A 106,193-nucleotide genomic window follows, 5' to 3' on the forward strand; every position below is an offset into this window, starting at 1 on the left:
CAGACAAGAATGGCACTACTTATTGGTTTATGAGATTTGCAATTTATTGCATTTGACACTTTTCTGGAACTGGAGTTGCACTTTCCTGGTACACATTAATAAGAGTTATTGCATATGTTATAGAGGCTGTACTATGATAGGCAGCCCTTTTCCTACACGGCGCTGACAAGTTTATTAAGTTTGTAATAAAAATGAATATTGTGACGAAGCTTGGCTTTAGTTTTGGCGAGCCTGTGCTGGGAGCAGGTGTTTGGGAGCTGTGAGAAGCACGAGTGAGGACATCCCTCATAATCACCGTGCAAACGTTTCTCATTAGATCGACTTAGCTGGAGCTCAGACCCTCCATAGCAGCTTCTAAAAAACGCCTTCCTGTCTGAAGCACCATGGCAGTGGTTCATAATTAACGCAACATATGTTTATTCAAATCTCTGAACAGGGTGTGAAAGAGGGCTTCAGGAGGCACCACCCACAGAGGCTGTGAAAACAGAGGGTGGTGGAATTAAGTGAGGAAAGAGAGAATGGAGAGATCTTGTGAGCTCAAGACAGAAGTGAGACAGAAAAGATAGCACTTAGTGCTCAGCGGAATTCGCACCCGATAGCTCATGAACTCTTGGTGAAGTGCAAATGTATTCCTCAGCAACCCAGAAACAAACAAGCTGCCACTTCCTTAGTCTATAATTAGCTGGTAATCAATGCTGGGTGGTTTTCTGTCCTGTCAGACGTCCCCAGCCATCGTGGGGCAACATTAGACCTGCAGCTGTACTCTCAGGTCTCAGATGACGATCCAACATAAAGAGCATTAAGCCGTGTTTTCGGAAAGTGTTCCCAGCATATTTGGGCTACCTGACAAAACATGGAAACAGGATGTTCAATTTATAATTTTAATGCAAGTTCAAGGGTAAGCAGTGACCTTTCCGAGGGTGTTTTGAAAAAAAGAAAACTCTAAGGGGGACGAAGAAAAAAATCAAATATGTCTTTGAAATGATGTCATGTCCCCAGGGGAGTTCAAAAACAGCTCTATTGGCACAAGCTGTGTTGTGACACTTACCACTTTCTCTTACCAGAGCTTGTTTGGGATGGGAGAGTGTTGCGGTGGGAGAGTAATGGGATGGTTATCACTCTGTAGTTGACCTCTGAACTCTCTCTAACCCCTATAAAGTCAGAGAAAGTAAACCTAAGATGACAAGTTGTCAACTTCTCAGTCCTGGCTTTATATTCCACCGCTGAAATTAAATTATTTAAAGCTATCATAGTTTTCAAGATCAACACACGGTTGATTTTACTGTGAGCTCCGAAGGGTTGAATTTAAAATTTTACAGACAAATGTATATTTGCAGGACCTTTGCTTTTATGGTGCTGCTTTGCTTTAACAGTGTTTTTGACAACCATCATATTGTTTCCATGACTTCATATGAGTTTTGTATACAGTGTTGGTAAACAGTAACCAAGTAACCCAAACTTAATGACATACTGTAGCTGTCATGAGTTTCTGGAGAATCCAAGTATATGATTCTCCAACTTTGATGATTTAATGTATCGACCTGGTGCAAAGATGGGTTGGCCATAAGCTCAAGCTTGATTATACAGGAGTGTGAGAAGCTAAACCTCTATATCAAGAAAGATTAACAGAATATAGAAAGGGCATGCTTTTAGGTGACTCAAATATAAAGTTTTTACAAAAATGCATTTTTGATACTCTAACATATTATTTAAAGATTAGAAGATCCTTTTGGGCCACACCATGGGCCTTCATTTCCCTACGATTTTAGGAAACTTGCTTATCCAAACCCCGCTGCTTGCTTAAAGGAATCCTTTAAATTATATAAGATAAGGAGAAATGGTAATGTGTCCAAGGTGACACACTGAATTAGCTATTAGAGCCAAAACTGAGGTGTCGCTCAAATATATCACATACTTCAAAAACTACATTTTACAAAGACTCTTTGTTTTTTAATTTGAGACATTAAGCAAGTATTTAATTATTTAGAGCTAAATACAACCAACTATAGGAAGAAAAGAGGTCCGTTCTGTTCGTATACGTACTGCAGTACTGTTGTTATCTGGCTAAATTATCTGCCCTGAAAATACCAGCCACACATCACACTGCTTGTGTTGGTTTCACTGTAAGCACAGCGATAGATCTGACAGCGTGATGAGCCACAACTAAAATAAACTATGACTGATGGCCAGTGCTGCTTTCAAGCCCAGCCTCCGCTCCACTAGCTGGTGCCCTGTATATGCCCGCTCGTGCTGGGCTGTGCATCTGGGGCCTGCAGTTCCACGGGAGGTCCTGCACATGAACACACAACACTGGCAGCTTTATGTTACTCAGACAGACAGCACAGCACGCAGCTATGACAAAACAGGGCAGCTGTGCATTTCCCCCACATTCCTCTGGCCTACTCCATGAACACAGATCAACCCCAGGGCGCCCCTCAACCACCTCCCCTTACGGACGCCATACCTCCCAACTTGCGCTCTTCACCAAGACCCTTCACATACGGAGACAGTCTTCCTATCTCTTCCACTGTTTACTTGCTGTGCTCTGGGACTACATTCAGAAATCATCATACTTCTCAGGGCAGGGCTGATCCTGCTATGCCAAATACTACTGTCAGGGTCAGCTGGCCTTAGGTCAGCTACACGGCTGCAGCTATTTGGGACTTAATTCCAGGCAAAGCATTGAGTTTAGAGCAGATTAACCATAAAGACCTTTATGAAATCTAGTTGCTGCCTCTCAGCGTTTTAAATTTCATCTCCAGACATTTTCTATGCATTACTGAAATTGTGAATGAGTTGTGGTTCTGTGGTTGTGTCTCTAGTGGCGGGGGTCCCTACAGTATATTCCTGGCACATTGCCAAGTTCTGAAACTTATATTTATGAGTAATATCAAGATTATGGAAGTGAAACTGCTGTTTCTAATACTCAATCTTATTTAGAACCCAAGCAAACAGAAGCTACTGGATAAAGCAGTTTTTACTATGGGTTGTATATGATATTTCAGAATGAAGGATTAAAGGATACAGTTACGTTCCTAAAACGGAGAAAAAAGCAGCGCTTCAATGGGGACACAGACTGTGCAAAGCCGACAAACAGCATCTATTAGCCCTTTGAAAACTTGCTGATTAAGATATTTTATCTTACTTTAGCATAAAGAATGGAAACAGTACGATCCAGGTCACAAAAGTATAATGTGCTATTACACTAGTTAGCATTAGCCTGTTAGCAGGTTGTTTAATGTTTAGATTTTGTAAAATTTTGGCACAGCCATATTAGCAAGCCCCCATTTCCAGCCTTTACCATGGAAAATGGATGAAGACATAAAATAAGGCATAAAAGATGGATGTACCCACATTGTTAGAAAACTGAGGCCTACGAGGAGAGTCTAATATCTCTTAAAGTCAAGCCTGCTCTCAGGGTATCACTTACTGCCATACTGCCAAATCCAAGGCGTTCTTTGGCACTGGGTACGAATCCTTTTTTCAGCAGGCCGTGTTATTGTTGTGAGGAGGCAACAACTACTACATCTACTAAACCAACTCATTCTGATTCCCTAAATCTAATTAGCAAGTTTAAATGAAAATAAAATTTGTGAGGAAAAAAATAAAAACGTTCTCCTTTCTCTATTCCTCCAGTCTTCTAATGTTGAGTTTGTAGCTATCTTTAAAAGATATCTACAAATCAAAGTCCAATATTGACATGGCCGGTCCATCGATGCACTTAAACCCAACGTCATCATGTGGGTCTATGCAACACCTGCAGCATCCACATTTTTGGGGGTGATAACTGGTTCAAGGGGTCTGTAGGTGCTGTGTCCAAAACAAATATGTGGCTCATTTTCCTCTACACCTCATTTTATTAATTAATTTTAGAATAGTGTTGATCAGTGTAAATTTGTGAAGACTTTCTACAATATGTGAATAAATAATAAAAGATAATAAAATAATGTAATAAAATTAACATAGACTAAGACAAAGTAGAAAACCGTTTTGTGGTCAGGTGAGTTGAAATTTGAAATTCTTTTTGGAAAACATGGACATTGCATCCTGTGGACTAGATGAGAGGGACTATCCGGCTTCTTTGCAGCACTGAATTCAAAAGCCTGGATGTTTGATGGTATGGGGGCCCATCAGTTCCTACAGAATTAGCTGCTTGCACATCTAGAAAGCCACCATCAAAGTTTAAAGGTATATACATGTTTTAGAGCAACATATAACCCATCCAGGTAAAATCTTTTTTTTTTTAATTTTTTTTTTGCCCAGGTCAGTTTCAAAAAAAGCTAGAAAACAGGGATAAGACACGCAGGGCAAAGATTAGCCTCTTTAATAGCCTTAGCCTGAGCTAGTTTTCCTTTTCAGAGAAGTCCTCCCATATTTTGAAACCACATACTTCATATATTACAACAGCATAGGTTCATAATAAAGGAGTGTGGTTCTCACTGCAGTCCAGAAATTTAACTAGCTGAAAACATTTTGCACTTTATGAAATAAAAAAGACAACAAAGACACCGGACTGTTGAGCAGCTAAAATCCTACAACACACAAATATGGGATAACCTTCCTCCCAAAAGTCCAGCAACTGCTCCCGGTTCCCAGACATTTATGGATTGTTGTAAAACATACAGGGAATGCCACACAGTCATATGAGCACATAGTTGTGTCCCAACTTTTTTAACACATGTCGCTGCCATCCAATTCAAAAAGAGCAAATTTTATTCTGAAAATGGTACTTTTTCTTATTCCACACATTTGATATATTTTCTTTTTTTCTATTGTCAATAAAATAGGATTTTATGAGATTTAAAATTCATTGCATTCTGTTTTTATTGACATTTCATAGGGTGTCTCAATCTTATTAGAGTTGGAGTTTATTGGAGTAATTTTGTTGTGTCACCAGTAAAAATGCACAAAGAGAACTAACATATTTTGCATTTAACTAAACAAAAAAAATGTAATTCATGCTGAAAACTTGTGTCTAGGTTTTTGGATTTTTATTTATAAGACTGTTGTTTTTTTCTGATGTTTGGCTCACATATACAGGGCATGGAAAAAACCCTATGTCTTCCTTCAATGACAAGCTTAGCTGTTTCTGTCTATCCAGAGCAGCAACTGTACATCAGCTGCCTTTCTGGATAGGCTCTCCTTTTAATGCCTAATTATGAGGCCATAAATCCTCCTGAACAAGGTGTCAGGTGCTGCCAATTCAGCCAAGGATTTCCACTGGCTTGAGACACGTCTCCTCACAGAGGCACAGTGTGTTCATTTAATAATTGTTCAGCTCTCATAAAGGGTCGGGGCATGCAGACGGCCAGCATGGTTTCTGTTGTGTCTCAGTGCCTGCCCAGCTTTCTTAATCCCACACTGACACTTGAGGGATGGCTTCATTATCCTTGACGTTACTGTAACTTGAGAGGAATTTAGCGGATGTCCGTGAATACCACAGCAGAAACACGAGATGAAATCTGGCAGTGGAATATTTGTGAATTTAACATGCTTCTTTCTGTTGAGTTTGCCTCGTATCAAGCATAACCAACTGCCTTTCTCCCACAGCCTGCGAGTTGAAACACTTGAGCCATCCTCACACTGACACTGACCCACTTAGCCAGCTTCCCTTGCGTTAATCCTTCTTCTCACTGTCTACCTGGCACTTCTTGGTTCTTGTATTTGGTTGCGGCAGTGATGAAGCACTGGAAAATAGTGCTTCGCTGCTGCCGAAACAGAGAAAAGATCACATAAAAATGCACCCAGGGTTTTAAAGTTTTAAAGAAAATGAAAAAAATCATTTATATGTCATGCACTTCAAAGAAAGACAAAAACACTAAGTTGATTGCATGCTGATGTGCTAGTGGGCCATGTCATAGCCCAGTATAAAAACTCTGGACTGGAAGGTGATAAAGCTAATGTCCACTTAAAACTTTTCATGCCTCTCCCACTCTAACTCAGGCTTTGAAAAACACTTCATAAGAAAGTGCAGCAGAAAATTACTTTTGAAGGAAATTTGATCTGAATGGTGTATTAAAATAATCCTGCCCCCTTACTCCCCAACATCCTGCAATCTTGATGCTGGCGGCCTTGATATTACAATCATTGTAATGAAGCCGCTATTGATTGAATGATTGGCAGCTTGAGACATGTGTAATGAATGACCTGAGCTGCAGATTTAATACACAAACACAGTGATGGACACGGTGTTCCGGGGGATGTGAAGCCTTGGAAAGTGCAGCAGAATTAAAGCACAAGTGGCTGAAGTCTGAAGTGTGTATATGTGTGTGTGGGAGGACGCTGGAGTGTGGTAGCCCCTGTTTGTTTCACTTGCTCCTGGGTGAGTGCTGGCATTTGTTTGCAATGTGTGTAATGTGAATGTGTGTATTTGTGTCTATAGCTTGATTGGCAGGAGGCAGAGGGGCTCTGCTAGGGGTGGTCAAACACAACAAGTGCAAGGGGAGGAGGTGGGGGTGCGCGCTTGCATCGAGGTGGTGCATGCATGTGTGTATTGGGATTCAGATGAGACACGTTTGAGCCGGACACGCTGGCTTTAAGCGGCGTTTCAACTGACAACAGCTTGCCAACCAGAGGTCTTGCCTGCCACCGCCACCATCTAAGCCCTCTGATTCATCTGGCCCTATCAGTCTGCTGCTATCTGTATCAATCATTAAAAATCATTTATTTTTAGTGGGATGTGGCCTCTCGCCCTCCTCCCTGCCCTCTTGCCCCCTGCGGGCCCTCTCTGCCTCGGAGCCCCTCACTAATGAGTGTCAATCTGGAGGGCTGTGGCACTTTTACTGCAGACACCTCCCCTGACAAACGCAGGGCTTCAGTCAACATGAATCATGCGAATGGACACCAGCTAAAGCGACAGCCGTGCCAACCACCGACAAACCCCTCGCTCATTTCCTCCCTGGCCTTTTAAAAGTTTGATTATGAATAAGAGAACTTCTTTTTGTTTTTCCTTTTGATGCTTTTTTCCTGCTTGAAGTAACTTTTAAAAGATTAAATGTGTCTGAAATCAAACCCCACTGACTGACCCACTGACAAAGTGCAATATTTTTAATCATTAAATTCTTGCACAAAACAGTGTAAACACGTGTATGCTACTTTCTACCAATTCAGTAGTTAAATGTGTTATTTAGAGAGATGTGAAAGTCACCTATTAGTAGGGATGGGTATCGTTTAGGTTTTATCCGATACCGGTGCCAAACCGGTACTTTTAGCTGTTTTTTTGTAAAAAGATAACAATGTTAGCCTTTTCTGCAGCTATAGGGCATATATGGTCTCACTCTTGGCTGGAAGCAGTGCTTAATCAGTGGAAAAAACACAAACTTTGTCCAAAAACCTCTCATGTTTAACTGTTTTCCACTTTTTCTTTGGTCATTTTAGCCTTTTTGGCCAGGGTGAAGGGAGTATCTGCCATCAAACAAGAAGACGCATGTAACTACGACGGTGTTTGCTAGTTCACCTTACATGCATTAATGTAATAATGTGGTTAGCGTACTCAACGTTAATTACACACGAACAACATGAAGCTACTCACGCAGAAGAGAACAGCTGCTGCTGACATCATCATCCGTCATCATTTCTGCTACACTGGCAGGGCTAGGGGCCAGGACTCTCCTCTTCGGGTTTTTGGGGGATGTTGCTAACTCGGGATCCGATAACAGGCACCACACCCGCAGTAGATGTGCACAGTGTGAGGTCTCGCAGCAAGCTATCAAACACGGCTCATTTCTCGGCTTTAAAAAAAACCCGCTATGCTTCACCAGGTGTTTCACCAGATTTGAGGTGTTACCTCCTTTGACAGTATCACAGTATCAGCTTAAAGCACTTGTTGCAGGCTGCTGAGTTTGCATCTTTTGCTGTGAAGTACAGCCAGACCTGTCCGCTTCGCCTTGGGTGTTTTTAATCTGTAGCTCTGCTCTAAAAGAATGTACGTACCTGGCCCCGCCTACTATCCTCGGAAACGTAAAATGATTGGCTAGAATTGGCTCAGGAAAAAAAAAAGCACCGAAATAAAGCACCGAAATGTGCGCTGCTTTTCGGTCTGGTTACTACCGTTTATGTCAGAACGGTACCCATCCCTACCTATTAGAAATGACTAAAAGTCTGAAATGTCATTATACTGTTTGCTGGAATTTCTAAGCAAAATGCAAATGCTAACATACCCACAGTGCCCACGCTGCACAACGTTGTATCCTAAATCTATGCAAAGGAACTGGGACAAAGTTCATCTGAGGGAGTCATGGTCTTGTGGTTTTCTGTGACTTTTAAGATAAGATATTTGAATTAGTATTTCTGTTTGACTAGTTTTCTATTTTGAAGTTTTGATTTCTCTGAGGTGTTGTCCCACTTACATTCTTTATTATTGTGGTACGGTGCAGTAAAAAAAAAAAGGTATTTGCCCTCTTCCTGATTTTTCTCTTGTTTTTGCATATTGGTCACACTTACATTAACATTAGACAAAGATAACCTGAGTAAATAAAAAGTGCAGTTTTTAAATGATAATGTCATTAATTAAGGGAAAATAAACTTTTTCAACCCTACTTGGACATATTTGAAAAATTAACTGCCCCCTCCAAACTTAATAACTTATTGTGCCACCCATGGCAAAACTGCAGTCAAGTCAGGTCTGGGTGCTGGTGTGTTTCAGATCATTGTCCTGCTGCATAACCAAAGTGAGCTTCAGGGCACAAACTGATAGTCGGAAATTTGCCTTCTGGATTTTCCAGTGGAGAGCAGAATTCAAGGTTCCGTAAATTCGTCCAGGTCCTGAAGCAGCAAAGCAGCCCCAGACCATCACACTACCACCACCATGTTTGACTGTTGATGCTCTTTTCATGAAATTTTGATTTAGTTTGACGCCAGATGTGATGGGATGCAAAGCTTCCGACAAGCTAATTTTTTTCCCTTACCAAACTGAATCATGATTTAAAAACTGCATTTTGCATTTACTTGGGTCATCTTTGTCTAATATTAAAATCTGCTCAATGATCTGAAACGTGTGTGTTTCAGATCATCACAAATATGCAAAAAAAACCCTGTTTTCACTGTATGTTGTGAGTCTTAATTTGATTTTCAGTCTTCGATTCCTGATTTTACGTCATGCTTATTCTAGTGATGTTTTCAGTGTTGCATTCTGCTCACGTGTTGATTTATAGTTTTAGTTCCCTCATTAATTGCCTGTTTATTCCTGCATCTGTCTCTTTTATCTTGTCTAGTGTTACATTCGTATCTTTTTACTTCCTATTTTACTTTGAAGGTTGGTTTCCTTTCACACCTTGTATTCATTTGACTTTCTCCTGAGTGTCCTGATTGTCTTGATCTGTCTGTTATCACTTTCACATGTCTTGTCTTGTTGTTTCTGATTCACAGTCAGACCTCAGTATATAAAAGGCCTGTTTCCCTCTTTTGTGCTTTTCAGATTGTCTGTTATACTCCATGTTTGGGTCTCCCTGTGTTCAGATTTTTCTGTTTCATTTTCATTTATTAATGTTTCACTGTTTGCATTTGCCTTGACAAACCAATCTGCTGGTGTCCTCCCTTTGGATCCTACCTCTCTACAACCCAGCCAGCCATGCACTGACTCTGCTTACTGGACTGGTTTGGGACAAATTCTTGGTGTTAATCAATCCAATAGTTCAGGAGTGGGAAAGTAATTTTCCCCAAGAGGCCAAATGAGCAGCTGGGATTGGTCCTGACGGCCGCACCAACAAACAGAGATAAAAATTAATATTGAGCAGAACTGAAGTCAAGCTTATTGGGCCTCAGTAACTGCCCACCCCTGCAACAGATACTCAGACTAGAAAACTTTGACCTCCTGGTGGTGCTTTTAAAGAATTAGTAGCTCATCAGTGTCATTAAGATTCATCTCATGGATGACATACATATTTGTTCTGGATTTCATAGAAATCCATGCAATATTTACTGAGACACTTTAGTACCTAAATAAAAGGAACTACCGATGCTCTCACTGGAATCACAGCAATAGGCTACAGTAACATACAGAGTTTATTGTTCTTTCTTCTTATAGACTATGATGTGTGCTTTTACATTAGAGATCAGAAAAAACAGGTTAACAGCTGTGGAAGATATTGGCTGACGTACAGTAGGCCATCCACATCTTTAGATATGTACTGTTGCCATTTGTATTGATAGTATTGATATGGGTAATTAGCATATGGGGGTCAACGTCTGGTCACTGTTCAGACCACAGTCACTCCCTTCCCCCATACTCAGCTCTTATGTGTGACATCACTATTTAAAGACTCCTTTTCTGCGTAATGTTGTCATGTTGCTTTGAACACTCTTTGTCATGGCTGCATACGTATGTATATCTCTCTGTGGTTCTTTTGTATAAAGAAGTATGTCTGTGTTTTATTTATGTACACCTTCCTACGTGTCTATTCTGCATGTTCCTTTGATTCTTGGGACACTGGCGTATTCTAGTAACCAGGCGGACGTCACAGATCTATTCTAGACGTCCAGCGCAACAGCCGGCCAGCAACAGCAGCAGCAGCAGGGGGAAGGAATGCCGTCTGTCCCGAGTCCTGGGCACAGTGAAGGCTGATCCTGGGGAGGAAGCGGAGATGGCGGCTCTCCTGTTTCATGGGTTGTAGAAAAGAGAGTGAGAGAGAGAGAGAGATAGATAGATAGATAGATAGATAGGGGGGGGAAAGGGAAAGGACAGTGAGGGAAGGAGAGTGGCGCTCATGGTGCTGGTTGGGCGGGGGGCTGAAGGCATTTGGTTTGGTGCCAGTCGAGCCAGCTCTCTGGCATGCTGCATTCCAAGAGATCAACACCACGGTGTTTCCTTTCACCCACATCCACCACCCTGGAGCTCACCACAATCTCTGCACCAATTTTTTGTAATAACAAGACAATCAAATCAATAATGTGTTGTCATTTGTGCAAACAAAAGAATTAACGTGTGTAATAATGAACTAATATTTAGTCAAACCTCATCAAATAAGACACACAGGCCCAGAATCCGACATTAAAAACAAGAGTTAGGATATTAAAGTAAGGTGTCCTGATATAAATGAGGAACAGAAATGATAAATTATACACTCAGGTGTTCTGATAAAACTAAATCAATTTGCCATTATGAAGATAATCTACCGTTAACCCTTATATTTGACTTATGGCAACGTTTTTATGTACTCTGACTTTATCTTGGGATAAGCTAGAAGAAGACTCCTGTGAACTCTAAAATACTTATAAATATAGTTAATAAGTATAGTTTCCTCAAAGGGAGCTGCTACCTCTGTGAACCCTCCTCAATCATTAAGTAGCTTTTCTGTTATGCTTGTTAGAAATGCTGGCTGCTCCTTATGGTGCTGGCTTTTAGTAGGGTGATGAGACAGAGGATGATAGTTTGATATCAATACATCAACAGATGATTTTCACTCATCCAAACCCATGTCATGGAAAGATGTTAATCTTACAATGACATAACTAATGTCACTGACATTAGTGTTGGAAGGACTTTGGAAGGACTTGGAAATTGTTCAAGACTTCCAATTTCTTTCCTAATTTACTAGTTGGCACATCTTGTGGATCTCACGGCTGATATGAAAGGAGTCCATGGTCAGTCTCTGTCGCACGCCAGCCCACCCACACTCCTCTGTCTCCCTCTCCTTAATGGATAGTCTCCAGTCATGCTAACAGTGCTAGAAGCTGCACAACAGTGCTTAGGGCTAAATGCAAATGTCAGCATGCTTAGGATGACAACATGCTAACATTTTTATGTTTAGTAGGTATAATGTTAATCATGTTTACAATTTTAGTGTAGCGTGTTAACACGATAATTAGCACAGTTTTTAAAGGACACTTGAGACTGTGGGGAATGCCTTTAGACTTTCAGGTATTTTATTATAAACCAAATCTGTACATATGTGTGTGGAGTCCTTACACATGACACCTCTTACTTATGGTTCACTTTTCAGACCCTAACACTTCTTGACCCTTTAATGTCTAAATGTGCCCCATTAAAAATAAATTAGAATTCAGATACCTTGTGATTGACAAGGCGTTACTGTACGAGCATGCATATAATTTCTCAGGCTTGACCAAACCGTTTAAAACATTTTAGTCGGATAACATCTGGAAAGTCTAGAAAAGTCTTTGGATTTTATTTTATCCCATTTGATCATGTGGCATGCTCCACAATTATATGGATGTACTTTTCTAACCCAGCTTGTTAGTGTTTAGGACAAATTAGGCCAGAAAAAGGGCGACGACACAATGACCACATCCATCTTTACATGGTATAGATTTCATACAGGATTATCTTCCCTAAATAAATAAAACGGAGTAGCTGTAACATTTTGTGAAGTCTGCAAAATAAAACATCAACCTGCTGTTGATGTTAGCTTGAAGTTGGAGTTTCCTGTTCTGCTGCTGTTGGGACCAGGGAAATCTTGGCTGGACAGATTTCAGCTAAGTATTTGCTTAACTTGCTAAGTATTTGCTTTCATTATTTGTTGCCCGTATGCTCAGCTTGAGTTAATGCTCAGGTTATAGTCAGTGTTTGTGAGTTAAAATGTTAGAAAGAAATGAGTTAAGCTGCTGCAATGTACAACTTTAATAGCAGCTAAACATCACCTTTCTCTTGTTGTAGATTGTTAATAGCATTATGCTGTTTTGGTAGTAGTCAATAGGTTCTTCACAAAGCACCTTGGACAGATCTTGTTTTGCTTAAATATATTTATGATCTGGTTGAGGGTACATAGTATTTTTAGTTATGATAACACTGAGATGTAAACATGTTTGGGATCTTTTTCTTAACGTGACTGGCTCAAATGACGCAACCTGTTGCCTGAACAGTACTGTATGTAACATGCTGGAAATGCCACCAATGATGTTGGCATCAAAACCTCAGTTTTAGACAAGGTTTTTATTCATGTGGAACACTGATGCCCGCTAATGACTCAGATGGCTTGATCTGAAGTGACATTTTGAAGTGACATTTTAAACTTCAGGGAACATTATGCTCCATGCGCCTGCCTGGTGTTACACCTTTGCCTTCCACCATCACTGCCTGCAAGCGCCCTTGAGCAGTGCACTGAATCCCAGCCTGCTGTGGATTTTATCATGGCTGTATCTAAGGAAATGTGTGTCCTCAGCTGGACTCTGTTGATTCAAATGTGGTACTTCATAGTTAACACTGTTGGGTTTATATTAAACAGTAAATATAATATAGGTTTACGTCATATCTGAAGAGAATCATACACTGTAAACCGCAACCAACAGATGAGATGTTGACCTTTGAGGAGTTCTTAAGTTCTCAGATTTATAAAAAAAAAAATGCAGTGCACTTCAGTAGAGTGAACAGTTTCCACTCTATGTTTCTAATCTGGTTTCTAACCACATGATGCTCACATGAACATGCTGGGTGTGAAAACCATCACATCCCCTCAGTCATTTGCCCCTTTTTATTTATGTCAATGTGAAATGCATTTCACCGTTGATATAAACAGCAAGGCAGTAGATGGAGCAAAATGCATAGTGTTATACTTGCATATATTTGCACTTACCTGTCAGATTTAATTAACTTAACAGAAGAATATCAGCTCATCTTTTTGGTGACTCAAAACTGTTGAATAGATTGGTGTTAAGGCATTCATATTCCCAGCAGTGGGATGGGTTGCAGTGGTTAGCAAGAAGCCTCTGGGTTCAAAGCTGAGTGGGTCTTTTCTGTGAGAAGTTTGGATTTTCTCATGTCTTAGCAGGTTTCTTCTGGGTGCTCTGGTTTCCTACCACAGTTCAAAGTCATTCATGTTAGGTTAAGTGGTATTCTATAATGGTTGTAGGTGTGAACTGCTGCCCGTTTTTATACGTTGGCACTGTAATGGTGACCTGTCCAGGGTGAACCCTGCCTCTGTGCAACCATAGCTGCATAAGAGCTTAAGAGGATGGACGGATGGGAAACAGACACCCTCTCAAATTGACTGGGGTTGAAATTTTCCCTTTTTAATAAAGCTTATAGTTGGAGCCGGATCAGGTGACCCTGAATCCTTTATTAGTTACTGTACTGCAGTAGGCCTAAGCTGTTGGGGGCATCATTCTTTGTTTCCCTCTTTTCACTTTCTCTGTGTTTTTACACCACTTTGCATTTAATTATTAGTTATTATTAATTTCTTGCTCTCTTCCACAGTGTGTCTTTTGTTCTATCTTCCTCCAATCACCCCCAACCGGTCATGGCAGTTGGATGCAATTCCCTACGCCTGGTTCTGCTGGATTGTTTTGCTGTTAAAAAGGAGTTTTTCCTTCCAACTGTTGCCAAGTGCTTGCTCATAGGGGTCATCTGGTTGTTGGGGTTTTCTTTGTGTTATTCAAAGGTCTCTACCTTCCAATATTAAGCACCTTGAGGTGACTCTTGTTGTAATTTGGCGATATATGAATAAACCTGAACTGAATTCTCCTGGCACCTCTTTGAGACTGACATTGGTGATTTTAAGTAAGTAGTAGTAGTGGCTATTTCATGGCTAACTATTGGGGTAAATTATTTTAGTGGACGTTATTTCTTCACCTGATAATATATTTTTTCATCACTTTGGTTTTTATAACCAAATACTTTCAAAATTCAAATAGCTCGGTGGTTCAGGCATACAGGTGAAACCAGGAGGAGACCTTGAAACAGACCCTGTAGTAGTGTAGTCATTATATCTCTCATTCGGCTTGGGTACGTTGAGCATGTTCCCTGAAAAAAAGTTGTTCTCGACCACTGGGTCAACCGTCAGCAGAATTGTTTTAGTACTAATGAAATTTTAAAGACCAGAGGAGTTTGGAGCAATCCAGTCACCAGTCAAAATACTGTAGAATTTTAACAAATGAAGGCTTCAAAGCTGAATAGTAATTTATAATATGAATAATTTGTCCAGGTGCAGGTCAGGCTGTGGTAGCCGGGACCAGCATCAAATCAGGTCAAGAGTAGAAGTTATCACTTAAATTATGCTCATTTTCAAGTCCAGATTCTTATTTTTCAGTACATACACACAGACATCATTATGTTTACCATAAGCATCCATTACTGGAACATTATAACATTTGCTGATTTATTGTAGGGTGCAAGTCATTTTTTCCCCCATTGCACCACTACAATGGATTTTATGGTTTCCCACCTCCAGATCCCACTTTAGCCAATAGCAGTTTTTCGTGTTGGAGAGTTTTTGTATAAACTTTCCCTTTTATTTCAGTTTCTTTTATAAGTTTCAGCGCTCAGGTCTTATTCACAGTCTCATGGAACCGTTGTATCTTTAGTGCATATGTGTGAACCGCCCGTTGGTCTTGTTTTTTTTAAAACTACTGAGTAAAAAAAAGCAAAATATTAAGAAAGTTAGCACAACTTATAAAAGTAATATAAGAATACAAGTGAACACATGTGCTTTATTTCTTTCTAATGATCATTCTGCCTGCGTGTATGTGTGTGTGTGAGAGAGAGAGAAACTGTGCTTTTCTGTATATAAGAAGGTGGTTTTGTGTGGCTGTGGGTATTTTTATGAACTCATGTGTGTGTATTCATATGTGCACATGTGCATCTTTATGAACTGGTGGGTGTGTGAGGACGTGCACACTTCTGTGAGTGCAGCTTGGTGGACAATCTGTCAGCTCAGGTTAACCTGATGCTGAGTGGCCACACCTCGGGGGTGTGCAGGCCTGCGAGGCAGGCTCTCTCTCATCAGCAGCATTAGGCCGCCGTGTGTGATGGCTGCTGACCCCCGGCGGAGCATTGGCCGTGATGGTTGGCCGGTGTTGGGCACCAATGATGCCAGGTTCTGGGCTCACTTCCTGCCAGGAGCAGCCCTCACTCTCCTGCTGTCAAATAGTAAGTGGCGATGGGAAAGATGGCACTTTGGGTAATATTTGCTGGGCCTCATCAAGGACACCTTGTTATAATGGATTAGAGGGGGGAGTGGGAAATAGTTTGCAGAACACTTTGAGGGAGAATGAAAAGATAATTAAGGCTTATTTAATTTTCGGCCCTAACTTTTGTAGGTTTGGGGATTTTTGGATTTTTTAAAAAGTAGCTTAGCTGAGAAAAACTTATGCAGAAGCAGAACTAAAATTATGACCCATTATGGTTTATCATGAACATCATTAAAACATCAACTTCCTTCAACTTTGTTCAAATGTCTTTTTTTGTAGCTGTGATTAAATATCTAAATAAAGTACTTTAGATAATCTTACTAAACGGCATCACCAGAGATTTCTTTAAAAAAGCAACAAATAATGCTTTAAGGTGACTTTACATGCATATCATTCTCTAGCAGCACTGAAGGTTTGCTAGATCGAGCTCAGAGCTATAACCTGTGAATGGAGACATTTGGCTCCTTGTTGTGTGATGGTCAACAACGGCAGCAGGTGCACCATAGGGAAGAACAACAGGGAAGCAGGGCCACCATCAGGAAATGACCCCTGCCACAGAAACAACAATGAAAAATCCAGGGTTTTGGAGCTTTGAAAATATGAAGTGACAAAGGGTGCCCTTTGTGTGGGAATTGACGTGGCACAAGGCTGACACTGTGCAGCCTCTAGGGGTTGATCTTCCAGTCAGGATCAAATGCCAAAACTAGGTCAGGGGGAAGAGAGAAAAAGAGACAGGGTGGGGGGATTGGTAATATCGATTTTAAAAAAACAAAAATGTGCCACATTATTTAAGTTTTCAACAACTTAAACAAAAGACATTGCAGAGTGTATCAAGTTCATCTTTATCACCCACTCATCTACCACTGTCAAGCATTTCTACTGTACCAAAAGAAAACATGCCCATTTCATCAGACAGACAACATCAGTAGTCAGTAGACAATCACAGACTTGTGGTTTCATTGTCAGTGCAGGTTTGGTCCTAACTGCTGAAGACACCTGTGGTTGCTACCGCAGGATCTCCACAATCTCGCAAACAGAGGGCAACTGATAATGACACGAGCAACAAATGAACTTTAAAGAGTTGCATAATTCAGATGCTTTGCAGGAAGGTATCCAGTAGCCGTAATGAGCAGCATCTGTCACTACTAGTGCTGAATATCTCCCTTCAGTGCTATTTTGGGACCCTATTAATATGGAACAAAATTGGCATCAGATATTTGGGATGGACCTTACTTACTTACTCTTAAATTAGATGATTGCTGTTCCTGGAGTGGCCACTTGAGGCTGGCTCCAAAACACAGATGGTATCAAAGATGGGGCAGCTTCCAAGTCTAAAAAGTGAATCTAGCGCAGCACGTGCACCCTTTTTAGTGGCCACCAGCGGATATAGTCTTGTTTGCACAAAGACTTCTTGTTCTATTGAAGTGTAGAGGAAAACGGCCCTTGACCTCTGTAAATGGTTTCCTGGCAGTCTCATTTCCTGGTTTTAAAACAGGAATCAGTGGGTGATGTCAAGATTGTTGTGGCCATCTTCTTTATGGTCCATCCTGTGGACTGATCCCTGTGGACCCCCATATTAAAATATTGAATTTAGGGACAGAAATGACAATGTTTGACTGCCTGGAAAAACATTTTGATCCCAGATTGTGGAAGGAGGCCAGGCAGACACAGGGAGAATATGCAGTAAGGCTGCAGCTGCCTGGTAGGTGCAAACCAGGAACTGTATGCCACCTTTATAACATGAAAATTAAAATCTGCTGTGTTTCCACTTTGCGATAATATCACTTACAGTGCCTTGTGGAATATAATTTATCCAACTGACTTGTTGCACCGGTGTTGATAAATGCTTGTGAAGTCAGACTGCATGGCTAGGTGCTTGATTTTATAGACTTTTAGAAATGGGACCGAAAATTCCAGAATTAAAAAAATTAAGAGACTGTGTGTCCCAGTCCTTTCTCCATACATTTTACGTTTTTCCTGGTGCTGATTTAATGTACTCATTAGAAGGTGGAGCAAAAACCAAAAACCTCTCCAATCTGCAAAATACTAGAAAGATCAATTTAAAAAATTTATTTATAGTTATTTTTATTACATTTTTGTCAGCAAACAATAGACATCTTGTATTTAGCCAGTAATCTTTATCAAATTAATTGATATCACAGCAACATAAACCATATTTTCAAACATTTCCACCTTCAAACATGGCTTATAGTCCATATTAAAAAGTCATGGTAACAAGGCAAGAAGACGGCCTCTTTTTTCCTTCCTCTGCATTTCTGCCTACCAGCCATCACTTGCCTGCAAATTTCTCATTCTGGAATGAGGGGATTTAGCATTGTGAGATGAACAACAGCAGTATTAACAACAACTGGCCCGATATTCCCCTCCAGAGGAACGGGGGTCTGGCTGGTCCAAGCACACCAGCGACCGACCCTCCCTCTGGCCCTTGTTTGTCACAAGCTGACCCTTCCGTTTAATTAATTAAAATTAGCATCTGTCCCCTTGGCATTGACTTGTTACGTCAGATAGAATCAGCTTTTGTACCAGCGGGGCCCCCAGGGATGTTGGCCCTAACGAGGTCCAAGATCCTAATTAGACGATGCAAAAGAGGAGGCGAGTGGAGATGGGGGGGGGGTAAGAGGGAGCTGGACAAGGAGGGCTGGGGAGGGAGGGTCTGAGCAGGGGGGCAGAGAGAGTCCTGCTGGGCTGAGCTGGCCCAAAGGGAAATGAGGTATTTATACACCCGGCACCTACACATGATGGAGCGAGGGAGGCGGAGGAGATGAGCAGCCCTGATTCTTTCGCTGTCTGTTGTATATCCTCTCTCTTTCTTTGTTTACCTTCCTCTGTCTTTGTCCGGTATGTCTCAGTATTTGTCTCTTTCTGCCTCCCACTCACTTGTTCTCACCCCCGTAGTCACAGTAAAACAAGAAATATAGGAACAGACAAGAATCTGCAATCACAGATTCGACAACAAGTCCATCAATTTCTTGCATGCCCTCTGATTTGCAAAAGAACATTTTTCAAGCAAATATTTATAAGCAGATTTTAGAGTTTCACGAGAGCTGGTATGAAGGGAATTAAGATTAAAATGTGAACAAAGGTGTGCAACTTTTGAAACATGAAATAACACAATTTTTACTTTAAAATGAAGCTGTGGAGTGTGAAATCGTTTTTGTTCGGAGCTGTAAGCTTATTTATTTCTGGGCACTTTAACACAGGAGTCTATGGGGACTGTCTCAGTTTAGAAACCAGTCTCGAGTGATCATTAGAGGAATTGCAGTGTTGCCGATTCCTTTTGCAGCCATGCTGCTGAATTTCAGTGAATTTTACAATTTGTCCAGTAATTATCTCTTACCTCAATCATTAGCTTAAATTTTAAAGAAGGATAAATTTAACCAAAGTCTGAACAAAGCAAATGCCTGAAAGAGGATATAAATGTGGCCAGACACACATATGTATATATATATATATATATAATGTATGTATGTATGTATGTATATATGTATATGTATGTATTTAAAAATAAACTAACTTTAAGAACTTCCTTGTCATACGCATTCATTCGAAAGACACAGATGCGTGACCTGCTGTCTGTGGCTGTTGCTCGTTGCTTGGATTGCTGCCAGCCCCTGTTGTCTAAAACCACAGCCGTATATCTCAGTCTCACTGCACTGTCTTAAGCGTCAGGGGCTGGTGGCTCAGCCTGTGTTTTTAAGCTCGTGTCATATCCTGATCCTCTCACTGTCCGGGGGTCGGTGGAGACAGATGCTGGTGCTCGGTGCTGACGAGGGACCAGCCAACATGTCAGACAGGATGTGGGCAGCAACTTGTCCCAGATAGACGTGTGTCAGTAAAATAGTGGGTGACATGGGAGGATGCCCATGTGGTGGGTGATGTTAAAGCTTCCTGAAAGTGTAAGAAGGGGAGGGTGCGAGATGGACAGAAAGTGAGACTGAGAATATATCAGCTTTAATCCACAGCAGTGCTGCAAGCCTGCATAAGATACATATATATATACATATATATATATATATATATATATATATATATATATATATATATATATATATATATATATATATATATATATATATATATATATATATATATATATATATATATATATATATATATATATATATGTATGTATGTATGTATGTATATGTGTGTGTATATATGTATGTATATATATATATATATATATATATATATGTATGTATGTGTGTGTGTGTGTGTGTGTGTGTGTGTATATATATATATATATATATATATATATATATATACATATACATATACATTTATAGATTCATACATATCACCATGATGATTCGCTATCTCTTATCAAACTATCCATCTTTGCTTTTCTTCTCTCTTTATTCTTCCTTTTCCTCTTCTGTGGTTTGGTTTTATGCACAAACCATGACTCTACTTCAGCATAAAAAAAGAAAATTGCACCACAGTCCAAACTATAAATGCACACGATCACCCCTCCAGCAGCTTGATCAGTGTAAGGTTAAACAGACGCTTAAATTCTACCCTAATCTTCAGTGTTCACATACTTAGCTCTTATGTCTTTGATTTGAACAATGCAATAATTTATGAAATATTTTTAATGATTGAATTTGGTGCACCAGTTTCAGTTCTGCTTACGTGTGTACATGTGTATGTCTTTGAGGATCTGTTATATTGTATCTGTATGTGGCTGGGTGGGGTCAGTCTCTTCACCCAGTTTTGCAACTAAGAGGAATGGGACCACATGCACCTATTTTAACTGTGTCAAATTGAGGTTGTGTCTCCAAATTATGTCCCTATCACACACGTTAAAACACGGCACACACAGCCCATCCCCTGTTTCATCTCCAGCATCACATTTATGATTTTATTCTTAGTTACTTTCTTATTGTTTGAATTCCTGCTAAGATGGGAACTTAAAAATCTTAATAAATAGTATGCTTCTTTGAAAACAGGCTGATGTCAAAGGAGGATAAAGCAACTCAACCAGATGACGAAAAAATAGGAGACTCTAGGGAGGTGTTGACTGCTGGCTGTTGCTTAATGTGTGTCTGTGTGTGCGCCTGTCCAGCGTAGCTATGAGGAACTCCTTCAGCCAGTCTCCCTGTTTGTCAGCTGGCAACCATTCTCAATATAAGCTCTCTAATTGCTCAGAAAATTACAGCTAACAGTGATTCCACTTGACACGGGCTGACATTACGGTGACACCGCAACGCCTCGTGCGCCCTAGCCCTCCCTTCCCTTCACCATCATCCCCCTCCTCCCTTCCTCTATCCTCCCTGCCCAGCACTCTCCTCTCGATGCTGTGCCAGCCCCCATTGACCGGAGCTGTGCCCTCTGTGACCGCTGAGTGCCCCCTGCTTGTTGAAGCTGTCCAAAGCATACAAAGTTCAGTGTGATTTGGTAACGCTTTCTGCCACCTCTCATATGTCATCCCAACCATGATATAGTCCTCTGTATATCATATGAGACCTATGCTATGGATGCTTGTGCTTAAAGTCTGCTCAAGTGTAAATACGGCTCTTTGACGTCTCTTGAATGCAACTTTTTAAAAAGTGGGATCTTAAGACCTTGCACAACAGATAAAGTTTTCCCTTTTTCTTTATCTAATGTTGAATATTAATTTTAAACGATAGATTTTTTTAACCTTTCATGCTAACCGCATGTAAGCATATATGAATCTGAGTAAATGCCATGTGGATGGATGTGTTCATATATCTTGGCCCCTGCAGGCCGAGATGTGTCACCTCTTTGTCCTGTCACTGTTAATGTGAGCATGGCCAGCCAGGCGTGGAGCTGCTAGAGATCAGCAGGCGAACCCCTTTGCTACACCCTTCCCCATCCGCCACCCTGCCTTCAGCACCACGATTAAATATCCTTTACTGTCCAGGCATCGCCTCGGGCACTTGGAACTTTTTATTTAATTTCGGGTCAGAACCTGTCCGTCTCTGGTGCTCGGGGTACGATGCATCACAGCGCCAAAAGATGCCCTTTGGGCGCCGTCGTGGTGGCAGAGAGGATCAGCAGTGATAGCTGTGTACGGTAGGCACCTCGCAGGTGTCACACTCGTGGCTGAAAGTCGTAATTTCGCAACAGCAGTCTGTCTCTATAACCTGCAGCATTACCTCTTACAGTAGCACATATATGGTGGGTATAGATTGGTGGTTGCAACATGCAGGTAGAATATGCTTCATTTGTCACGCTGTATAAAAAGCCCTTCCATTAATATGGCCTTTTTGGTTGCATGACTGTGTGCAAAGCACCACGTACACAGTAAACACATGGCTTTGTGGCTGAGACTGTGTGAGTGTGAAAATGTAAAAAAGCTTTAGCAGATGCAGAGCTCAGATTTAACCTTGATAAGATCATATAGATTGAGCCTGTGCCGTAAATAAGGCGATCATGTGTGTCATCAATATTAGTATTAGTAAATGGGTGTAGCTGGAGTCATCCCATCTTGTGACACTTAAATCTGAAAAAGTTGAACCTGCAGCAGCTCATCACTGATATGAATCTGAGTTAATCAGAGTTTGCTAACAAGTAAAATTTCCCATGAGATTAACTGAACTATCAGTGTTGAGATTTTTTTATAGTCAGATAAGGCTCTTAGTGTTTCTTTTTATCTTCCACAAATATATTCCCAACTAGTGACAAACACAAACCGACATCCCTTATTTAAGTTGGATTATTCCAAATTCAACATGTAAAATTAAAGAATATTCAATTTCCTTTGGTGAAAATTATTTACAGACTCATTTCCTCTTACTGTAAGTTTTCTACTTAACCACAAAAACATTGTGGGTGGATCCCCACACGCACTTGCATGCTGATATACTTGTGGTCTGCTTTGCTCAGACTTAGTCAGTGGAAGCCTCATGACTCAAAGCTCCACTAACTAAGACAGAGACGACCACTCATTATCGGGTCCACATCCAGGCAGCAGAGCCGAGCTGCAGCCCTCTTTGTCATCCTCTGTGTCATGAATACAGAATGGAAATGATTAGCGTGCGAGTCATTAATAGGGTAGTGGCCTTGTCTTTCCAATTTGGCAGTTTTTGTTTCTGTTTCTCCAAATGTGCTGTTTTTCCACCATCCTACGACAAACCTCACAGCTAATTGTTCAGTTTAGAATAGCTTCATCCATTAAAAAAATATTTCTAATGCATATGAGCAAAGAAATATGCATTGACTCTTTTTAATAGTGGTTAAATAATCTGATAATCATATTTTTCGTCATTCATTTGTCTGAATCACTCTACAAGTCACATATGTATGCGGGGTTATCAGTCTGGAAACAACTCTTATTTGTTTTAGAATGAGAAAGCTGTCTGTAAATTAGATTAGAATGGTTTTGTTAGTACTGTGTGGTGTTCATGACATTATCAACCAAATTAGGGCCAGCCATGCTAGGCACGCAATCACAATCCATCTCCCTCCATCTCTTTGCTTTCCTATCTCATTCTCACCCGTCCTTTAGAGTATTTCAAATGAAAGGCTCTAAATTTCCTCCTAACCTCCTACTGCAGTACACTGGTTAAATTTAATTTCCCTTATTGTCTCAGGTTTAAGACAGTTTATTTGTAGGTCAGAAGAAAATGACTCATCACAATAAAAATACACTTACTAAGAGCACACTTGGAAACCCTGAACTAAAATGAACGTTTCACAGTTTTGACTTAAACAAGATACATGCATAACATGTTTGTTGGCCTACGATGAGATCAGATCAGAAGGGGAAGATTATGTCAACTGAATGGTGCATTTAAACTTTTAAATTTAGATTTCCCAACTTGTCACTATACCACTGACTACCATTCGTGCACGCACTCATGAGCAAGAATACCAAATCAACTATTTGGGGTTATTTTTGCTTAAACTGGATAAAAACACCTATCTTCAGTTCTTCACCCATCGTCATGGCTCTGGGTATTGAAAAAGAATGAGAATGAGATATAAATTTCCTCTGAAAGGTTTCTGGAAACTCCCCTAACCTTAACCCGCCCTTAAAGTTGAGGAGCTCGGGGATTTGGGAGAGATTCAGAGTAGAGCCACTACTCTTCCACATTGAAAAGAGCCATTTGATGTGGTTTGGAAACGTCCTTCCAGGAGGAAGAGGACCTGGGGCAGACCCAGGACACACTGGAGAAACTACATCTCTCAAATGGTTTGGGAACTCCTAGAAGGGTTGTAGAAAGTGGCTGGAGAGAGGTAACTAAGGGCTTCTCTGCTTAGATTACTGCCTCTGTGACCTGATGAATGGATGATATAAAAAATAATCAAATCTATCCATCCAGCCATCCATCTGAATACCTTTCAACCTTCTAAGCAACACACAGATGGTGATGACATATACTAAAAGAGGATCATGATGCAGTTTGGTAGCAGTGTTGATGAAACTGCAATGAAATGGAACCAGAACTGTACTTGGAGTCTTTGTCTGTTGTGGCCTCTGGAACTTCATGCTAGTTCAGAAACATGACCCGTACAATACCAGGTCTACTCTGAGAATCTCCACCACTATTTAGGTCAACACAAAAAAATGAAGGAGGCCTCAATTACTGGCTTTAGTAATTATTTAGTAAGTTGATTTGTCAAGGAGGTAAAGGACTGGTAAATCTGCCAAATTAAATGACAAAAATCATCAAACTTCCCACCTCACAACTCGATGGCCAATATATACTCACCTAATCCTGTCTAGTCCCAGGACCCTCTCCATTGGGTCAACAATATCAGCTATCTGGTGAAAGCTACTGGGGAAAACAGATGTTTCCCACTCTTGTTGTACATTTTAGCCTTAATTTTCTCCTGTGGCTTATAGTGTAAGTGAGGCTTATAGGCAATCAGCCAACATTTAATTCATTATGACCGGTGAAAGCAAAAACACGCCTATTGCCTCTTTAATCTTATCCACTGGTAACACGCATGAAGTGTAGACTATGAGCATGATATTCTCGCATGTGTGATCTCATATGAGGCCTCCACTGAACCAAACACAGTTTTTCTTCTTAATTAAAAAATAGACCACTTGAGCTGTCCCCTGACTCTAAAAGTTTTTTGTTTATGTTCCACCCAGAGGACCCTTGGCTCTGGCTGTTGGGCGGTCCTGTCACTCATTCAGCCACAGTGATGGAGGTGTGGTGGAAGAGGAGGTGGTGGCGGTGGTTGCTGGGGATGTGTGATGTGTTGTGACAGCGGGAGCCAGGGCTGGCGGGCGGTCACCATGCGGCACCATATTGCCAGGCTCCCCGGGGATGAGGGATCAGCATGCCAGCCTTGCCAAGAAGTGCTAATAGGCGCAACACGTCTTGCTTTCACACATTAAGCCAAGCGAAGGGTGACAGATCAGAGCTGTGATACTGCCGCCTGAAAAGAAAAAAAAGGGGCCACGCCACCCGTTTGCCATGCAGTGCAGGCTAATGATGAAAACTCCCCGAGTCGAGCAATATGCCCACCAATCACTCGGTTGATATGTTTGCAGACAGACATACCTCCATCTTGCATGGAGACCAGTGCAGCCTCACTCTTCACCAGTGATGCTCAACTCCATATTGTAACTGACAATAAAGCTACAAGTGTTGAAATGGGATCAACACTTTTCGAAGAAGACATCTACGTTCTCACCCAAAGCAGTCGAGGTCAAGTGGGCTGCTCCGGGCTACAACACCTTTGTCACATTTGTTACCAGAACCCACAGCTTGAATGTACTCTGCTGAGCTGAACGTTTCAGTGTGGAAAGGAAATGAGAGCTACTGTGCACCAACTCTTTTTGCTTCCACCTTAGGGACCATATGGTTGATTTGGCAGATTCTCAAGCACCTGCCTCCATTTGTTTGCCTCAAAGATTACTTGGAATGTTGAAATAGCAGAGAAAGTCTCGTTGCTTCAGTCGGAGTAGCTTTCATTTCTTTGGGTTTCATTAAACAATCATTAAAGGCTTTACAGCATGGAAAAAAAGACATATAAATAGCATATCCAGAATATACTGTGGTGCTTTACTCTGCTAGTTAAGCTTCTGTTTTTGGAAACTTGGCACATTTAGCTAACAGTGTAGGCAAAAAGAATAAAATAAACTGGAACAAAATGGAATAGCCTACACAGTGTATTATATTAAATGTGTACAATACCTTAATTTAGCTCAGTTTCATGCTTTTAATACACTACATAGCAAAAAGTGTGTGGATGATAGGGGTTCCTTTTGGTTCTTTTGGGTTTGGGGCAATTTTTAGTCCTCTTAGATTCAATTAGCAGAATCCTGAATGCTTTTCAACATAGTAGCAGTTGACCTTTCAACATAATGATGCCCCATGTACAGCAAGTGGTTCTGCTGATGTTAAAAGAACTTGACTGATCTGCACCGAGTCCTGACCTTAACTCCCACTAACACCTTTGGGGTGAACTGAGACAAACATGACCCCGGCACAGACCGGGTCAGTGATAAGCCTCACTAATGAAGATATGCCAAAGATGAGTCTGGAAGACGATGCTTATATCCACTGTTCTTATTTAGATTATTTCTTTTCTGCTAAAGCTGTTTCAACACATGAGCTGTGGATAATGTTGGAATACTGTCCTGAGTTGTCAATTTTCACATGTAGCACCTAGCAGGAGATGGCGGTGCTTCGGACTAGGTGAGGGTGCTGCCTGTGGAGGTTGTGCAGGATGTAGAACATATGTGATGCCCTCTGAACTGGGGTGAATTTACAGGGTATTAAGCTGTGCTTTTCATGTATGGGCAGACATTACACAGGCTTTGTACTAGTGATATGGAAGATTAAAAACTGTTTAATGCCCAGTCCACCTGATTAGCACATTTGCGTTCTCACACAGCTTCTTTGAGTAATGTCCGGAAAGATTCATGGCAGCAGTCCATGCAGAAAAACAACACTTAAAAACGGATGCAGTGTAATTATCCTTTTTATCTCTAAGAATCCTACAATGTGGTCTTTTGACTGCATAAAAATGGATGTCCTGATGGGGCTTATTGTGTGACTTGATATTGTGAAAAGGGGAAAGGTCTGCACACATTGAGCTCCAAGTAATAATTCAATTCTTAAATCATTTACACAAAAGAGATTTTTTGATTTGTAGGATCTTCCTCAGGCATTTGTCAAAAGAAATTTTTCCTGGATGTGCACACACTTCCTCTTTTTTCTGAAGTCATGGGGCGTAGTAGTAGTAGACTCACACATATGGGTTTTTCCTGTTTTTTACATTAAGAGAAAAAGAAGATGGAAACATTTTTCAAACATTATAATAAGTTCCTTTTTACCCCTTTCCTTTCTTTTTTCTTGGAGTGATCTGAGTGATGCATTGTGCTTTTAAAAGGCTATTTTTTCTGCGTTAGTGGGACAAAGATGAACTTAGCTGTATTATGTACCAGGCACCTGTGAAGATACCCTGATGAAGAGCTGCCTGTTCTTGATCAAATATTAAAGCGGAAGGTGGTGCTGAGAGTAAAAGCTAGTACTGTGTGGGATACATTCATTCTGATACTGACCACAAATATCCTCTAACATCCATTGCTTATAATGTGTCATTGATAAGAACATGCATTTATATATGCACCATATTAAGATACTGCACGAAGCTCAGTGTATCACACAGCAGGGTAGAGGAAGTCCACAGCTTAACGGGCCAGGGTGAATGCAAAATTATAAAAATAACGTGAATAATTTATGGAGACCGTGGCTCACCTCTTTGTCACCCCAAAGGTTTGTAGCAGCACCAATCTGTGCTCCAAGATAGGTCACATGACTGGTGAAAGTCTTATCCTCAACAGAATTTCTGTATGTGTACTATATAATGTTTACCTGCAAATGCAACATGAACAAGCAATGTTTTATTAATGCTTATTATAGTACATTGTATAACCAGTGGCATGCAGACAAGCCTGCTGAAATTTAACAAGGTTGTTTTTTTGTTTTGGGATCATTTTGTATTACAGAGATCCTTCGAGGTGGGAAACTGACAATTTGGAAATGAAAAAAGAAAGTACAGGATAAGTCATGCTCCTTAGTTGTGTTCTTAAAGCCTGGGATTTCATTGAACCCTTGTGCATGACAAGGAAAGAAAACGCTGTACTTTCCATTCATCCACAGTTCATGTCATATTGTGATATAAGTGCACAAAGGAGACCAAGGGAGCAAGACTTTTGTTGCAGCCTTTATGTCAGAATAAATCCAAACACTGTCTTCTGAAAAACTCAATTTGTGCAATTGAATACAAACATGCTCACAGTGCTCACAAAGGGAATAGCATTTAGCTTTTTCTTTAATTTACACCCTCAGTGTCTCTAAGGCCAGTGTAGGACAGTTAGTGAAAAAGACTCTCCCCCTCTTTATCTCTTTAGCACCATTCATTAAACCTACCTACTGGGGATAACATATTTCACTCTCCCCTCTTCTATCTTTCTCTTTGTTATTCCACCATAACACCTTGACAAATAAACTTGACTGGCAATGTGTTTGACTTGTCTGTGAACTCCGCCATTCATCCATCCATCCATGCTTCCCTCTTCCCTCCCCCCATTGACGCCTAGAGTCCCTGGAGCCATGCTATGCTTGCTGAAGCGCTGTGTTGTGAGCGAGTGTGCTGCCTGCCATCAATATGGGTGAGTTACAGAGGTCAGCGGTTCAAATGCAGTTCACTGCTTCACGCCGGCACTAGCTGTGCCTCTACCCGTGCATATTATGCATGCTGGAGTGTTGGACTGTGTAAGCATGTGTGATGGGATGCATATATGTGTGCATGGATGTCAGGCTGTGTGGATGTGTCCTCGTCCCTGCATTAATATTCTATATGTATGTTTGCGTGTCATTGGACCGTATGGATGTCTTGGCTCGTGTGTTTACTCACTCGGCCACAGCACGGAGGGTTTCGATCTTTGTCCTGGGCTCCCTGCCAGCCGGTATAATGAACATGTTGCCACTGGGGGCATGTGGGACACAAGCGCATGATTGCCTCTTGAATAGCAGGTGGTAAATCTGTGTCTGATCAGCTGTATCACTGAATACATCTCAGTCACTGAGAGGCAAATGCCACAAAGATCTATGGAGTGGTAGCAGTCATACTGCATTTGCTCAGAGAGTCTTTCTAAGGTTTGCTCATATTCAAAATCCAAATTGTGGAACCAGATCCCAGTTTGGATTCAGGAGACAGATATTCTCTCCACTGTTACAATCAGACTGCAAACTTTCCTTTTTGATATTGCATATAGTTGAGGTTGGATCAGGTGACCCTGAATCCTTCCTTAGTTACGCTACAGTAGGTCTAGGCTGCTGGAGGCTTCCCATGATGCACTGAGTGCACACTTTTTTTCACTCACTATGTGTTTATACACCACTCTGATTGTAAGAAAAAGCCTTTTACACACAATGACAGATCAGAAACAGTACGAGTAATCCCTGTAAGTCCAAACCTCAGGATTCAGAGTCCTCTACATGGTCAGTATCACAAAGGTTTTCTTATCTGATCACAGGCACACAACTGTGAATGCCAAAGCCCCGCCCACCTGCTGTTAAAACCCTCTCTTTGGGAGGGGAAGCCAATCAGAAGAAAGTTAGCCTAAAGAGAGAAACAACTATTAGAAAGCTGAGGGCACCAAGTCCGAGTTTAATATACTTTGAGCTATAAATAACAAAAAGATGTCCTACTAGAGTACAAGAATAATAACAGAGAGAGGAAATTGAGCGTAAAGCCCACTTTAAGGTTAAAACTGTTACCAAAAAACAGTACGCTACATACTATAAATCATGAAACAGCTACGAAACAGCTGTGTAGAACCAATTGGCTCATACAGCAATACATTTTCTCTCTTATCAGTTCTTCTCCTTCAGCCTTCCTGTAAACACCTACTTTTTTGTTTTTACAGTCACCTTCATGTACTTTCTTGCTGATTGATTTTTTTCAGTTCTTAGCCAAAACCAAAACTGTGATTTTATGTGCCTCGTGAATACTTCCTGTTAACAAGGAAACAGTGACTCCTGCACTGCTGAACTGACTGTGTCAATCAAAATGCTCTTTGAGGATCAGAGAGTTACAAACCAAAACCCAGCGCTGCGATATAGGTCAGTTTTGGGGCCCACCCTTCCTGTGTATTATAAAAAATATAAATAAAAGAAGGTCAGTTGCACAATAAATATCCACATAAAATAATAATAATTGAAAGAAGTTGAGACTGCTTGTGGAAAGTGAACTGTCTACTGTTGATTAAAGACATTTGGGACAGTGGGGACTACTTTTGCATTGGATAGTGTGGACATATTTGTAACATGACAACTGTTTCAAAGATATTCTGGATTATGGACAAAGTCAAAAACAAACCAAATAAGGACATTTTAGAACTATGAAGACATGTTCATGTGGACATTGTTGCTAAAAGATTTTCTTCTTGACACTTGTGGATAATTTTACATTTTAAATCAAGAGTATATTTAATTTAGACATGATCTGATTAAAATTAAAATCCAGAAAGTGTAACCATAAATGTTTCTTAAGTTAACAGAAGATGGGACAAAACTCACAAACTACCTTTTTGCATTTTGCTAAATCTTTCCTAGCAGTGTCTCTGTGTCTCTAATCACCCACTGCTCTTCAAGACAGTAAACTGAGTTTGTTGCTGCTTTTCTTTTCAGACAACCTGTGAATGTTTCCCCGTGCTTTGGTGGAAAGTCAGGTAGGACAAAGCTCTGTGGTTCGTGTGGTTTATGTGGCCATCTAGTGGACTTGTAACACACTTCCCATATGGATACAAATGCACGGGATTTTCCTTGCTTGGAAAGTTACTGTCAAGTCACTTTCAATGAGTCAAAACTCTTAATGTGAAATGAAAAGTTTTCACTTTCTGTGCAAAACCCCAAATGCTGAAATTCACACAATACACAGTGTTTGAACATGAACACAGATGTGTAGCATTGCTGGTCTGGCTGAACTCACTGTGGATTTACTGTAAAAGTACAATGTTTACAAGAATTTGGCCTCTTTGGGCTTGTACCAAATATGCAAAAATAGTAGGTGAGGGAAACTGGAAACCTCAGTGACTGTCAGCGTCTTCGACTCCTACACAACTCGAGCGCTTTCTAATGCAAGTGTTAAACACTAGCCAGCACCTGAAAACAAATGCCCGGTGTTCAGAGTGCTTTCAGGTTTTTAACTGAGACTGTTGTGTGATGTCGGAAAACCTGTGCACCTGTAATACTGCATCATTATGTCAACATCTTCTGGTGTGTTGCTGCTATTAAAAAGTATGCAAAAGCCCGCTGTGCAGACACAAAACTTTAGTGTTTTGTGTTTTCCAGACCTGATATTTTTAGCATTTCTCTTGATTGTACGGTTTAGAATCCATATCATTGCGTTTAAAGGTGACCTATCATTCTTTTCCTGAGTCTGAAGGTGAGGCTGCAGAGTTGTACTTTTTTCAGACACTTTTTCTTCTTTTGAATCTGTGTGATGTCAGAGAGAATGGATACCCCTCACGCCATCATCATAATTTAGCTGACCACAGAAGTCCACCCACGTACTACCAACTGTTGCTTACAAGGGGAAGCCGGTTAACAGAGGATTTTCAGACAGTGGATTGACCGAAGGGCTTCACCAACGTCCAGTATAAGATAAAATTATTTTGAACTGTGAGTCATACAAAGCTACACTAGCAGAGCCCCAGAAAATAAAAAAATAGCAGGAAATGAGCACAGGAGATAAATTTAAACCAGGTTTATTTTTCAGTCCAAAAAATGTCACCTCAAACGCGCTGGATACACAAGCTGCCAGTATGAGATCATCGCAAGCTACCAAACTTTTTAAGAGGGTTCAAAGAAGAAGCCTTCATTTATTGCTACTGAATCTTTTTTTTCTTTCATATAACCCTGTTAGGAAAATGGGGTCAAAGTGCAATTTGAGCTTCAGGTCTAACCCTGCTCATGGGTCCAGCAGCTTCAGCATAGTTAACTTCTTTACCTAAAGCCAAATCCAGCACAGTATTGAAAAAAAGGCCTCTAAGAATCACGTGTCTCTCTCTGTAATGTCTATATGTATAGATCTATCAGAGGCATGCATGCATGTCGGTGTGTATTTAAACTATCTTGAGGTGTGCTCTTGTTTCAGAGCGTCTAAGTACAAAGAGAAGTTGTTTTTTTTTTATCAGTGAACAGAAAGCGCAGCTTTTCATCGCTTATTGACAAAGTTCGTGTGGTTTTTCTCTGTTACTTCTCTCTGCAGGCCTGCTGCATATATAGCTTCTCATAAGTTTAACAGAGTTTGTGGTTTTGTGGCCCGGATGGGTGGGTGCATTTTTCTTTTTCCTGAGGTAGTCTAAGCATTGAGGTTAGCGGCGCAGAGCAGAAGACGTAGGAAACAAACTTGGTAAGAGAGCTGGCGGCTGAAGGATGGAGGCTATGATTTAAAGTAAACAAAACGACCTCCAGTGTTTTCATATCTTAAAAGTGTCGACGTTTTCTGCGTCAGAAGCACTTCCAGTAAACTGATTGATCTGTTTTAAAGTAATGACGCCTGATGTGCAGTGGCACCGCTTTATACAGATAAACTCTTGAAAAGTCGCTGCTACTGATTTTCTGGGTTAATAAAAACGTATTCATGGTTTCCTTAACAAAATTCTGTTCTGGCATTTGTGAAAAACTGACATCAGTTATCAGTAAATAGCCCTCAGCCTCCCCCTGTAACATTAAACGTCCCTAAATATTTATAAAGGCTGTAATTACACGACTGGACATGTATATTTCGTGATGTTTTCTATCACATCAGTTGCTGCAACTTCATTCTCTTTTAAAACATATAATTAGGAAAAATTCAATGTATCTCAGTGACTCATAGAAAACACAATTTATCAGCTGTCATCAGATTAACAGGCAGAACTGTTTGAGGTCTCTGTCAGTGTATTTCTTTTTTAAGTTGACCCTCTGCAGCATGTCATACCCGCAACATCAGAGAGGTATTGTAGGGTGATGAAGGTGCGATCTCGCTGTGATCTCGGCTCACTCTGTAGCAAAAACAGATTCTGTGCTGACTGAAACTAACAGCATAATTTCTGCTCTCAAGGACTCCTCAGGCACAACAACAGCACAGCTTATGTTTGTGTTTATGCACCTTTTGCATGTTTAAAGGATATAAAATCGTTACAGCGCGTGTCACCGGCACAACATGCACCAAGAGGTGAACGCGGTCTTTCATGCTCAGTAGGTTTACATTATTCTAAAACAAATATTCATGCTTCATTTTACATACTTGTTGGAAATCTGTGTTCTATTGCAAGAAATGAAAGCTTTAAATACTAATTTCTATTCTAGTTTAGCTGAATATAATTTGTTTTCTGCATTCTTACGTAAAGCCATAATTTACACTTTTGTGTCTACATTTTAACAGCTTTTTACACATAAAACAGCTATTTTATCATAGTTTTAAGTTCCAGAGCAGTATTTGCACCTCTGAAGGTTTATCTAAAGTGCAGAAAAACAAGCAGTTTATCTTTACAACACCTGTAGCTCCAATGTGCAACTGGAGCTCTAAAATTAATACTGGTCAACGAAAACAGGATGTGAAATGGAGCTAGGAAATGACATCACGGTGCGAGCATAAAGAAGCACGATCACACTTCATTTCAGTGCAAGTTTCAGTTTATTTAGTCGAATATTTACAAACAGAGAGATTCAGATGGAGAAAGAAAAGCGGTCTCTTTGTGTGACTCTGTGGTTGTTTTCTTTGTGTTCATTAAACTTGTTGAATGCCAGCAGAGTTGCTCCACCACACATTACTTAAACACATAAATATTAGTTCTCATTAGTGTTGCGGAGAGTTCATTAGTGCCGAGGTCTCCATGTGCAATGAAGGTTTCGCATTTAGACAACCTGACTCACATAGTTACTTATGGGTGAGTGGAGCTACACGAGAACAGAAAACTGACTTGATTTCAGCTGCAGCTCTTTGTTGGACCTAGCTATGTGTCTCCTGAGTAAATCTGAAAGAAATTTCGACTGAGATTTCATGACAAAGAAATCTATTTAATCTTTAATCTAACGCTGGCAAAGCTGATCTTTTTTTCTGTGTCTTTGTTAGTCTCCTGAGTAAACCAAAGGAGCCAGTTTGCTGTTAAAACACGAGAAATAAGAAAAAAGCGCTATGATTTTAGCTTTTGACATTGACTTTTTAAACCATGGCAGCTGGTGGAAACAAAAACCAGAAATTAAACATTTAAAACCCTGGACCAGCGATTCTATACTTCACTCGGTGGGCCTCGGGGCGGCTCGTACATGCGCAGATGTGTTGTTGTGTGAACATCCGTGTGCATCGCATTGTGAACTCATGCAGGGTGTGATCATTCTGCACCGCTGCTGCTGGCCAAAACGTTTGTGGTTGAGCACAAGACAGCATGAACCACAGTGCAGCATCTTCCCATACATGACATGAACTACCTGCCAAGCAAACCCTCAGTTTTTGAAACGACAGGAAATTATTTTCTTTGGTTCTGAGCCAACATAGGTCCTCAGTCATAAGAAAAAGTACAAATCTTAGTGAATAAATCATGTTTTAACTAAAAGGGGACATAATATGCTATTTTGGACTCTACTGGAGTGACATTGCATGATTGACCCTTCATTAAAATTCACTTTATACTGGACTTCTATCTGAAACTATGTAATTACATCCTGTCCTGCACACTTTAAAGCAGCTTTCTGTTGATTGGCTGCCCCTCAAAAACTAAAGGTGCCTTGCTGAAATGCCTGAGCTTTCGGCTCAAAGGGAGTACTTGTATGTATGAACATATTGTACACATTGTATGAACATCCACTATCTCATTAAAAAAAGGATAAGCATAATAGGTCCCCTTTACATTAAAGTCTATCATGTACTACTGTACCGGTTTGCAGTTTTCTACTGCTGCCCAAATACTTTATGATGCAACATCACATCATCTTCCTCCACAAAGACAGACAGTTGTGCATGTTTTGATTCTCGTGTCGTTGCTGAATTATCAGTCAAATAGGAAAAAAATTGTGTCAAAAAGTTTCTGTAAGGACCGAAACTTTAAGACAAACACAAGTTTTTCTCTGAAAGCTGCAACAGTGTTTTTGGATATCACTTGAATATAGAAAGTACCGCTACTTAGTGAGTAAAAGTAAGTAGTGAGTAAAGTTGTAGGGTAGTACTGGCATGTAACTCACATATAATTCATATTTAGTGTGGTGTTGATTAGGATTATGTGTATATACTGATTTACAGACACTCCAATTTGAAGTTGTTGAGTAATAGAGTACATGTTTCATTAGTATTACACACTTGCAAAAATTCTGTCTATACACACCTTTAAATATTGTACACATAGTGATATAGTTACAAACTGTACAGACAGTATATAGAATACTCTGGAGTCATGAAAGCCCTCTTCGATTTAATGGTCAAGAACTGCTCTGAAGTTACTGTAAACCTCAGGATGCAGTTTTATTTTTAAAGGACAATTCTGGTTTATTTTAATCCAGTTATTTTTTTTTTACCATCAATAAGTTTGTAATCACCACCCTGTTCTTAAGTATCAGACTGGGCAGGAAACACAAGCCGTCATCAATTTTATGCAAGAATTAAGGAAATCTGCTACACGCACTTATTTTGAACTTCTCTGAACCGGACCATTTTCTTGTGAAATTCTTAATAGTTTTTAGGGTTTCCCCCAGGAAATTGGTTAGCAGAGGTGTTAAATAGAGCTCTCTTCACCCCCTACCTTGCTCCTATTTTAAAAAGAAAAGAAAGAAAATGAATCATCCATGGAATGCATTTGAACCACAAGATGATGATGACCTTGCCGCTAAAAGACCCCTGTTAACACCTCATGCAAACGACACAATAACACAGAGCATTTAAAGTAAATCAGACATTTTTTTACATTCAATTTTAGATCAAGAAAATTCAAAAGTAACAAAGTTACAGAACCACAGCTTGTAACACACTCACGTCAAATGGAAGGTAAGGTTACAGTGTAACAGATTCCTATTTACGACAAGCTTTTAGACGATAAAGATGAGCTCAGACGACAGCTTGTGTTGCCGCTCGTCACTCATTGTTGGAGATTTCAGCTGTATGCTATATGCATGCTTTCTTTATTTAAATACATTTTGAAAAAGGTGTGATAATGCTGAGTGACTGTTGTCATGACTTTCTAACCTTGCCCTGCTCTCTTGCAATGCCAATAATAATAATAATAACCAATAAATAAAAATGTTCAGTACTATATTTAAAACACTTAAGCATTTTAAATCGGTAGCAGTGGATGGTGACTTTTTCTGAGTTATAATTCCTACTTTAAAACAGCAAAAGAAGTCTGCATCACGAGTCACCCGATGCAAAAGTAAGGTGTGCTGGTAGATGTTTGAGTCTCATCTGGTGCAGTTTTTAAGGTTTGCTGGCTTGTTGCTGAGGCTTAGGCACCAGATCCACTTCATTTGGATTTGAAAGATGTTTGGAATCAAATTCCTAATTTTACAATGCTGAACACATTTGTCAGCACAGTGACCAGCAGATTAGAGTTACTAGCTAAAACATTTACATCCTCAGATCAATTAGTGAGTGTAGCCAGTGGAAGTTGGTCACAAAGAGGGCGTTTCAACAAAAACCTCCCTGTGATTGCTTTGGTCACTAATATACTGCTGTGGTCACTGGAGGATGCCAACTTCTCTAACTAACCACTGAGCAGTAGTGAAACTTGAAAAAGTATGACACAAAACAGAAACGGAGAACGTTTGCCTTCAAAGTAAAAGCTGTACTTTACCACTGAAACCGACACGTTTCAAATGACGCAAATTTTACTTTGAAGGCAAATAGTCTGATTCTCTGTTTTGCATTGCACAGTTTTCAGTTCTGCTACCAATTACCAAGTACTTGGCAAAGCTTTACAGACAGGTCTGTGTCTTCCATCCAAAGTAGACGAAGACAGCAATCTCCTACACTCAAGACAATCACGAGGAGGTTTTCGGTGTAGCGCCTTATGTACCTTTTTGCAACCAATTTCACCGAGCAACGACCAGCAAGTACCTTTGATTTAACCTCTTCAGTTGAAATATAACCTGCTCCTATACAAGTTTAGTGCTTTGCAGAACTCAGCAGTGCAAACAGATCTGTTAAAAATTTAAACCTGGTGGTATGCTAATAAGTTAACTAGCTTGCTAATGCCTCAGAACTTTACTGTTGAGTCCTTTGCTAACTTTTTAAAAATACATTTCAGTGATCAATTGAAGTCAGCTTATCGCATGCAATGTTTAAAAAATGCCAGCGTTCACAATATCGAGAAAACTGAGAGAGCTTGATTGGCTAGTAAGATTTTTTGAATTCTCAGCAGTGAAGCAGATGATTGCAGGGTCATCAGAACCATTAATAAATGTTAAAACCTGCTAAATTAAGAGGTAAGTGGTAATAAACCAGAGTTATCCTTTAAACTGGTATTTCTTCAATCCATTCGGAAAACTCTTTCCTCTAAACATTCACAGGAAACTCAAAGCATCCAGAGTTTGTAGTGATTCAGTGATTTGCTCAAGGATGCGTCACATTATGGTACATGTCCATCATCATCCTGCGGTCACAATCACTGCCCTGTGTGCTCTAATCTGCCGCGTTCACCTCTTCAGTAACTTCAAACCGGTTGAGATGCATGGTTGGCTTTGTAGGGACATCCCCATACGTTAGAAACTGCACATGTAACTGAAAGCCTCGGATTAGCTGACATCAGTGTAACTGTGTTTTTTTTTTGTTTTTGTTTTTGTTTTCACTTTTTGTGTTCAAAAAGTTCAGGTCCCACAAGGAGATCTTGAGTTCCCTTGTGGTAAAAATTAAAGACATGTATCAAAAGAAGAGTCTCGTCTTTGCTTAAACCCTGGAGAGATAACTTTGCTGATTGGCGATGGTGTTTCTGATGTCAGATCTCTGAGACAGTAAAAATAGTACACTAAAAAGCCTGCCACTCTTTCTTCAAAGCAGGTCAGATGTCTTGATCTCATGCAACCAGCTGTGTGTTTTAGTTTTTTGTTGGGTGGTCTGGGCAGTCGTGACATCAATCTTTTACGAAGGTCAGATCTCGAGGAAGACTGAGAAGAATCCCAGTTGATAATCTTTGTACAGAAAGGATCCCATTCGGTGGGATTTTGAGCTTTGAGTCTGCTGTATGTAGCAGCATGTAAGCACATGGGAAAGATTTTTTTCACCAGCATGAGACATGTGGTGCGTTGACATTTGCAAAAATATAACTTCATATTTTTTGCCTTACAGATAGACAATATAAATAGTAAATTACATATTGAAAATATATATAGGGACTGAAAACTGATACATTGTATAGACTATGCTAACTGAAAGGGCTAAGATACGATTTGAACAGGCTGCAAGCATAAAAGGTATATACTGACTAAAATTTCCCTCCTCTTAAAGTACATCGGTGCCCCGCCCTGCGGGGCAATATCAAAACACAAAATTTGCAGCTTTCTGGCTCACTCAGACATCCTTTCAGATTCATGTTCTCCAGTTTGTCAGTTTTTTGTCAGCAGATGAAATGAAAGACTGGAATGTTTTATACTTTCTTAACTGCCATACTTCCTTGTTTCAGAGAAGTGAAACTGGCATTTCCTTCCTTCGGTGTCAGAAACTTAAAACGACTTTCCCCGCATGCTTTCGTATGGCTGTCTGATCGTCTCATTAGACCAGCTTCTACCAGGGCACTGTCCTTGGCACTTACTGCGCAGGGTCCTCTGTAAAATAAACTGCAGTGCGCGTCTGTGTGTGTACGTGTGTGTCTGTGCGAGATAGAAAATTTCCAAGCAGGAATATTTAAAGCTAAGTGGTGAGAATAGTTGCGCCATAGCTCCCTGAACTTTTACTGTTGGACAAACATTTTGGCATGCAGAGCCCCTGAACCTGCCAGTGTGCCTCTCACAATTTACTTTGCTAAATCAAATCCACACTTTAGCAGAAAAAGAAAAAAGAATAATAATAATTTAAAATAAAGACAACACAATACCCTAAATTGCCTGAACACTGCACAACAAGACTTTTAAACAAATAGCAGCAACCAGAACCAGTGATTATACAGGCAGATCTGTCTTAAGGGCAATCAGTAAGGGACTCTGCATGTAGACCTATTTTTAAATTCCTCCAAAATAAAATAAACCTCTGCGCCACTTTGCATCTCTACCTATAGCATCACACATACAGCAGCTAACTGGTTCACACCCTAAATGGATGGCCTGTTTGTGTACATTTGACTTCCCCTCTAGCCAGGTCTGCTAATCTCTTACATAATCTATAAGAAGAGAGCGCAGATGTGCGCGGGCTGGTTGCCATGACAATCATATCTTGCTGTTCTCCAGGTGGGAGTCGATGTGCTTGATGAGGGCATCGTCAGGGTAACCGACCGGGAATATCAGCTGGCAGAGAGGGCAGCTCCTCATGTCACTCTCCTCGGTCTCCATCCAGAGCTGCAAAACACACACACACACACACACACACACACACACACACACACACACACACACACACACACACACACACACACACACACACAGGTATGGACATGTAGTCACTATCAGGTCAAATCACATGCAGTCCTCACTGTACTCACTTCACAGGATAGTATTACTCAGTTTGTGGGAGGCAGATTCACATTTTCATCATTGCAGGGTGAGCGATCAATTCAGGCTTACACAGGTTTTTAAAAAGAGACAAACTTGTAGTAAACCCAGGTGGATTTATTATATTAGAAAAAATTGTTCACAATTGTGAGAAATATGTGTATTTGCTTTCTTAATAAGGGTGACTTAACATCAGTGCCAGCTTCAAGTTTCCTTTTTGTTGATTTTTTTTGCTTAAGTACATCGTGATCCTCATCATTAAACGCTAAAGAGGACCTGCTATGAGTTTTTTGATGTTCTCTCATGCACTCATACGAAAAAGAAAGTACGCCCTCTTTCAGTACTAAGGTTTTGCATATTACCACATAAAAAATTCACTGGGGACCAAAATTCCTCCACAACGATGTGAGAAACTGAAAAAGTCATACACAGAGCGATTGCTTGACGTTAAAGCTGCTGTGTGACTTGCTAACGATCAATTAAATACCTGTATTTGATTACTTGATTAGCCTCTTAATTCTATGTAATATGGAAACTGTGTGTACTTAGTTTTCCACATACTACTTTTGTATGTATGTATGTATTTAAATTATTATGTCCTGATAGAAACTGTGTTGTTTTTCAGATGACTGTATATATACACTGCTACAACAGCGAATACTGATATTATATTTCAAATAATGAGGCCAGCAGATTTATAATTAATCCTGATATGCCTAAAGCTCAGACTTTAGTCTGCTCTCAATGCCAGGTTTCAGTTCTTTATACAGTGTTTTTTTCTATTATTGGCTGATTATGATTTTGAAGAGAAGGGATATCCTTAGCTCTGGCCGTGAGCACAATAGTTCCACCTACCTGCTGTTCAAGCTTGCCTGAAAGGGCAGGGGGAAGGCAGCTACAACAGCTTGTTTCAGGAAGTGGATGAACTGAGTGACTACACCAAAGCTGGTATGAGATTTTTTGTAAAATTGTGAGTCATGCTACACTAGTAGAGTCCAAGAATTAAAAATATGGCATTTGAAATTAGCATAAGAGCTCCCCTTTATATTTAGAGCTTTCAGATCATATGTGGTGTGTTTCTAAGCCCATTCTCTCTCTGCTTCTCAAAAGTACCCACTGAACCCACTGCAATCCAGTGATGATCCACAGTTTAGGTCTGCAGCCAACATCCCATAAACTGTAGAGAAGAGGGATGTCGAAAAACAGGCGAAAACTTGCAAATGTGGAAGTGTAGTCCTTTTTATGTCCAGCAGGGGGTGACTCCTGTGATTTTTTAAAATAAGAAGTGTGATTTCATAGAAGTCTATGAAAAACAACCTGTAAGTTATGGTCTCAGTTGCTGGTTTCAAGTGCTGTTTAGTCAGATCCACAGTTTACTCATGATGACTTAGAACTGGATTTCATAAAGCAATGAGTGACGTTACACTGGTTACATCTGTACTTTAGATAGAGTGTACTCTTTATCCGTTACCCTCAAAAAGGAAGTAGTTTCATCCTCACACCTAGCCAACACTGACTCAAGTGACATAGTTTGAGGTAATTTTTTATGTTTTTGTCCCACTGAAAATGCAATAATACAAACGTGGAACTGTAAGCACTCTGTAGTGGGGGGGAATCAGTGGATTCCCCTTAAAGGTTAAGGAACGTGCATCATCATGGTTAAAGAAAACCAAGATTGTCAGTAGGAAATCGGAAAACAACTGCGGCTTCATGTGTAAAAGTCTGACTTTTCACTGACTCATCTATTCTCTTCAGCCTTCTCCATCTGAGGACTTTGTGGCTTTATAAACACCACAAATACACCTCGGTATACTCAGTTTATCTTAAAATGTGGACAGAGGGGGAAATGAGTAGACTTGTGCTATCATAAATTAAATACAGTCACCAACACGTCTAATTGAATGTCAATTAAACAAAATGTAGGGTGTCTTTCTTCTCTAAAACGAATGTGAGATAACTGTTGTTAGGACTTGTTCTGCCAACCACACATGAGCATTTTCACATGAACACAGTTTGTTTTGGTCTGTTTTTGGTGGATAATCTTTCTAACCTGGAGAATATTAGAGGAAATTGTTCCATTTATTCAATGGCTGTTGCTCAGGGGTAGAGCGGAACATCCACTAATTGGAAGGTTGGTGGTTCACTCCCTTGCTGCTCCAGTCTGCATGCCAAAATATCCTCTGGCAAGATACTGAACCTGGAGTTGCATCTAACGCATTCATCACAGTGTAACAAAGTGCTTTGAGAGTGCAAGTAGAATAAACAGCAGACCAGCTCAGTTACTAATTATCAGGACAACAATAAAAAAATAATCTGGTTCTAAAATTATTTAAATATTAATTTCAGAAGAACATCAGTATGTGACATATTACTCCATGTTATTATTCATTCAAGAAAAACTATGTAAGAAGTATGTGACAAACCAAGTATAACCCGAAACCTCATTATTTTATGCATGACTTCATATTTTCAGAGGGCTTTTCCCCACTTTTCTAAAGAACAATGATTCAGTTAACTGAGTCTTTTGAGTATTTGTTTATGCACAGCTCTGTTAAGGTCTTGGAGGTCTTAAGGTCATGTTAGGGTCATGCTGTGTGTTAAGGTCCACAGCATTTCACTTCAGTTCATTTTGGCTTGACCACTGCAACACCTTGATTTTTTTCTTTTTCACTGTTCTTTTTCTGCTGTAGATTTGCTGCTGTGATTGGGATTATTGTTCTTTAGCATGATCCAATTTTGGCTAAACTTCAGCTGTTCAACAATTGGCCTCACTTTTTTTTATCTAGAGCACTCAAGCATGGAGAGGACATGACTGCAGGTTTCCCAGGTCAAGTCTAAATCATCATGCCTCCACTACCGTGCTTGAGATTTGGTGTCTGGTGTTTGTAATGATACGGTGACTTTGGTTCTTATTAAAAGGAAGTGCTGGGCATTATGGCCAAACATGTCCACCATGTACTTGTGCCTCCATGTTCTTTTTCTATTTTCCTAATTGTTCTGTCATGAAGTTTAACATTTAACACACTAACCGAGGCCTGAAGAGTCTGAGGTTGTTTTGCATGCTCTCTGAGCATTGAACGGTCTGACCTTGGGGTGAATTTTGTAGGACGTCCACTCCCAGGAAGACTGGCAATTATTGTGAATGTTTTACCCACAGTGTGGGTAAGTTTTCCTTTAGATAAATAATGACATGGTGTAATATTGCATGTGTTACTGTTCGTCCGTCTTAACCTGGTAAGGATTAGATGACTTTTTATTATATCCTAATATGGATTTGTGCATTTGTTTTTTTTCTGTGTATGTTAAATAATTAAAATATGTAAATATCTGAAGGATTGTTTTTAGGCATGTGGTTTAACTTCACACACGCCTGGGTAAGCTGTTCCCCCTTTTTGCTAAGTTGGTCTAAGCACATCTTAACTCCATCTCTGTATTAAATGCAAAGTCATAAGATTGGTATCAAACTTCTAGTCTCTCACAAGAAAGCTGAGAAATGTATTTCTCAATATTTTTTAAAATGTTCATTTAAAGGAACTAAGGCACGGACTTTAAGATGATTAAGCATGAGCAAGCTACCCTTAGTGGAAATTTTAAAAATGGGTCTGCGACAACTGCAGCACTGATAAAATTGACACCGAGTGCTAGTTAATGTTTTTAAAGTAACACAAACATGCATCAGGTCTAATGTTTATGGTTTACAGATATGTAATAAACTTTATTTAAACTCACATTGATCGAAGGCCAGGACTGAGCATGCTCTGCTGACATGTACCCCGGCTGCGGGTGACAGGTGAGGGTGTTAGACCTCTGAGGGACAGGAAAGGCTGAGCAGGACGCTGGGCCCCTCATGACACCGCTGGGCACTGCAGCAGAGAGCACGCCCAGTGTCCTCGGGGGGCTGATGGGATGCGGACAGGTCCACTCCTCCTCATCCTCTGAGGATTGTGGTGGTTGAGGGGCTGGTGTAGAAGGAGGAGGGGGCTCAAAGTGAAGGTGGGCCACCTCTGACAGTGGAAATGGCATCTCTCTGGAGTGGCGCATGGAGCTCTCGTCGTGGCCTCCGTCTCCCCCTGCGCCACCTTGATGGGGAGATGGAGATCCTCTGTGCTGCAGTCTACTGTGGGGAGAGCCTATGTGTTGGGACTGCTGTTTTGCGTAGCTCTCAACGTAGGGCCGAGGTTTCGGCAGGGTGGAAACTGGGTCCAGAGAGAAGCGGGGCGGGCACTGGTAAGCTGAGGGATCGGCAACCTCTGAGTAACTACGACGACCCTGAAAGCTGGCTCGTAGGTGCTGGCTGGGTGGTCGGCAGGAGTAAGAGGCTGGTCCATCGTTCACGTCCAGCAGGGGTGAGCGGCGGTGCATGTCCGGGGAGAGGCGCTGCAGCACCGGAGAGCGTCGCTGCTGAATAGGAGAGTGATGCGGCGGAGGCGGGACTGGAGAATGGCGCTGTGGAATGGGCGAGTGGCGCTGCGATACTGGAGAGTGGCGCTGGTGGTGTATGGGAGAGTGAAGCTGGACTGAGGAAACAAAAAGGAAAAAAAACCCATCAAGATTTGCATGCATCTTAGCATCATGCTATAATTCATTACACACTACGGACAAGAGTTAAAACGAACTTCAGCAACATACTTTTAAGGCCTGTTCAACCGGTGCACAAAGAAAGAGATGAATAGTGTTTTATCTCATGAAGCTCCAAAACTGTTCACACAGAAGGCATGATGGAAAACACATTAGCTCTACTTATGCTATTATACAGGACAAAACACAAATCAATACACAGAGCTCAGTATACACTATATATTTATTTACTGGTCGTTCAACCAGTGCTTCTTGCAAGTGGGCTGTCAGTTTACTTTGTGTCTGGCATGTAGGAATAAACACTCAAACACTTTTGTTTTTCATACAGCACTGTGCAAAAGTCTTAAGCCACCTCTACTTTCTTTGTATTTTGCTTCCAAGGAGCCAGACCTGTTGAGGTGGTCTTCAGCAATACTTGTCCAGGCTTTCTGAAAGTTTGGAAATTGGCTGCTTTCTTCACTCACTGTTAGTCCAGTCCTTTCTCTGTCCATTTTCAGAGGAATGTTTTCTTTCTTTATTTTGGTTTAATGATTTAGCACTGATCTATGAATCGGTTAAGCATATAAAAGGCACCAAACTCACAGCACGAACCATTGTTGTGTCTACATGTGACAAACAACTTAGAATTAATTTGTAATTTTTTTTTAATATTTAGGCACTTTGTTACTTCTAACAAAGTAAAAATCTCCCAAAAGGCCAATGGTAACACAGTTTGACAGACATAAAATTCTAATTTTGCACCAGCAAGGTGATTCTCAAAGAGATATTAACTACAAGCCAGGCATATCTTGGCATGGTGTGTCGTGTGTCCTTAAAAAATTGCCTGAAGCAGATTAAAAGCATCTGAAAACAGAGGTCAGGGAATAGGTACGATAGTGAGCATCTACAGCCAGCTGTAAACCACAGGGGAGGCTTTGTCATGTTTTATGGCTACATTTTTGTCAGTGGTGTTGGAGATGTTTTCAAATTTGATTATGTAATGAAATTATGAATGCAGGAAGGTATTTTGATCCAACATGCATTAAGTATGGCAATCCCAAACCCACTAAAGCATACCTAAATAGAAAAACATACAATGACACACTATCAGTCATTGATTGATCTCCCCAGACCTCGACATTATTAAAGCATCTTGACAAAGAATGAAACAAAAAGTAGCCAACATCCAAAAGACATCTTTGGGATTCCTTTGAGAAGCCTGGAGAACTACTCCTGAAGAATACTTCAAGAAATATTAAGAACCCGAGAGTTCATGCTGTGTTGAGGAATAAAGTTAGTCAAACCAAATATTGCTCTAAAGTGTACAAATTCAGCTTTTGCCTTCTGTTCTATATTCCCATGTATGTTTGCACGTGTCAGTAAATCGCTTTATCCATGTCCCATTTTCCGAGCAAAGTCCAAAGAAATGAGGGGTGACTCAAGACTTTCACAGAGCTGTATTTCATACTTATATCTGTTTTGGGATTTATTAAACAGATTGCTGGTTGGCAGAAGAACTACACTGCGCAAAATGTGACATAAATTACAGATTTTGACTGGCTATTTGTGTCTGTGTCGACCTCAAGGATCTTTGCCATCTGACCTCGCTACGACTTTTAAACCGCAAAACAGACACACATCCACAACAAGTCAGTGCAGGTGACAATCCAAAAAATGCATTAGTGGTGTTGAATCTGTCTGCTAGCTAACATTCAGACCATTTGGCTGGAGCTGTTTATAGGGGCAGATCGTTCCAATTAATTCATCTCTAATGTGCAAACAGTCGTTTCCTAGCATTTTTGCTAGCGAACAGCAGTAGCCCCGTTTTTGTTTCAACATGAAAATAACCGTTTCTTTTTGGACACCGGGTACACATTGTTGTGCAAGACCTGAAGTGGCGTGCATAGAACCCTGACCCAAACCTCATGTAACACCTTTAAAATGAACAACAGCTGTGAGACAACACGTATCACTCACTGGTGTGTGTTTCTTGTGGCTCTTGTGAATACAATAACCAACACAAGTCTTCAGGTGTCAATGCACATTTAGCCTTGCGCAATAACAGAGTACACACTTACAACAGGTTTTGTTCCAAAACAGTCACTTATATGATTCTGTTGCATTATTTTTTCGGCGCAATGAGAAGAAAATGAAACACTTTAATTATACATAAAGATAACATTTTCATTACAGCTCATTATTTGGCAATGATACTATTATTTTATTAGACGACATTTCTGTAAGGCTCTTATCCTTTCTTCAGATGATATGACATGATAGTCACTTAATAGAGATGCACATTATGTTCCCCTATATATTCATAAAAAAGATTTATCTGCACAAGTACAGTTGTAGTATTTCCTGTAATTACAAGATATGCTGATGAGTCAGTCAGCCCTGCAGTCACCACTTCAGCTCCACTTCCCATTTCAAAGAGGAAACATCATTTATGGCTGATTGGTTGAGGTGTTACAATGGAGGGGGCGTTTGTGCTCTCAAGCACTCTCTGAATGAGAAAAACATAGTCAAATGGGACTACTTTCCTTAACTCATACAACACCCAGGAGAAATTTAATGGCTCCACACAAATTCCCACATCCCTGAATATTTTAACAAATCATGAAAAATATTTGTTTGCGTTACAGATATCCAGGAGGAAATCATATCCCTCGCACAATCCTGCAACTAATGAAACAGAAGTGGCATTTGAGACGCTTTTTCCAGCTTTGTGAGAGTTGCCCCGGGCTTAAGGAGAAGTCAGATGAAGCTTGGGGTTTTCTGTGTTTTCCCCGCTGCTAGCTACGTAAAAACGTGCACATATTCATTGAGGCTTTTTTTTTAAACATTATTTTCCAGTTTGTAGCATTTACAAACTGTCAGTGTGTGTGGTATTTTGTGGTAGTTTGTGGTAGGTAGTAGATGCATAGTTGCCAGACATTAGCTATGTGTGTGAATATGCGCACAGGAAGAGAAAGGTGTTGCCAGCGTTTAGCACTTTTAGGTTTTACTCCACAACGTGTCTGTGTTAGTTCCTATCTTTACTTTTTTAATGAGAAAACAGCTGCAACAAATCACAACCAGGAGTTGTTCCATTCATGTGTCAGAAAATGAGCAAAAATTTCCATGTGATGTGTTTAAATAGATTTTAGCCAGGTTTCAATGTTTAAGAGCTCTGATTATATAAAACTTTTTATATTAGTTATTTGTGCTTTTAAGCGCACCTACACCGAAGGACATTTATTCCAATAAAATATCTACAAACTTTACTTCAGGATTTAAATGTAAATATACTTTATCATCCATCTCATTGTAGTTTCATGTCATTAAGTGTACTTTTTTATATTTACTGTCTGCTTCCTGGATAATTTACGAACATGTCATTTCTACGTAACCTGTGCTGACGGAAAAATTAAATGACAGCTCTTCTAAAAAAATTTTCTACATCAACCAACTACCATAGTGGTAAACTGCAAACTGTACTTTGACTTTGATGCATCAGTGATAATAATAGCACCCTTAAACACTCACAGGGGAAATACTTTTGAAACGACTGCTTCAAATCGAGAAGGCTAGCGCCATACAAGAGCACTCTGCACACTGTTTTTCAAGCACTAAGTACTTTTTTTATTACCACAGTGTGAACAGACTTTGAAAGAAAGCTAAAATGTGAGACCTCTAACAGCTATAGTGTGTGAAGGCCTTTGTACAGATTTCCTATAAGAATTCAAATGATGTGCTGAAGTGCATTACTAATGCCAAATATGGCTATGGTTAGCTTATAAATGAATGCAGAGTCCAAATAAAGACAAAAACTGTATTTTCTCCTGACAGTGTTACGAAGGAAGCTATTGATAGCCAGCAAGCTGCTAGGTTGTGTAGCTTGTGTGACTGCACGACTTGTACCGAGAACCCCGCGTGTTCTTTAAATGTGCCAGGACGGCTTCTTCGTTGATTTGGCTTTTAAGATAAAAGCCTTAGACAGAAACTCTGCACGAGTTCTGTACTTCTGCAGTTGTTTAAAACTGGTTATAAGCAACTGACATTACATACAAAAGTACACTGAGACTTCAGAGCCCAGGATTTAAAAAAATATTTGTAATTACTAGAAATAAAATAAAATAGTTATTACTGTTCCTGTTTATTGAAATATTATGAAGATTATATTTATCATATTAAACATCAAACCATTCTTGTTTCTGGAAGAATGTAAATTAAGCTAATTTTGTCATCCACAAAAAAGCAAAAAAACAGCTGGTAAAATCCTTGCATTAGTTATAAAGCAATAGCTACAAAAACAAAATAATTATATTAATTATTTGAGGAATTAATAAAATTGTGATCTATAATCTGTCTGTGTTATTTTGGCAGTAAGATAAAAGCTACACTAAAGATAATTGATCAATATGTGCGTCTAAAGATTTACTCTTGTTAACCTAAAATGTGACTTTGCTGCATACGTTTCAGTGTTTAAAAAAGGATAAAACACACCTATGGACACAAAGAAGACAACTGAATGTAGTGCAATAAAAAACATTAAGCCGATTTCAACAGAAATTTTATGGAAACAAAGAAAATATGTAATATACTGATATTAGTGTGACTCAAATATGTTGAATCATTTTAACGCGGAATTCCATTTAAACGTCAAGGTGACAAGAAGCACGCACATTTCTAGGAAAACACGATTATCTCAGCTGAAGAGCTTCATGATTTGCTGTGCAGTGGGTTTTGCTTTTTTACTGTAGATGCTAACCTGGACTAGCCTGCTCCTGCGTGGCTTTCCTCAGGATCTCCATCTGCTTGGAGCTCAGTGCACGGAGGCGTCCCAGCTCCTCCGTTAACTCTGTGTACGCCAGAGCCAAATTCACCCTGAAGGAGAAAGCGAGGCAATGTGTCATTATCGTGATCGTTTTTAATCATAGAGGATCACAATGGTAACAGAAGGTGTTACAACTCCACACGACTGCAAACACATAGTAATTTCTGTCAAATCTCTGTCGAATATACACCACTGATGTAATTACTTTGAACCATTTTTTTAATGAATGTATCTAACTTCAGTACAAACACATCTCCTCTTTAAACTCAATGAATCCTGCAGCTCTGACATGGACCCGCAAATTAAGAATTGAGAGGCTTCTAGGCCTAAATTCTTAGATCTCATGTCATGGTGTATAAGTGAAGTGCATAAAATCACACCATTTCAAGATGTGTCATGGCTCTCAGAGGCCATACTGACTACAGCATCTCTATTTCAAGAAGCGTAAACAAGGCCGTGTCTCTTTTAACCATAGCAACAAGATGACTTTGTCTTTTTTATTAGTATAAAAACTGATCTGAACCCCGCAATATCAATTCATGTGAAGCCATTTAGTATTAAGCAAGTGGATATGAGAAACAATCACTTTACAGATTGTAAGCATTTATCTGACAGTTCAGATGCCATGATATAAGGAGTTTTGTTCAACAAGAATGCAGCAACTTTAGTAGTTAGTCACTACCAATAGCCCCAGATCTGATAAGACTGTTTATCTTACCAATTTTTATAAACTCTACAGTCTTGACCTGAAACTGACTCATTTCTTCATGTTTATTGCAAGATAGAAACCTTAATCTAACGTGAAATCCGCCAAGATAATCTATTTAATCTACTAGTTTGAGTAATTTCTTATATGAAGACTTGCATTTAGAGGAAATTGCCATTATCACTAGTTCCACAAAAGGATTAATGAATTTGCATCTTCGCAGCGGGGCAAATTTATCAGTCTTTGCTTTGTTCTCAAAACTTGAAAACAATAAAAATAAAAAATTCAGACATCTCATGATTGCAAATATTAACCGTCAGTTAGACAGGAAAGTGTGAAGAAAGACGCTTGCTGTGCTCGGGCACCAAATTGTTACCAGGCTCAGATCTGATAAAGCACTGCTGGTAGCAAATTTAGCCTCTTGATGAGAATCTGACTCAGTTCATTCCTCCATAGAGATCGTGGCAGATAAAAAATTGCAAACGACACATCTGTATGTACTGGGGATTTCTATTGCATGAATAGGAACAGAGTTGAACTTCAACTGCAGCACTAACACGAAAAAACAAGCGAAAAACGAACATGCATGCGTCCTACACAGATAATAAAACACACTGTCAAATTAAAAATATGTTCCCTGGCACTCCCGCGCACTAATTTAATTGAGCCCTCCCACTTGCATGCGTAATCCTGCTACATGGGAATGTATTAGAGAAACATATGTTTGTGCTGATATCATCTTCCGAACTGCTGTATCTGTATTCTATTAAAGATATCTGCAAAAAAGTGCACAAACATGCTTTCCAAGCCAACAGAAGACTGCATCCTGGCATATTTTTAACACCTGGCACAAAATAACTTCAAGTAAGGACAGGGAACTCGGTTCAGTTAAGCTCACAAAAAAACCAAAATAAAAAAGAAGTCATAACTTCCACTGGGTAGCTGGCTTTGTGTTGGAGGCCCACCTAGTTTTCCAAAGCTGTGACTCACACAGAGTGGTGGTATCAAACCCCTTCAGCCCCCTCCATGTTACAAATAACATCTTTGTGGTACGAGTTGGTGGAACCTGATACTAATGCTGAGAAGAATCAAGGTCAAAGTTCACCCTTTCCCTAATTGTGGCTTTGGATAAATAACGGCCACAAACACGCAGATACATTCAGTGCATCCGTAGGAAAATAACAAACATTTACGCTACTTACTGGCATGGTGGGTGGAGCGTGACGTACAATGTCAATATTGCCAACGGGCTTATAAAGTGTATTCGCTTCCTCTCCTCGGTACTCTCAGGTGGCTCTCAGCTCTCAGGCGCTTTATTTCTAAATGCAGATGTATATAGTGAAATTCTCTCTTTAGATTGGCATACCCCTTCCTTTTCACACTTGTGTTATCGCACGTTTCAATTTTGTGCGTTTTGAAAATCTTTGTCTTAGGGTTTTGGTGAGAATGCAACACCTCTAAGTCACGCGGCCATGTGTGAACACCTGCACTTGAGTGCAAGGGTGCACGAAGCATTTAATCACTAATAAACTGCGTTGTTTTTTCTGTGAAACCAGGACCTGTGCGTGTTTTTCTGTCTGTGGCTCTAAAAATACTGCACATGTTTGCCAGCATACGTCTCTCCTTTTGGCTCGCAGCTATATTTATTTCCCTCTCCACTTTGCATGCAAGTAAATGTGTGCATACTGTAACATGTACACTACAGTGCGTAGGAGGGGTGTGATAATGCTGATACAGCATTGATAAAAGACTTGTGCAAGTGTAAAGATTAGGAATAGAGGTATGTACGTTGTATATGTTTGTGTGGGAGACGAGTGTGGGCTGATTTTCACATCTGATCTTGGATTAGACATTTTCGAGAAAAACGACATCACGGCACGCGCCCGTGGAGGCTGACCCTCTCTTTTTTGTAGAAAACATGTTTTTCAAACCTGCTACTACTGTTCAACCACTCACAGAATGGACCTGGCGTGGGGCGGAAGGTAACACGCGGATACCTGGTAGTCCACGTGATGTGGCGGTAAACTTCTCGTCACTGTGTGCGGCCAAGTTTCGGGGAAAGATAAACAAATAAATAAAGATATTTATTGCACTTAAAAGAAATGGGGAAACTAGAATTCGGACCTCGCTGAAGGGGTGGGTGTTTAACAGACACTGAATTGTGGTGGGGGCTTTTCACACTCTGCAGTCCAAACACACACACACACGTACTTCTGCATTATGTTTCAAGCACTTTCAGCTAAACAAAGAGAGGTGTCAAACAGTTCTCACGCCAAGCTGCAGTGATGCTAACAATACAGTTTGCACCAGCAAACACTTGTGTTTCATGCGTCTAATTTTTCATTAAGAAATTAATAAACAGATACCCGTGAGGTCTACTAAAAAATATTAAAACCCAGTTTGAATTCATTGCAGAATTTGGTTAATATTGTTTTTTTCTTGTTTGAATTTCCAACAAGAAACGGGAATTCCGCTTGAATTTAAAATCATCATGCTGTGATTTATTGGAAACAGCTCTCACGTTTTCAAAGCTGAAGACAAATTAGTCATTCTCTCTGTGTACATTAGCATAGAATAGTATAGCATAATGTGTACGTGTGTATGTGTAGGGGGGTACTGCCAGGTGCCTGCCAGCGTCTCTGCAGCGTGGCTTGTGGTTGGTGAGGCAAGCTGCTTCACGTATTATCACTCATGAGTGAGGCAAACGAAAGTCCACAAATGCGATCATGAAAATTGTGACTTGGAAAAGATCAGAAAGGTGAGAAGTGGTTAAAAAAAGCGAAACATGACAAAAACAGGTACATCTTGTGACTAACGGATGGCGAAATTAACTCGGCTGCACTGCCGGAAGGTGATTTCATAACTTTCCTTGCATTTAAAGGTGCTAATTAATTTATGGAATCGTTCGCTGGTTACAACAACTACAAAAATATCAGGGAGGCAAATTAAACTCAAACACATACTGCTCTCTAGATTATAAGAAGGCCAAAGATGCTGTGTTAATATCCTCCACAGCACATACAAAATTCTATTCAGTTCTATTCTAAAATTCTTCTATATCAATCTGTGCAGTTTACACTAAATGAGCCCAATTACAAGAAAAAGCACAAGGAAACCAAGTAGAGGCATATCAGTGGGAGTAGGTGATATTGTTGAGTAAAACCAAAAGGTGACCAAGGTCTGGAAAAAGCAGTAGGCTTCTACCACACACTTGTTAAAAGCTAAAAACTAAGACTATCTTCGCTGGCAAACTATTTACTTTCAGTTTGAACCCCATCGAAACACTTCTGGGGTTTCACTGTGTGGGAGTCAATTGCCCAACATGATGTGGTTTTTTTGTCATTCTTTCTCGTTCTTTTTTTCTTCCTTGCCTCTTCTATCTTGTAAACATGCAATGCCTGGGACAATCTGTGGGGGGGTTATTAAAAAAAAGAAGAAAAAAAGCTACTTTGTTGCCCCCTCAGTTCTAAACATATTTCTCTCATTGGTTGTACACAGGCAGGGCCATGAATACTCACAGCTGCATTTATCATGATGGCTTATGTGAGGAAAAAGAAAAGAAAAAGAAAAGAATAAATGCAAAGATAAAACTGGATCTCTATTAAATAAACAGACAGGAGGAAATGGACTGAAAGGAGTCTTAACGCTGCGCTTACACTGCCCCCTGCTGCTCAGGCTAATTTCATTCCAAACCTCCTTGATTAAATGTTAAACACACAAACAGTGGAGTTAAAGTTTCATGTACACACAGCGGAAAATACATAACATGCAGTGTTCGTGTCCAAACGTGAATACCCTTGTATTAATGCTGTGCTGGAGAGCTCGTCTACTTTCTAATGAGGCCCCCGGAGGTCGGCCTGAGCGCATCACCGCGGGAAAGTAAACATACAGATGAGCAGCAGCTTCTGGTGAAAGCATTCTCCTAATGCTCGCATCAGTCTTCTTTTATTCATTGTTGCCTCCTCTGAGTTTCTCAACCAGTATCCTTCCTTCCTCATATGACTAAGTTTCCTCCTCTCCATCCATCTCTCCTCAGATTTACTTCGTCAGCTTTAGTCCCCCCCTCCCCTCCCAGAGATCTGCCGTGGTCACTTACTGCTCATCTCCCACCTTCTTTATCCACTCCACATCACACTGCTTGCACGGAGAAGTCATTTCCTGCCGAAGTAGAGCATGAAATTAGATTAGCATGCAGGTGCTGGTAGAATATCGGAAAAAAAAAAATCTGACAGCAAGAGTCTATTTGAAGCCTGTTTGACGCTAACACAGCTAAGAGAATGTGTACCCATAAAAACAAAAGACTTGTTCCATTATTATTTATTTATTCAAGCACTACATGTGGTGGTTTTCTTGGCTTATATTGCATGTAAGATATGGACACCGCTGCCATGCTGTTACCCATTAGTTTACAAAGTTCCTGTCTTCTTAAGCATCAAGCTGAGCGTTATCGACCTCTGGACACTAATGGGGACCATCATTTACAAAATACATATCATCTACTAAGCCCACACACTCATCAAGATATTGTGTAGCAGGGGGCTGAATAAGGGATCATGGGTAGCTTTTCCATAGATGTCTTTTTATACAACTAGATTTCTCATTTAAAATCAGAGGAGTCGCCCCCTGTGGGCCATTAGAGAGATTGCAGTTTTAAGACACTTCAGATTAGGCTTCACTTTTCAGACTCTGAATCGAAGTCCATTTTTATATACAGTGTGTGGTTTATGTGTGGTACCCTTTACGGCTTCCGTATATGGAGGATGCCACCTTTTTAGCCATGCTGTTCCATCACAGATATGACGCAGACAGAAAGTTCACTTTGTTTACTCTTTGATAGAAGAATAGCACACTGTGATGCGGTCTTGGCTGACACCAATAACAACCGAGGGAATTATCTGACTTCTAAGCCTCTAAATGCTTTACTGTGTTCACCAGCTTTCCGTGACTTGGCCTGATTGCTCTCTGGTCGGGTGGTGGAGCCAGACAATTGTTACAGCTTTGATTAGGATGAGAGATTATGTGCATGGCACAGACGCTGATGTCCTTTCGATTTCATTTGTGGCCAACTGCGTTATGCTTAATTTTTTTGTTTTTGTCATTCACTGTTTTCATTGGATTGCGCAGACACAGCTGACGTGTACATGTACACCGTGAGGCAACAGTTATACAGGTTATTCTCTCGCAATTGCTTTTAAAGGTCATGAGAGAATTTTAATGGGTGGTTGCACTGATATGTCCGCCATGGAGCAACTACTTAGTGAAGAGATGGTTCGCTAAAATGACTTCAGCTAGAAAATAGTATTTACCATAGTGCCTAAGTAGACTCCTAATGTCTAGCAACCCAAACCCCCTTGACTCCACCCCTGGTTGCCACTAAACAGCGAGCTTAAAATCACTACAGGGATCTCTAAATGTGTGAAAAACTGCAGATATGGTTTATTTTTACGTGTATAAATCATGCACACTGTTTTTCACATTGCATTTAATACACTGCGATATATAAATATCAATTATGGACAGTCTAATTAGCTGTAGACGTGCATTATTTAAAGACAAAATCGTGGCATTAAATTATAAAAAAATGACTGTATTTAAAGGTCATGGGGGATTTTGATGAATTATTCAGCAGGAATCTTCTCTAATGGACGGAGAATAGAGTTTTCATTTCCCTTAATGCTTATCACAAATCTCCAAGGACGTTTCAGGGAATGCATGACCAGAAAGTATTTTTGTTGGCCGCTTCTCTGACAGTGCACAAGCCTCCTAATGCTTCCCTAGCAGATTAAAACAAGCCAACACTGACCCTCTGGCTGTTCTGCAGCTGTCTCATCTCGTCCTTTAGTCTTTCGCACTCTGCCTTCAGCTCCTCCTCCCGCTGACACGCCCCCTGGGCTTCGTGCCGCGCCCCTTCTAGCTCGGCCTCCAGGCGCTGCAGCTTAAGGTCGGACAGGGCGTCAAGGCTACGGGAGCTCTGAAGGGTCAACGCTGGGCAGTCAAGCACTGGGAGAAAGGAGAAGAGGTAAAAGCGCTAAAACACAGTGCTTTGAGTGGTTTTCGCCTGACTAATGCAGTGTTCTGCTGTCCATGGCTGCTGTACAATCGATGAGTATGAAAGAGCAAAAGAGCTGACTTCTTCCAAGGGCAGCATCGTTCAGTTTGTACCTGGGTGATGTGATCTGTGTGGGCATGCTAGTGATTCAGCGCCGCTCACACAGACTCAGTCCTTGAGCCAGAAGACAGTAACAGTACAGCAGTATCATCTTTTATCCCTGCTCCTCCTGCCTCCTCAACAGAGCGCTCGTATGTGCGGTAACAGGTTTTCCTCATTCATATGCAGCTATTAATCATCACTTCCTCACGTATAAATTAAGGGGGAAAAAACATTGTTTACACCATCTTTTCAAATATTCGTTAAGGTAATTTGAAGCCTATGCAAAATAGTACCTCCTCCTCATGAAGGTATACTATCAGCAGAGGCATCTGTTTAGGTGGCAGTGACACATTTCTTCCATCTTTCAACCGCCCACGTTGTTGGAGAGGGCAGAGTTTAGCTTCTACTCACTCTAGATCAGTTTATGTCAACAGATCCTCCTCCATGCAGTAGTAGACTGCATGTCTTATCCTGAATTCGATGCTACAGTCACATAATGTACTGACTCGCTGAGACAATTTGAATTTAAAATCTAAAATCCTACGTTTGTTCACAAACTTTTTAAGAAGCACAGTGGAGTGCTCTGCCCTGTCTGTTTGAGTCTATAGAAATGCATTTGCATTGTAATAAGTCCTGTTGTCTCAAGGGTTTTCCAGCATTTCGTAATGCACACTAGTCACAAAACAGATCACTCGAGAGTACAGATGGAAGCAACAGCTGAATAATACAGATAAATCCCCAAATTGACAGAGCAAGTGACTTTACTGCAAATGTTTCTGAAGCCAGAATGAGTGAATTTCAGTCACCAGCACACGCATAGATTACAGGTCTCCTTTTCCTGTGAGTGGGGAGTAGGAACAAAATGTCCAGGCTGAGTCTTTCTGACAGGCTGCGGTCTAACCTGACCTCAATTAAAATGCTTTTCAGACAGATTGTTGGATTTGATCAAAGACTCCATGAACAGGAAAATGCTGAGCAATATTATAGAGTGATAGCTGTTCTCTTGTTTTTTGTAAATAAAATGCACAAGAAAACTCTTTTACACTTTAAATCAGTAAGTAGAGCCAAGGGTGTACTCTGCCTCCCCACTGATGGTAGCTGGGATAGGCTCAAGCCCCCCCCACCCAGTTAAGGATAAGTAGAAGAGAATGGATAGATTGATGGATGGATGTATCAGGAAGAAGTCAGGCCACACTCCCTGTAAATCTGCTGTTAACAGCTGATTTGATGGCTCAGCTGATACCTTTCTACGCATCCTACTGGCAAATTTTACATCAGGTGCTCTGTTTAAGTTGCTCTAACCTTTAACCTACAGTTGGGCTTGCAGTGGTGGAGTTTCATTTCCATCTCAGCACCTACTGTGTCTCACTTAATCAGGGCCAGGGCCTGTTGTCACTGCTTCTTGCTCTACGTTGTTCTGTTCTGTCGTGACACTGCTCTCCCAATTACTGCAACAATGTATCGTGACTAACATCAGCAGTTGTTCTGAATGGCTACACTCAGTGGCGGGGCTATAAAAAGGAGTCCTCCCTGTCCTTAAAGGTGACTCGAGCGATATAAATATTTCAGCACCTTTCTAGACGATAAGCTACACTTTGATTCAAATACAGATGCTATAAAAAGGCAAATCAACATTGCTTCTGTTTAAGAGAGTTGCTTTCATTTTTTATGATTTGCCTCAACAGGCTTCAACATTTGTACCAACTGAGGGTCAGCAATGAAGTTGGGTCAGCACAGAAACTCCAGCTCCTCTCACCTCTGCACAGCAACCCAGACAAAAAGCGTGATGTGAGTTTGAATGCTGGAGTTACAGAAGTGATCAGACACACAGCATCCTAATCCAACTCCAGAAAGCTATGGGGGCATATTCTTTCCAGAGCTACTTAGCCATTCACTGAGCACTTTTGGAGAGAAATTAGAGCACTCACTGCTTTATAAGCACGATTTTTCACAAGCTTGCTGAATCATACCAGGCTGGTTTTGTAATTGCCATAATTTGGTCCATAAACTCTAGGTCAGAGTTCATAAATGCATCGTGATTTCAGCCTTGGTTTGTGGTGTGAGTGGTTGAAACTGATCACCATATTTCCATTTCTCTCTATTGAAACATCAGACTATTGATTTGATGCACACCAGTGCTCATATTGTTTATTCAAAATCAGATATAGAGATGCATAGTGAAGATATAGAGAGTAAGAGTGCTGGATCACTTACTGTGTGCATCTGGGCCAGCATGGAGCTGCAGATACTGCATGTCTTTGCTGTGCAGCTGCATGTTGAGTTTCTGCAGGGAGTTGTCCCTCTGCCTCAGAGCTGACTCCAGGCTCAGGATCCGCTCGACGTGTTTCTCCACCAAACTAGTCTGTAATCAAACGCATATTCAAATCTTTCTTTAAAGTCACCAGGATTAAACTATTTACTTATGTTAAAAATGTTACTTAGTAAATATGGATAGAGAAAACACCATTTAAATTACACTTCCAGAGTACCTGTTAGAGCTGAGAATAAAGAAAAAATTGCTTTTTTCGTACTCTTGGTTATCACTTGTTTGCATTTGTATTATTACCCAGTGATGTTTGCAGATAATTCTTCTGTTGTTTTGATGCCACAATTTTAGTTTTTGTTTCTTTTTGTTTCAACTTGTTGGTTAGAAACGGGGTAGCGGGGGTGGATTTCTTTGTTTGTTCATGTGTTTTAAAAGTGTTTTGCGTACTTCCTGGCAATGCACATGGTTGGTAAATAAGACAATATGTGTTTATCATTGAGGCATCTTTAGAAATTTAAAGAAGAATGACTCCTGCGGTGGATGGTCAGCACAGAGGCCTCAACTCGACACCAAAAACAAAAGAAATCCACAGAACTATGACACGTTCTTTAATATGCTTAAAAAAAGCATCCTTAGATTCAAAACACACCTTTGAAATTAACTGATGAAAAAACTATTAATGGTATTATGCCTCTGAATCCTCACTTTACTTTCAGTTCTGTATATTATGTTAGTAAGTGAGCTAAAGGATGGAAAGGTAAAGGTCAATGAGGCCCAACAGGTAGATGGAGCTGAATTAACGGCGAGCCGCAGCTTCAGGTGACATTGACAGTGTGTCAGCTGTTGGCAGGTAGCAGTTCCAACATCTTTGGCGCACTTTATCCCTTAATCACTGAGACCTCTAAAACTGCTGAGGCTTCTCTGTATGATGGACTTCACTATCATATGAGATGGTTTATTAGCATAGAGGGCATTTAGGGGAAGGCCAGCCAGCCAATCTGTTCAGCTGGAAGCTTCGGGCGGATCTGGATCAACCTTGATTTGCTGCGTTTAAAAAAATGAGATTATTGTCTTTGGGGAAACACAGAATAGAATCTTTTCAAATATGATTTTGTTTCAGCTTAACGCAGGTTTGTTTAGAGCTAGAGGAGAACTTTTAAAAAATGACTTTTTCACACCAAGGACAAATCACTCACTATAATAATTAATAAACATTTCTGAGGGCAGTTACGTACTAAATGTAAAGTGAGCTTTTTGCATTTTGTTTTTGGTGACAGCTGTTAGTTTAAATAGGTGTCTTCATTCAAGTGCAAACACTAAAGTTTTACTTTTGTAACTACATTTGTTCTACATTGTTTTCAGTCATATATTCATGTCAGGTTTGGGGTGTTTGCAATATCTTTGGATCTTGCCTTTATTTTGCAGATCCACTCTTTTATATTTCCTTGTGTTTAATCTTTTTCCAAATTTCCTTGCAAGTCTTGATCACGACTTTGTTCTTGTATTTTTTTGTTTTATTTTGGTCATCACTCTGAGGTTGTTTTACTTCCTGTCACTTTTTTTTGTCCCACTGATTAGATTCACCTGCCTCCTTATTTTATTACTTGTTTATTCGGAATCCTATCTTCCCATTTTTCTGTTGTCAGTCTGTCTGCTCTCCTACTCCTCGTCTGCAAGGTACAACATTTTTAGTAGCAGTAGGTTTCTGCTTCTCATCTGTTGTCCAGAGTGCATTATCCAGTCAGCTCTGAACGGCTTTGGTTGCATCCAGATAAGAGCCGATTAGGAATCGCACTTACTGAAGTGTAATCTAATATCAAAACCACCGGGAATTGTTAGACAACAATTTAGCTTTTTTATTAACTCATTAAAATTTATATCCATTCATAAACAATGACCTCAAATGGAACTGGGCTGGGATAGATATCGGCCACACCCAACCAGACAAAGGGTTCCCAGATATTCCTTCCAGCCGTCGTCTTCACCAGCAGATCTTGACTCTGCTTCTTCTTTTTAATTTAAATCTCAACCTCATCTGTTCTGCTGAATCATCTTTTTTTGGGACTGATGTTGATTAACTTCCTAATCATTGCATTTCAGACATGGATGATCATTCTTTAGAAGCTTAAATGTATGGTATAAGATTTAGTAGAGCAAAATCAACGCAGGACTCCAGAATATAAGACATCTGTAGTTTTAAAATAAAAGCTTTCATATAAACAATGAAACTACACACACAAGTCAGCGCCACCATCCACACACTTTACTTCATTTTGCGATTTTTCTGTTGTCTTAGTGATGTCAACCATGAAGCGTTTTACTTTTTAAATTTGGTCCCGATTACCAGAATGTGAAGCTGCGAAACTTAATGAGCCATATGTCTCACAAAGAAAGCTACTGCAAAATAATGAATGTGCAGAGCAGTGAACTGAATAATGCCTCTGACCATCTTGTCGAGATCCCTCTGGAGGTTGTTCTTCTCCATGTGAATCTTCTCGTAAGCCTTGATCACATCCTCCAGCTGTTCCTCTCGCTCCTTTCTCTTCTGGAGCTGAAGCGAGATACAGAAAAGGAGAAAGAAATGTAAAAAGGAAAAGGGTTATTTTTTTCCGTTCATTCCAACTTTTAAAACTTCTTCACAAAGAACAAACAAAAGGGGGGTACAGCTTTCATTTTGAGAGGCGTCAAATGCGTCGGTTGAGAAACTGTTGTGTAACCAAGCAAATTTGGGGCACAGAAATCCTGAAAGCTCAGCGTTTACGTAGCGGAGCCTGCCTCATCTCCAAAACAAGGATGTTCAAGTGTGTTAAAAAGAAGGATTTCTTGACATGTCGCTGATCTAATCTTCTTACAGTGTGGCATCATAATAGGGGTGAATACGACTGGATGCCATAAAGACAGACAGCTCTGAGGGCAGTGACATGCACCAAATTGAGAGAAATGAGGACATTTTCAAAGCAGATGAAGGCACAGAAGTGAGCCTTTTATTGAAGAATATGGAAAAATATGGTCACTTTGGACTACGCAGAGAACGAGAGTGGGAGCAGCGGCAAGGGAGTGAGATAAACAAAGGACAAAGAGGTATATCACTGCTGTGTGGTGGAGCACTGAAGCCTATTCAGTGTGTCTATGGTAACATATGCCTGGGAAAAAAAAACTGGCACCAAGGCGTGTGCGGCTTGTCAACAGCATCGTGACGGAGGCGAGCAGAATTACTCCAGAGCTGGATTTCTGTCCTGAGAGGCCCACAAACGCACGGTTTCCTAAAATAAGGAGATATATTCATTATCACGTTTTACATTTGCACTTCAGTGTAGATACTGTGGGTGGGATTGTTTGTTTTCCATAGTTGGTATCCCTTCGTAATTAATAGCATCAGGTATAAAAGAATCTGTTAGCAGTTATTAGTAGTACTTAGCACTAAAGGAAGAAAACAATACTCTGAGAATCTCGATTTGCAAGATTTTTTTGTTTGTTTGTTATGAATGTGGAGTCCTTGAATGGAAAAAACCTGTATTATTGTACAGTAAAAAAAAAAGAAAAAATACATCAAAAACCAAAGCAGTATGTATCTTTACAGAAATCATCGTGTTATGGAAAAAAGAAAAATCCATAAACTCAAAAACGTTGTTGTCAGCAGTTTAATAAACGCGCTTTTTGTGGTGCTATGCGGTTCCGTGATATTTAAAAAAGAGAGAGAGCGCTACAGGCCAGAGGAAGATCATATATGTTAGGTTTTTTTAGGTGTGCTGTGGCTTTAAAGAGCAGAAGCCTTCTGTGGTTAGTTTGGTTTGTTCAGTAGCTGAAGGCAGTGCTATCACGAGAGAAAACGCTGAAAACTCTGGTTACCCGGAGAGCCGTACAGTTGCAGTTTAAAGGGACAGCATCCTTAAATCAAACATACTCACAAATATAAGTTTTCTCTGCAGTCTGATGGAAAAAAAACGATGTAGAGGCACCTTTAGCAGCTATAACTTAAGAAGTAATTACTTTCTGTATGACTTTGTTGGTCTCTCACATCACTGAGGCAGAGTTTCGGTCCACTCTCCTTCACAGTGTTGCTTCAGTTCCTTCAGGTTTGAAGGCATTTATTTTGCAGCTCTCTTAAAGTCCGGTGAGGTTGAGGTCTGAACTTTGACTGGGCCCCTGCAACACTTCCCCTTTTTCAGTCTTTCTGCTGTGCTTGGGATCATTGTCCTGTTGCATGACTCGATTTGGAGAACAGATGGCCTCACATCTAACTCTAGAAAAAACAAACCTAACTCCAAAGATTTGGGACGCTGTGTAAAACATAACTAAAAACCTAATGCAATGATCTGCAAATCTCACCTATGTTTTATTCACAATAGAATATGGAAAACATGTCAAATGTCTAAACTGAGAAAATGTACCACAAGAAAAATATCAGGTATTTTTGAACTTGATGGGATGCGGACTGAAAAAGTTAGCAGTACTAAAAGGAACATTTTTTTTAACTAATTAGGTAAATTGACAACAGGTCAGAGAGATGACTGGGTATAAAAAGAGAAGTGAACATCAGCAGAGGTTCAACAATCTGAAAACTGCATCTACAAATTCTGTACCAATTTCAAAATAATGTTTCTTGACTTAAAATTGGAAAGACTTTGAATATCTCATCATCTACAGTACATGATACAGTACATAAAAAGATTCAGATTTTCTGGAGAAATATCTGTGCAGGCTGAAAATCAGTATTGGATCCCTGTGATCTTTGGGCCCTCAGGCAGCATTGCATTAAAAACAGGCATGCTTCTGTCATGGAAATCACTGCACGGGCTAACTGTGCCATCCACTAATGCAGGTTAGCAACTGCAAGGTGGCCGGATCCTGCAAGAGAAGCTCAAATAATCATAGAAAAGAGACACACATTATGATTTGTTGTCTGTAAAACACAATACTCTTCTTAGGGCGATCGTGGCTCAAGAGTTGGCAGTTCGTCTTGTAATCGGAAGGTTGCCGGTTCGAGCCCCGGCTCGGACAAGTCTCGATCGTTGTGTCCTTGGGCAAGACACTTCACCCGTTGCCTACTGGTGGTGGTCAGAGGGCCCGGTGGCGCCAGTGTCTGGCAGCCTCGCCTCTGTCAGTGCGCCCCAGGGTGGCTGTGGCTACAATGTAGCTTGCCATCACCAGTATGTAAAGTGCTTTGGGGTCCTTAGGGACTAAGTAAAGCGCTATACAAATACAGACCATTTACCATTTCTTATAGTGGAAGAAAGTGACATTTTATTAAAGTCCACTTAAACTAATGCTTTAGGTTTATCAAAGGATCAAACACAGGACTTTAACCCAGAGACTCAGGTTTGTGTCCCATATGAAACCAAAAATGGCAAAAGCATAAAATGTATATTTTCAGATGTAGTTTTTCATTTTGCTTAGACACTAAAACTACTTATTTATGTTTAGGAAGGGGTGAAAGTTCAAATAAAAATAGACTAAGTCAGAAAAAAAATTAAGAACAACACCAACACAGAAATTACAGACCTTGTGATGAAAGTACAGTTATGTATATTTGGTTTCAGAGGTAAAGGACAAAAAATTCCTCACATCAAAGCAAAGGTGAAATAAAAAGAAAAGATTTTGTAGGAGTTTGAAAAAAAAAACCCTGATGTGTCTCAGAGTATGCGTATGTGGGTTCACTGAGGGAATAGTTGAAAAATATTATTATACGCAAAACGGGGGCAGAAAAAATACAAAAAAGCATAAGAAAGTGTTATTATGTCCCCAAAGTGAGTGTTCACATGATTGTTTGATGATACATGAAACTATAAATTTATAGACTGTACAGTAATTCAATTTTCTCTACCTGCCTTTGATTATTGGAGGTCACCACTTCATTGAAAATATAAGGGTTGTGCCTGTCAGCATGCATAGGTGGTTGTGGTCAGGGTCTTGTACCAACAGAGCATGTTCGTGGAGCCATGACTCTTTTAATCACTCTGACTGCATGGTATCAGCGCCCCATGACCTTGTATGTCCCACGCTAATCGTTTATGCTGCTCCCATAAACCATTTCCTTCCCTTTGTTCTGCTGTGTAGTTCTTTTTACCGCTGCTGCTACCAGTTTTACCACGGCCTTCCTGTGTCAGTCGTTTCTCACTTGTATTTCCCCACGCTCTTGTTCTCACAGACTTTGAAACAGGAGAGTTACAAGTGAGGAGAAACAAGTAGTCCGAGCACATTTCGGGCACAGCCATTCATCTCTCTCACTCCAGAAGCTTTTGGACAGCGGGAGCACACAAAGTCCACAATTAGTGCTTGTGTGGAGCGTGCACACATTATGTGTGCTCTACTTTAAAAATGTGTGATGCCTGTGTGTTTGTAAAAAGGCGCGCCTTCTGTAGCATTTGTTTTCTGAAGGTGTACACGATCAGCACAACTGTAGCCAGGTTTAGACCCAATTAGACCGCGCCTCCAAAATAGAGCACCAGCATGAAAATCCCGTGTCACACCGCTCCTTGGACGGCTTCTTAAAAACACCCAATATGAGTAATTTTGCTCGTGCAGCAGCTTTAGTGCTTAATTAGTTCTGGACATCTCTCAGTATATGTCCACCAGGGTTGGCCTCAATTCATTTTTAATTCAATTAATTCACAGGAAAGGAGGATTTCTGCAGAATTTGAGAGTGTGATAAGCTTTTTACTTCATCCAGTTATTAAAAAAAATAAATGAACATTATAAAATGGATTTCCCCCCATATTTTTTCCCAATCCTAATCCTTCCCCTTTTTGTTGTCCTCATGTGTTCTCTTACCTCGTGGGTCAGGGCGTTGACTCTCTGCTGCAGGCTGCCGTTTTCTGAGTGCAGCATCGCCGTCTCTTTGCTCTCAAATGAGCAGTAGGAGTTAGTGTCCTCACCAAACTCGTTGATCATGGGGAACTGTGGAGGAAAAGTAAACAAGAAGACAAAAGTACATTGAGCTTGTTTATATTTTTTGTTTGCTTGGTTTTGATTTCTGTTTTTGCTGCTGTATTCTGCAATTTTTCATGAGTCCACACTGTGATCATTAATGATTCATCTTACATCAGCTGCAGCTTCTGTTTGGCCCAGATATCACTCATAGGATTCGGGGATAGGGGGGGTATTTTTCAGAGCTTTTAAACTAATTTATGAATTTCCATGTCAAGTTGTTCCAGTCATATTTCCTAATTTCATCCCACACGGTGAAATCTGGGGAGGGCCTATGACTAAGCTTTGTCGGTCAGCCTATCCATCACTAAGTTTGTCCATCTGCTCATGTTTTGTGACAAAACATTGGAGAATGATGAAGTGCTTTCTAAAAAACACCCTTTCAAAAAATGTCATTTAAGATCTGTCAGATGAGTGCAAACAGTAGCCGGTGCCTAAATCAGAAACACTGCAGTTCCTCAAATAGCCACTAGATGGTGGCTCGGAAAGCAAGTCAGTCCCCATAGACTCCCATGTTAAAGTGCCCAGCTTTATAATAAAAACAAACAAGTTTACAGCCTGCTATAAAACAAGGTTTTTGCCTCTGTTGCTAACTTTCTCCTTGATAACAACTTCTGAGGGTGAGAATTTCTTTATAAATCCAACTATAATAAAAATTCAACTTCTATAAAAGGTTAAAGTTACACATCGTTAGGGCGGTAAGTGGCAGCTTGGAAAAGCATGACCTACTAGCTTCCTATTAGGCTTCACCTAACATGTAATGATTGAACAAACTGCAAGTCCAAGAAGGTTTTATTCCTGTTTTGTGAGCTTGTTGCTTATTAACCAGTCTCCCTGTCCTTACAGATGGCTGCCTGGTTCTGCCAGACGATTCTTCTTGTTAAAAGGGAGTTTTTCCTTCCCACAGTCGCCAAGTGCTTGCACATAGGGAACTGTCTGATTGTTGGGGTTTGATATCTTACCTTCACTGTCTTCAAATATCTCTAAAAACCTAAAAATGTAGTTTATTGAACACTTTGTTATGCATAAACTACAAACAATACATTATTTTGCCTCAATTCCAGCAAACCTCTCAGGTATGAGGGGAAAACCCACACTCAGTGCAGCCACACACACCTTTGAGGTGGTCAGTTAACCAATGAAATTTGCCCCATCAGTGATGCAGGTGGCTTGTCTGTCTTTAGCCTGTGGTGTTAACACTGTGTGGACTGCAGTTGACAGTTTCTTTATCAGAAGTGTAATCATTTACGAGCACGTTACAAGTGACTATTTATCTGTTTCCATCATTATTAAACTACAATAATTCAACAAATGGACACAGACTGACATCTTCAAGGTAAAAAATGTATAAAAAAATAAACAAAGACAGATTAATGACATCTGCTTCTTGCATATAAGTAAGTAGCTTTTAACATTCTGCGTCTCATATGGTCACTTTTAGCTCCAAAAAAAGTCTTCCTTTTTCTTTTAAACTTAGAACCATCAATTTTCTATATTTTTATGTCTGTCAGAAAGATCAAAGCCACCATGCTCAGTCTGTCCAAGTGCTCTCGTACTTCCCCACTGTGAAGCCCACAATTTCCCACGCACTTCTACTAAAGACCCATTTAAAAAAATGAGTGACAAACATCTAGTTTCATTTAAAAGAAAAGCATAGTAATTATTTAAAACACCTGTTTATTGCAGGTTTTAGTAAGCATAATTCAGGCAGGAGTTAATTGCTAGTGATTGGCACTATTTTCACTGTTGCATTAATACACATTTGGTACTATAATGAGTATTTCGACTTGCAGAATGGAGTATGCGAGACTGACTCAAAATAAACTGCACAGTGTGCTCATGGTAATGAAGGAATATGTCACCCAGTGCAACAGTGAGGCTCACTGATGTGTTAGTAATAAATTCTGACAACAATGGAGCTCTTTAAGAACAGCAGAATCAGGCACAATACTTCTCGTTGGATCAGTGCTGATTTGTCTTTGGATGGGATTTGTTGACAATGTGAAAAACATAGAAATTGCTCGTTTTATTACTAAGACACAGGCAAGGAAATTATAAAAGATGGCAGAGAACCGGCATTTTAGCAAATGCATTTAAAATATGTGGAATAATTTCATTATATGTAGCTGAATTTATGCCGGTGTCATTTATTACATCATCATAACTTTACAAAAGGAGTTAATGGACTGTATTACATTTACTATTGTTTTCTAGTGTCCGTGGTCATGCTCCTGGAGTCCTGTATTTACCAGAATGCTTTGATAGAAACATACACGTTATATAACTGCGTGTGTCGTTCAACCTAAATGAACACATTTACATTTAAAGTGCCTACCATAGGCGCAGAGGGCTATTCATTTTCTGTGTGAAGTCATTGCTTTGCTGATGCAATGTCTGTTCGACGAGCAAACAACCCTTTTCCATTTAGAGAACACCTCTCTCTGCTCACTTTAACAGTAAATGTTCCCAATGTGGGCAATCCCAGAGGGCATCAAGTATTCTCACGCCGCTGAGCATCAGGAACGCCGACAACAACCTTGATTTACCCATGAACAAAGCAACAAAAAAACCCACTCCCATTTTGTATCATTGCAGCAGCTGTGCCGAGGAACCTTGGGCTACACTTAGGACTACTAACATGTCTTCCAGAAATTTGTAACTGATAACAGCTGGATAAGGAGTCAGGTGTTAAACAGTATTCGTGCCGTGGTTTTTGGTTTCCGCTCTGTTACTTCCTCCTCTCTTTAGTAATGCTTGGTTCTTGTTCATTCCAATTTTCTGCAACACCTGATACCAAACAGATAATCATGTTCCCCAGTGTATACTTTGCTGCATGTGCAAACATACATAGAAATACAGCATATAAAGCAAAAAGCAGGCACATGGTTGTCCCAAGCGGACCTACGTGGATAAAACATTAAATGCATTAATGTATTGTTTAGGAGTCAGATGCTCTTCAGATGGCATTGAATGGTGGATCTGATCTCAAAATCTAATGGTGCTTTACGACAGCACCTCCACCATGTTTCACAGATGGCTGTAGGCTCTCACTCTCTCACCTCTCTCCTTCCCTCCATACATATTGATGGAGTTTCAAATTTGGAGTCATCATGCTGCAAAACCAGGAATGTTAACACGGGAGTCTGTGGAAACTGACTCCCCTCAAGTGTCCATTATAAGAATTTAAAGTTTTTGGCACTTCCACATTAGCTTCGTTTGTCAGCTCCAGAGGGTGATGCTTAAATATTTGAAGCTGAAAAAAGGCACATGTTCTATTTACATAGGCACAGGTGTGACAGCTTCTACTCCAAACAGCAAACATCTGCACCTGCTCCTCCAAAATCAACATCTGTCTCTCTGGGAGAAGGCCCTGAACAAACCACAGTTTGAGAGTAAGTCAACAGCAATGTGGCGGCCTGAAGCCTCGAACAACAGCTGCTCACTAGAATGATGCAGGACTTCTGTCTTACTTCTCCATACCTGACTCTTCAACCTGGTATCACGGCAAAACGTGTAATATACAGACAATCAGAAGTAATCGTGGGAAAGTATTTAAACAGACATTATTAACACATTTACATGTAAATACATATTAACCGCCTAGCTTCATTGTTTCTGGTGATTTAGGACACGGGAATGCACTTTTTTGCTCACTACCGCCTTCTTGGCTTTAAATGTATTATCTCCCCCTGCTGGTAATGCAACACCTGCACGTGTGTCAACTTTACAGGCACGGTGGCCCGGCATGTGTGTTGCACGCTTTGCCGTGATATTGGGTTGGAGTCTTTCTGGAGTTTGCACAAACATTCAACTCAAACATAGCTGAAGGTTAAAACGCTCCCTGGTAGCTCGTAATACTGCAACAGCTTGCATCTTTTTGGAACTGCCTTCATTAGCACAGCAGCCTCTTTCACAATTTTTCAGTCATTTAAAACATTTTGTTCTCTGTTCACATGCAGCAGAACAAGAGCTACACTGTTAATGATGCTCTCAGCTTATTAAAAGTCCTTGTGTACCTGAAGGAGAATTAGGCAGTAAAGGCAGGGGAAATTCAGATACATCACTACTTCATAGCCATATTATTTCTAGAATAAGTAGACCACAGACTAATGATGATCACAATGTAGGAGTGTTTTTTCTCCAATCCTTCTGTGTTCTTAATTTGAACCATTTATCTCTCCCTTGCTCCGTACATCATTATCTCCCTTCACTCCTTCATTTCTCATCCTCTCCGTGTCTATCAACTCATCCTTCCGCCCATGTTGCTCCTTCTTTCCACTTCTTTTCCCATTTTTCCTCATTTTCTGTCCTCCCACGCTATTCCTTTACGCTCATTTGCCCTCCCTTTCCCCGTTAAATCAACGTGCTGGTCCAACCACTGCTGCGAGGTGGATTTCTGCCTCACCAGCTTTCTCATCCAACCAAGAACTGCTTTGATATCCACCGACAAAGTTGCAGGTCCAGCTGTGCAGAAATATTTACTGTCACTGACTTTCAATGTTTCGACGTTTTTGCTTGAACTCTTTGTCACAACCCTTCTGCTGAATCCCAGTAGATTTCAGCGCTAATAGTGTACATTCATGCACTTAATCAACCCAGTTTTGTCAGCGACAGCGAGCACTTAAACTGAGGGATGGGATATGTTTTATATGCAAACCTGTAAAGGCGTACATTAGTGTTGTTCTTGAACGAAGCCTTGCAGCACACACTATTTGCGTCACGTTGACACGGGGAATTTCCATGCCTTTACTTGGTGGCACAGAAAATGCATGAATAAATATGCATAAATATGCTTTTATTCTCGGTTCTGATTTACTGCAAAGTGTGTTTTATGCAACTCATCGAACAGAACACAGACATGAGAATCGATTCGATTACTGTAGCCTATCAAAGAAAGAAAACTCAGTCAATAAAAATAAATGTGTGATTTCCACATCTCTTTCTTGCTTGTGAAGTTTAAACATATCAAATTTAACAACTCTAATGCAAGCTGTCACCTTAGAAGTAAATGCCAGCACCGAGAGCGTATTGAGTGGGGAATTAAAAATATAAACTTAAAAATATACAAAATTGACTGTTTTCTGCCAGCATTGCTTTCATGCCTTATTTGTAGCAATAGTTTCCTTTTAGCTCTCGATAAAATGTTCCTTTGACTGATATCCATTTTGTACGGAAAAAGTCAAATGATGTATGAAACGCTGCGTTTTATGTGAGCCTGAAGCAGAAAGCCTGAGTTAACAAAGACACCACTGGAAGCCACAGTTGTGATACCTGTTCATTCTGACGGGGTTTTAAGTTTTCTTAAGCAAGCGAGCAGACAGGAAGCATGTGTTGTGCACTGCCCTTCAAATTAAATCGTAAGTGTAGAACGATTGATCAAGTTTCTGAAGCCTGTGATCTTTCTGCTTTGTCAGTAATCTGTATCTATTTCAGGCTCCTTTAGCTGTACACTCACAGGCCACCCCAGTAGTTGCACCTCGCTGGTGCTGCGTTTGCAACAAGGAAGCATCATATAGTTGCTGTAGATTTGCCGGCTGGACATCCATGATGCAAATCTCCTGTCTCACCACATCCTAAAGGCCATTTGAGCCCAGTGAACACAATGTCATGTTCAAGAAACCAGTCTGACATGATTTGAGCTTTGTGACATGCTGGTGGAAGCGGGCATTGGGAGATAGGTGTGCTGTGTCATGAAAAGATGGGCAGGTTCAGCAACAATACTCTACAATACATGCCTAAATGCACTGAGCTGCTGCCTTTTGAGTGCCTGATTAGAGATCTGTGTAAACAAGCAGCTGAACATTTGCACCTAAAAAAGTATCCGAGTATGCATATGAGTTTAATATCTCACTAAGTTTGTTGTGATGTGTTTATAGACAAACTCCTGAGGTCTTCAGCTCGTCTGGTCTCCTATGATTTTTTTGACACCTCTGCCAGTTGAGTAATGTGAGTGTATTTGGTTCGGGATTACGTAAAAGTTGCACAAAACTGCTTCATTCTTGGCTTTAAGTCTTTAACTTTTGGATTTAAGTTGAATCTTGATCCAAAAACCTTTGGAAGGACTCTTTACAAATACAAGAAAAAGCAAAATACATATCAAACTGACATTATGTTGATGTCCTCAAGAAATGATCACAGACTAATCTGGATCTATATAACCTTTTGCAAGGGCTCTGTGCATACAGAGAAATATTTGGAATTAATTTCAGGCTCTGATACATGTTTACAAATGTCATTTAGTATTATTTAAAGGAAAGAAATTCGCCTTCTGTGCTCTATATCACAGAATAATCCCCTCCTTTCAGATTAATGTTTGTTCTCCAGCTAGCCAAGGATCAAAGCCGACCAATCACAGAGCATGAAAGTTCCCTCTTTCATCTTTTTTGTGCACAATCTCACTTCTTCAATAAAATGGAAAACGCTAAAGGTGAGTGGACAGCAGTCTCCCCTTTTGAGTAACTTTCAGTAAATAAAATAAAAAACACATTAGCCTCATCCTCTCCAGTACTGCAGACTTACTGTCTGATACCAACAAGGACAAAGACAACTGTGCGAGTCTGAATTTGCTGTAATGTTTGACATTAGGAGTGAAAAACTCTTCACCTTGATCTCATAGATCTTCAGCTTCCTCTTGATACTGGTGTTCTCCCGCTCCAGGCAGGCCAGCCTGGTCTTGATGTCCTGATAGGCGGTGATAAGGGCGAAGTGGGAGGTTGAGTAGACTTCATCATGGGGCAGCGGCGAAGACCGCCACGCCACGCTGCCGCAGCCATCCTCCTTCAGGCCTCCTGAGTCGCCGCCTCCACCGAGCAGCCCCAGCTCCCCTCCGCCTCCAAACAGAGATTGCATCACTCAGAGCTTCAAGCTGAGGGCACACAGAGACAGATATTTGCTTATTAATTATTAAACTGCCAGATTGTTTCCATTCAATTAAATGTACCATCCAAAAATAAAGTAATAAAAAAAGAGAAACATTTCATAACTCTGGCTGGGGTCGCCTCTCGGTGCTACAGCAGCAATCCAAAAAACATCAAGCAGTCAGCTACTCGCAACAAACAAAAAAGAACAAAGCAGTTTTCTACCGAGAGCAGTCGGACTGCTGGCACACACAATGTAAAATATTTAAAAGCACAGTGGGTACCGAGGGACACGGGAGGATGACTGAGGGGCACGTGAAATTTAGAGATGGCTTACTGTGTCTTAGGAGTTCAGATGTACTGTAGGTGCAATGATCCAGTTAGCCACAATATCACATCGGGTGTGCTTACGCATAAGCTGCCAAAAAAACCCCAAAAATGCGAGTACACACAGCGCTACCTGATTATTCACTGCCCCGTTCTGCGATTCAAAAGTCTTGTTCTGACAGAAGGGAAGCAAACTTGAGAAAAAGCGTGACCGCATATCAGGTCAGTGCAGCGGACACAAAGAGATGCAAATTTGCTCTGGATAACAAGGTGAGGGAAAGACACGGAGATCTTAACGTGTTTTAGCTTGAAGAAATCATTTGTCTGCAATCAGAAGGTTTTGAAGGTACAAAACAAAGAAACTGAGAGAAATGAAATAAAGAGAAAGGAAGCCGTAGACGGTTTTTAGATAAGTCAGAGCACAGCTTTAGATCATGAGCTCAGAAGATTTCTTTTTTTCTTCTTCTGTAAAATCAAACATATTTCAGCATAAAAGTACCCTGTTAGAATATGATTAGACTCCATAGTGTTGCCAACAGATAAAGACTTCAAAACAATCCGCCGCACTGGTTTCCAAATATTTTTAAACCGCTGAGCCCATCCATATATGTGTGTGTTTTTAATGGCACTTAGCTTTCAGTGTTCACCCAGACTTTGGGTCTCTGGAGGGCTGAGATGTATCACTGTTTCTTTGAGCCTGTTTAAAATCTTTCCATCACTTCCATTTAAAAATAACAGCTTACATTTGTGCTTTTTTTCCAGTTGTGTGCCTGCTTTGTTATTCCCTGCAGGATAACTACACGGTGTTTTAATATGACTTCAGCATTGTTTTTAATATTGTGATTTTGGGTCTTCGTTACTTATATTTTTCATTTAATATTCTGTATTATATAATGTAAGTCTATGAAGCAAACGCTGCCCTTGTTCTTGTCTTTTATTTTCCCTTTTTTTTTTGCTGTGATTTTACAATATATGGCACTCAAGGTTCATCTTTGGATAAAACGCCGTGCTCCTCGTTGTCTCTTTTCACTTAGCTCTCCAGTCACAAAGGAGGGAAGGGTGGGACACATCAATCATCACATCCCACTCAACAAAAAACGTCTGAGAAGTTAATGCTGTCGCTCTCCCTGTACGGAATAACGTGTCAACATTTTAATTTATGAAGGGCATTTCTGTTGGGAACAGTTAGATTGCTGTGGGTCTGAAGGTTAAGCAGCAGTCGGCTAGGGCCAGAAATTTGCAGTGAATTGCTTTTGCGGATATTCTTTAACAAAGCAAACAAGCACCTGTGGTGATAAAATGTTTTCAGAAGACAGCTTGGTGTTTTCAGCCTATTCAGCCTTCCCACTTCTCTGTATCTCCCGAGTTCAATTAGCCACTCACCCCAATATAAATACACTTTTCTGAAGTCGGATTTGTATCTTTTTCTCCAGGCTTAACCAGGATATGTTTACATGTACAAAACTGTGATTATTAGCAAAATAGTAAAGCGCACGTAATCTCATGAACCCTTTGGCCTTCATTACCTCCGTCTTTTGCATTTAATTTTTGGCGAGAAGTCCCTCACGGGTGCATGAGTAACCAGTGCATGTACTGTAGCTGATATGTTAATCAGAGTATAATTTGCATATGAGTTGGGTTTGCTCTCTTGTTCCATTTCACAGTACTTAAAAAAAACATGAGCTCTGACAGCCTAGACTCCTTGAGTGGCATGATGAATGAGCTGAGTAGCTAGCTGACCACGCTGGCCTCCCTCCCCTGCCCCGAAGACTCTGGGCCGGGCTGTCAAAAGTGATAAATGGCACCTGTGATGTCACTATCCTCTTTTAATTCCGCTACAAAGGGCACAAGTGCACAAAAGTCATACTAGACGTAGCAACAACGGTTTGATTTACTGGTACTGGAGGAGTTACACAACAGCTAGTTGATTTGATGTATACTGGAATGGATGCCTTCCTGACTCCCAGCATTGCCTTGTGAGTCAGCGATTGCCCACTGAGCTATTTTCATCTGCTCCCTTCCTCCACGGTGCTATTTTCCTTGTGTTTCAAGAGAGAGGGGAATAAAGCCTCAGCCAATCTACGGCTCTTTTCCTCGCTGGTCTAACGGGATGATCCAAAAGCACTCCCACGAGCACAGGCGTGCACGCACATAAACACACACACACACAAAACCCAACGAGTAAAATGCACGCGTGGACAAAAATGCCTGTTTGATCAAGCAGTGCCCATCACCTGCCAACTGCCTGGACAGTAGTGTTTACGCTGGGAAGATATTAAGGCTCTGTGATGTGTACTGTGTTGACATCATGCTGTCAAGTCTGAGGCAGTTTACTCTGGCAAACACTGCGTCACTCTAATATCATATCTTTACACATGGTGTCTCATATAGCAGGAGGAAAGATAAACAGTTTGTACAAAAAAATGGAGCAGAGGGAGAAATGTGGCGTTAAATGCCATTAATATGGAAATATTGGCGAGATGAGACTGCAGTTGGTTTCTTTTAACCGTGAGAGAAATGTTTTTAAAACTGCAAATCTGCAATAATCAGTATTGTTGTTTTAGCAATAAAAATTCAAATGAAAAAATGTGACTTTTCATGTCACCCAACTCTAGAGCAACATACAGCTCAGTTTGTATAAATGGTAAATGGGATGATTCTTATATAGTGCGTTTTATCCGAAGAGACGGATATTTTTCTAACGGGTTGGCACAAAAGACAAAAACAGATCTAATTTAAGAGTGTACATATCATGTGTATGAAGTGGACTCAGACACAACTTCAGGTGAGTACCACGTTTGCTATATGTATATATTAAAGTAGGTAAGTCTTTGTTAACACTCACATTGTGTTGTTCAGTTTATGTCACTGGTGTCCCAGACATGAGTGACAGTGCCAGAACCTCTTGGTATCACTATTAAATGCACTAGATACTGTTAGGTGCCAAATGTGAGCATGCAGGTTTCATTTTGGAAAGGGGCACTTTTCAACCCAATCCTCCCTCTTCTCCCAAGCTCATACATGGAACTTTGGAGCCTAAGCCTAACACATCTAACATCCAAGGAAAAACAAATACACAAGCACAATTTTCTGGCTAACAATCTTGTGGCTAACTCATGTGTTATTAGCTTCTGTTGGTGCTAAAATTCTGTTCACATGCACAGTGACAAAGTCAGCTGGGTTTCTAGTCTGAACTGTACTTCAAAACTCTTGATTATGTGTTCTCATTGGACACTATTGTTGTCCTGATGCGCTCTGACATCCTAGTGCCACCTGAATCTGTTGTTAGGAATGTTATATTTATGGGTATTTCCTTCTTATTGTAGTCTGATTGCCAGCAACTGAGCTATTTATGTCATAAATCTGATGCATATCTTTTGGATTTTCTTTACACCACAGCTTCTACTAAAGATGGACGTAACTTCTGGGTCTGAAAAATGAAGTAGAAGTGCCTTAAACCAGCGGTCCCAAACCTTTTTTGCACCACGGACCAGTTTATGTCTGACAGTATTTTCACAGACCGGCTGTACCGGAACACACGGGGAAAAGACTCAGGGAAACCGAGTTAATGATAATAACCCATAAAAACCCAGAAAACCATAAATTTCACACCCAAGCCTCAACTCTCATGGCCCGGTACCAAACGACTCATGGACTAGTACCGGTCCATGGCCCAGGGGTTGGGGACCGCTGCCTTAAACCTCCAATTCTTTTAGTAGTCACGGGCTAGGATACTGTGACTCTAAGACAACGTGCAGTCCTTTAGTGATCATGACAAGTTTAAGGCCTCGGTCATTACATTCGTCCATGATGTCAATTTTTGTCTAGGGCATGCCCATTGGCTAATGACTTGTGAATGGCAAGCCATTAGCCAATGAGTGTGCAGTTTCATAGCCAGTTAAAATACAAAGATGTCAACGTTGAAATTGTTCATCCCAAGGATTAGAAACGAGAAGTCACAAACCAATGGGCAATGTTACGGTAGCTACACTGTCTTTTATACTGTCTATAGTTTAAATAGATCTGTTAAAATGTTAAATTAATTCTCGCTGTGGCCATAAGTATATATGAAATCACAAGTTATTTTTATTTGCAGTACTGGACGGCAAGAAATGAGCACAAGATAGTCAATAACAGCAAAATCTGATGATCCATCAGGACAACACAACAGAGGTAAAGTTAACTAAGAATCAACACAGATCATCAGTTAGTCAAAAGAATTTTGTCACATTAAAGTTCAAAGTAAAGAAAAACACTGAACAATGTCATGTCACATGTTCAGAGGTCAGATTTTTGGCACAGGTGGAACCTCATTCAGATGAGACTGTAATAATGTTGTGATCTTCGGACACCTTGTGTGTGTGTGTATTGTTTCTTTCTTATTTCACCAGCAGTGTCTGACAACAACAACAACAACAACAAAAAAGTAGTACTGGTAGGATGCTCTACTGCCCTCAAGTGACCCAAAAGAGTTAATACAACTTTAACTACAAAACTGTCCATGTTTGCTTTGGAAGGCTGGCCAAGTTTTTCTTTTCTCATTTAAACATGAGCTCTTGGATGCGATCCAAAGTACTCAGGTAGGATGCCGATCCATCCAAGCTCGTTCAGCTGCTGTGGCTACTAAACTCCCCATTAGCGCGGCTCGGTTAATTGTTCTCCATTTTCACACTTGGTCTTAAACTAATCCCCAGCAAGAACAACATGTTAATATCTGGAAGAGCTGCTTCTATGTATTTATGTATTTATCCATTTATTTGTTTTGCTCAGCCTGGTAAAGCACTTTGAATAAATCATGGCAAGATGGTGATATATTATAAAAATGCAACCGCAGGATGGATTACCAAATGACATTTAAACCAAACAAACCTACAACAAAGTAAACTTTCACCACGTAGTATTCGGTGGAATTATTTACATTAAAAATATACGAACTGCCTACATATAGGCTGTACATCTCTAAAAAAAAATGATATTATAGCACCATGTGGATATTTATATTCAGCACCCTGTGCAAAACATAAATCATGCCATAAATTTGAGAAGAATTATGTGCTGGCCGTGGATATCTGAGTAATTTGCATAGAAAATAATTTCCTCTCGGTTGCACAGACAGTACCGTGGCCGATGATCAGTTTGTCTTCTGATAGGTAAAGGACCAGAACTCGGGAACATCTGTGTTTTGTGCTCCTCTCATTTATCACAGTGATGCATTTATCGCATATACACACTCACAGCTCCTCTACTCAAAATATCCCTCTGATATCTTCATGCCGTCCCCTCTTTTCCACTCTTCTATCCCCTCTCTGTTTCTTGTTCAGACCACAAGGCTCATTTGCTGAGGTTCTCAAAGCCCCACTGGACTCCAGGCATAAAGTCAGACGCTTCTCCCCCAACCAGCTCCCTGCTTCATTACAGTGATTACCAAAGGAAGTCATACATTACCTGGAAGCCACATGGCAGACACTGTTCCACAGAGACTACCTCCCCCCACTCTTCTTTTCTCTCCCTCTTCCCTCCTTGTCCCCCTTTCTTCCTCTCCAGAGATTAAATCACCACTCCCATCCTTCTATGTCACAGTACTAAAAAGGCCACAGACTGCTGCTGTGGAAAGTCTAAATTCACGACAACTAAGCAGTTAATGTGTTCATCATTACATGTCTTTGTCATGTTCCAGTGAGCTACCCTGATTCTTTTTTATTTCACAAAAGCCTAAACAACAGTTTGACAAGTTCTGGTCTGCTGACATTTTCTTCCAGTGTGACTCACGTCTGAAATCGAATGTTGTCAAATTCATGCAGCGGACACTGCAGCACAAATTTAAATAAACACTCAGAGAGAAATATATATTACGCGTTTCTTTTTTACTGCAGTCTTAGGAGAATTAAAAGAATCAATTTAAAGCCAAAAATACTACAACTTTAGCAGAATGGTCTACAAGACCCCACTAAGAAGCTATCCATTAGAGACTGTCAGTGACCTAGGATTCAAGTGCATCTTGCCTTGTGATCAGTCGATCAGACTGAGGCATTAAAAATTCATGAAACATATGGCACTTGAATTTTGAAACAGCACTTTTCAGATGCCAAATGGTTAATTTGCACGTTTTTAAATTTCAGATTGGAGTAAGGAAACCAAGGATCAGAAATCAAAGGTCTCCCTAAATTTTCAGCTTTCACAAAAACCAGCTGCTTATGAAATGTTTTCCATTCAGCATTTCAGCAAAAATAAATTAAAGAATTTTAACATTAACCACACGGCTGTTTGGATTGCAAAGCCAGTCTAACAGTTAGTCATCATTTGTCCGTCATTCTGTACCTGAATATTTCATGAATTGGAGTGAATTTTGGAATAGCCATTGGGTGGGCTCAGAGAACGAATCTTAATGACTTTGCTGATCCAGATTTGTCCTCTAGTGACATTTTATTTTTTCGTTTAAGTAAAACAGCAACTGTTTTCCATGGGATGGATAGCCATGCTTACACTATGCACCCCCTCAGGATGAATTGTCTTTCACGAATTCTCTGAATGCCAGACTTTTGATTTTTTGCTGTCACTTGCTTTCAGATCAAATACATGCATAAATAATGACACTGATAGTAATTGCATCTGTTCTTTGTGTTGATTTCTACATTGCAAATGCTAGCACAGTGACAAAGGACAACAACAACAACAAAAAAATACTTCAGATGAATTACTTAACCCCATATTGGAACATTGCCACAATAACTATACTTTTGGCTTGTGTAACACGTGCAGCACAACTATATCAACTCTATATTCATGAGAAATGTACTAGCCAATGTCTGTACATAGCAGCGATTTGCAACCATTAACTCACATGATGGCTACCAATTAAGACACGGAGATAATCACTCGTTTGACTGCCAAAATCTGTGATGCAGATCATAGAGCATCTCTTTTCATTAATTTCTAACATAAACCCATTATTATCTTAGCACAGATTTCCTGCCATGTTTAAATAGAGCCATTACAAAACATGTAATGAAGGAGCCATGTCTTTGAATTCCAAAAAGCAATTACTTCAACAAATAGATGAAAGTATGTAAGACCATTAAAGATGCTATTGGTGAAAATGCATCTTTTATCTACTGGAGCATGCCAAGATTTGATTTGTATTTATTTATTTTTGCAGCTAGATCTCTTCTTGTCTCCTTTGACCTCACCTAACACGTTCAGATGAATGTTGGCGTTTCCTTTTTTTGTAAAAGGTAATATGTACAGCTCTCTATACATTTTCCAGCACCCTAGGAGGACAGTGCATTATATTACAGTAAATATATCTTCAAATATAAAACTGTGATACTGCAAACACCTGACATATCCTCTGTTTAGTGTGCCATACAGCAGCTAAAATGGTGCAAAGTCTCAGCAGGGTATCCTACGCTGAGTTAAAAAGAACAAGCCTCATTCATTTACAAACATTCATAAACCAATCAGATGCTTAGCACTGCTGCTTTCTGTAAATGCTGCAAATCATATTTTTGGGAAACTCAGAGGATTCGAGCAACAGATGATTCTTTTCTCGATGGGAGATCTGTTTGTGTCTCACTGCCAGCTAATCATTGATTACCGTAGACCGTGAAGGGGGAAAATCTCTCCTTATGCATGTAAATATTGAAAAAGGATCTTCGTGTTTTCACTTTGTGGCTTTGTAATACTAAAGATATTAAAACCTCGAACAATATAATTATTAGCTTTTTTTTATTTCCCACAATGATCCTGCATGCACATTTACAAGGTTGTGCATGTACATTTTTAGGCCTTCTGTTGTATCCAAAGGCATAAATATACGAGTGCAGTAGAAATCACACCAGCGCGGTCAAGGCTGGGCTTTCCGGTGATAACAGAACCAGGATCAAAGAGAAAACTGGAGTCCCCATAGAGTGCGATTTAAATGTTGTATCTTGTACGTGAACGATGCAACCGTTTTTCTCTTCCATCCAACCCACGTCCTTCCCCTGAGCTTGTATTACATTTTACTGTTTTCCCTTATACCTTCCATCTCCTTTCATCCTATCCTTTCTCTTCCCCATCCTTGCTCTCTTTACTTTCTCCCTCCTCTCTGTCTGGCAGTGTTAAACAGCTCCTCTCAGTGCTGCCCTGTGATCCCCACAGGCTGGACATTTGGCACCTCTGAATCAGACAGTATGTCTATGAATGGTGAGTCCAGGGCAGGGAGGTGGTGTGACTCTTGGCCCTGCGCTCATCCGCCAAATGCTCCCATAATGCCTAGCTTCAGTCCGCTGCACCTGTTTCCTCTGCCTTTCACAGCGAACAAGGCCAAATCTGGACGGCACGGCACACACTGAGAACCTATTAACATGCCGGCAGGTAGGGTTTGACTGCGTGCCTTTGTGTGCGTATCCATGCAGACATGAGGACAGGCACATTAATGAGTGTGGAAATGAGTCAGTGCAAAGTGAGTGTGTGTTTTGTGAGTGTCAGCACAAGGACAAAGCAGCAGCAGTGATCACTTAGTGTGTTTGTGTCCTTGCTGTTGCCAAAAAGAGACAGGTAGCAAGGGTCAATGGATGCACACGGTGCTGTGTCTTTATGAATAAATGACATCTGGTTTTTGTCTACATACATGTTATTGGTTCACAATTAAACATCCAGAAAGTAGTTAAAACTTGCCCAAATCTAAGTAAGCTGATGTATAAATATTGCCATCTTATAATTCACAATCATAGACTGTAGTTAAAAAATGCATGAGCCATCTTTTTGTTTTGAGCCAGAAGTGGCTATATATTTGGAGCATGTGTGTCTTGCAGTATTTTTCGGACCATAAGGCGCACCGGATTAGAAGGCGCATTAGGCGAAACAAAATCAGATCAAACTTTACTCATCTCATACTTCCACCTTCCTCCACTTCCGTACCATTGATTCATTAATGTTGAATTCTCTCACAGCTGCTCCATTCTCATGTTGTTGCAGTATATTAATGACTAACCTTGTATTGTGGATGGATTATCTCGGTTGTTCTCCTGACTGAAGTTTGGTCTGTTGACAGCATCATTAACTTTTATCGAGTGGAAAAAAGTTAGCATTCATCCTCCAGCTTCACTGTGTTTATGTTATGCTAACATAGCTGTGTTGCTAGTGATCACGTAGCACATCATTTTAAACCAGCTAGCCAAACTTCAGTAGCCCTACAAACGTCACTGCTGTTTAGTTTTCTGTCTTCATTTACGTTGGAAGTGATAGCAGAGCTGTACGTTTGAATTTTTTCAGAAATCTCTCAATCAGAACATGCTATATTATATTTAGGTAGAAAATAGCGAGCTACCTTCCTGCTAACTTCTAACTTCATTAAATTTAATTAATTCTCTTTTCTTGTTAAACTTAATTGTTACACCTGGTAAAGCAGCAACGCTGATCATTTTATTAAAGATGAAAGAATTTAGACGGTTTTTAACTCTCAGTGATGCCGCAGTGTTCGTTTGACTTTGGGACTTGAAGCAAACGGAGTTTTGGACCCAGATTCCTCCACGAGGCTCTTGACTACGGTAGCCGTAATGCTCCAACAATCCATCAAGCGGTGCGACTTCGTAGCTTCCCAAAGTCGTAATAAAACATTTTTTGACAGATTTTTGAGCACCGTGTACCACATAAAATCGGTTCGAGGTCAGTAAGCACAAGCAGAATTCATACATAAGGTGCACTGTTGATTTTTGAGAAAATTAAAGGATTTTAAGTGCGCCTTATAGTGCGGAAAATATGATAGTAAGGCTAGTGGGCTGAATTTATAAACTTTATGGCTACATCATACAGACACAATTCCTGCTAACTAGGATTAGAAGATATTAAAATTTCACTCACCAAAACTGGAGCACAGACTTCTTGGACGGACCCATATCACATCACAGCAACCAACTTCACAAACAGAGACTCGACCACTGGCGGTCACGGTCACCAATTTTAGAAAGACACATGAACATAGTATTGTTTTATTTTAAAAATTATTTCATCAAAGCATGCCCAGCATTTGGTACTGTATACCTTTCATTCATAAAATATTTAAGCTGAAAATAAAGACACTCGCCTATCTGATAACATATGCAGATTACAAATTGTCTTTCAAATAATAAAGAGCTGCAGTTTACGCAGCACAGCAAACATGTTCAGCATTTCAATAACGAGGCCAACGTGTTCAAGGACACATTTCCACTGACATTATGTGGAAAATATGCCGCTCTGACTTTTTTTTTTTAAATCCTATTTTATCGTCTGTTTTTGTTTAGATCCTCTTGCCAACATCTCTCACTGTCCATCCCGGTTATTCTCCAGATTTTAGAATATCTAGGTTGGTAAATATGTTTACACACCCAACGATGCTTCCTTCAGCTGTTAGTGTGCTGTAGGCAATGAGCTGAACAAGCAGCAGTGAGCTGTGCGTCATGTCTCCTTAGGATAGCATTGTGGGTGAACACATTTGCTAGCTGTCAGACATGGAACAAGTGATAAAAACAGCACATCAACCTACTTGAAGAGCCAGAAGGGAGGTAGGTGACATACAGCATAATACAGCAGATGTAATAATTAGGATCTGGCATTTAGGAGTGACAGGGGAGAGAGAACCGGAGTATTGTTGATAGTGTTTCAGGTTTATTTTTTATTCAAAATAATATTTCAGACCATTTTACATTTGCTAACTACCCAAACTTACTTCAAAGCCTAAACACCTGGTACTCCAAGGTGTTCAAGCAAATATCTACAAGAGCACAAACTGGCTCCAGTGAACTTGGGTGTTGAATATACATGACTGAGTGCTGAATTAGATTTTTCTCATGCATGTCTTTTATTGCATACTATACTTTAGTGATCTTCTTCCGGACCATAGCCAATTACTTATTTTAAGAACACTGAGATCCATTTAGTTTAGTTCATTCATACACATCAAATACAAAATGTGTTCAAATATTAGAAATATCAAATAGCACACAGGAACATCCCGTCTGACTATCTGCTGTATGCTCGTTGATCACAAGTCTAATGGCTTCTGGGTCAGATTTTGCATTTTATTCTCCGAGATGAAAGTCTAAATGATGTGTTAAAGCCCTCTTCACACTTCCAGGAATTAAATTGTGGTAAAGAAATTCAAATCAGGGGTACCAACCCAAATACGTCTGTAGCATTTAGTATCAAAGGTCTGGGGTTTTTTTCTCATTATTGCTCATACTCCCATGCTCATGTTAGGCTTGTTTCATTTCTATTTTGGTCAGCTGTCCTCCAAGTTTAAACAATACTGTAGATAAGAAAAGCATGAGATTTATCTAAGGTACTGAGGAGTTTAATATATTTTGTAAAATGAAAAAAAAAAAAAAATTATGTATCCAGGTGTGGATCTAGAGGGGGGCAAGGGGGGGCAACTGCCCCCCTGCTGTAGCTCCATCTTTTGGTCTCATTTATACCTAAATAGTTTCTTTGTTTTCTCAGAAGAATATCTCTAGAATAGTTTTAAAGCTTTTTGTGGATATTTTGTTAAATATAAGGGATTTTCACATACCTCACTGAAGAGGTATGTGCCACCCTGGCTAGACCTCTTGCCCCTCCTTTGCTGCTTTGGTGGTAGAGAGCTGCAGGGCTGGAAGTCCAATCCCCAGTGTCTTCGGTCTCTGTGCTAAAGTGTCCTGTCTCAAAACACTGAACCCCTCTGTGTATTAACTGATTTGCTAGCTGACTGAATGAAATCCTATCAGCATATTTTCTTTTATATGATGAAACCTGCAGTCCTACCTCTTGCCCTGTGACAGCGCAAAAAGCTCCATACACGTTGTTGCCAGAGCCAGATCAGTACTAAATATGCTGATCCTTTTCCCTGGAATCATCAACAGAAGCACCTGAAACTGATGTCTGATTACTAAGGGCTGACTTTTAAAGGAGTACTATGTCAGTGTGATTGCTGTTAAAACTGCACTCCTCTTGCTTAAAGTGTGTTATAGTTGTATTTGTGTCATTATGTATTATGTACTGTCTTCCTGGCTAAGCGTTTCTTGAAAAACATATTTGATTTTAATGAGAAAAACGACGAGGATAAATGAAGGATATCATAAAAAATAGACATGTTAAAAAAATCCTGTTTATTTGGGAAGCTATGAAAGGCTCATATTTCTAGATTTTGCAGAAGTAAAGTTTTCATGAAACCTGAAAAATGCAAAGCTTTACCTTAAATGAGGCCCTCAAATGAATAATACATTTTACTAAATGATGCATAGCCACACAGATCGCTGGTTTCATGTGCTTTTTTTATAGCAAATATTCATATTCACAACAAATCAAATGAATGATTTTAAAAGCAGCAGTGGTAACTGGAGACCTGCCATAATAAATTAACACAAGTCTATTTTTTTATGACTGTTGGCTGACTAACATCTATGTCTGTTCAATAAGCTGCTGTTGCTGTGTGATGTTAAGACTGGGACTCCATGTACTCTTTAAACACGTGCCTTTACACACACACACATATATACACACACAGCTCAGCCTACGTCATGTGCCAATAAGGTCCACATCCAAGCACACCCACAGAGACACGTCACACATGCATGACGAACAATGCAAAGCACTTATACAGCCTGTCGGTGCAGGAGAAAGACACCAACTCTAACAAATGACGTTCTGTGCCATGCCATACTGCTCTATGATTCATCAGTGGGAGAATCGGCTGTGTATGCAGGCGGCCATAGAACTATCTGTGTGTATGTGTGCGTGTTTGTGTGTAAGTAAGGCAGCTGCCATTTGGGAGATTGATGGCAGGGGCAGGATGGAGACAATGAGTTGTGGGTTTTTTTTGCTCTCTGCTCTCTGTTTTCTGTCAGCTCCATCTCTCTTTTCTCTCGTCCTCCCCTCATCTTTCTTTCCACCGAAGCTGAAGCAAATAGTCAATTCCTTCACCTTCCTCTTCCCACCACCACCACCCCGTCTTTCCTCCCTCTCTCTTGCTCTTTCTCACTGTCATTCATCCATCTTGGTATTCAGAAGCAAAGTTTATCACAGCCCCCACCCCAAACCCCCTCCGAGCAGGTTAAAAAAACCTTTATCTTGACTTTGAATGAGAACTTTCCCCACAAAAGACATTAATCTCCTCATTATTATTATAGCCAATCCAATACTTGGATTCTCTCACTCTGAAATCTGAGTCGAGCTAAGCTGCAGCCCAGAAGCAAAGACAAAAAGACAGAGAGGGTGAGAAAAGAATGACTTTTCTTTTCGGGCTGCAATTAAAGTCCTGCCTCCTTTGACCAACTTAATTTAGCCTCCCCATTTAACCACGACCACACACGGTCACAGACACATGCAGTGTACATGCAGTACACTCACACACACGCTGACACGCTGACTGAGTCGGATGACTCACGAGTACTAGTGTGTTTCCCGGTGAAACAAAGCCTGTAATTTGGTCTCAGCTGGTAAAAAGCGCATTAAGGAAGAGAGCGCGATGCTTTGTCTCGTTGCACAGTTGGCACGCCAGCAGGCTGGAGTGAAAGATGGCTGCTCAGTAAGATGAGATGCACAGTATGATGAGAAAATGTGACAGAGCTGTGGGTGCAGTTAGCCTAGAGGTCAGAGGGGGATATTTAAAACTGCGCTGAATGTTTGTGCCACATTACATTAGTAATATTAGGGCAAAATGACATTATAGGAAACATATTGCTCATAATAATGAACCCAGAGCAAGTTGATGCATGACTCTCTAGCTTTACAGATGCACCATCTACTGTAAACAGAATAGTTTCCAGATGCAACTCTTTCACAAAAAATCTTTGTGTTATATCCACCATGCATTTCACAGCACATGGTTACCTGAGAAACTGACCAATGCTGCGCCGGGTATAGCTGATTAGGCTTAGGCACTAGACACGATTCGCTTAGGTTTAGGAAAACATACGGTGTTTACTGAAATCGTAATTTGGGCCATAGTGCACACCTTCACACCAGTAACGCTGAAGGAAATGACCAGCCCATCTCGCTAATGCACCAACCCAGTGTGTCGCTCACTGCCCGACCGCCAGTCTTAGCTAGCTATATATAAGCCTTTATAACAGTGATAAATGCAAAATATAGAAAAGTAAAGAAAGTAAAGAAAAGACGACGGAAACGCCCTTCAAATATGTTCAAATATTATTGATGTGGCATAGTGTGTCCACCGGAGGGCACTCTGCTGCTTCCTTGTTGTTAACACAGGTTTGGGACGCCACACACAACAACCAGCTGATCCAGAGTGTAAGCAAGTAAAAATAACTACACATAACAAATTTAAGGAAACTGTCCATGTTGTGTGCCTTAAAGGAAAAAAATATTGGCTGTATTTTTACATCACCAAAATACTGGTATCCTATATACCAGTAATACTGTAGCTATATGTTTGCTATTAGTTGCTTACCACAGCTATTCCGTCATGTTAAAGTTTTCCCTAAATCACTTCTGTTGTGTATTGTAAGCTTTTTATTTATTTTTTAAGCATTTTTTGTAAGCCTTACCTGTATTTTTTTCTGTTTTTGTTGTGTTTTCTCCTGTTTTTGCTGCTGTTTTTTTTTAAGTTGCAGTGCGTATGCCACATCGTAGTCTTAAAAATCTATTGTTCAGGCTCAAGATGTAATTGACAAAATAGCATATTTACTTTTATGCCACAGGAATAAGGATAGGGTTTGAGTTTTGGCTACCAAATCCAAAGAAAGCTAAAACTGAAGCTTCAAAATTGTAATCCACAAACCAAACATGGTTCAGAATAATAAATAATCACAAATAAATATTCAATAATATTATGTGAAAAAACTTGACGGATGGATGGAATATCTATTTACCACATATTAGCAATATTAGCAAGCCTAAGCCACCGGTCCTTTTAGAATAAAAGACTAGCAACCAAGCAGGGGGTGTTTTATGTATATGTATGTTTGTTTATTTGGTGTTTAATAGCCTCTTAGTCCAATCTTATTATTTATTGAGCTCAAATGCCAAACACTGATTAGCTTTGAGCTTTGGAGGGCACAAAACAATGAATGTGAAGATATCTTCTTGCTCTCTGAAAACCTCAGACGGATATTTTTCTCTTCATTTTCTGACATTTCATGGACTAGAGAATCAAATTTCCTTTTTCTTGATGAAGAGGATTGAGTTTGCTGTCCTAATTTTGTGATGAAGCTTTTTAACTCACGCCCCATCCTCCATGGGATGAGATGGCTCTCATGGTTTATTTAATAACAGCTTATAATCATTACACACATGGCACAGTGCGGGTTTAGTTTTGTGGCTCCTTGTAGTGATGCCGCAGTTGTTGACTCTTTTAAAACTTGCTGCAAGGATGGATTAGGTGGCGGGGAAGACGCTGTAATGCAAAACGGTACAGCACTGCTTCACAGCCTTGTAGTGGAAAGCAGCATCAGTCAGATGCCATCACACGTTCATGCATACATACATTAACTCCAGCCAAAGGCCTTGACAGCTGGATCAGCTCAGATCATTCCAGCGCCGGTGGCCCTGACTCTTACTTGGATCCCACTTTTGTCTTGTTTTCCCGGCATCTGAAGGCTCGTTCGCTTCACAGAACATCACATCCTCCTCCAGTGTGTCTGTTCTGCTGTCATACACTGACTAAAAGACTGACTGATAGTTAGACACACACACACACACACACACACACACACACAGACACACAAATATGCTTAAAATGTAAAAATATGAAAAATGATGGTATGCCAAATATGCATGAGAAAGAGAACTAATGCAAACAGGGCAAAGTGGAAAAATCACTGTTATTTTTCAGTCATGAAAATGCATTCAGAATTAAGAGCATGTCTATTTGGATATCAATTTGTATCCTCCTTTACTAAAATTAACTTCTCTTTACTGCATATTTATTCAGATGCCGGATTCATGGAAATTGCACAAAAAACCAGAACATATTTAGTATGCATATCCACACAAATGCATCATAAAGCACCACACATAATGTGGTTTTACACAGTTATGGGCTGAGGAGATCCAGAGCCTAAAATTTTATTAGAAATCAACTTTATTATATATCCACATTATAACACATTCATATCCAACCATACCCTTAAGCAAATACGCAATCTACTACGCTGAGCTGCAAAAAGGGAGGTTGATTCCAACCGTGGCTTCCATCATTTTAAGACGTTAAGATCTACGAGAGGCTGCTAAAGACAGAAAATATAACCAAGTGTTTAATTGGCTCTGAGTGCTGATATGACAATCTGTGGCTCCTGATTAATTAGAAGTGCATGCTTCTGCTGCTGCTGGTGCATGTTGGATGAGTCCAGAGACAAGATGATGTGTGAGGGAAAAGAGAGCAGTGGCTTGGATCAGAAAGAATATATGATAAACACGAGCGATGCATGCACTCATGATGAGCGCACGTGGGTGACATCATGAATAAAAAATACCGACAGCACATGCGTGTCCCCTGTGTGTGTTTTCCAGCAGCACGTGTGCCTCTTTGTAAGGTGTGAGTACATTACTTTAATGAAAGTCACTGTCCTTGGCAAAGGACACAGCCGCTCAACCGCTGAGGGCTGCTCTCTTTTTCACCAGTCTGTCACACACATATACACACACACAGACACACACTTGTTTTCATGTCTTAGTGGGGACATCTGATTGACATAAATGCCCACCCTAGCCCTAACCATCAGAAATGAATGCCTAAACCGAGCCCTTACCCCGAACCTAACCATAACCTAAATGTAACCCTAAAATCACATTTTCAGCCTCAAAAACGCCTTCAAATTCTTGAGGATGGGCATTTGGTCCCCACAAGTCCCTCACAAAGCATCTTTGTGAGGGACAAAGACACATCATGCGATATGCTTTTATGTTTAAATGCCTGTCTTTGTGAGGATATTCATTGACATAAAAAATGTTAACAATTAAAACTAAACACCTGGCCCAGACCTAACTAATGTAGTCATAACATTAATCCAAAATAAGTCATCTCAACCAGGCCTTTGAAGATGAGTCAGGAAAAGAGAACCAGCCGAGATTTAAAACACACACACGCACTTTAAACCAGGCTCTGTGATGCTCTCCTTCGTGTAAAGGCTAGAGTACTGCAAGATGAAAAGGTGAGCGTGTGTGCACATACATGCATGTATGTGACTGTATGTCGGGGGAATCAAAAGATAGTGAGGGGGTGGGGGGACGAGTACGTGCAAAGGAAAATGTACTCAAGGAACTCTATTGAAGTCTGAGGGGATCGTCCAATACTGGGAGGCCAAGACCAGATTACCAGCTTGCAAAACATGCAACTGATCCCCACGGTCCCAAAAGCCAGATTATGCAGAGTCATGGTATTTAACTCAACATAATCTAATTAACCATGCAAATTTCAACCGCTAAAATTCAGCTGTGTTAGGTCCTCTCTCCTCCATCTCGTGACTCCTTTCATAGTAAATAAAGACTTATTTTTTCTAATGTATAGTGAACTAATTTTATCTGAATTGTTTTACCATATGGCTTTTACTTAGCTTGATGTTTGAAGCAATTAAAGCAGAAAACTTGGTCGGGTATGTTGGTTAGGTAGCACCCTTAAACTACGAATGACAGAAAATCTATTCTTATGTAAAATATATTCACATTTGAGCAGAGATACCAACGAAACGGTGGCATTTCTGCATAAATATCAGCTTACAGCTCAACTATAAAATTTGTTTCAAATCAATTTACTCTTGATCACCTAAACACTTAATCAGCTGATTGTTTTCACTCTTGAAAAGCGGATTGTTTGTGGCTGCATGAAGAAATAATGAAAATGACGTACAGTGGAGGTCAGTGGAGGTCTACAACACCAATGTAGCCATGTGTAAAGGCCACTAAAGTTTATCTAAATGTCACAGTCAAGAACACATGAGCACGTATAATAACTGAAAGAACATGCATCACATAAAAGAGATATTAGAGCAAATAATGTAGACATAGTGTTTTGAAAAGCCCAGAATAAAATCCAGGGAAGTGCGAGTATGTTACCTGAATTTTTAGGAATTACTTTGAAAACCTTTTCCGTCTGGACTCTGTTTATATTTGGTTGTAGAGTTCTGATCTTGGACGTCCTACACATCCATGGAAAGCCAGACGCAGGAAAAACCCCAGCGGCACCCCATTACAAAACCGAGCAGACATCAATGATATGACACTGATTAAGTTGGTGTTGGGGTGGAGCTGGGTGTCATATACACAGCAACAGCAAAAGCAGCTTAAATAGTGCCCCCTTTATGAGACTTGTCAATCGGATGAGTACAAAGATACCAGCTGATGTGGACAGGCACTGAGATCAGCTGATATGACAGAATTGCGGCTGAGCAATGAGGGTTTTTTTTTAATTAACCAAGGAAGCTATGAAGCTGCTATGACAGAACTTTGCTGTAAATTTCAGATGAGCAAGTGAGCAAAATTTGCTCATTTCTAGAGCAAATTAGGAAGTATTTCATCAAACAAACTTGGGGATTTCTTCAGATGTTTGAAGCCACCATTTAGGACTCGGTTATTAGAGAAACTTGATGCGTCTGCAAACACAAAAACTGTGATGCATCCCTTTTACTTTGCTGCACCTCTTTTAGAGTCAGTGCATATTAAAATTATATAAACTAATTTTCAAATATTCTTACAAATTTTAATCCAAGTGCTCACAAAAGCCCCTGAGGTGCTTTGAGGAACCCTGCCTCTAAATCTGTTTCTCCAAGCAGCATACTCTTTGCAAATCCAAACCATACGCTAGTAAGCAGTCAGTGGAAGTAAGCACAATTTCGTCTGCCATTATGGCAAGCAAAACTTTCATCTCACTTGTACACTATCCATGTGAGCTATCCATGTGTCTGTGTAAGTCACCAGCCAGCTAAACTGCAGAACACACTGAGAGCCTTACCAAAAGGGTTGAACTACTCTATTCTGCGCTTGCATGGAGCGCATTTCAGTACGGATGGGATCCAACCAAAGTCATCAGTTTCAGCCTGCCACATGTCTCTTTTTCATTCTGTGGATAATGAAGGAGGTATGCATGCACCGGTAGTCACCGCACGATTGTTGTTTGATAAGAACAGGCGTCTGAGCTGCCAGCGGAGTGACAGGAACAAACATATGAATGACAGAAGGCAGTGAAAAATTCACTCTTACCGACCTGAGGGAGCTGGGGACATGCGACGCCTGTGAAGAATAAAGGACACGACTACAGTAGATTACAGCACAGCTGATTGGATGAATAAAGGTAGAACTCGGAGGTAGAAGTGAGAGAGAAGGGGCAGGGAGAGATGATTAAAAGAAAGGAGGCTAAAGAGGTTTGCAGCCTGTGCCGTGTTTTCTGTTTAGAGGTAGAGGTAGGAGAACTGCATTCGACAGCCAATTATTACACTCAGACAAAGGCGCAACAGCAGACTTGTTAGGGCACTGAACCCATATGTTTCAGTTCGCGTATGTCTTTCATACGTATAGACCAGCTTTAACTTAAGAGGCACCATTCATCCATGCAAAAGGAAAGGACTGCGCATCTGTTCTCTGCCCATATATAGTAACCTTCTGCATAAATGTACTAATCCTCCAGCTTTTGTCATCTAGCTTTAAGTAAAAAATGCATAAAAAGGTGGAGGAAAGGGCTTCGACTGAATAGCAACAACAATAAAACAAGGTGATATATGAGGAGAGCAAAACCGTCTTTATGGATTTTGGATCCAAAAATCTGTTTTCTTTAGTCACGCGGGATTACGAGGTGGTGTGTGTATGATTCATGCAGCTTATTTTCAACCTTCTTGTAGCATCTACAATAGTGCTATCGGTGCAAGTCGAGAGTTTCAGATTTGGCAGATATTATGGGGAGTATGGAGAAAATAAATTCTTCCTAATTTTCAGTACTATTATGTTTATTTGCAATAGGACATGAATTCCCTGTCTATGTCTTTTTCTGGTCATCTGGTTATTGGCTTTCAGTACCACGGACAGCAGCCCACTCAGCAAACAACACTGTCAAGGCCTTCCTACAGGAAACAATGCTCTTGGACGCTGAATAGATGCAATGCTGTTTCTATGAGACAGTAAACGAATTAGCCTGGATTCACAGAATGAGCTCTTTTTCCAGATTTAATCCTTAATGATTAAAATGACTGCGGTATTACAGTTTTGTGGGTGTCAGTCTTAAATGGTCAAGTCCATTTAGGAAATATTACAAAAGAAATATTAGAGTGGCAAACCACTGTCTATTTTTGGCAACAATTTAGCTAGGTTTTGATGCTCAGTGGATGAAACTGGCTCAGATATCCTTATTATGTGCTGCACTCTAGGCACCTAAAAATTGGCTGCTGAAGTCGTTACACTAGTGGATTGGTTCCCGGATCGACAATACTTACCAAGGCCATCAATATTTTAGATTGAGAAAGGTTGTGTAAAGCTGAATTCATGGTCCCTTGTTTGTGTCTGCTGAGCAAAGAGTTATAGCAACTCAACCAATGCAGTCCTCCAAAGACCCAACAGCACATCGCCTGACAGTTATTATTGGTTATTGAATTTATTGGTTATTATTGGTTAAAATGGTGGCTTGAACAGGAAAAGGAACCCCAGTGCAAAGAGGAAGAAGCAAAAACTTAAAGGTTAAACAGTTGCTGCAGGAGATGGTTTAAACTGTTTTAACACTGAGTTTTGGTGCAAAGAACTTCTTTGGCTATTATAACTTCTTTCCTCTCCCAGAGCAGGAGCTAATCTAACGGACCAAATGAAGATCAAAGCTGAGAATTTAGGATTTAATTTGAGATTGATCAAATATTTATTGTAATTGATCATACTTGTGTGTTTTTTCAAGGTCGAATATAGTAGCAACCCTGTATAAATACTGCATTATTGGCTAATATAAGTATTTTCTTGGCTGTAAACAGTTTTTGTTTTTATTACCAGTAACTTTGTGCAAGTTTATAAGTTTAAAACTGTTTGTGCTGGAGTCAGTGGAGTACATTTACCACTTCAAAGGATCCCTGAAAACCCAAAACCATTATATTATTACTAACTTCTTTACTATCTTTGATTAATCAAATAAATAATAATGATTTATCAGCAATAAGCAGTTTCTCCACTGGACATGTTAAGAAGAAAACAAAGCAGGTTATCAAGTTTTGTTGTTAATTTAGCTTTAAACTTTTTAAATAGCCTACATTCTTTCCACACTAGTAGCCACTAACTACACTGACATTGCAGGCATTAGCAGTATTAAGCATGTCTGCTGGTGTGCTGGTGTGCTGGGGTGCGTTTGTGTGGCATACCCCCAAATTCTGACTGATCTCAAACATCAGTAAGGCTGTTTATTTTTCATAAATCGAGGCTGTATTTTCTTTGAAGCAAGGATATCTTGACATATGAATGTGTGATGAGTAGATCATTAAAATGTCACTCGTCGTTTTTCTGCATACGCACCTCTTTTTTTTAATCTCTGTATTTTCCTCAGAAAAGTCACTTGCTAATAAAATTAAACGGAGTATGGATTCCAATGAGGGGGCGCTCTTTGATCTCCGACTTAACTGGTAAATACCGTTCTGTTTATTATTTCTTCTTTCTCCTCACAATTCTGTATGTGTATAAAGTAGATTGAGGGACGTTACATACCTGGGAGGCATGATAACAAATTGACTATATTATTAGTTCAGGCAGACCACTAAGTCAATCTCAGCCTGCAAGTCCTAGCAGATCAGCTGATCTCAATGCCAGCCAACATCAGCTGATATTTTACTTTCTGTCCAGTTGTTAAAGTTAATGTTTTATTTAATTTTTTTACTTGCTTTAGCCTGCCTATATTTGCTATTTTGTCTGCAAGCTGCTTTGGAACCCACCAGGGCCTCATTTATGTCATGTCTTTTAACTTTAATAGTGGGGTTGACTTTTACTTTTGGGGGTTTTTACTGTAGATGGAACAGGAATTGCAGATTAGCCCTGAGCCACATTGAAGACTGAAGTCACTGATCATTAGCAGACATTCATCTCCATGCTCATACCTCTTGTTATCAGGACATTGGCTCAGTAGTGCCACTTGTGGTCAAAAATTGGATATGTGATTTTAGGATAACCCCCCCTGACCTGCACTGGAAAACTAACAAGCATTGTTTTTGGTGAAGGTCCAAACAGATCATTGTGCTTCCGCTCAGTCTTCCTGTGTGACCCGCGTGTCACTCGTTCTGATGCACACTGTTTGTCAGCTACATATTTATTGGAAATCTATGTGCTGTGGCTGGGCTGTGCTGAGAATCCAAAGATTATCCCCCAAATGAAATTATTCTTTGTATCCTCAGAGTCAGTTTGATGACATTTTGTTGGTCGGATCTGACTCCAGCCAGAAGCAGGCATCTTTCGTCTGATAGAGGTTGTCAATATGCCTGACTGCTCTTTTTTTCTTGGCTGGAGTAAAACAAAATCTGACATACTTGCGTACAGACTGAAAGGAAGGTTGTCTTCGGTTTTGAGTATATATGTGTGTATACGTCTTTAAAAGGAGATGAATAAAGTCGCAGCAGCAGCAACATTAAAACAGCAAACATTTTCGGAGATGTCAACAAAAAGGCATACAAAGCACTGGTGGGGCATTCTCATAGTGTGAGGAGATATTTTTAGGTGCACCAGACTAAGCTTAGGCAGTCCTGTAACGAGTGACAAGCAAGTGGGTAACCTGGTTTTTCAGAGACACAAAAAGAATCACATGAATCCCTAGTGAGCACGAAGACTCCAGGCCCAAAATGGACTTTCTACCTCCTTCCCGAACAAGGATTTCTCAATGTCTCTCTCTCTCTCACACACACACACACACACACACACACACACACACACACACACACACACACACACACACACACACACACACACACACACACACACACTATCCTTTTTATGCCTCTTTTGCTCTGTTTCTACTACAAGTCTCTGTCACACAGCTGATCTGGTCACACACACCCATACACACAAACATGCACTAACAGCGTGCATATTACACTACATTATCCCTCTGTTGGTTGGCTTGGTGCCTTGAGTGGGCAGAGAGAGTGAGTGGTCACATTACACTACTGTTACATCACTCCTTCAGTCTCCTCAGCAACCAGGTGTCCTCCAACAACAAAAGCAACACAACCCTGTTATATCATCCCTGCAGCTGCAACACAATGTTCAAGGTGTTTTATGTATATCTATATATATTTATAAAAAGTCATTCCTCGTTATCACCTTCCTGCTCTACTGCTGTGCAAAGTCTTGGTGGTATTTGGTGCAGTCAGTGGGGTTGCTGCTGAACAATGGAGAAACAGTTGTGACAGGGCAGTGGGAGGTGTGAGGTTTTTTCTTCTTCTCAGAGCAGCAAAGAAGAGTTTGAAAGAAGTGAGGCTTGAAAGAATATGGTAAAGTGACTCAACCAAAGCCAAAACTCTGATTGAAAGGAGAGCCTCGATGCAGGTGGGCTGCCCGTGGCTTTTACAGAAGCAGCAGTAAAGAGAGGATCAGTGGTCACTTCCTTAGCCCACAGATATTACACCACAGTTATATAATTTTTTTTTAAAAAAAAGGTCTTTAGACTGAGAGCAAAGTGAATACACTGCATTTTTTTATTTAAAGAGAATTGATTAACACAAATTCAAAGTAGACTGACATGTGGAGAAATGCAAGGCTTTCTGGTCACATTGACCTCTCCCATCTGTTACGGATGGTTTGATTCTTTCAATAGGATAATAGGCCATGTCAAAAAATGTAAATAATCTCAAAGTGATTTCTTCAACATGACAGTGAAATTAATGCACTCAAACGGACATTTGCATGACAGCTGTGCAGCTAATAAAACCTGCAGGAACTCTGTGATGCTATCAACATGCACCGAAGTCTCTGAGGAATGCTTCCAGCACCCTGTTGTACGATTTATTATTTTTGTAGTTTTAATCATCTGTTATATCTAGTATGATAAACTCTTACACTGACACGACAAGATTTTCAAGTGTTCAGGCGACATCCCTCAGTAGCTCATCTGAACGACTTTATTTGGATGTAGAAGCTGAAATGGAGCATTTCTAAATTCCATTAGCATTTTTCACAGCTCAGTGGACAATGGACAGCTTGGATAATAATTCCATTCACTCAAGTTTGGATAACATGGGGAAGGACTGTTAATATCTGAATGTGTGACTGCTTAGGGTTTTTGTTTTTTTGCCTTTTTGGACCTAAACTCAGTGGTCAGTACTATGTTGTTACTCATAAAACTGATGACCATGGCTTTGGAGTTATCCCAGAGTTGCATAAAATTGATATTTCTCTCAAACCTTTATTTCCAAAAAGATTTTAAACCACAACATCAAAGCACTGTAATGAAAAAAAGAAATTTGTATCTGTGCTACTGCCTTCAGGGGTTTTTTGACCTGTTTGTCTCCTGAAGGTAACGAGGAGGTCGCCTCAAGAGGATTCGAGATTAAATTATCAAAGCTTTGTCACCTATACGTTCTCCAGGTGTAACAAGTTGTGCAGCATTTTTCACTCTGCCATAAACCTGATTAGGGAAATCTGAGTGGATTTTGAGGCTCAGAGGAGCTGTTTATCACTAGCTTAACATTACTGCCTTTTTTTTTTTTTTTTAACTTTTATTTGGATTAAAAAGAGACACTTTGTGCTCTGGAACCAATCACCGTTATCAACCGTACTTCAAAAGAAGCCTCTTATGTCTGTTTTTATGCAGGTGAGCCTGGGGGTTGTGCTTAATTGGATTTTGGTGCTTTCTCTATTAAAAATGATTAACATTTAGTCACCAGTCATGACTGGTTAGCATCTTTCGGAAATGGTCATTATCTTAGCTCAGAATGATGACTGTTAGAAAATTCTATTTTCACAGATGTCAAACAGAGAAACCTGCTGCAGTGACTTACACAACTGAGTACCTGACACACTCTAGCCTGCAATACTTTGACTTATTTAACAGCCAGACCTAAATGGAGACATCACATGAACAAAACATAAAGGTAGGACACACAGCAGTTTATCATTCCCTGTTTTTTCTCCCTGCCTTCTTTTTCCTTTACCCCTAGTGACCCTTGAAAGCCATCCATGAATATTCCATCAGCCAGCAGGGCCTCTGCTCTCCCTTTTCATTTAGTGATTCAGTCAGTAAGTAGCTTACATAAACGTCCATATTTATGTATATGAACACATAAGTGAGTAGATCCTCCCAGTGAGCCGACCCAGGGGCAGGAGACACTGAAAGCTAAAGTATGGAACAGTGGCGAATCTATTGGAGGAAAATGAAATAAGTTTTGCATAAATTGTCTATTTGAGAGTTATGTCGGAACTGTTTCTAGGCAGGACGCTTCCTCGCTGTGTGTGCGCGTGCAATCGGTCTAATGTTCGCTGGTCACCAGTGATGATACTGCAGAGTGAGACAAACGACCTCATATTCCTATGGCTGAGGCCGACTCTCAGGTGCTGAGTGGAAACTACAGCATAATCAAGGTGCTTAGTGAACAAAGTAGATTATTAATGCTACTTCTCTGTGCACCATTGTCTGTAAAAAAAAAAAAAAAAAAAGAAAAGAAAAAAGAATATTGCTTCCTAGCAACAAAAAATCTTAATAGTTACATTGTTGACGCCTGTATTTTAAACTCTAATGAAGACCCCAGTTACCAAATTCTATGTGTCAGGTTGAATTTAAGGTGCATTCACCTTGCTGGTGCAGAAATAATATCTTATGCCTGTCAAACTGTGTTATGTTTTGCATTTTTCATAGATTCAGCTAAAGAAATGGGAACAAACTGTGTGTTTTTGTAACAGGCTGCTAGGTTCTTTGCCAAGTTGTCTGTTATGTGTAGACATAACACAATTCATCCCTTCAGTTAGGTGCCTTTTTTATGCTTGAATGATTTATAGGTATTGGGATCTATCCTGTCTTCCTTCTCTCACCCCAACCAGTCGCAGCAGATGGCCCCGCCCCTCCCTGAGCCTGGTTCTGCCGGAGGTTTCTTCCTCTTAAAAGGGAGTTTTTCCTTCCCACTGTCGCCAAAGTGCTTGCTCATAGGGGGTCATATGATTGTTTTTCACTGTATGCATTATTGCAGGGTCTACCGTACAATATATAGCGCCTTGATGCGACTGTTGTTGTCATTTGGCGCTTTATAAATAAAATTGAATTGAATTGAATTGAATTTATAGGTCACTACAAAGAAATTATAAAGAAATGGGAAGGCTCAAGACTTTTGCATGCCATGCACCATGACTGTTTGTGCCTCATTTTGCAGCAATGTTGTATCTCTTTCTAAATAACCTGGTTGTTTTGGACTTACTGCTAATCTTACAATGCCATCCATAAAACTAAACCCCTATAATTTAACTAATGAAATAAACTTACATAAATCCACACTTTCCTTTTGATTAAATGTTGGGCTGTAAGTGAATCCAGAGTTTGATCAAATACGTATTAACAGTGTGGAACAGAATGGTTTTAATAAAGCTAGAGAAAGCTGCAATAATCAATATTTTTAAATTAAGAATTGATCAAAGGCTTAATTCAAGATGACAGCAAAGGCCAATAAATTTTGGAAATAACCGCCTCTTTTAGTGGATAATAAACACTTTATTATCCCAGCAGACCTCTGAGCCGTGATGCAATCCATTTACATCAATTCTACGTCATCATTTTGACCTGACACTCAAATTAATTCTAATTCGTCAGAAAATTATTCGTTGTTGTTAATCCCATCTCCCTGTGACATCCCCTGAGGTGAGAACATCATTAACGCTATCGTCGAAGCTGCAATAAGCCGATCCGGGCTGTGCAAGCGTCACGACGAAGACAGACGTGCAATAACAGTTTGTGCCGTCCTGATGCAGCCAATGTACAGTAAACACTCAGCTAAGAGAGGAAATAAAGCATGCAGTATCTTAAATTAAATCCTGCTTTTGAAGCCAGTCTAAAGAGCACAGCGGTTAAACACAAGCAGCTTGTCACTCACAGAGCAGAAAGCTGGAGAGGCCAAGGTCTTTACGACATTAAAAAAATCCTGCATACTTGCTTTAGTCAAATTTTTGCCACCTTTTCTTTCTTTCTTTTTTAAAGAACACGACTTTCTGTCCTTTGTGTTATATTCTGTCCTTCATTTGCTTGAATGGCTTCAATCTTTCTGCATGTTTTTGACTATTTCAATGCATTATCATGTCAGAACTGCCTTTTGAAAGACCTCGTTGGCAGAAGACGATAACGACAGTTATGCTTTGTACGAAGAAGACAGTGTGTACTGCTCAGCGTTGTCACTCTTAACGTGCTGACAGCTCTCAGATTCAGTCCAGCGGGGCAGCAAGGTTCAGGGAAGAAAAACAACACAGATTTATATAGAACAATAAAATGACTCATCCAACTATCCTCACAATAAAAATAGCAGCGTTAATCATATGTTAATAAACCCAAACAGTACATGTTTGCGTTTAATGACAAGAACTGTTGGTGTTAATTATTACTCTTGTCTGTCAGGAGCTAGAAGTTGTTAAAGAACTAAAAAACCTCAATGCCGCCTATGACTTTAACACTAGAGAACACTTTGTATTCCTAATGTTCTAACATTAAGCTCTATTGGCTTCTTTTAAGCCACAGCTGCATACATACCCCAGCTCTTCATTTCACTCGCTGTCAGATCCTTTAGTCTCTCGTACTTACACTAGAGCCAGCTTTTGTTCCTACTTTTGTATTCTTCGTGTACTTTGGTTCATTTCAGTTACCTGGGCTCAGCTCACTGTGCATTAAACCTGCCTGTTCTGCTCTCCAGCCATCTCCAACTACTGTCTTCAGTCTGCAGCCACGGACAGCTAGCCAAGATCATCTGCCAATACAAATGAACTCATAGCTCTCTTTTGTGTCCTGCTGTTAACCAACACAGCACTCAACAAAGAAAAAACACACACACAACGCTTGTCTTGAGTAGTTTCACAAAGGAAGTATTCTATACCCATCAATTGTATAACTCTGCATTGCAACTCTTAGTTAAACACAAGGAATCCTTTGGTGGCACACACCAGGTTACAGCATCAGCAAAGTGGGATTGTAACTCCTAACTTTTTTCAATGTGGTGTGTTTTCACCCAAAGTGTTTGCCTCGGGTTACACAAGCAGGTTTTACGATATAACAGTGGTTGCAGACCGTGACCTGTCAACACTTGTAGTCAGCTGCTGTCTTCAAAGCAACTGTGATGCGTCACGATTGCAATAAAACATCAATAAGAGTCAGTCACCTATCAGTCTGCTATCAGGTTGTAATTGAATGCGGTCAAGCTGGCCGTTACATTCAATCTGTTTGAGATTAACTGTCATAAATTGGCAAAAATCTGTTGCCATCTGTCGCGAATCTGTTGCAAGTTTGAATTCATGTTGACTACTTACATTTTGAGTTCTGCCAGATTTGAAACAGAAATTCAAAAATCCTCCACAAAAAGTCACGTAGTTCTTGCAGGGCAGCAATCTAACTGCGAAATGACACAGGTGCTCGGCAACCTTGTTTTTATGTGGGAATATAGCCAGAATACAAGCAGCTGAGTGGAGTCACTGGTTGCAAAGAGATGCTCTGACTTGCGGTCATCAGTATTGATTTCAATGTGTTGCAAATCACCAATTATTTGCAATGCTTTGTCAATCTGTCTAAGACGGGTTGCAACCTAATTAATCATTGTGTGATCGAAAACAGTCGCCCATTGGTTGCAACAAACCAGCAACAGCAAAAAGCTCAATACAAATGTCAGAGAACTGCTGATGTTTTTCTAGTCACGATGAGGTTGCGATGCTCTGCTGTGACTGAGCCATTAGTGCCTTAACCTAACCCAGATAATAAGCCCAAAACATAATGGTCCAAAGGAAATGTGAGCCACAGTCTCATAGCAGATGATCTTATGTCACCAGCACCTCTCCAGCCTCCTGAAGTGGATTCTGTAAGTCTCTAAAATTGGGCCATAAAATACCTCATGCATAATGATGAAACACAAATAGCATCTGACGTAACGTGATTATGTAAATTCCCTGGTGAGAATGCATTATTTGACCTGTTGTCTTAGCTAGTTGGTTAGCACAGTTGCCTTACACGCCTCAGGGGCACAAGCTAATGTACCCCTAGTGGTGGTACCTAGCATAAACAGGAGGGTTTTGTCAGGAAGTGTCTGTATCTGGTGTAAAATCTGTGCCAGATCAAAACATGGAGACCCCTCCACTGTGGTGACCCACTGGGAAATAAGAATATGTACCTTAAATAGACAGTAGAAAGAAAATACTTCCCACCTAAAAGTGCTCTAAACGAGGTCTGTGTATTTTTATGTCATGATTTCTGCAAAGGGGCTACCCCCATAACTGGAGCACCACTGACCTTACACAATATCTCCTTTTCAGGTCTTAAAGGGTACTGCTTCATATGTGAGAAACCCTCTAAAAATCCTTTTGTGCCTCTGATGTGTTACATGACTAAGTTCACTTGGAGTTTGAAGCAGAAATAAGTGAGTTAACCAGACTTCTGTTCCCCACGTCTTATCTTTCATTCAGGCCAACAGCATGAGACTACATTAGCTGCTACAAGCATTACATTTATAAACTTGTAGCAACCAAATTACATTATTTGTCATGTGGGCGTCCATCTATAATATAGTGTGTGTGTGTGTGTGTGTTGTGTAATATAAAAGTTGCATTGACGTTATTCATTTATGTGAGTGGCAGCTTTTAGCTTTGCATAATTGAATTAACATCATGAGAATCGTGTCTGGATGAGGAATTCTTCTAATGATAACAGAAAAGCAGATTTATGTTTGCATGTCAGAATCTTAATGCGCACTTTGTAGGAAAAAAAACATCAGTGATCAGCAGAGCCCGAAATGTGCCACTCACAGAGCTGAGCAGACCTAATAATCTACTGCGTTTCTCTATTTTGCAATACTGAGGCAACGATTCGAAAAGCATTTCTTTTCCAGAAGGGTTAAATGTTAGACCTGCAGAGCAAATCTGCTCTTAAGACTCGGCGTATTGCAAAGGATGTGATTTTGCAGATTTTGCACCCTGAACGAGTCGTGCAAACGGCAACTGTTTCAGCTGTGATTCTCGTTTGCTTCGGCACGTTAATTCATTCAGCACAGAAAAACACTTCCTCTGTGCAATGAAAGGTGTCAATGTTCTCAGTGTGATTGCGTCAGTAACCACTCCTTCCACACACACACAAATACACACAAATACTGTCTTTAAACACATTACAGGAGTTACTCACAGAGCAAGCCTCAAAGTCGGCCGGCACCAAACAGCCGCCCCTAAAAAAGACTTTGTATTATTAAAAAATGAAATAAACACTTGAAGGGTGTGTCTCACACTATGAAAGCTCGATCCCAGAGCTAAGGACGCACACTTTCCCCTCAAGTGTGTCTAAATACAATCAAATAAAACACAACAAACCCCAAAATAACATATGTAATATTACACGTCGACTGTGTCCTTGGTATAAATCTAATAATTTTCAAAACAAAATCTGTCTGAGAGGCCATTTCCTCATGAGAGTAAACTCACTGGCATACTCTAACCTCACTTCACAGCGCATCATGTTTCCAAAAAAAACCAGCATCAACAGCACTCATCAGCAAATAACAAAGTACATTATACAACAGCTTCAAGCATGGAGGAGCTCGCTGCGATCCAATTTAAAGTGCGGAGGGAAAAAAACATGATTAACGAGGGCAGAAAAACAGCAAAACAAGCCCGGACCCATGAGGGACGATACAGCAGTACAGTGGTTATGTGATTGGTGATTAGCAGGTAAAGTTATGATTCACTTACTTAAATTAGCTCCCTCAAAGGCGACCCCCTGGGAACTGACAAGAAGGGTGGGCTGAAAGCTGAAGTGGTGCTAATCAACTGAAGTCTGGAGACCGGTAAGATCTGGCTCTGTAGATGGATGGGAAGCTTAAAGTTAAGTGTTCTTAATGTAACCTCTTGACCCCTCTTATAGGCCACTGCAGAGGCACTGACAGTGACTGACAGATTGTGCATAGGGCTAATTATTAAGGCTATCTGAGCATGTGAAATAATGACTCGGATCAGGGATGTTAGTCCCAAAAGAGTGATTAGATATTCAAGGTTTTCATGGTCTAGGCACTCCTCCTTCATGCTCAAATGTTCGCTTTCCTCCTTGTGTACCTGTGTACACGCTAGGAGGCCCGTGAGGACAATCCCGACTGCCTCTCAGCACGATGTCCCTGCCCACTCTTGAGAGAATCCTTTAAATATTCACTCTATGCAAAAGCATTTTGTGTTTGTCATAAAGGAAAGACAAACGACTTCAAACTACAATATAATTTAATCCAAACACATCCCGAATGAATAAAGATCAGCAGCATGCTGTGTTACTCTTAGTTAGTCTGTAACATTTTCGTGGAAATATCAAGCCGTTCAAGTTTGATATGGAATTGTGAGTACATGATGGGAGATTTAGCAATTTTTTCCGATCTTTCGATGTTAAAAAAAAAAATCCTTAACAAAGTTTGTTGTTACAGAGATCCGGGTTGTTTTTGGCACCCATACGTCAAAATTTGGGGTTATTAAATTGAAGTTCCAAGTTGTCTTCCTCAATTGTAGCTATTTTCTCAGAAGTTTGAGTTAGTCAGTTAAAAATTTGAGATTTGACCTAATTGGATAATAACCAGACATTTTAACTTTTGGATGGTAAAAATAATTTTAAAAAAAAATTAAAAATCAGGCTTCAATGCTGTTGACCTCAGAAGCTAATCACTGTGAAGCTGAACCAAATCACACCTGGGGTAAACTTTTCATGCAAATCCATACAAAAAACTTAAATTTGCTAATAAACACCAAAAACAAACCACAAGGACCAAAACAAAAATTCTTTTTAAAGGACCAGCATGGTTGTGCGTTGGCCCTGCACAGAGGACACGGTGCTTTTCTGCTGTCTACATGTTGTATCTGTGTACTGTCACCAGGGGTGCGCATGATCTCCATCAGGCTAAGAGATTCTTTTTCCTTTTCTTGGTTGTTTTGTTTTTCAAGGGCTTTTTGGGCTCCATGAAAGCATGTCTGCATAGGTTGCATATCCATAAACTTTTACTCAGGCCAGCTGAATAGCTACACAAACAAACACAAATGCAAGACCATGAATTCCACCTCAGGGGGTAGATTTGGAGGCACAAACACACACCTAAGAGTCAAGTCTTGGATCCTGTTCAAGTTTCACATTCCTTCATTTTTTACTTTATGCTTTGGTTTGATTTATGCACCAAAAGCTCTTGGTTAGAATAGCATTTTCTTCAACTTTAATTAAACACCTCTTACAAATCTCCATTTTCTTGGTTTCCACTGTGCCATTTCCATCTCATGTGCAGGAGTCACATCAACCCACATTCATGCAACCAGGAGATGCAGCTTAAACACAAGTATCTGTATCTATATACCAGGTTGGACAGATCCCGGTCAGCTAGCTTGTCCATTACTTTGCATCAGATTCAAATTTTAAGCCCTTTTAGTTTGGTGAATCCACCAACTTCGGCATCAGCAATGGGTCAAATTCTTTTCTATCCACAAAATATGCAAAAAATGTGATACTGAGTTACTGACGGTTCACATCAGTGATGAGTGTGCTTTGCAGTTAAACAGCCACATTTATTTTGGAGGCATCAGCATGAAACTTGATAGATTTTTTTTCCCTAGTTAACACTCTAGCTTACTATTACAGTCAAATTCTGTTCGGAGAGGCGAATACATGGGTGAAGTTCTGCTGTGAGATTTTTTTAACCCGTTGCTGTTTTTCCGTGACTTTTCCATTTTTCTCGAACACATTAACGAACCACGAAGAACAGCTACATCCACATGCAAGTGTTTCTATTCCACGAGAAAAGGGCAAGTCTTGTTTTCCTTTTCACCTCCTTCTCTCATTTGTCTGTACTTAGCCGATGCGCACTGTTTGTATTTCACAGCCAGAAATGCTCCACAGACTGCTTCTACAATCCAGTGAGCACACATCCCCCTTCAGCACCAACAGAAAAGAGAAAGAAAGCGTGGCTTTGCGAGAACCGCTTGCATATTTTTAGTCTGAAAATGACTGATATTCCTAAATATTCTCGCAGGGTTTTAAGAGGATAGCCATACCTACAGTGAAAATATATAGAAGGCTGTGCAGAATTTACTGTTTTCCATAACTCTCCTAAGTAGCAATATAGAGTGAGAAAAGCAGATTTGACAATCACTAGCCAACAGATGTAGTCTACACTTTGCTGACCGCGTTGAGCACGGAGCACGGAGCTGAAGTTGAAGCTTGCCTGCGGCCAGGGGCATCGCTCTTTGTGGTGCTGATGTTGCCACAGAAGCGAGCACACGCGTCTCCTTTAAGGAGAGCTACGCATCAGCTGTGAGCACTGCAAATAAATTGCGCGTATAATAATAAACACAGTTGGATGCTGTGTTTTTTAAAAAAAGAATAAAATCTTAAATCCCCGTTTTTCTTTTTTTTAAACGAGGCGATCAGTGCGATGACCAAAACATGGCTGTGGTGTTAGACATGCAGTTTGCGTTCTATCTCCAGCACACACACACGCACACACACACGCACACACACACTATGTCCGTCACATGAAAGCCTTTGCACGGTTTGCATAAAAGAAGACAACTCACGCGCTCCCGTTGATCGATCCGTGGATGCCATCGCTGGGGAGAGTGGGAGGCGGGGGCACAGCACCCCCTGAAAAAGCGCCCTGTTTCACGGTGTGTCCGGTGCCCGGGAAAAACCCGCTGGCCGCTCCTGTAGTCCTCCTCCTCCCGTGCTCCTGTGGTCCTGTGGCAGGGATAAGCACGCCTCCTCTAGCTGCTACTGTGCAGGACTGAGCATCACATCGCGCACCGTGGAGCTCCACTAGTGTGGGATGATGATGTCGCGGGAATAGCAGCGTTAGTTTCTCCTTTTAACGAGAACATCTATGTCTCCTGCCTGAGTCACCCTACATTTTAGAGGGAGAGCTAAGAATCTGACAGCAAACTGAGGAAAACACGAACGTTATAACATTTCGACCCAGACGCATTAAGTCCTTACTGAGTCCCCAAACAGCAGAAGGGAATGAG

At 40.3% G+C, this 106,193-nt stretch overlaps 1 protein-coding gene and 1 long non-coding RNA gene across 5 annotated transcripts; one reads left to right on the plus strand and one right to left on the minus strand.

The window, feature by feature from the left end:
• Positions 1 to 33,496: 33,496 nt before the first annotated feature.
• tbkbp1 (TBK1 binding protein 1) lies at positions 33,497 to 105,923 on the minus strand. 2 transcript variants are annotated; one of them, XM_039616826.1, is made up of 10 exons: positions 105,750 to 105,923; positions 71,521 to 71,782; positions 64,762 to 64,887; positions 60,437 to 60,541; positions 57,939 to 58,086; positions 55,377 to 55,573; positions 53,670 to 53,731; positions 48,802 to 48,917; positions 43,221 to 44,008; positions 33,497 to 39,338 (listed from the first exon to the last, which is right to left on the minus strand). In XM_039616826.1, exons 2-10 carry the CDS (start codon positions 71,764 to 71,766, stop codon positions 39,210 to 39,212), a joined length of 1,917 nt encoding a protein of 638 aa, XP_039472760.1. In that variant the 5' UTR covers positions 71,767 to 71,782; positions 105,750 to 105,923; the 3' UTR covers positions 33,497 to 39,209. The 2 variants fall into 2 exon arrangements, with proteins under 2 accessions (XP_039472760.1, XP_039472759.1); XM_039616825.1 differs by lacking the exon at positions 105,750 to 105,923 and having other exon boundaries at positions 71,521 to 72,694.
• Positions 55,487 to 71,698, plus strand: LOC120441523. Of its 3 annotated transcripts, none has more exons than XR_005614149.1 (5): positions 55,487 to 55,592; positions 57,410 to 57,512; positions 70,794 to 70,863; positions 71,223 to 71,344; positions 71,575 to 71,639. It is a non-coding gene; the product is annotated as an uncharacterized LOC120441523 (long non-coding RNA). The 3 variants fall into 3 exon arrangements; XR_005614148.1 differs by having other exon boundaries at positions 71,534 to 71,611; XR_005614147.1 differs by lacking the exons at positions 70,794 to 70,863; positions 71,223 to 71,344 and having other exon boundaries at positions 71,575 to 71,698.
• Positions 105,924 to 106,193: the final 270 nt, after the last annotated feature.

Source organism: Oreochromis aureus, linkage group 8, assembly GCF_013358895.1.
Source record: "Oreochromis aureus strain Israel breed Guangdong linkage group 8, ZZ_aureus, whole genome shotgun sequence".
Classification (NCBI taxonomy): domain Eukaryota; kingdom Metazoa; phylum Chordata; class Actinopteri; order Cichliformes; family Cichlidae; genus Oreochromis; species Oreochromis aureus.

Bases quoted from the DNA above. Each gene is read 5' to 3' on its own strand.
- tbkbp1 (XM_039616826.1), bottom strand. From the start codon at position 71,766: ATGCAATCTCTGTTTGGAGGCGGAGGGGAGCTGGGGCTGCTCGGTGGA. The intron at 64,888-71,520 runs GTGAAGAGTTTT...TTTCCTCCACAG, and splicing joins TGAAGATCTATGAGATCAAG to TTCCCCATGATCAACGAGTT. The intron at 55,574-57,938 runs GTAAGTGATCCA...CCTTTCTCCCAG, and splicing joins TGCTGGCCCAGATGCACACA to TGCTTGACTGCCCAGCGTTG.